The 122,211-nt window shown below is 41.9% G+C and overlaps 2 protein-coding genes across 10 annotated transcripts; both read right to left on the reverse strand.

Annotated features, from left to right (window-relative positions):
* Window positions 1–13,811: 13,811 nt before the first annotated feature.
* On the reverse strand, window positions 13,812–39,966 carry SDC1 (syndecan 1). Its single transcript, XM_041480977.1, has 5 exons — window positions 39,639–39,966; window positions 18,528–18,609; window positions 16,995–17,488; window positions 16,668–16,797; window positions 13,812–16,144 (listed from the first exon to the last, which is right to left on the reverse strand). The coding sequence occupies exons 1-5, from the start codon at window positions 39,693–39,695 to the stop codon at window positions 15,978–15,980; spliced, it is 930 nt and encodes a 309-aa protein (XP_041336911.1). The 5' UTR covers window positions 39,696–39,966; the 3' UTR covers window positions 13,812–15,977.
* An 11,589-nt stretch (window positions 39,967–51,555) lies between these two features.
* PUM2 (pumilio RNA binding family member 2) lies at window positions 51,556–118,254 on the reverse strand. 9 transcript variants are annotated; one of them, XM_041480813.1, is made up of 21 exons: window positions 118,021–118,254; window positions 95,567–95,635; window positions 89,842–89,947; window positions 89,373–89,560; window positions 88,585–88,757; window positions 85,324–85,594; window positions 84,946–85,039; window positions 82,966–83,073; window positions 81,659–81,798; window positions 79,829–79,967; window positions 74,578–74,721; window positions 73,280–73,561; window positions 68,322–68,558; window positions 61,835–62,102; window positions 61,165–61,294; window positions 59,506–59,640; window positions 59,107–59,244; window positions 57,311–57,436; window positions 56,656–56,777; window positions 55,189–55,381; window positions 51,556–54,471 (listed from the first exon to the last, which is right to left on the reverse strand). In XM_041480813.1, the coding sequence occupies exons 2-21, from the start codon at window positions 95,615–95,617 to the stop codon at window positions 54,340–54,342; spliced, it is 3,177 nt and encodes a 1,058-aa protein (XP_041336747.1). In that variant the 5' UTR covers window positions 95,618–95,635; window positions 118,021–118,254; the 3' UTR covers window positions 51,556–54,339. The 9 variants fall into 9 exon arrangements, with proteins under 9 accessions (XP_041336747.1, XP_041336746.1, XP_041336744.1 ...); XM_041480812.1 differs by having other exon boundaries at window positions 59,512–59,640; window positions 82,966–83,088; XM_041480810.1 differs by having other exon boundaries at window positions 82,966–83,088.
* Between the last annotated feature and the right edge of the window lie 3,957 nt (window positions 118,255–122,211).

The raw sequence follows: 122,211 nt of genomic DNA on the forward strand, positions 1-122,211 counted from the left end.
GGGGACTCCACTGGGAAATTGTGCCACCATCCAGCTGCTGCCCCATCACCACAGCAAGGGACAGGACACTGCAGTGCTCCATGACCTGCTCTGCCATGGACTCAGCTTTCATTAATCCAGGCACTGAATGAAAGGATGGCTCTGGGGCTTTGTGTTCTCAGCATTTATCCCTGGTGTGCTCGTCCTCTGCCAAGGCATGGAACAAGTGTGCTCACCCCAGTTTCTTCATCATGTCTGTAGGCTGGAAATAATTTGCACTTAATATTTTTTAAATTCCCAATTTCACATTGTCCTAGTTTTGGCCAAGGCCAGGAGGAGGGTGGAGCCTGGAGCTGTGTGGGCACCTCTGGGTTGTTATTCTACACCACTCACACCACTAAAGGGGGTAGAACTATGGAATTCTCACTTCCAACGAGAAGGGGGGATGGCTTGCAGTCAGGAAGGAAAAGGTGCATGCAGAGGGTCTGGGGGACAATTTTTTTCCCATCTCAGGAGCTGTGTAGCACGGGTCAGGTCAGTGAGAATATTTTCTGTATGTGAATTGCCCTCTTTTTGTATACTTTTGTTATTAATATTGTTGCTGTTGCTATCACTCTCTGTTCTCTTATCTTATTGCTGTTTCTAGTAAATTGTCCTCAGCTCAGCTCAGAATTTCTACCTTTTGTCTCTCTCTGTCTCGGGATGGGAGAAGGGAGCAGCTCCATGGGACTCAATTTCCAGCTTAAACCATGATGCACATTTACAAGTTACTTCAATTTTAAAATCACTTAACAGACTGTACCCAGGTTTTGCTTCTCTCTTCAATCTTCATTAATAAATAAAATCGGCCAGGGACCATTTGCTTGCTCTGGGGCAGAGCAGCCCAGTGCAGCTCCCATCCACATGGCTGAGCTCTGCTCCTGCCCCATGCACTCTGGCCGAGGGAGAACCAACCACAGGGAAAAATCATCGTCCTGTGGTGCTCCCTGGCCGGGTCAGGGTGCTGCTGGAACAGTGCTAGGCAGTACAAGCCAGCAGTGATGGGGTCCATGCTAACAGCTGGACACGCTTGTCACGCGTGCCTGTGGCTGGACCCCCACTCCAGCCTCATTTTATGGACCAGTGTAGATGTACTTGGGGAGAATTAATTCATCCCAGTTCAGTTCTCTAAATCCTGATGCCTTCTAGATATTTGTAGCATATGCTCCTAAATAGCATGGATGGAAAAAAAGAGTTGACAATTTTATTTAATTTATGTCATGATTTATCTCATTAATTTTCAACTCAGGAACTCCATGGCTATGGCCAAGCAGGGTGTCAAGCTGTGCAAACGTGGTCTGTAAAAGCTTAAGAACTGCATATGCAAAGGTGAGAAAGTCAGAAGAAATACACAGGCAGATGGCTCAGGGGACAGAGCACACTCAGAGTAGAAGGTCGAGGAAAACCTGACAAAACAAAAGTAATTCTGAAGTGTAACACCCACACAGCCACTCATGCTTTCACCATAGATAATCGCAGACATTTTTTTTTTTTATTTTCCTAAGTGATCCTGTCAGCATCCTGGAGAATGAGAAAGTTGATCTGCATCCTCCAATGGTCAAGGATCACAAGGGTTTCTTCAACAGGACTAGATAAACTTGATGCATGTTCAGGAAGAAACAAAGCCCACAAAGACCATCACTTTGCTATTTATTCTTCACTAAACACCTTCATGTCTTGGCCAGCTTCAGCCACGGTGTGAAGGGGAGTGTGGGCTTTCCAGGCAACCCCTGCACAGCCAAAGCCCAAGGGCAGGTTCCTATGGTGACTGAGCACTGTAAAGCTTTTTCCCCTGACTCTTAGGAAGTGCTTTGCAAAGCAGGAATGAAACACTACTCTGCTTAAAACCTTTTCCACAGGATTTATTCACCTGTGGCCTGGCAAGGGATTAACCAGCTGCATTGCTCCTGAGGCAAGTGATAGGCACTTGAAGCCTTGAGTGTGTCTTTAGTTCTTTGGTGTAACCATTTTTAGGACTCAGGAATTGCTAGGGCTGAAAGCTTGGAGATGTATTATCTGTCATTTCCTGCATAATTCTTTTTCACAAAAAAGATGGCCTTACTGAACTTACACAGTTCTATTATGGATGACATCTCACATAGCAAATGCATTGTGCACTGGTGGCAAAGCGGGTATTAATGTAGTTTATTTAATTTTCTAGCAAAAACAATGAAGAGTCAGATTGCACTTCATGTAATTCACAATGTATGCCACTGAATTCTGAGCCCTGTGCAAGTGAAAAAAATTACCATCTCTAGCCTGGTCATACTAGTTTGAACTGCAGGATGTCAATATTTTAGCCCCAGAATTCAACATTAAACTTTTCATTTCTCAGCTAAAATGAGGCCTACCACATCTGCCAGAGGAGGTGAGACATGAGCTGCCCCTCTGTTTGCCACGTGGGTTCCCCTGGAATCGCACGCCCTGTCGAACTCCTCCTTTCCAGGAGGATGCTCAAGAACTATCCGGAGACTTCAGGCGCTCCGTGTGCTGCCATCCGCTGCCACAAACACATCACTTCCCCGGCCCGCGGCTGTCAGAGGCCGTGTCACCTCCGGGCTGCCGAGCACGGGCACGACTCCCCGGGGGCCGTGGGCACCGGGGCTGCGGCTCTGTCCGCAGCGGAGCTGGCTCTGTCCGTCTGTCCGCAGCGGAGCTGGCTCTGTCCGTCTGTCCGCAGCGGAGCTGCCTCTGCCTCTGCCTCTCCTGCTGCTGCTGCCGGAGACAAACACGCCCGCAGGTTCTATCTGACCTCTACAAATCGCTCCTGTCACTCCCTGTTAGGAGTCTTCTGAGCACTGACAGGAAAAACAAGTCACCCTGTGAGCAGCGGGACTAATTGGTCGTTTCCTGCGCTTGGAGCGTTCATTACAAAGCTCTTTCTCTCTGCGTTCAGTTATCTAACACGGGCTGAACTCGGCAGCCTCTCCCTCAGTCAGGCACTAATGGAGTCTGCTTTCTTCTCCTATTTCTGTGGAACCGCGGAAAGTAAAGACCTTTGCAATGGCTTCCTGCTATGCTAACAGTCCTGTGAGCGCAGGTTTTTGTGTAGGTGTTGTACCTGACTCAGCTTATCAACACCGGGTTACCATAAATGTCAGGGTCTCTTCCCTAGGAAGGGAATATTGCTTAATCATGTTAATTTAATCCATTTTACCATACTTCTAATCTTGGTCAGTGTAGGAGGACCTCTCAAAGTGCTCCTGTACCTAACAAGCACACACAGTATTCATCTGATGTCAGCAGCCAGGAGTGCATAGAAGAACTGCTAAATGTGCTAGAATCCTGAAATTGGTTACAGATGCCCTGCAAATTATTGCCGCTGAAATTTGATTGCGTGCAAACCTATTTTGCACATAGAATCACAGGATGGTTTGGGTTGGAAAGGGCTTTAAAGACAACTAGTTACATACAGTCATTGGCAGGGACACCTTCCACTATCCCAGGTTGCTCAAAGCCCCATCCAGCCTGGCCTAGAACACTTCTATGGGTGAGGCATCCACAGCTTCTCTGCACAACCCGTTCCAGTGTTTCACCATCCTCACAGGAAAGAATTTCTTCTTAACATCTAACCTAAACCTACTCTCTCTCAGTTTAAAGCCATTCCCCCTTGTCCAATCACTCCACACCCTTGTAAAAGTTCACCCTCTTCAGTTCTCTTGAAGCTCTTTTTGGTACTGGAAGGTGCTATAAGATCTATCCAGAGCCTTCTCTTTGCTGGTTATTTTGACATGCTTACAGTCCAGCTGGCTTTTCCCCCTGGACTGGCTTTCCATCAGGAAGCAGGCACACATGAAGCTCCATCAGCCAGCTTTTGTCTCCTGAGTTCTGTTCCCTGGGAAGCATACAAAGCCCTGGTTTCAGCAATTAAGACATTCAGAGCTGGTGTTGTATTTCACCACGATTCTTTCTCCTGAAGAACTTTGGGCAACCCTTTGGCCTTCCTCCCTTGCATAAGCAGAACCATGCAAGAACAACAGGAACATGAGAACCTGCACAGGACAGGCTCCTTCGGTCTGAGCTCTCTGGATTTCAAAAGCCACACGGTGACATTGACCACAGGACAGACAGACAGACAGGAAATTCCACCAACCACAGTGGCTGCTGGCATGAGGTTGTCCTCCTGCCCCTCAGCAGATTCCTTCCTGCCTGTTGCTGATTCACCACCACCAGCTGCTCACATCTTCGTGCACTGTCCTGCCTGGTGGCCCTGGTAAGCTACTCCAGAGGAGCTCCATCCTGAACTTCAGTTAGTTTTTTCTTTTTCCTTTTGTCAGATACACTTTGTTTTGCAAACATTATTGTAAAACTACTTCATTTTTTAGCAACAAAATTGGCAAGTACTGGCAGATCCTGGCGGTATGTGATGTTTGCCAACAAGTGGGCATTAGCTATGTCTGAATGGGGTCAGACCTCACCACAGGCAATGCTCACTGGGTACATGAAACAGCACAAGGCTTCAACCAAAGAAGCCAAAGGAAAAGCACTGCAAGCACAGTATGACTGATCTCAGGTACTGTATTTCTTTCTCTTGGTTATGGCCTATCACAATTGATATTTGGTAATTTCTCAAGAAAAGAAAACAGCATTTGGTTCAGGTATAGTAAGTTCCATGAAACTTTTGTCCTGGTGTGTATACCTTCACCTGTGTATTTATAAGACCTTCCTTAGTATCTATGTGTCTCATGTCAGCACCAGTCAGGGTTCAGCTGAACAACTCTTTCAACATAAATATGATTTTCAAGCCCCTCACAAACTTTCACTCTCCGAGGTCACACAGGATGGGGCACCTGAGAGATGCCTCATTCTGGTCAAAGCCACCCATCCCTAGGGATGACCAAGCACCTCAGCGGTGTTGTGGGCAGGAGGCAGGGCAGGAAGATAACTCCACCAGAACCCAGCTGTTGGTTTCACACTGACCACAGACATGGGACTGGTAACTGAAGAATAATCCTTGTAGAAACGGGCACTCATGCCCTTTTTTTCTCCAGCTGAGATAGTATTAAGGATTGAGCACAGATTCTTTTAAACAAATTTATTTTATCAGTTATATGCATCTTTACAGACTTTTGCTGTAGGATTGGACAAACTTTGCAGCCTTCTCTCTACTAACTTTTCAATCACTACTGTAAGGCAATGTTTTTTTTTCCTTTAACAGAGAAAGATATTAAAACATAGTTGATGACCTTGGTGGAGAACAGCATTACCACATACAAGATCCAAAATGGATTAGCTGTGTATGACAGAATCACAGAATATGAGGTTGGGAGGGACCTCAAGGTTCATCTGGTCCGACATTTCTTGGCAAAAGCCTGGTCTAGGCAAGATGGCCCTCTACCCTGTTGAGCCAAATCTCAGAAGTGTGAGAAACTCACTCAGTGCTGAGGAACTCACTGCTTCCCTGGGGAGATTATTCCCATGGCTTGTCTGACTAACCCATCAGCTTCTCCAGGAGGAGGCTGTGGGAAACTATCAAAAGCCTCTGAGAAATCTAGGTAAACAATGTCCACTGCTCGCCCCACATCAACCAAGCAGGTTACTTTATTGTAGAAGGCAATCAGGTTCGTCAAGCACGATTTGCCTGTGGTGAATCTGTGCTGGCTTTGCCCAATCAAATGTTTCATCTGACTTGTGATAGCCCCCAGGAGGATTCTCTCCATAACTTTCCCAGGGACTGAAGTAAGACTGATGGACCTATAATTTCCTGCGTCCTTCTTTAAGCTTTTCTTGAAGATGGGGGTGACCTTAACCTTCTTCCAGTCTTCTGGGATGTCCTTCAATCTTCATGACTTTTCAAAGATCACGGACAGTCACCTCAACCCTGACATCAGCCGAACTCTGGCCGCCCTCAGGTGGACATTGTCAGAGCCCATCGATGTGCAGGGGCCAAGCTCCTGTAGTTGTTCACAGAGCAGCTCTTCCTTCACCGACTCTGGGTCTGTGTTTGCCTCAGCCTGGATTTTTGTTCTGAAGGCCTGAGGGTCCAGCAATGCTGGTAAAGACAGGAGTGAAGAAAGTGTTGAGAACCTCTGCCTTTCCTGTGTTGTTGGTGACTAATTCCGCTTTCCTGTAGGACAGCAGGCCAACATTTTCTTTCTGTTTCCTCTTATTTACATACATGGAGAACCCTTTTTTGTAGGTTTTGACAACAGCTTCTCTTGCCCATGGGCAGTCTGTCCCCATGCTGCTAGCTGGAAGTGCAAAGAGCAGCCCAGCCCTCAGAAAGTGACCGTGCTCTTCCTCTTGCAGGGGCAAGAGGCACATGTGATTTAGAGACCCTCAGCTCTGCCACCATCTCCAGACTGCAGGGACCAGCCTTCAGATGCCTTTCTTTGCTACGTAGTGCAAGAACTTCTGAAAACATATATTTGTTCTCCGTAATAAACAAGAGAATATTTGGTTCCAATATTGTCATTAGTATTAAAGTGGGTGAGGGAAGGCAGGGGGACAGGAAAAAGTTTAAACACTTATTTCTGAAACTTCAGCATACTTTTCATCCCCCCTTGTGTACCTGAAGAAGAACCAGAGCACAGAAGGCTGTGTAGCTGCCTCTGGAGGGGAAATGCCAGCAGTGCTGTGTGAAGATTGTACCATGGTGTTTCTCATTGCTCATACCTCGTTTAATGTGGATGAATGCAAGGGAAAGGAGCTGGGGGATTGATGGGAAGACAAGCAAACTTCTCAAGAGGCGGTGCTGAAATGACATATAAAGTGCCCTAACTGGCCAAGGGATTGTGTTGTGCAGGATTTATTTTCCCTTTTATGAAACTGGGGATCAGAGTAGGAACCCTCTACATGGAATAATTTCAGATCTTTTTTTTCCTCTGTTTCCTAGATCAATATTAATGCCTCCATGCTCAAGGAGAAGTTGGAGTTCATGCTGCCTCATGCAGAGAAAATGTGAGGAGCCCCAGGAAACCTTCTGTTACTGCAGGTAGGGAAGGGGAGGCATGGTATGAAATGTACTGCTGGGGTAGCAGGAATACAAGCTGGAGCAGGCATTAGAGGCAGTGGGGCTTGGTAAGGAGGGAAATGAGCTCAATGCATAGAAAACATACACTTTCCCAGAGCAATACAACTTCTCACAGTATGGTATTATGTAAGTTCCTACCCCAGCCTAAATTCCCTTTGCAGGCAGGAGCCAGGGCGAGGACATGGCTTCAGAAATCCAAATGGAGCCAGAGAAAGTGGCTGAGGATTCCCAGCTTCAGTTCCCAAACACAGGGACATCAGTTTCAGAAACACTGGAAAGCTGGACTGCCTTGTTCCCAGTGCCCAGTTCTCCTTGATATATTCAACAGGAATCTAAAGGAACCTCACTTATTTATGTGAAAGGGACTTTGTTGGTTGCAGACTTGCAATGGGACATGTGACACAGGCCTGAAGCAAATCAATAAACACAGAAATTTTCTCTTGAGAAGGAAAGGGTGGGGCAGAGGACATGGTAATTACATGCTCTCCATGAGTGCTGCTTTTCTTTGTTTGCCCAAAGCAGCTTTGGAGAAAGCATTCCTAATTGTGTATTTCTCATTTGCACTGCCTTTTTGTTCCCCTCAAAAAATACTCCCTTTAAGAAGGTTTGTCATCCTTTGCATGGAATCCAGCAGCAGTGAGGGGATAACAGAATACATGGCTGGTGGATGATGATCAGGGATGCTGTCCTGGAAACTTTGACTTGTGTCAATACCAGCAGTATTCAGAGGCCAAAAGCTTGACACAGAGTGGCTCTAACAAGCCACATGTTCCTAGGGGGTATGCTGCTGTCCTTTTTCTCCTTCTCTAAGCTCTCCAGCTTTACTACTTCTGAGAAGGTGTGAAGAGGAGGACTTGGAAACTGAATGTGGGATCTGTACTTTGCTGAGAACTATGCAGAATGGGACATGTTGAGAGAAGGACAACAGTGACGAATGGGGACATCCTGTTGAGCAAAAAGCAAGAGAACTTGCCACAGCATTTAGTTGTCATCTTGGCAGTGAGCAAGGGTGCCCTTGTTCCTCCCACACCAAAAGTTTCAAGCCCTAAGTCATCCTTTGACATCACCTGCTTTGCCTCAGGTAGCACTGGAATCCTGTAGCTTATCACTGGAACAGTGTGAGTACCCCTTCCCCTGCCAGGACCTGCTGGTTTGGAGACACTGGCTGACTCGGCTCTACCTGTAAGACCTCTGTCCACCATGGTCCATGGAAGTGGAGAAGGTAGGGGAGTGCCAGAGGAAAAGCTACAATGCACACGACAGCAAAGTGAGCGTGCCAGTGAACAGTCTGTTGCACAATGTTGGAGCAAAATGGAACAGAAACCCACCTCTTTGGAAAGGAGCAGCAGCCTCAAAAGACTCAGTGTTTGGCTGTGATTTTCCCATAGATGTGTTTTTACAGCTGTGGTTAATGTGTGACTAATCCTCACTGTGCAGCAACCACACAACCACTCCTTGGAGCGGCGCGAGCGCGCGGCGGCTTTGGGTCGGAAGTAGAGATGGTAACATCTGAAAAGAATCCTTAAAACTGATAACACTTCTGAGCAGGGCTCTAATCATCTATGTCATGCCTGAGAACCTTGCAGCCAGGCTCCAGTATATATTACACGTATAACAAAAAAGACAAATCATCTCCCAAGAACAATAAACAGTTCAAAGGCTTGTGTTCTCAGGCAGCTGCTATCAAACATTAACTGCACTATTTGAGCAGGAAGAGCAGACTCAACCAACATTTTCAAGAGCATTTGCAAACTCTCTTTTCCTCCAGTAGTACACTAATAGCAATAATAATAACAAAGCCACATTTTCAGTCTGAACAAAAAGTAGGTAATTTTGCTCTGAAACAGCCATATTCATATTTTTCTCTGTGTCACCCTGAGAACAATAAAACTCCTAGAAGTTCTTGAACCATTGCTCTGTGTTATAAAGACTGAACACTCAACTGTTTCATCAAGTTATTCATAAAGGCAACTTGAGGCCTGGATGTTCTGAATGAGAAATGACATCAGGGCTGTGTGCTGCATGTGGCTGCACGTACAGTCCTGGTGTCTATGTGCCATCCCTGAAGGGCTGGCCAGGCCCTGTGTCCATTCAGAGGTGGGCTTTGAAGGCCTCTGACCATGACTGAGATGACTTCTGATTGCCAGCAAAGCAGCTTTTCAGATCTTCTCCAGGTATGAACAGATAAACAATTAGGTGGGCCATCTGCACCCTTGTTTAGATACATGCCAACTCTTTCTTTTTTTTTTGCTTTATTTTGAGGGGTTCTAGTCTGGTTGGGGGAGGGGGGGTCATAAACTACAACAATGTTCTTTAATGGCCTTTTGAAATTATTTCAGCCTCAATTCTGATTGGTTTGATTTTGTTCTACACAGACATCCTAAGTTTCAACACTTCTAAGCTTTCCTCAGCTAAGGTTTTGTGTAAGGCAGTGTGTGTGTGTCTGTTAGAATAACAAACTCTGTGATTCCTTGTGGTCACACACTGTCACACACTGGCACCCAGCACACCCCCTAAGTACAGGAGCAGGGCTTAGGGAGCATCTCCAGAGAAGCAGCCCCTTGCTCTCAGCATATACTACTTCCAAATCTGATGGGAGTCAGGTGCCAGAAGAGAGAGGTATCTTATGTAGAACCTGCATTTCTCAGCTCCTGCTGAGTTCCTGCTGGCACTCAAACCCTGTCCATTCAGGAGGAGATGCATCCTGATTTGCCACACGAAGGAAAGAGCTGTCCAGTCTCCTAAGGCACAGGTTCTCAGGCTTTGTTTAGAGGGAGATATGCACTGGTGGCATCAGCATAAGTTTCTTCCTGGCTGCCCCACTCCTTTCCTCAGTGTCCCTGCCCTCAGCTCAGCCACCTGCAGCAGCCCCAGCTCTGTGTACAGGAGGAATCCAGCTGGCTCCTGCCTATGACTTCCAGAGGTAAGGCAGGTGAGATAGGTTTTGGTGGTGAATTTTTTGAGGCTTGGCGGTTTGTGATTGTTTTTCTCTGCACACTGTTTTCATTGCATATCAGAGGGGTACCACAGTTTGGGGACCCCTGGCCTTGTGGCACATGTTAAGCATACCACTCTCTCCCACACAGGTTCTCAGGGGCCAGGAATGCTTTGATGGTTGGCTCAGACAAGTAGGGGTTTATGCTGAGGACATTTTTATACAACAGTGTCACGTGGCTTTGGTTAAACTGGAACAGCTGTGCTCTGGGGTCTAGGATCTGTCCAAATCCTAATATTTATTTTTAAATAACACCTATTTATCCTTTCCTCTATGCCATTTTAAAGTAGGATTTTTTACTTTTAAAAGCACCTAATATTTTCTGAGCTTTTAAAGTTCAGTGATTCAGTGATTGCCCTTCCCTTGTTCCTATTTTAATTTCTCATTAGCACATAGTTATGTCCATGCAGATGCATAATCACATGTACATGTGTACGTATGTGTGCACAAAGCAGAGTACATGGGTCCAAATCACCTTCTGTTATCATCTCAAAGAATGCTCCAGAAGGCTGCCCATCTGCTTTTCCATGCTAAAAAAGGAGAGTGATAAACTAGAGTAAATTTAAAAAAAACAAACTAAACCAACTACCCAACCAAAAAAAAAAAAAAAAAAAAAAAAAAAACAAAACCAAAAAAAAAAAAAAAAAAAACCAAAAAAAAAAACACAACCAAAAAAAACTGGGTAAGAAAGAGGAAGGGTTTTTAACTGGTTTTTAACTGTGTTCTTTGCACAGACTATTTATTGGCTGAAAGACATCCCACTGGCTCAGAAACATTTTATACTGTAATTTTCCTGAGTATCCAGCTTTTTATCAGTACATTTGGATCTTTCCCCCTCACCATTAATGGAATGATTCTCCAAGTTTTAAATTTTTTTAATGTTTGTACTTGCCAATTCCTTTTGTCTTTTTTTTCTTGTTCCCATATTATTCTTTTGCCTAAATTGTTCATCCCCGTCCCTGGTACTGTCCTTTACCACGACAAGCATGCAGACAGAAACTGCTCAACCTGTCAGTCTGTGTTTTCCTGAGCTGGACAAACCAAATACCATTAGTTTACTGTGGGAAAAGACTCTGTTCTCCCACATAATTTTAATGTTTTTCCTCTGTTCTTTCCCAGCATGAGTTAACCTTAGACCATGTAGGTGATGGTAAGCAAAGGACTCACCAATTCTTTGTATAATGATACCTATGATGCCAACAATTCCCTCTACTTACTGGAAATATTTGCTGGCTACTACATCCTGTATTGATTATTTTTTCCTTTCTTACAGCTACATCACACATAATTATTCTAAGATTGACTAATTCACCTAGCCTATTCTTCCCCTCTTATTCCCTGGTTAGAGCAGAAATTCCTTTTGTTATCTCCTTCATGCCTGACCTTGTCATGTTGAAGTTGACCCTAAATGTTACTTGTCAGACTATTAACATATCCTTCATACTCTAAACTGTCTAGGGTGCCCAAATTCCCAACAGCAAATGTAATTCTGTGTATTTCCTTCTATGTCTGACAGTACTTAGAAAAATGTCCCCAAAATGAGGTCTTTTCTCCCTTCTAACTCTCTGCCTTGCATAGTCTGCTGCTCCTTAGCTGACTTCTCACCACTTTACAGTTCTTCCACTAATCCCTAGCTTCCTCCTTTTGATTATTCATTTTCTGTGTGGCACTGATAACTTGCCTTAGTGAAGTTCAATTAGAAGGGATTGCCTTTGACTGAAAAAACCTGCAATCAAAAAGCAAGATATCAGATTAGTCAGGCACAATCTACTTTTGGTGAATCTATTCTGTGCTGTATATGATCATCCTACATTTTAATTTATCTATCCATCAGATCCTTTTGTAAGACCCTGGTACTGCTGAAGCTGCACCTTTTGTTTTCCTTTCCTTAGTGAAGACACTGCATTTCATTTTCTGCAGTAAAATTGCTGTCCTCTAACTTGACAAACTTATTAAAAATTCTGTCCATCAGGCTTGCAATTTTATGACCTAAACACTGCCCCAGAATGCAAAGTAACTATTTGCTTTTGAGCCACTACCTCACCTCTTGCATATTTAAAAGCTTGGATTTTTTTGTTTTGCTGCTATCTCAAATGAAGCGAATTTCACCCTGCACCTTCATTCCACTACTCATTTTCATCAATACACACACTAGTCCTGATGAAGACTCAGATAAGGCATTTATGAAATGCCTGACATAGTTTTTCTTCTCAGCACCCCTGCAGAGTGGCTCTCTTTTTTCTCCTGTTCTCTATTTCAATTACAAGATTATACAGCCTTTTAGATTTGCTTTAGCTTCCTTTATAGGCTCTAATACAACCTGACAAAGTGAGAATTGTGAAAAGTCCTCCTTCTCTCATAGTTTGCCTTCTTTGACATTCAGTGCATTTACACCCTCCAGCTCATTTTTCCAGAACAAAGAAGGGGTCAAATTTTTCTGCCAGCCACATTCTTTGCATCTCACTTGTGAACAAGAGCAAATGTGATAATTGCTCCAGCATGGATGAAGAAGAAAGTCAGGAAGCACAGTGAACAGAAATGTGACTCAGGAAAACCCAGGCCAACCTGTGCCAAAGCAGGAGGCAGACCAGCTCTCCTGTAAATAATTCTCTCTTGGTACAACAAAATTTCTCTGAAGTGCACACTGAGGATCAGACAAGTGTTGCACTTGCAAGAATTTTCACATAGGAATTTCTCACTTCCCTTAGCACTTCATTTTATTCCCTCCCTGCCACCTTAACTTCACATATTATCACTGACTAGAAAAGGGGAAGCAAAAGTCTTGGTAGTCCCGAAGGAAGTGAATTCACAGCTGAAAATGCCCTGCAATGCAAACCAGCCAACTCTGATCTTACACAAGTCTAGTCAGTTTAAGGGACTGGCAAAGTTGGCATGAAGTTAAAAAGCACTTTTCAGCTGTATTTAACTATGGAAATAAGTCTTCTAAATTCAACCCTTCAACCCTTTTGCCTGGATTCAAAACTTTCTGTTTTCCAAGATTCCTCCAAATGTTTGGGCTTTTCTGTAAGCATAGCCCCCCATGGTTCCAGTGTTAGCAAACTCAAAATACAGTGGCCAGTTTACAGAACAAAAAATAAGTTTCTTGCAGTACAAAACCTTACAAAAGTAAATAATTGTAAAGCTGCAGTAAGACCCACCCAGACAGACAGCAGCAGCTCTTGATTTCCCGGTTTTGTGAAGGGAATAATTTTTCTTTACTTCTGTGTTGCTCCACCTCCTCCCACACAAGCCATAGCACCCCAGAGTAATTGATGTTGCACAGCAGAACACTGAGGACAGGCCTGCTCTGTTCTCCTTCCTTGGGGGTACAATCTCCAATTCGTCTTGGAAAGGTTTTAGGGAAGGTTTGGGGCTGCCCTCCTACAGTCCTCTCTGCTCTCAAACTCCTGAGGGCAAAAGATGAGGAGCTGCAGGAAGCCCTGTGGAAGATTTGCAGCTTTCATCACCATTTTGGGGACAGTGACATTCTGCACAAGGAGAGGTCCCAAAATCAGAACCAGCATGAAATGTTGCAGGCTCTAACAAAGCCATTTCTTTCAAGTCTGTAGAGCCCATTTGTATCTCACACCAGTGCCTCCAGCAAGAGCAGCTCACTGCAACCAGGACACTCAGGGCAGGGTGGGAGAGAAGGCAGGCCACACTGACCCTTCAAATGCTGAACTGAATCTCTGTGTTTCTAGTCCCAAAATTCACAGTTCTGTAACCCAAATTCCTTAAAGACCTATGCAGTCTTAAAAACATCTACTTTTTGAAGTATTATACACAACAATGTTCACAGACAGACTGTGTCAGACACATTCTTGCCAAAATGCCATTTATTGCAGTATACCTTTACATGGCATACAGATAACCCATTGCTGCATCTTCTGTCAGAACTCATGTTTCATTTGTACCACTTAAATAACACAGAATGTCATGTTTGTTTCACAAACTGTCAGTTAAGACTACCAAAATATACAGTTTTTTTCCTTTCCCCCTAACAAGGTTGTGAGGTACAACTGAATTTTACTATTTTATCTTCCTGTGCTTTACAAGAACCTTTTCATAGATAGACCTATCAAACATTTCTACATTCCTATACAAAGCAAAGAATTACAGCTGAAATTAACACCATCTGGTCATTGCATTAACCTATAAAAATTCATTCAGTAAAAAAAAAAAAAAAACAAAACCAAAAAAACAAACCCAAAACAAAATAACAAACAACTGAAAACAGAACAACCCTAACAAAAAACCATAATGGTTGTTGCAGCTTTACTTAAAAAAACAGCCAGCTACACATATGCACAAGTTCTCCACGTGCATAAAGAAGAGTTTGGAATCAAGACATTTTGGGGTTTTTTTTCTTGTGTTTGCAGCAAAGGCACCAATTTTAGCTGCATGGCAGCTCAGGAGTGTTTTATACTTCATTTAAATTACACAGGTTTTTAAGTTTGTCTGTTAACATGCAACATTTGTACCAACTGTTGCAATATTGTCCAATATACTCGGATCATTCCCTCTGGCTCAACAGTACAAATATTTACATCAGTTGTAAACACTCCTCCACCCACCCCATACCTTCTGCACTGAGTGATAAGGAACTGAAGTGGCAAGAAGCTACCCAAAGGCAGAGCAGAAGTAAGGCTTGTACAGAACACCACACTTGTGTTCACACGGTTTGAGATGCTCTGGAGAACTCCAGACCCCCAGTGAGGCTCCAGTGCCTGACATCTGACAGCACAGCGACCACACACAGCTTCAGGCATCCAGACTGTGCTCAGGAGGTGCTTTTCTGCCCTTACTAGACTGACATCCCTGGAGTGGCTTCTCTCCAAAGTGCAAGAACAGCTTCCAAGGAGCCGCTCCGGAGTAGCGAGAGTCAAGCACACCAACTGTTGTATCTGTTTAAGGCCACCTACACTCAGCCTTCCCCAGGCTCATTTCAGATGCTTCTCTACTCCTTAGCTGCAGTCACGACGTGCTGCTTCCCACCTCCCAGCCCTGAGTGCCACGGCACCCTGTGGCACAGAGGGCAGAGCGTGTTCCGAGACAACCGCGGTGACCGGAGGTGCTCCAGCACTGCCCCGGTCACCTGGTACTGCCCGGGGTAAGACCATCTACAGCAGGACAGCCAACCTCGACTCAGCACCTAGGAAAGGGAATGCCTGAGATGAGACTGCTTGGAAAAATCTACTTCTTACCTAAGCCTTGAGAGACAGAGAGAGAGAGAGAGAGGGTAGTGGGAAAGCCCAACACTATTGGTAAAATTAACTCTGCTTAGTTTTGGGGTTCTTGGGGTTTGTTTTTTGCTAGTGTATGTACCAGCTGCTTAGGAGTTGGTTCTGAGTATGGGATAATGCTTCCAAAATGTAAGTTATTTTAAACCACATGACAGTCATTTGTTTACCCTGCCCCTCACACCTCCTTTTGGCAGAGATCAAGTTCAGCTTGATGTTTCATAGGCATTAAGTGCTCCAAATACAGCTGTCAGAAAGAGCTAGAGGATAGCAGTGTACCAAATGTCTGCCCAGCACAGCCACTTGTTACACTCAAAACACATCTAGGAGTTAAATAGGAAGGACCCCTGCTATACAGAATTTGAACACTGGTAATTGGTTATTCTTGCTAGCCCTTTCCCTAAATATCAAGAGTTTTATACATACAGTGCTCCCTCATCTTCTCCCCACCGCCTGTCCCAGCAGTCTTTAGATAAACCAAAGTGAGTTTAGGAACTTGCAGTTCCAATTCTGTTAAAAAAAAAAAAAATAAACAACCAAAAAAAACAACCAAGTTGTGCAAGAAAGCAGGGAATGTTCAATGAATCCAGATCTACTTTGTAGTTATAAAATTTCCAATGGCAAAGTGGTAAGGGCAAATAACCCAATGATCATATGGCTTAAGTTTAATGCAAAGCACACTAGGAGGTCCACGTGCAGGGAGAGAAGAGTCCAAGAAAGATGGAATAAGAAGTGTCCTGAAGAGCAGTGTTTATGCATAGAATTCCTCTTGTTTGTGTGGTTTTTGGTATCCTCCATTAGACTGTTTTGGTTCATCCAGTGAATAGCTGCCTTCATCTTTTTTCTTCATTCTGTATAGCATAAATGCAACTAGAAACACTGCAAACACCAAGCCTACAAGTCCTCCAGCAATTACACCTGGAAGGGGAGAAAAAGACACAGATTACTCTAGATGCCATACCAGATAGTGCTACTATGATTTTAAGTTCCAGATTGTTCCTTACCTGTCCCTGGCTTAATGACTTAAATTAATTTATCCTTCTGTCCCCTCCCAAACCAAGCACCTGCTCAAATAAGCAGCCAGTCCTAGGGACATGGATCTCCCACTGGGCCATGCTGCAAAGCACACAAGGCTATGGTGTTGAACCATGGTAATTTGACTGAGGCAGCAACAGAGAAATTTTACTGTAACTTTTCAGAAGAGCGAAGGAAGAGGTTTAAACAAAGTTGCAGATAAAGCAGCCATTGCCAGCTGCTATTAGCAGACTAATATTTGCCCCTGCTAGGGTTTTGACAACACAGAATCATCACCCTCATTTCAGAAGTCTAATATGAAAGGTTGGCATCCTTCCTCAGAGATGTATTTGCACAACTGCAGCTTCTGCTGCCAGGAGACTCCAGGAATCTGCTTTTACAGCTAGAAATCCAAAATATCCAGTACCTCCAAGAACTTCTTTTCTGTCCATAATTCCCGAGGCTCCTGCTGCTTTGGCATTCCTTTCAGAGTCAGCCAGTACTTCTGAGTTCTGGGTGGGGAGGAATTCCTCGTCTTTAGTCAAGATGAAGTCTCCCTGTTGGGACATACAAGGCAGGTTATTCATCATGTCTGTTTCTGGAGACTCTCTTCTCATCTAAAACCCTCTGCCAACATAACCCATTAAACCAATCACTGGTTTTGACTAATTAACACCCATTTCCACCAAACCAACTTAGTACATGGTACGAAAGACATCTCCCTGCAAAGGGTGTCAGAACTGTTAGTCCTCACCGGGTCTCCAGAGCCATCTTCAGAAACCTCCTCATGTGTAGGAACAACATCCCTTGGAGCTGTGGCTGCGGGGGTGGCAGCGACGTCTCCCTCGCCATGGACAGTAGAGTGGGGCTCGGGCACATCCTTGGTGTCTGGCACATCAGAGCTGGGGATTTTAGGTTCAAGCTCATGGACCACAGCAGAGGCTTCTGAAGGAGTCACATGAACCACGGAAGGAAAGTGAACAGTGGGACTTCTCACTGTTGTTGTGACTGCATGGCTTGTTGGTTTCCCATCAGGTGAGCCCAGGATGGATACTTCATCCTTCACAGCTACAACTGGCTCCTCTGTCACTGGATTACTGGTTGCAGAAGGGGATATTACTTCCTTTTCAGTTCTGCTCTCAATCCCATGAAATGGCTGTTCACTGAAATCCACTGGTGACGCCACTGTTGAGGAATTAGTTGATTCTCCTGAGATTCTCCAGGCGTGAGATGGGTCAGTCAGGGGACCTGCAAAACAAACAAACAAAAAATATTATCCTTGGCCAGTTTAGAGGCCTATTAATAATATCTTCAGGACACTTGTCTAAGGAGGATGCTTAACCTTTATAGTCAATTTTCATAATAACAGAAGTTCAGTTTGTAATTCCTCATCCTTTTCAGTGGAATAAGGAAGGCACAGACCAAAGTGGTATTCAGCAATACTCTGCTAGTCATCTGCTTCTCCCCAAGGCAAAAGTGCCTGTTTGTGGCGTAGTTGACAAGGGAAATCTGCTTTCAATACACTGATTCCTCAGGGCAGATATCTGAGTCTTCTTCCATAAACACTTTTATTTGATTCAGAGCAGTCACACCTTCAGTCTCAACTGCACTTGGAACTGATTTCAGGGTCTTAATTTCTGCAGAGTATAATCTAAAATACAAGCTTGTGGCTGGAAGGAAGCAGAAGCATAGCATGCTTCAGCTTTCAATAGCTTGCTCTTTTCTCACTAGCATCCCCTCAACTTCAGTACTGAACACCAAGGGTCTCTCTCATGCAGTTTAACAATCATTTTATGGACTTTTCCCCCTACCCTAAATCCCCCTTATCACTTACAAAAACCTATGGCCCATGGCAAGATGCACATCTGATGACAGATAAAGTTTGCACTTGATACATATTGGTAGGCTGGGGTTTACACACCCTCAAACATTATCTCCTACCTGCTCATAAAGGGCCTTTTTATGATCTCTCTTCCCCATGAGTGAAGAATCACTCCAGTTTCATAACATTCTTCACACATCTCACATTAGCAGTCACATGGAGTCTACCTCTGCTTCTGCTCCCTCTCAAGTCTCCTACAGCTCATTTTCTACTAATTGTTAGTATTTCAAGGAATACAGGATTAATAGATTAGGCCCTTTCTCTGTTCCCAGCTCTCATATTGTGGGGTGGATGCGTGTGTGTGGATTCCTCGCTCTAACCCCCTTCCCTTGGGTGCTTACTGAGATCTCAGTTGCCACATCCTAGAACAGTCAAGCACTCCCAGCACAAGTGCTAATAACTCACCTGCACCTGAACCTGAGAACGTGTCATCCTCATCACCAGATGAATCAAGGTCTTCAGGGGGAAGGTTTAGATTTGTAGTTTGCTTTAAAGAGAAGAGCAAAAAGGTGTGTCAGTGATGAGACTGAAGTGATCAGGTTGCTTGCACAGAGTCCTCTAAGGGTTCCTAGAGGTCACAAAAACTTTTTTTGTTCAGATTGCATTTTTTCTTCTTCCCTCATTCCAGCTCCCCTCCCCAGAAGACTAGTTCTGGTTAGTATGTTTGGCTGTTGGAAAGGTCAGTCTTGCTGTCTCCTTTCTCTGCACTGCTTCCAGGCTGCAGCTGCTTTGGGAAAGAAGAAAGCAAGGAATCCATTCAGTGTTGCATCCTGGGAGCAGGCAATGCCCAGTCCTTACCAGCCTGTTTCAGGTGCTCACTGTGTCTTCCCTATCTACCAACCACAACACCTGCAAATCACTGCATTAATTCTAAGGAGCAGAAGGGAAGGGGAGGCAAAGTAGTTTGTCTTCTTTCCCTTTATGACTCAAATACTGTTCACATATCTGAAACCAAAGCACCTAGCTTTGGTCTTAGCTAGCTAGAAGGAGAATCCAAGTCCCTTTTTACTACGTGAGGGCACTCAAAATAAGTCCAGAGATAGAAGCCAACCTTCACTGTTGGAGAATAAGCCCTGAGCTTTCTCCATTTACACTCCAAGGAGTGCACTAACCAACACTGAAATTCAGTTGCTGAAACGAGAGGCCAAACCCCTGTTCTATACTTGTTTGTCAAAGCATACAACACTCAAAGCTATTCAGGATCTCCAAAGATGACAACACTTAGTGTTTACTAATTACAGAATGATTACTTCATACATCTCATTGGCCTGTGCTGTATACACTTGCTGCTCTTATCACTACAACATGCCTGACTCTCAGCTCATGACGAGCCTCAAGTTTATTTCTGCAGGGCTACCATTACCTAACCAGTCATTTTCCCTTCTCAGATTTCGAACTAAAACCCTGTAAGTCACTTCCAAATTTCATCTTTTTGACATCCAACTACATTCCCTGTTTTCACAAATTTGACTTCTATCCCATCCTCAAGTCACCTTTGTTATCCCTTTCCAGCACTGCCATCTGCAAGTTTAGATGTTGCATCATCCAAGCTGTGGGATCCCTATGATCCCAAGGAGTGCAAAGTCTCATTTTATTATGTAAAAAAAGGACAGATATTCTTGCCAGCTTTGCAGCCAGGCCCACTGTATCTCTCTAGCTTGCATTAACATAGTGTCACTTTAAAAATAATATAACATTCATCCTCATCCCAGGAAGAAGTTAGCCAGCACCAGTATGTACTGTCAAAACAATCCAGCTCTGCAGTTATCCCTTTATTACCTACAATGGATGTGTTTATTGGTCCTATCTCCTTACTGTTAAGATACCAAGTTTACCCAGTTTTCTCTTCCATCCTTAAGACCTTATCCATTCCCCACATTTCCACAGAACCAGCTTGCAAGGTGGTTAACTAACCCATTAGATTCCACCTCTCTGAAGACAAGTAACCAAGTTGTCACCAGCCTATTCAGCCCCAAGATCTTACCCCTTCTAGGCAATTATTTCAGTTTATGATTTTTTTTTTTAATAACAAAAAGCTAAGAACAAAAACCCCTCATACAGACATAATTTTTTTTTGCTCTTTTCTTCCCTACTGAAAATAACCCCCCCCCCCCCAAAAAAAAAACCCCCCCCCCCCAAAGCACTATTCCTCAAGCCTCTGCAAGCATATTTCTAGAGTGAATTGCCCTTCGATCTCTTGCTTAACTGCAAGTCATGAGGTAATTCTGACTTTTAGATTTGTCCCTGCTTGTTTGCACTGGGCTTTTGCACCCTTCCACAGAAAGTAGGTCAGATAAGTACTTCCTATGTGTTTTCCTTCTTGTGTCGAAGGGTGATGACTCACACAGGCTGATCTCACTTCGCTTCAAATATTAAAGAGTATGAACTGTTGGTGCATAAAGAACAAAGAAAGAACTGCCAGGCTGCCCAAACTCAGCTCCCTCAGTGCCCTTCCCAGTATGTTCAGATAAGTGAGGCCTTAGAAATTGCACTGTTTTTGTTCATGGGGGTTGGTGACCATTTTTCTCTCTCACTTCTCACACCAGAAGTGGCAAGCACAACCCTTTGTTCTTTCACTCAGCCTGGCTGAGCGCAAAAGGGGAATGTGCTCCTAAAGGTGGGGGTTGCATTCTCCTCCCAGTGGGAAAACTTCCTTGAAGCAGCGAGAAAACAAACTCTCCAGTTTTTTATTGAAGTAAGGCACTGCCAATACAGTTTATGGTATCACCATACACCTTCGCTAGGATTGAGTCCACCTTCCTCCCAAATCTGAGTATTCAGGGGTAGCTCATACAGATCTCCAACAACACCTCGACAGACTGATCATCTGCAGACCTCAACAATCCTCCTAAAAGGATCACAGACTGCCAAGAAATAAAATGGCAACTCTTGATCTTGACTATTGAGCCTGCACCCCTTCCCCTTGAGGGGTTAATAGATGAGGCTTGTTCAGTTGTGCCACACTTCCTTTGTTCTTACTAAGTGTGTCCAGCCACCCTACCCTTAACCAGGGTCCAACCCAGGAGAACCTCTCCTCACACCTGAGCTCTGAGCCTCTTCCCAGGCTGCTGCAAGCTCTGCCTCTCCACAGCTTTGTTATGCACCCATTTGATTCCTAGTTTGATTCCTGTATCTGAGCAGGGATAGTGAGGTCCTCCTCAGAGGAGAGAAGCCCAGGACAGCCCAGTCTAAACCAAGGGACACCCAAGGTGTTCCATGGCAGAGCTGTCCAGCAGCTGCTCAGCACCCAGCCATCCAACATGACCTACCAACCCCTGAGGTTGGCTGCTGCACATAAGAGAATAATAGAAAATATGAAATTTTTCTATTGCAGTAAAGCCTGCTTTCCACAGTTTTATATGAGAACTTAGTGCAGTTACATGTCCCCAAGGATCTTGTCCCAGCTGCTCCTCTGGGCATTGTGGCACCTCCCTTTAACCAGGCAGCTTGTGGCTTGGGATCTGAGAGGGACTTTCTTTGGCCCAAATACTCAAGGGACAGTATAGGATTATGCACATGTGGATAGCAGTCAGAATGCCCACAAAGTGCTGTAATTTCATGACACCATCCAATCTCAAGACACATGAGCATTAAGGAACATTTGCCCAATTTATGTAACTGTATGGTTATATAAGGACTACATTTCTTGCTCCATAAATTACAGCTTCAAAAAGCTGGGGCATAAAAGATGTAACCTCCCCACAAAACACAAGTGCTGCAGAAAGGCCATGCTTCTATAATGATCTGCTGCTGAAGGATTTCAGACACAGCAAGGTTAGAAAGCACTGACTCAGGACAGCATTGGAAGGGACTGAACTAATTTGGGTTTGCATCAGGAAGACAGACCGTGTTGTTCAAAGAACAAACACCTCATGGTCAAGGTTTTTCAATGACCTTTTACTGAAGCAGACTTACACCAATGGGAAAGGTTTTGATTAGCCAAGAGGATTAGGGGCACAGAACACTGGGTTATGCTATCATACAAAAGAGCTGAAAATAATTCCAGCTTAAAACAAGCTTACTTTACCTTTCAGAGAGTGGATCCTTTGAAGGATCTCTGATGATATCTCATGTACTCTAGTAAAAAAATCTTTACATTCTGATCGAGCACCTACAACAAGTTGCTTTTTTACTATTTAACAAGCTTGTGTGGTTTTGTTAGCAGTTCAGACAGCTGGTTGGAAATACTCATCCAGTCCTTTTGATGCACTGTCACTGAATTCAGTTGCATGTGAGGGGTAAAATTTTTAACTGTATTTTTGATATGCTTTAACCAGTGGAAGACCCTCTTCCACAAGGATCAAAGCAGCCTGTTTAGGGGAAACCCTGGGGTGACTGTTAGCTTCTGCTCTTGCTGAGCACTGCATTGTTGCAGAACAATAGTTATTCAGTTCTGCTGGGACAACCAGAAAGCTGCTTAGTGGCATCTTCAATTTAATCAACAATGGGCCTGGCTTTCACAACTCATTAGCAATATTATTAGATCCAGAAGGCTGACATAGCCCAGACTTTTTTAAAGTATAATTTTTAACTATTCTTCAGTCTTCGTCTTGGTCAGTCTCAAAGCATGGATCCTTCAGGGCTTATCCCATCAGCTGCTACAGAGCTCCCTCCTGCTACAGCAGAGATCTGAAGCACTCTCTCATGATGAGGGGGAGATTTGTAGCTGATTAGTTGATCTAACCCTGCCCCAACTGGGAACCACATTTATTTAATTTGATACGTGCAAAAGGAAAGAGCTTTTCTCAAATTGCTCTTTGAGGTAAGCAAAACCACTGGCTTTGCCACAAGCTGCTACAAGCCCTTAACTAGATTAAGGATGATTTGTATCCAACTCTTCTTAATCCAGTTAGTGATCTGCAGTGTCAAAAACACTTGAAATCCTCCATTATCTGAATAAAGCTGTTAAATTTGCACATTTATTTCCCCTAATAAATCCTTCTTGCTCAGCTGAAAAAGAATGAACTGTAATGAGCTCTCCCACCTCAAACAGCTCCCTAGCCATCCTGTGAGAGTATTGCAACTGCATGGGAAGGAAAACCTATAGTTTGCTCTTGTTTAAGAGATATACAAGAGCAAGACAAGCATTTGCCCTGTAATTTGGCTACAATAGAGCATCTAGAAGAATACTTTCAAAAGGATTTGAACAATTAATTCTTAAATAAACTGAAACAGAAAGGTTTGTCTTTCACCTTTTCCTATAAACTGAAGAGCAGAAATGCTATCTGAGGCAGAGCAGCCCAAAGAGCTTCTAACCTCAATGTAACATTGGTATTAGTGTGGGGGGGAAGACAAAACCACCTGCTGAAGGAAACTTTAGCTTTGTTAAGCTAAAGTTTTATTCTGCAGTTAACAGCCCATGCAAAATTAACTCCAATCCCAGATGTTCATGGTCGGGAGACAGCTTCAATGGTTAAGGTGGAAAAAAAAATTAAAAAGAAAACCACCCAACAACAAAAAAAAAAAAAAACCCAAACAAAACCCAAACCCAACCATACAAAAACCACGAGCAGTATCCTCACCTATCCCCCTTCTTTTACAGACACAGACTCTGGAATTAAGTTGGCCATGCAGACCTTCTCTTTAACAGTCAGCCATAAATTCTGGAATAGCAGAAAGAGAGCTGATGCTTTTATACAGCAAGTCAAGAGTGCAGCTTGCATGCAAGCCTGTTACATCAGAACTCAGCAGCAGTGTGGCACCACCTCACCTAAATTCTCTTGCAGTTGTTTCTCCTGCTACTCATAATAAACCCTTGGTGATCACATAGGTTAATGAAGTATTTCTCTTCCTAGAGGAGCCAAAGATGCAGACTAACAACACAGGCCAAAGACAGCTAACAACCACCCCACACACAGTTCAAAGGCTGGACAGCCTAGATTAAAGCAGTATTTTATCCCTGGCTAGTGTTCCAATCATGGACTGCTGTGACAACAGGAGTGTTGGAATTTTATGGTCCCTTCCAACCCAAACCCTTCTATGATGCTACAAACTAAGTCACCAGCACTTCTTACTTCCTAGTGCCCTCCCTGTTTCAGATGGTGGTGCTCCCCTGAGCCCTCAGCAACCTTTTGATGTGCATCAACAAGCTTCAGCATCCTCACTCTTCCATCCATCAATCTGTGTCACGTGCAAGGCTGGAGAGTGGCCCAGAGGGTGCTCCTTCCAAAGAGGAGCAAGTGGAAAGCAAAGGGGGCTATTTTGCTCAGCAAGGCAAGCACCATTTTATCAGAAAGAGGTAATTAAGCCAGTTAATCTGGCTGCTTGTCTATCAGACCATTATTAGTGTACAGCGATATGGAAAATCTTGGTTAATTTCATTCTTACTGGCCTCCTCTTCTATTTTTGCCTGGTGACTTGAGAGAGGAACTGTCTTTGAGAGAGAAATCCTGGCTGTGTTTGAACTCCCTGATCATTACACCGTAGTTTCCTCTTGACATTCTACTCTCAAAGGCAGAGAAACACCTTCCAGTAGGTGCTCAAAACAGCATGAGAACTCTTAGGATCTATTTCAATATTGGCAGAAAAAAGCAGACTGTAGACTGCCCTCAGTTCACTAGGCTGTGATCCTCCTTTTCTTCAAGCTGTAGGAGCATACCCCAATCCTTTGCACAAGATGCAGTGGCCAAGGAAGAGCATCCAGCTACTCCACAGGCAGAGGAACCAGTGTCCCAATGCTCCTAGAGGCTCCACACTATTGCCCAATCAACTTTACATCTTCTCCTCAGAGTGACAGGGCAGCTTTTTTAATTAAGTAGGGCAGAAACACAGTAATCAACATGCCAAGAGCAAAAATGAACCAGCCTGTCGCCGTCAGGTTAAGTTTCACACTGTACAGCAGGGCCCTTTTAACTCCCACCTCCCACAAGAGCATGTCACTTCATGCTTCCTGGACCATCCCCTGCATGTCTGTTTGTGCACTCTCATGGTGAACCAGATCAGGGGACTTGTCTTGTTAAACTAAACAAAAGGAAAAAGAAACAAACATCTCCCCCTCACAAAAAAAAAAAAAAAAAAAAAACACAAAAAACCTCCCAAAAAAAACCAAAACAAAAAAAAAAACAAAAAAAAAAAAAACACCAAAACCCAACAAAACTAAACAAAAAGAAAAAAAGTAAGAAGAGGATAAAATATCATGCAAAGAATTTTCCAGCAGGACCAGTTTCCCAATCCTACTCAGTGCATGAATGCACAAGTGTTTGTGTTGGCACAGGGCAGAGCGTGGCAGCCAGGGCTGCTTAAGCATTCACAGAGGCTCACAGCCTGCATTCTGGGATGCTGACATCCCCCAGCCCGCCATGCATTATGGAAATGCACATCACCAGACTGCAGGCAACACGCAAATCAGAGGCTGACTCAGAGGGCCACACAGGTTCATACAAAAATGAGCAAGGACAGGGGCTGTAGGGAGAGTTCTCTTCTGCAGTGTTTGCTCATGGATAATTGTTCCAAGGTCTGACAGCAGTGCTTCTGAGTCCTCCCAGTCCTCCTGGAAGCAGGAATAACAGTAGCAAAGGCTAGACACACGTCTTGTTCAAACCAGAGCAGTTCTACTTTCATTCTGGGTCACCTGAACTTTACAGGAGGCCCAGTGCAATTGCCATTTATTCCTGGACAATGAGTACATTGAACATCCTTCATCAGAGAGGGCTGAGCAAAGCTGGAGTAGCTGGAGTCCCAGAGGGCCATGGATTCCTCAGCAGGGGAAGCTCACGGCTGTGCTCACGGCAGCAGGGACAGCACAGCAGCTGTGCACGGGAGCCCTCTGTGCCGGCAGTGCACAGAGCACCGTGCCAGCTCTGATGCAGAAGAGCTCAGCTGCCTCTCAAGTCCCTCTCAGACAGATGAGTCCCTCAGCAATACAGAAGTGAGTTACAGCCTGTGCTTCTGCTTTTTCACCTAGACAATGTATCAAGCAAGTAAGTTACTAGACACTGCTTTCACTCACACCAACCTGCTCCTTCCAGTCAAGCAATGCAGCTCAGGCCAAAGACTGAATCTCACCACAGCCCAACACATCCACAGACGTGGCACACAACAGGCACACAGCTCAATTCTGTATCAGTGACAGGCTGTCACAATACGGCCACAAGTGGGGTTCCTTTTGTCTCCCACGTTCAAGGCAGCCCATGCTTTGAAGATGCAGTCTAATGAGAAAGCTCATTTCCCTGCAGATAATCTCATGAGAAGCAGCCAGTTCAGTTTTATGTTATAAACCACTTTTCTTTAAAGATCCTTCCCTGCAGCTCTTTAACATACTTGATAGTTCAGGCATTTGTTTCTTGAGCTAGCAAAAAAAAGCCACAGCCAGTGTATAAGCTCAAAGGGTTGTGCAAAGTAGGTGCAGCTCACTGAGGCCCATCCATCCTGGGAAATTAATTTCCATCTACTTAAGCTGGCTTGAGAAATGAGCACTGAGCTGCCTAAGTCAAGACTAGGCAAACCTAGCTTGTCTTAAAACCCTCTGACTGAAAGCCACCAGCACTTCTTACTTCCTAGGGTAGCAAAACCAGCAGGGAAGATTCATTCTTACAGCAACAGCCATTTCATCTGCTTGTTTAGAAAAGAACAGACCAGGAATTGCTTGGTTTCAGCAGAGGCTAGAAGTGGGCCACCCATCCTTGAAACCTGACACAGTAAGGCTGAAGAGGGGGGCAGGCTAGCAAGCAGAAAATCTTTATGAAATGGAAACCTATCCAGCAGAGGACTCCAGCAGCCCAAACCCACACATTACCCACACATACTGGTAACTACAGCACAGATAAATGCAACCCTCTTGCCAGCAGAAGAAATTTGAAGTGACAGGATGTAAATACCTGCTGCCTCTTCCTCCTGCACACATGCAGCCCCTGCTGTGGAGTTCAGGTGAGAAAGAGCAACTCAGCTCCCACAAGGCATCAGCAGCCACGGCCACTAAGTAAGAGACTGCACTTTGCAGTGCTGCTTCCAGCACATATAAACACACCGAGCTTATGTCTTCAGCATTCTTTGCCAATTATTCCCAACCAGCTGACCTGTGGTGGAGGCAAATTCCTTTCCTTGCCCCATCTCTTGACACCACTCACCCTGTTCAGCAATCAGCACTGAGGACTGTCATTGCAGTTAAACTTGCCGCAGAACCAGAGTTTCTGACAAGTGCAACAGTGGGCTTCAGACCGCCTGGTGCTCCTTAGCAGCACGTCTGGGCTGGGGAAGCCAGTCTCCTTTCCCCACACACCTAAGAAACCACACAGCTCCCAGCGAAGCAACCATTGGCATTACAGCCTTGAGGCTGCAGAATGGAGCCCAAGGCTGGGCTTGAGGCAAGAGCTGCAGGTGGTGAGTGCCCCCATTTGTTTCATTTGGGACTGGCTTGTCCCAGCAGCCCTGTGAGCTCAAAATGCTCAGCGAGGGGCTGTCGGCCACGTGCCAGGACACCGAGAGGCCCAGGCCCCACACGGGAGGAGGCGGCCCCGGGCCCCGCACGGGAGGACGCGGCCCCGGGCCCCGCACGCTGCTCCTGCCCAGGCCGTGGCTGCAGGACAGAGCACAAGCCTGCAGCACCAGTGTCGGGACATGGCAGAAGCAGCTCAGGGACTTTGGTCCCATGGGAGCACGGCTTGCTCTTGTCATCTTCGGGCAATCAGCTCAGGAAGTCCCAGCTCAGAAATCAGAGGTGTGGCTATAGGAAAGCAAGATGTGGTCTGTGGCATCTCAAGTCCTCAATTTAGAGTGGTGGCAGCCTGTGCATCACTGATGCCTCTCAGCAGCACCAGAACATGTGTGCCTCTGGCCTAGGGAAGCCTGTTTCCTGGAGACAAATGCTGTGCAGTTTGGTCGGTGGAACTACTGCCCATTTGAAATGAGCTCAATGGCAGCTTTTATGTGATCAGCAAACTGCCACAAGCAGGGCTACAGCTGCACAAGTGCTCTGAGCTGAGCAGATGTGATCCCAGAAGTCAAAAACCACCTCATCACTACTCTACACAGTATTCTGAGGGGGAAAGACACTGTTCTGCTTTGCCTGAGGGAGGGAAGCCAACATGCAGCCAGGAACAATTGTCAGACAAGAGAAAATGCAACAGCCTTCAGTGTCCAGACACAAGGATAGGAAAAGACTCAGGTTCTTATTTCAAGAGTTTCCATCTTCACCACCCTGAAGACCAACGATTATGTAATGTGAGATATGCCAAGGAGCCAGGAGACCAAGCTCTAAGATTTCTTGAAGGATCACAGAAACATTTTCAGTCTACTACTGATGCATACATGTTTCTAATTTGAGCAAACTGCTTGCAGTGCTATATTAAATTAGTGAAATCCAAGTTTCAGATAAAAATCCCTAGTGTACCAAACTAAAAAGCTTGCACTTAGGGCAGGACTTGTGGCTCCTAGCAGCTAGGATGTTGTTTAAACCTCAGCAGAAAGATAAACTTGCAACCCTGGAGTACCAAAGGTCTCAGCTAAAGCCATTAGTAAACTTACGTGAGACTACTTAAACTTACAAATACTTGGCCTTACAACAACAAAACAGCTGACCGGGTATTCCAGTTAGTTACCCAGAGTTACAGTGGAACTGCCCAGACAATGTTTTATAAGAGGATGTATTCTACAGCAACCGGATATGGACAGGACAACAAAAGTTGCCTTCTGTTTGCTTACACCTTAGTGACACAAACACCTGCCAGCTGCAAGGCCTGTTGCTAACAAATTCTGCTTTATCTTCCCAGCTGATCTGCTTACAGTCTAACCTACAAAACTTAAATCAGCTGCTTCACATCATGACAACATCCCAAGCCTCAACAACACAAGACAAAGCCTCCTTGATTGCATTTGTGAAAATTCCGCATTTTCTTCAGAGGGATGCACAATGAAGTCTTCAAGGCTTGTGAAATTAGTTTTTGCTAATGTCCTGGGGTGATAGGACCTAAACCAGGACAGCTAACAATGTATATTTTTCATCCATGCATCCCAGACATGTGTTCCCTTGGAATGCTGCATTTCACTATAAATGTAACACTCAGCTGCAGCATCACACAACTTTTCAACCACAACCCCCACTGAAGAGCTGATGGATCAGGGGACTGGAAGCACCCAGCAGGAGCTGCCTGGCTTGAACAGGCACCAATGCAATCTCTCTCACATGTGCACACCAGATGGCAGGACCAAGGACATCCCAAAACCTGATCAGTTGGTGCTGTTGCTTGTCAGTCTGGTACAGGAGACCTTGATATTTGCAAGAGAGATACAGAAGCAAAACTTGGGCAGCAAAATTAGCCAAGAGTTGGCATTCCACAGCACCTTTCTGATCTGGTCACAGCTAAGCTCCAAGCAGTTGTAAGTGACTCTGTTCTTGCACAGCAGGGCTCACAGCAGCCAGCACCAGTCTGTTAGGAATGAACTCATGAGTCTCAATCGACAGCCAGGGGCTGGACTCACACAGACCATGCAGGCAACTTTACATTTTGGGTTTGACCCAGTGCAAGGCAGTTCCTGCATCTTGGCAGGTCTTACACTAGCACACAGCGGATTCAATTATCCTCGTGGAGCTCCAACTCAGTATATTCTACTATCCTTGGTGTTCTTTTTATGTTTGTTTCTATGGCTCACCCTTGCCAGCTTAGATCTGATGAAATCAAGTTTCTCCCTACATTATGAGGCATGCTATCATATTTTTCTTATCCACAGGATCTCAGTGTTGACTAAGCCAAGGTTGTTTATAATGCAGAAGTCATCCCTGTAACAGATGCAGTTACACTGCCATGACTAAGCCATTCACTAAAGGACTGAAACATCTCCACCAGAAGCAGGAGAGACATCTCAGATCAGGAATACCCTGTTCCCCTATCCCAAGAGTCTTCTCAAAGAGGCACTTTCACCATTACCCCTCCTTCCACAACAGTCCCAGCAGCTCCTGAAGAAAAGCATCATGCACATGTTTCTCCTTGGAATAAGCAGCAGTAGCTCAGATGATCTTTGGGCACAGGCTGGACCACATTCCAATGAGTTATTCTAAGAGAAAATACAGTTCAGACTGCATGGATTCCCTTTGAGAAACACACATGCTCACAAGCACTGGAGCACACTGCCAGGGATCTACCCACGTGAAATGGCACAGACCAAGCTCGCAGCGCTCCCTCCCAGGACACTAATGGTCTCTGTGCTCAGCTTTACAAAAGCACTGCTAATCCTGCACATACTACAAAGTTCTGACAGCAGTTGCCCCATTCACAGTTAAATTATGCAACACCTCAGTGAGATTATGAGAGCTGACTGGTGTACTTCCATGCTGAGTCATGAGGGTGTTGAAGTATCATTGCAGTGATGAAGCACCAAATAAAATCCTCCCACCAGAAACAGTCTTTAAAAACCCTGCTGCTGCAATGGTGCTCCAGTCACCTACTGTTCTACTCATTTAATTAATGGACATTAATTAAGCATTTCTTGACCAAAACCTACTGGATTAAACTGACTCTGACCCAGTCACACTGTTTCATACCACGTCTGTACAGCAGAGCCCTGAACAAGGGACTGTTACAAAGGTGAGATAAATCAGAGCTTCCTTTTGATCTCAGCTGTTATCCAAGCCTCACCTCCTGCTGTCATTTTTGGGTATACAGCTTGTTCACCTGTCTTCCCCATGGCCTTCTTTCAGAGCAGCCACCAAATCAGGTGGGGAGGTTAGAGTTTAGTGGGAGATGCTACCATGTTTGTGCACTCTGGATGCTCTCCTGCCTCACATGGGCAACTGTAAGATTTCAAGCTGGGATTTGGACATCCCTGTGTTTTACACACCTATACTGTGAAGAGACAAGAGCCACTGCTGTTCCATTAGACCACTAATGCCACTGCTGACAGGGCATTGTCAGATTGACAGGCACCATAACAAGTCAATAAAACAGTGCCAAAACTGCAAGGCAAGGTGAATGCTTTACTACCAAGTTACTCCTAGCACAGCATGTTCCCTAGTTCAGACCAGTTTCTGTCAAGAGGTACCATCAGTATAGCCATAACAGATCAACCTTGTAAGACACTCTTCAAACATCACTAAGTTGAAGATATTTCATATATATGAATAAATGTTGGCGTCTACTCAGTGACTATCAACTCTAGCCAGCACATTATCCCTCTGAATAAAGCAGGTCTAAAAGCACAGGCTGAACCACTGGCATGTACCAGCACCATCACAACAACACTGAATGCTGTCCTAGGTGTGTAGTATTCACCTCACAATCCTCAGCTGATGGATTACACAGGACTTCTCACACAATTGTACTTGCTCATCTCTCTGAATTATCCAAAACAGGTTCAGTTTCCAAGAGAAGAGTTGTGATCCTCTATTGTGAACTTTCACTTTCTTTTACTGGATACTGCAGTTTTCTCAGCTTCATAATATTCTGGGCCTGCAGCCAGAGACCCACTGGCTACATCATACTAGTAAATTAAATAATATCAGAGAGCATCCCCAGGCACTAGAACACCACCAATACCATCATATTATTAGAATGATTTATGGCACAGTTTTGAGCCTTACCAACCAGTATTCCCCCAAATAGACACAGGAAGGTTCTCAGCAGGCAGTCTGATGAAGGGGGTGCATTACAGAATAGGCCAGACAATTAAGATTTCCTACGCAGTTGTTGCTCTAGCATTTAAGTTGGTCACAAGACACCTTGTGTCTAACATGCTTTACTGTACTGGGTTTGCATGTTAGGATTTTGCTAGCAGGGGAACTACAGGAGTGGCTTCTCTAACAAAACAGAGCTTCCCCTGTGCCTGACAGAGCCAGTGCCAGCCAGGACAGACCCACTGCTGGCCAAGGCTGGCACCGTCAGTGACAGCAGCAGTGCCTCTGAGAACACAATCAAGAAGGGGGAAAAGTTATTGCACAGGAGTAATTGCAACCAGAGAAAAGAGGTGTGAGACTAGGTGAGAGTAGCAACCCTGCAGACCCCAAGGTCAGTGAAGAAGGAAGGATAGGAGAAGCTCCAGGCACCAGAGCAGATTCCTCTGCAGCCCCTGGTGCAGCTGTGCCCCTGAAGCCCATGAAGGTCCACAGTGGACCAGAGATTCACCTGCAGCCCATAGAGGATCCCACAACAGAGCAGGGGGACATCCAAAAGAGGCTGTGACCCCATGGGAAGCCTGTGCTGGAAGAAGGTCCTGGCAGGACCTGTAGCCCCCTTTGAAGGAGAAGCCCACAGCAGACCAAGTTTGCTGGCAGGATCTGTCACCCTGTGGGGGACCCAAGCTGGAGCAGCCTGTTCCTGAGGGACTGCACCCCATGGGAGGGGATCCATTCTGGAGCAGTGATTTAAACCTGCAGCCCATGTGAAGGACTCGCACTGGAGAAGTTTGTGGAGACAAACCCTTTGCAAGGGACCTCACACTGGAGCAGGACACTGTGAGAAGTCCTCCCCTTGAGAAGAAGAAGCAGCAGAGACAATGTGTGCTGAACCAACCACAGCCCCCATTCCCCATCCTCCTGAACTCCTGGGGGGAAAGCTGGATAATCTGGATTGAAGTTAAGCCAAAAAAGGAGGGGGGAAATGGAGACAAGGTGTTTATAAGATTTGGGTTTACTTCTCGTTTTCCTACTCTGAGTTGATTGGTAATAAATTAAATTCCTTCCCCAAGTCGAGTCCATTTTGCCTGTGATGGTCACTGGTGAGGGATCTCTCCCTGTCCTTATCTCGACCCACAAGTCTTCTGTTGTATTTTCTCTCCCTGCCCAGCTGAGAAGGGCAATGACAGAGCAGCTTCAGGGGGCATCTGGTGCTCTGCCAGGGTCAACTCACCACGTTTACTTACAAGCACCAGTGTAGCAACATTTGGTGAATCTTTTTAACCCCTTCTGGCTGCATGCTGGGTGTGAGGGGGGAGGGCACACTGAGCATTTAACACTCTTGAGCTACCAGAGTAATAACTTTTAATTATTCATAATCACATCTTCCAACTTGTGTAGAAAGAAGCTCACCAGTGTTTCACAGCTCAGTGCAACTACAGATGCAGACTGGGGAACTTTTTGCAGGTTAAACACACTTCAGAGGGAGCCGGTGCTGCTGCAGGATTAAGCCAGCAGCTTTCTTCTGCAGGCCATGAGTCAGTCGATGTGAGAACACGATAGCACAGCCCTCCTTGCCACTGCCCAGACATGCCAGAGTCAGCCTCTTTTGTTCCGTGCTTTGTTCACTGATGGGAAAGTAGTCACGATCTAGATGATTCCTCCGTTAGGACAGAAAGAGATTTAGAAGTCAAAGCTGTCTAGCTGCAGGCTGTTGGGCAAGTTTCGATGCAAGCTTCTCCACCACTCTCCACTGCATGTAGGTGCCACTTACAGGCTGCTAGAGCCAGTGAGGTGGACAAATCTCATTTGTCCATCAAATCTGCTGGTGTGAGAGTCTCTGTCATAGTTTCATAAGCAACAGAGCACAGCAAGAGAGTGAAAAATATCACATATATTAGCATCTGTATTAGATACAAATTCAGGCAAGCTTTGTGGTTCTGCTTTGGGCTTTTACCCATCAGCTCCCTGACTGAAGAAAGCCTGGACTCTGTCCCTAAAGAAGATCCCTATTAGCTGGTTGATGGGATAACAGGTTCTCTCCTCTGCAGATGTTTTTACCAGAGACTGATGTTTTGGTAGATCAACAGGCTGCTCTGAGCTGCTGTGGCTGTGCAGAGCATAGGTATCAAATCTCCCAGATCACCATGCTAGGGCCCAGGCACACAGCCTCCAAACTCTGCTGTCAGCTGGACAACAAGTAGCATGTGTCTCTCTCTATAAATATATACATACCCATATTTGTATTTCTCCACTCTTCTGGTCTCAAAGCATAGGAAAAGACAGCATGGGATCCTATTCTGGGACAGGAAAGAGCCAGGTAGTCTCTTCCTACAGCACTGTAGCTGCCAGCTCTGATCCCCAGAGAATATACAAAGGCTTCCTACCAGCACAGCCACAGCAGCACCACTGCTACGACATGGAGCTTCACAAGAGCTCTCATCTGGAACTCGTTACATTAATCACCACTTGCTCTCTAGAAAGCAGACTGGCTCCACTCACCCCTGCCCACCTCTGGCTTCAATCTACAGCCTGCTCCTCCAGTAATCCCTATATAAGCAAGGGGCTGGACCGGAGCTGCTGCCTGCCTCTGACCAGGATGTGTACAGCCACCAGCATTAGGAACTAATTAGCAAGAGCTTTCCTGTGTACAGCACAGGACAATCATGGTCTGCAGTGCCGCCCAGAAAGCATTCAGCACACTCCCCTTCCAAGTGGAACAGAGTTCAAGTTTCCTTACATTTAAAAGAGGCAACAAGCTCCTCATCACATGGCAGAGGCAGACAAAGAGCAAGCCCCAATCTCCAGCTATGGTTTGTGTGTGCTCAGGTGATGGAGCCAGTGCACTCTGAAGAGTCGTGTGAATTGGCTGTACTCTGCAGAAGGTTGCCTGACAGGAGTGTGTGCCTGGGACTGCCCACAGCCAAAAAATCAAGACTGTCAGCCTTTGCTTCTATGACTGGAAATCAAGACATTGGCATTACTGCACAGGCAGTATAGAAAAGCTACATAGTGGAGTATGACAACACAGAACCCCCATGCAAGGTAGGATACCCATGAGTATTTTAAGCTGGTTGGCAGGCAGTTTCCTATGTTATATCAGCACCCTTGATTTAGTCAGGAGTCATTCTGCAAAAGCAATCCAGAAGACCTTTCAGTTATTAGAAAAGCTTGAACACCAAGACACAAAATGAGTGGACATTAAAGAGAACCATGTTGAAAAACATGGGCTATGGGAGAAGATAGTTCTGCCACGGAGCAGAGCAGCAAGACACAGAGGTGAAGCAGCAAGAGTTCTTCAACTGAAATTACCCCAAGGAGTTTCTAACTAGAAGCCTAGCAGGGAAAGCCATGACTTACAACACCTCCATGACTCAGTTGTTACTGCAGCTCCAGTGACTCAACGGGAAGTTCTATTGCCAGCTCCATCCAAATCCCACTAATACACTGGTTCCCATCCAGCAAAGCAAGCCTCACTGGTGAGACTGGTCTCAGCAGCAAGATACAAACATTACAGTCGAGCGTGGCAAGGAGCCCAAGCTAACAGACTCCATTGGACCCGTGCCGGTTCCACAAGACCCAGAACGCCGACTGCAGCCAAGCACTGCTTGAGAAACAGAGAGCTTGGGAAACCACCACATTAGCAGATGTTGCCCCACAAGAGTTGCTTGTAGGAGGTCCAAATGTTATCTCACCTTGAGGTGAGGCTTCACAGAGCAGTAACTTTTCCATTAGCATCCCCACAGTAGAAAGTGCACTGTCCCAGGTTTCTAGGCAGGCCAGATAAGGCTCATCGCTGCGGTACACCAGCAGCCAGCAGAGCAGCAGCTCAGGTGAAGCACACTCATCAGCCCTTAGAGACCTGTTAACAAAGCTGACACTCAGCTCTCCAAAGGGCACCACATGCTTTCTGCATTTAAGAATATCTTCTCAACTCAGAAATGAGCCTATAAGAAACATCAGAAGTCCTTGCACTCTTGGTCAAAACAACTTCCCCACTGTAAGTTCACTGCCTATATCAAAGTCTACAGAGTAACAAAAGCTCCTCACATCTAATCCACAAATAAACAGTGTCTTTAAATATTACAATGCTCTGATGCTTACTCAACAGCTCACAACCATCCCACCCAAATACAACCACTTATGTTTCTGCTCATATATATTCTGCTCACTCCAGAATGCTGAGATGGGACCCAGTTTAATCCCTAATTTCTTCTACATTCTTTAGCAGAGGAAGACTACAGTTACACTAGAACAGAAGAAAGCTGCTGTTCGAGCCAGCAGCTGATGGTCCCCACTGCTTTGCTAGTTCTCTTGGCAGGAACAACTGCCCAGGCTGTTTGTTTATGGAGAGAGTTACCATAAATTTCCACAGATAAAAAGTCCATCACTTTGAGCTAAATCGCTCTCAGATAAAGGCACCAGAGTAAAGGTGTTGTGCTCCTCTTATAGGCAACTTGAGATCTAGCCAATAAAGCCTTGACAAAGCAACTCACCTTGGAGCAGACGTGCAGGGGCTGGTCAGATAATCGCTCTCTTTGGCTCCACTGATTACATCGCCTTGACTCTAATGAGGGCTTAAGCACCCAGCAAACACAGACACCTACATTTATGTGCTTCAGCATCAGCTGAACGCTGTCCTGAGGGACTAGTGCCATTTGAACATAGCAAGCCCATCAATCTTCAGCTGTCAAGGAGTGTTGTATTAGACGTCTTCTACTCTTCATTATCTCAAAGCTATTAGGATGAAAACACTAACGCTGCAATGCTGAAGCACTGCAATTTTATAATTGGCAGCACCTACTCAGGAAAAGGCCCTATCTTCTCTCTCCCAAGAAGCTCCCTCCTCCCTATAAGGAGGGCCTAAAATCCCAGCTCCTCAGATGCCAGAAACAAGTGTGGAATGTCCTTCTCAGGGGTATTAGTGTGGTTCCTGGACACAGGAATCACTTCAAACAAGGTTAGGACAGAGTGCTGGTATACAAGCCACTTGGAGACATCTGAGTACAGGCAATGCAAAACACATACTTAAAATGGACCAATTTTGCTGCTAAAACAGCAGCCTACATTTCAGGTTTGTGCACTAACTTAATTTTAGAAGGCTTACAGATTTCTTGCACTTGCTGTAACTTGTCTCAGGTTGTTAGAGAGGATTGTTTGTTTCCAGAAAATTCAGAGTGCTGCCATTAAAATGTTAGCTCTTCTCACCACTTGAAACTGAGAGAAACCTGGAACAAAGACTACAAAACTTCACCAGAGCCCCCTTACGCCACACAAACTCCAGCTCATTTGCCACTGCTCTACTCAGAGCTGACCAGATACAGCAGTCACGGTTTCACCGGGAGGTGCCCACCAGAATGTCAGTGTTCAGATGGAGAAGCTCTGTTTACAGTGCTAGATGAATACTGAGACACTGCTCTGTGCATACCATAGAAAAGAAGTGCTTCCTCCTTATCCACTGCCTGCATGTTTACCAAGCAAGCTGGACTACCCAATTTCTTCTAACCAGTTTACATTCAGACAGGAATGACACCACCCTTGGAAAAAGGTTTGTCCTGCTCTGGTAAGCTTCTGTCAATCACCAGCATGCACCTACACCAGACAAAACAATCAGAACCCTCCTCCTCCCACCACAGGGGCTGGACTGCCCACTGCCCTCCAGCAGCAGGATCAGTTGGCTTCTGGGCAGTGTTGTACTGTGTAAAAGTTTCTATTTTAGAGAATAACAAGGTTACACTGTTAAAATGGTAAGATGTATCAGCCTTCTCAGTTCAAGGAAGTCCATGCCTGCATCATAATAACAGAGGGTAATTACTCTCATAAAGAGTGTTTTAAGCAATAAAGTGTCACCTTGAAGGAGACCAGGAACCTCCCCAATCACTCCTGCAGGTAAGAGTACTCAGTAAGAAAACAACTATTGTTTGGCCAGCTTCTTTCTCCTGTTTATTATTCCAATGACAATATGCATAGATGAGCTAAGTTACATAGCAAGAGCCAAGGGCCAAGCCATGTGGCAGCAGCAGCAGTGGCATCCATCCCAACAATCAGACCACCAAGAACCCAACACAACCATGGCAATTCCCACAGCACTGCAGTCTGGCAGATTCAAAGTACTGTGCCAGGTCACTCTGTTTCAACACAAGAGGTTTTCAGACACTCAATGCAAAATCATAATTATTCCAGATGGGTGGGAAAGGCAGATTAGTCCCTGTCACTGACATTCTGACATAGGGAAAAAAGCCATGTGATTACCAGAAGGAAAACAGCCTCAGTGCTGAGTCACCCTGGAGAGCCCCAGGACTTCTGCTCCTCCGTGTGCTCACCCTTGAAACCCCTCGATCTGCAGTGCCAGCCACGCCTGAGCATCTCGTGGGCACAGGAGAACTCCAGACAAGCATCTACTTCATGTCCTTCTCATTTCTAGTAAGGAATATTTATCACAGGGGAATTTTATCCAAATAGAGTTCAGAGGCTGCAAATTAACTGCAGTTTCCCCACTTCATTAAGCAGAAGCTTACTCAGAAGTTGAGAGCAGAGCCGTCCTTCCATGGAACAGTGCTGCCTACACTCACATGTTTGTAATTTTTAGCCATCTCATAACGACTCACGGCCATGTGGGCCAGGAGGGTCCACGTTCAGAACTACAGGCAAAGTTCACAGACAGAATGGTACAGAAAACCAGAGGTATTTCGAGCAGCTCAGATCCCACTGTGCACTTTGTTCTGCCACTCCTTATCCGACTGGTGCTGGAGTTTACCCCTAAGCAAGTTTTAAATCAATCATTTCAGAAAGAAAAAACCCCACCAGTTTTACTTTGATGGCCCTGCCTGCTCAAACTATCTCATGCTCCACTTTCTTCCTAACTCATCCAAAAGGGAAGACTCCACAACCGGTGCACACTCAGGTCTGGTGGGGGACCACACGGGAAGCAAAGAAGCGTGTCCCTCATCTCAGAAGAAAGGGACAGGACTGAGGCTTTGTGCCCCTCGAGGGGCGGCCACAAGATCTCCTGCCCCGCACCCTCCGACCGCACACAGGGCTCGACGCCGCTCAGGCTGCCAGCACAGACCTGAAGCGGCGAGCACAGCACTTCACGGGGCTGCGGAGCCGGGTTTCCGCGGCAAGGCTCTCGCAGGCGGGGCGGGAGCAGGAGCAGAGCCATCCCCTGTCCGCGGATGACACCTGGCGGCTGCTGCCGCTGCGGGACCAGCGCGCCCCGCGGCTCCGGGCTGCCCCGGGAGCAGCTCCCGGGACACGGCAGCCGGGACAGGCCTCGCTGCCGCGGGGTCACCACGCTCCGGGGAGCACCGGCACCGGCAAGGCCGTGCGCCCAGCCGGGAAGCACCGGGACCTTTGTTTCAGCGGCAGAAAGCAGAGTCCGGGCGTACCCTGCCCTGGGCTGGGGCTCTCAGGCACAAAGGCGGCGGGGAGCCACCGACCCGCGCTCCCCGGGGCTGTGCCGGGGCACGGCAGGAGCGCCGCAGCTTCAGGAGTCACCCGTGACCTGGCCACAGCCGAACCACAAAGGGCCACATGCCAGCGCTGCCCCGGACCCGCCACTCCCCGCCTCCGGGGCGCGACACGCCGGAGGGGCGGCGGCAGCATCCAGCCCCCCCGGAGCACCGAGGGGTCCCGCGGCCGGGGGGTGCGGGGAGCGCCGCCCGCCCGCCCCGCGGCGCCCCGGGGCGGAGCCGCCGGCAGGTCGGGAGCCGCCGCGGCGGGTCTGGTTTGAATTAAGGCTGCCGGGGCAGCCGAGCTGGGGCCCGCCGCCAGCACAAAGGCCACCGCAGCCCTCCACCCCGGCACGGCTGGGCACTGCTGCGCTCCCCTGCGGGAGCCCGTCGAAGCGGGGAGCCGGGCGGTCTCCCCGGCCCGGCCCTGCCCGGCCCACCCTGCCCCGCCGGCCCCGGCCCCGCTCCGCACCCCGGCCCCGCCGCCCCACGTGCGCCGCGCCAGCCCCGCTCCGCTCGGCTCACCGGGACAGCAGCCTGGAAGCAAAGGGCCACCAGCCACACGGCCACCACGTTTATCATCCTTCCTCCTCGCCGGGCCTCGGGAGCGCGCAGCCTGCCCCTGCTTCCCGCCGTCTCCAACGCCGCTCTTGCTCCGCTCCTCTTAGAATTGTTTTAAGTAGTTGCGGGTTTGCTCCCTTTTCTGGTTTCTTTTTTTTTTTTTGTTTGTTTGTTTTTTGTTTTATTTCCCTCCTTTTCCCCCTTCGCACGCAGCCGAACCAGCCTCCCAGCAGCGCTCTGCGATGGCGAGGAGTTGAACTCTGTCTTTTAATGAACCCACTGCAACAACCTTCACCTTACGGCCACCCCCCGGCCGGCCCCGCCTCCGCTCCGCTCCGCTCCCCTCCCCTCGGGTCGGCTCGGCTCAGCCCGGCTCCCCAGCCCCAGCCCCAGCCCGGCCCGGCCGGCACGCCCTGCCCCGCTGCCCGCCCCCGCTTCCTGCCGCCGCGCTACCTGCGCCGGTGCCCCCTCCCCGGCTCTGCCCCGCTCCCCGGCCGGTCCCCCGGCAGCCGCCGCTTCCCTTCCACTGCATTCCCAGATTTCCTCTCTGGCAGAGGCATTGCTCCCGCCGAGCTTCCTTCCCTCTCGCTAAAAATAATAATTCAAAATAATAATAATAATAATGATACTGTTAAAAGCCCTCCCTTCCCTTTTCACTGTGGGAATAGCCCGGGGGCGCTCGGCTGTCTCCCCCCGGCGCCGCTCCGGAGAAAGGGGCGGGAGCGCTCCCCGGTGGCCCCACACCCAGGGCAACCTTCTGAGGTGCCGGTCACCTCCAGCGGGGGCTTCTCCCCCAGAAAATATGAGTTTGGGGAAGTGAGGTGTCTCCTCTCCTGCCCGCGGGTCCCCGGGGCCAGCCCCATAGCCTCTGCCCGTGCCTTTGTGCACACGTTTTTCTGCTGCTCGGAACAGGATTTCTGGCAACGTAAAACGCTGCGAGAGGTTTGCGGCAAAAAATGCCGCTTTGAAAGAAGCGCCCTCCTGCAACTCGCCCTTTTTTTCCTGGAGTTAAAAGCGACTTCAATGCTGCTATGGCTTGGTCTTCACATGTCCCACCGAGGATGGCAAAAATGAGGCAACAACCATCCAGCAAAAACACACCGCAGGACAAATTGTATCACCCTTCCACGGGGTCAGGGCTGGAGTTCCTGTTCCAGTCCATTCATTTGTCTTGTTTTATTTTCTCAGCTTGTGCCAGCACATGTTGAAATGTTTGCTATAAACAATGCAGCTGAATGTGTGTGCAAATGTTTTAGGAACTTTTACAGCTGCTGGAAGCTGTAGCAGCACACACTGGCCACATGGCCAATGGGCACAGCATGGCCATGGCACAGCTGGATGGATGAGGGATGTGGTTAAGGCTGCAGCCATTGGGCCCTGCCTCCCTGGAGCTGCTGGGGAGAGGGATGACCAAAAAAGAGCCTTAACTGGTATTTCTTGGTTGCTCTGGAGGCTCTCGGTGGGTGTTGGTCAATCTGTGCCAGACTCAGGATCCCTTCCACAGCTGTGGCCCAAAGGCTTTCTAGACCTAATTAGATATTCAATGTGGCTAAAACTGTTGAGATTTTATCATGTCTTTAATTACCTTGCTTTCTTTCCCTCTCTCTTAAATTACTCATGCAGCTCCTACCACCCTGCCTTTCCCTCACGTGAGCCATGGCCACCACGTTCTTCTTCCTGCTGTGTCTTGAACCTGGCGCAACCAGAACATTGGACATGAGACTTTTGGGATTGGGCTTGGGTCAGAGGTGCTTGGTGCTGGGGCCTGCAGAGCACGAGACTGAAAACATCACCCAGCCTTGGTGGGCGGGTGGTGACATCCATCTGCATGGTCATTACTGGGGATCAGGAAATGCATGCTGGGCACAGCCAGCCTTCTCAGCAGATTGTGGTGGAGCAGGGGTCAGTTTGGCCAAGGCTGCATCTGGTGGACCCTGGCAACACAGCGGAGGGAGGGAGCACTTCCACAGCATTCCTGGGAGCGGTGGCGAGGCACTGCTGGGGTTGAGTGGCACGTGGGTTTCATGCCAGTGTGGGCCTGTGTGTGTCCTCAATCAAATAGGACTGTGGTGCTTCTTGTTGGATTGGCTAGAAAAGATTTAGAGCTTGATTGGGATGTTCTGGTCGGGATCTGTGAATGGGGTGAGAGAAGAACAATGCAGCGTTTGGAAGCCAAGTGTTTTCAGTGACATTCCCGTGCCCTCCGCTTGATCATTGAAGCATGTTAAGTATTGTGGTTTCAGTCAAAAGAACTCCATGCTGAAAAGCCAGATGAGACTTGCATGGAGAGGAGTTTCTTGGCAGCCCGGAGCTCAGGGGATCATAGGAATTGGTTGCCTCTGCCCAGTACAGTGGAGCTGTGGGGATTTCCCAGAATTGGATCAAGGGCTTCCAGCAGTGTAGCCCAATTGAACTCAGTCTCCTTGGGGAAAAGAAGCTGGTTTGAACTGTGTGCTGCCATGGGAAGAGAGGAAACACAGCCTGTTTCCTCTCACTGGGAATGGAATCCTGCTCACTGCTTCTGCTACCACCAGAGGCGAGCCGGGAGCAGGGATGGCAACTGCTGATTTTGGGCAACCACCACCCTTCTGCACTGGGCTCTGGAGCTGAAGCCATCATCACCTGCTCCTGATGAATGTATCACACAGCAGCAGGAGCTGCCTGCCTGGCTTTCCAGGTGTCAGACCCACCCACAGCAGTGTGTGAGGATGTGCCACTGTTACTCTGTGTCCTCACCTCAAAGCTGCCCATCAGCAGCAGTGCAGCCTGCAGAGCAGATGACTGAGGGATGACTCCTGAAGCCTGGTCCCCTGTGTCCTTAGATGGTTTATTAATGGTCTGTGACCAGGTGGGGTAGGGTTAGAAAAAGGGTTAGATTCTGCTTTGAGTTCCTTAACAAGGGCTGGGCTGTACCTGTGGCATCAAGCTGGACAGACTGACACATCACATCTCAATGATTTCATCAGCTGACAAACTTGTTTAAGTATGCTACAGCCTGACATCCTTGGGATGGGGAAGAGAAATATATTCCTTAACACACAGTGGGAGGTTAGAGTATGTGCAAATATTGAGATTGCTGTAAGTGTCCAGGCTGCCCACCTGCTGGGGTTGACAGATCACTGCTCACATGTGCTATTTCTGGTTGGCTTCAGGTAGTTGGCTTCTGAGGTGCTGGTTGCCATTTTCTCTGTTGTTGCTTTTGTGACAGAGAAAAAAGTCCGGTTTTCCCCCTGTGTGGTAGCTCAGTTGGCTAAAGGGGATTTGTAAGAACAGGAAACCCACAGTTCTCATGTTTCACTTCTCAGGTATAATGTGTAGGCAAGGCTTTAGGTGAAACCCTGAATTTCTGTGGTGATTGCTGAACAGGACAGAGAGGAGAGAGGGTGCCTCTGGACACATGGGACAGTAACAGGACATAAATATATTTAGTTAAATGCATTCAGATTTAGTCTGCCCTAGAAACTTATTGGAGTGAGGTGGGAGATGAACCCAAGAAAGAGGGATGGTGTCTGGGAAGGGCAAAGTACTGTCACTGGCAGTCCCTTTGACATCAGGGTGTTTCCCATGCTTGGTGCCTCAGAATGGTGAGCTGCAAAAAGAAGCTTTGATCAGTGAGCTAATACCTGGAGATGGAAGAGGAAGGATTGTCCTGACAGGAGTAAGTTAGGACAGTGTGGCTGGTGGCCTGTTTGGAGACTGTGTAGACCAGGAAGGTTTGCAAAGTTTCATTTGCTGCTAGCCTGGAGCTTCTCTTCTTCTTCCCCTTTCAAGTTCCTCAGGCCAGTGCCTCTATTATCCATGGCCCACACCACATCCTTCTCTTTCTAACTCCATGCAGTAACAAAGGAGCAATCTGCCCAGTCATTAAATACAAGCATTAAGAATGAGTCTGAAAAGGAAGCAAGCTGGATCTTCAGCCTCAGATTACCAAGAGCTTGTCTGCCAGTGTGCAACATTTGGTGTCCAGCTGTTGTGCTACTCCTCTTCTGGGTCCTCAGGCACAGGGGCCACTGTTCACCAGGTCCCCTATTCACAAGGCCATTTCTCTTTGTTCAGCCTGGTGGCACCAAATTCAGGAGTTAGCTCTTCCTAACTCCTTGAATGCCTTGGCAAACCCTGTGCATTTTGGTTTGGATGTCCTTTTGCACTGATGTAGAAATAATTGATTCTGACCCTTTCACATGCAGCTGTGACTTGCAGCAGGATCACCTGAACGCACCCAGTTTGCTTGCATGGTGATATCTGATTTTGCCTGTTCTGTCCAGCCGCCTTTGCAGTGAGTCAGATATCTCTGAGCAACTCCATCTGCCTCCTGGCTTTCACTCCCAGGAAGTGAGAGACCAAGGGAGACTCCCTGTGGCCCACCCTAAGGTGTGGAGTGTGCAGTTAGCCTGAGGCAATGTCTGCTCTGATCTCCTTTCTTCTCCCCGTGTAGTGCTCTGATGGCAATGATGACCTTGCTTACTTGGACAAGAATAAATCTTGTAAAAAATCGGAGGTTGGGGTTTTTTCCCGGCTTAAACAATGCAAAGTGTAATGGTCGAAGTGTTAGTGTAGTGTTGACTTTATAGTTGCTAATTGAATCAACTTGGCTGCCTCTCCCAAGAGTTTGCTGACCTTTTTCTTTCTCCTCTATCCCCTTTCCCTTTGTTCTGCTAGTGAGAACTTCTGTGTGGACACTGAAAACTATATATAAATATGTCTGTGCCACTAACCAAATAATTCTTGACCTAATTAAGCAGAGCTTCCTTTGGCAAAAGCTCAGCTGGCAGTGGCATGGCACTTTTGTGATAGTTTTCATAAACAGCTGCAATAAAAGCAGCTGCATTGCTTTGATGCTGCGTGTGAGGGCCTGGTAGGATCCTGCATGCTCATTCCAGAGAGCCTCAGAGCTGGATTTCGGGGCCTGGTGCATGAAAACCTACAGAGGGGTTTCCCATTAGCCTGAAGTTACCCGGGTGTTGCCCACAAGAAAAGACTGACTCCCTCTCTCTTAATGAGGCCTTTTCCTGTAGTACTGGGTGCTGCTTTCACTGTTCAACAATTTTCACCCACCACTTTCAGAGCTTGTGGACTAGGCAGGTATTTCTGAAAGCACTCACCTGAATAACCACTTTTTTTGTTGTTCTTTCCCTTGCCCAGGGAGATGCTCTGCTGCCTTTCTGTGATGCTCCTACCCCTGTGGTCAGCTCGGGGCAGCTCACTCACGGTGACTCACGCTGGCTTGCAGTGCGTGATCCCTCGACCTCCATGACCCTAAATAATTTGAGCACAGAATGGGATTTGCCCTGGCATGAAAATGAGCATGGAGAGAAGGGTATCACGACTCCCAGGAACATACAGGCAGGCGGTGCTGGGAGCTTTGGAGAAAAGGCAAGCAGCACAAGGAGGACAGAGCTACCCTGTTTCCACAGCACCCCCTGCTTGGTACCTGCTGCCTTCCCCTGGCTTGCCCTGGCTCCTCCAGAGGAGGTTTCCATTGATCCTGTGCTCCCCCTGGGGACAGGAGCTTTCTTCAGTGTGTTCAGTGGGGAAGTGCTGAGAAGTTTTGCAGATTGCCTGAGTTGCAAACCCTATGACCATGAATGAAGTTGGACACTGCACAGCTGCCTGCCACCCTGCAAAATAGGAACTGTGATGTTTGGTGCTTTTATAGTACCTCAACATATGACAATAAAATAGGTGTATTTTTAATCCTACAGCTGGCTCTGGCAGTGTCACAGAGACCCATTATTCACCTGGGGGAGATGGGGACTCCAGATCAAATGAGGTATAATCTCTTGTCAAAGGCCTCCTGTATTTTCTCTATTCCTTTATTGTCCTGATTTGTGATAGAGGCTTATGCTCTATCTTATGATAGATTATACCTGAATAACTTGCACAAAATCTTAATGGCAGTTCTCCTTGTGGAATATGGTCCCTGTTCCTCTCTGACCATACCCAATATACAACACACCCCTGAAGTTAGCTATCAATTTTTGCAGAAACTACAGTAGCACTGCTGGTTAAAAAGTTCCAAACAAAGGAGAAAAGGAAAGTGTTTTAACCAAAATAAGGAAGTATTCGGTCCACATGAAACATGTTGAGTATAAGTTTCAAGACTGTCACCTTTAAACAACCAAGTGTCTTGAGTTAGGTGTTTCTGCTGCATGGAGAATTTGAGTAAGCACGTCTAACTCCAAGAATTCTGCCAAAGCAGGTTTAATACTCCTACATATGCAAAAAAGCTGGTCTTGGGAGAAGCAGGTGCTGCAGCAGAGCAGTTGTGAGAGCAGGGCTAGGCTGCATCAGAGATTTTAGTTCCGTTTCAGTAACAGCCGATTAGAACAGATATTTGGAACATTGTAAAAAGTACTGTTGGTTTTTTATGTATTCATCAAGCTGAGGTGATCTGGACCCCAGAATGGTTGAGGCTCTTTGAGGAACGATGGCTCTGGGGCCAGCCACAGGTTTTACCGTTTCCTCTTGCCTCCAGTCGTGACTGTGCAGTGAAATTGATACGATACAACGTACAGGTTTTCTTCCTGATTAACCAAACGGATGCATCTTGCTGCAATTGTCATCCTTCACTGAGCATTTCAAGGCCACTTACCCCCTCCCACGGACATGGGCAGGCTGAGGGCTGGGTGCAGTCACTCCTGGCCGAACCCTGCAGGAGGTGCAAGTGCCTCCCGGCCCTGGCTGTCAGAGCACTGATTCACACCGATCCCACCCATCCTGTGTCATCCCTCACCCTGGCCCTTCTCCTGCGTTCATTATGAGAACTCCTGGGGCTGGGGATGCCCCTGCCGCGGGTAGATCGGAGCCCGTGTGCTGCAGGGCTGGCACGGGTGCAGGGCTGAGGCACAGACCGAGCTGCGCTCGTGTCTGCCTCCAGCACCTTCCTGGTGCTGACCACCTCCATGGAGCATCTGCCCGGTGGGAGGCGGGCACGGGGCCACAGGGAGGAGGGCAGGGCCACAGCAGGGCACGTACATGGGTGAGGAGCTGGAGGGAAGGACGGGAGCAAGGGCTGGAGCCCTGGCTGGGCAGTGGGGGGGTCCTGCACTGCTGACCCACATATCTGTGGGGAAGAGAAAGCTGTGGGTTTACCGGGGGTTTCAGCTTAGTGTGGAATGTGTGCCTGATGCCTGCTCCGCTCTGACAGCGCTGACTTTGGGTGAACAAAGATATTTGCAACACAGATGGGGTGAACACAGATATTTTAATTGCTTCAAATTTTATTCTCTTTTGTTTCCTTTCTTTTAGTTTGGTTTCTTTTTAGGTGACTGTGAAATTAGCTATACTTCACAGGGAGGCTTGGAATGAAGGTTTTGCAGTGCATAAAGTGTCTTTTTATTATTATTACTATATTATGTACTTTTTAAATACGCCATTTAGTTTTCAAGATGCTCCTTCTGCCTTCCCCTCCCCTTCTCCCATTAGCTGTAATCCAAAAGGTCTTTATGGTTGTTTATGGCACTGTGGTTACAGTAGTTTTGTGTGTGTGTGTAGATGTAGATGCTTTATTTCGCCACCACTCATCCCATTCCATTCTTCAGTACAAAGCTGTTCTCACTCCTACTCCCAACAAACCCTTTGGGCCTAGCCCTGCCTTCTCTTCCCTCCCTCCCTTCTCTTCCTCCCCCTCTTAACCACTGATTTATAAAATGTTGCTTACTGATTTCTGGTGTGTGCTAGGTGAAGAGACCAACTGTGTATATTAAGGTGCCCAGTGCCATCTAAGGCATTCTGCTGCAACAGAAGGTTTGGCTGAGGCAAGCTCCTAGGGAATGTTCCCTGCCCTGGCCAGGTGTCTTGGATGCTCAAGGGTCCTTCCAATGGCACCAGATCCCTAAGTATGCAATAGGATCTGTTCCCAGTGTATGAGTCTGCCTGGAAGTGTCCACATTTAAACAGATTTTGTTTTAAACTGGATGGTGTTTCCCCCATAGCCTCCCTGGTGGGGTGCAAGCTGCATGGCCCTTGTGGGGATATCCCTTCTCCAAGTGGCCAGTGGGGGCCATGCAGCACTTCACAGAAATGTGGGGTGGGTCACCTTGAACACCCTGATCAGACCTCTGGACTTTTGGTTCCCTGCATGTGGAGGGGGTGGCACATGGGATAGGGCTGCATGATAGACCTTTCCCCGCAGGATGTGGACTTGTGTGACTCCCAAACTGGGATGAATAATCAAACCCTTAGTTATCGTGAGACACATGATGTTTCAAGGAAACAGGAGACATCATGTGAATTTTGGAGTATTTGTGATGGTGAGCCTTCATACAAAAAGGCTTTTTAAGAGCCAAATGGCCCACTTGAAAGAGATCAGTGTGTAGCTTGGATCTCTGATAGGGTTGAACTCTGCTCCATTCATCCCACCCCTCCATGCAAGGGGTTGGAATGGACTCTGTGATTTGCACTGAGTTTGCCCACCCTCAGCTCCTCAGCCCAGCTTCAGTCCTCTGATTCTTGCTTATTGAGTGACTGCTCAGGTTGTTTTATCAGCCTCTGGATCCAGTTCACACACAGGTGTGGAGCAAGGAACAGCATCTAGGCAGACCCATCAAAACTGAGCCCAGGCAATGGGGCTGAATCCTTCTCCAAGATCCAGCCTGTATGAACAGATGGCTTCCCAAAACCTCTCCTCCTGAACTGATCCTGTGCAGGGAGGAATAGAAAAACTTTCTGATGCTATATTTTAGCTGCCTTAGAGAAAAGGAGATAAAAAAAGGGGAGGAAAGAGGGCTCTTCATTCCCACCAGGGAACCTCTAACTTTTGATCCTCCAGTTAAGACAAGGAATGGGGTGCCTATATTTGGGAGAAGAGAATATAGCTGTGAAATGTGCTGTCATCTCTCTTGCTAGCCAGTGCTTTCTGCCACGACCTGTGTGTTTCTGCCACCACCTGTGTGTGTTCCCTTGCCATAACACTGCCCTTCTTAGTTAGCCCTCATTAAGCAGTTGTGTGTCTTTGGGGATCTTTACTTTGAGACCTGACACCTGCAACTGTTCTGCTTCCCCAAAAGCCCTGAGGAAAGCCCTTTGACAGGAGCAGACAGTGGCCTCGCAGCCTGAGAAGGCACAGCCAACATCACCTGTAAGGACAGGGACCTCAGCAGGCTTGGCCAATGTCCCCCCAGAGCCCATGAGTGGCACTCCTCTGCGGCAGTCAGGTACTGGGGCAGCTCTGTGCTGCTGGGTACGACCTGCAGCACAGAGCTGCAGGTGTGTTAGTGAAGCTGAAGCGTGTGAACCTGTCCTGTGACCAGCAGACAAGCAGGCAGCCTTCCCCCAGCCTCCAGCACCTGAGCACGGCTGTGCTGGGGAAGGGCTGCCTCGCTCCCCGAGGCTGGGCTGGGAAAAGATCCAGCAGCCAGGCTGAGGAAGGGCTGTGGTGCTGTGCGGCTGCCAGGAAATCTGAACCCTCCAGGCAGGTCTGAAGCTCAAACGAAGCTCATTAGGGCTCAGCAATGTAAGGGGTTTCTCCCCACCCACCCAATGTTCTTGTACACCAGCTGTGTCACCTGCAATGTGCCCCAGCTCATGTCTGCAGATCTGGGGAGTTTAGGGCTGGGTAGGCACTGTGCAAGCAGAGGAGGAAGATACAGAAGGCCTCCTGTGCCCACAGCACTGATGCTGGTGAGAAGGTGAACATTTTATTCCAATGTTTGTTCTTATTAATGAAAGGAAGAGGGTCTTTAGAATAGGTCTTCCTGCATTTCAGCTGCTTTTTATAAAGCCTCTGGAAAGTTTCCAGTCTGATAATGATGGGGGAATGCTGCTCCCAAGATATATTTTGCATTAAGTAAGTCTGGGAGAATCGAGGTGGAGACAAGGATCTCAGGTGCAGAACTTCCAACTCCCACCTGCGTGCTTTAGGAGTCATGCTCCATCTTGTGCTCTTTGTGATGCAATGAATGGTTCAAGCTGTGCTAAAAGCCCAGCCCAAATTCAGGAGTAGAAAGTAAACCCGCCCAGTTCCTTGTGGTTAGGAAAATACTTGTGAAGTGAGGGAGGTGGGTTCAAAACCCTGAGGCTGGTAATGGAAACTAATTCAAGCATCTCGTTTGCTGGGCAAGCTCCCTAACCACAGAGCGAGCCTGCAGAGGGAGCCAACAGAGGAAACACTCGTGCACCACCTCACTGAGCAGCACCAGCAGCTCAGGTAGATCCCTAAGCTTGGTCTTCTCTACCCCTCCCTGCCTCTATGCAGGGTGGTCACTCCCCCACCCACAGCCTCTGTGTTCTGACACCTAATGTGTGATGCTCGGATCTGGTTCATTCTTCTGGCTAAAGCAATTGCCACCTTTCCTGCACCAGCTCAGGATGTCCTGTATTGGCTCTGGAGCACTATCAATGCTGGATGGACGGACATCCTTCCATCCTTTCCACGTGTGACTCTTTCTGTGATGACAGGGCTGTTTTTTAACCCCTTGTGATGATGGAGGTGGGTGGGGTGGCCTGGGGTGCTCTGCTGCAAAGGAAAGCAAACACCCCAGGCTCACTCTGCAGCACCTCTCAGATTGTCTCTTCCTGGGTGGCAGGATCTACACTTGCCAAGTTCTCCCACACCTCCCTAGCCCAACATCAGGAACCAAGCAGAGCCCCAAGAGGAATAGATCTCTGACAGGAACCAAGCTTCCTCATTCCCATGCCAAGAGGTGCTTGAATCAGCATCCTTTGGGCACAGATAGTGCCTGTGTATCTGAAACTGTTTGGGCTGAGTAAAGCACTGCCTGTAGCTCATCACATCGGTTCTGCCCACAGACTAATGAGACTTCAGGTGGTACTGGCAGGAATGACGTGAACCGCTGTGTTAGCAAACCAACAGCCGCTCCTGCCCTGCCGTGGGCTGCAACAGCTCAGATCACACAGCTCATGGTGTTCCCCTTTCCTTCCTCAAGCAGCAGCAGAGAACTGTGTCACCACGGGGGCAGGATCTGCCACTCTCAGGACACGTGATGCTCAAGCACTGCTCCATGCAGAATTCCTCACCAGAGTGCTGCGGCTGCCCTGGCTGCAAAGTGCTGCTCTGCTGTTTGCCCTGAGTTCTCCCCCCTGCTGCATTACTTACATGCAATCTGCAGTTTCAGTGACCAGGCACAAGATATTAAAATGCTTTTGCATTCTCTCAGCTTCCCCAAATGACATGGTAGGAGCTGTTGCCACCCCACTGCTAACCCACTTTCCCAGTTATTGGAATCCTGAGCATCACTCATGGAGCCCAACCTCACTGCTGTGCTACTACGCTGTGGTGAGCCATAAGCATCTCTTCAAATGCACGGCCCTTAGAGAGCAGTGGCTAAATTGGTTTTTGAATTTGCATCAGCACTTTAAAACGTCTAAGCATTATGACCCCAAAACCTCAATTTTCTCCATGCTCTTATGGAAAAGTAGGGATGGAGGGATGGGCATTATGACTCTTCTGTCCACAGGGGCCCCTTAGGTGAGTTATTTCCCAGGAGGCTCATTTCCTGTGCTGTCAGTCCACTTCACTCCACACCTTCAGCTAAATATGGTCTTTTGAAAAACCTCCTGGGTAGTAACAGAAATGAGTGTGGATCCAGGGATGCCACAGAGCACTAACAATTTCTTCTCTCATGTGGAAGCTAACCCTCTCAAATGCTCCTGAGCTCATCCTGAATCCAGGGATGTACGAAAAAACTGCCACCAGGCTGCAGCCTTAACAAGTCACCAGTAAAGACACTATAAAATAGGAAGATTGAGCTGCTCAAAACTGCCCTCCAAAAATTTAATGATCTAATCCAGGGTTCTTCAATAATTGCCCAGTTCCCATCAGCACAAGTGAGTGAGCAACTTCCCAAAGCTGAGCTCCACAGACACAGGGAAGTCACAAGGGAATATGGCTGGTTTCCTACAGGAAAAACGCAAGACCAGATATATTTCACACAGTGTTATTCACACATTTTCATTTTGATTTTTACAGTATATACACGTGAACATTACATTATTCAATACGAGCCACCTGGAGTCAAACCTAATCAAACTGGTCCGTAAACAATCTATATCAAAAAGCAATACTTGAGCAAAAAGTCTAGTGGTTCTACCCAAACCCTAAAATAGTTGAAAGGAAATCCAGTGATTTTCATGTTCCTGGATAGAATTTGTGCACAAATGACCTCAGGAGAGCAAGTGGAAGATTATACTCAAGATATTGAAAGCACCAAGGATGACAGTTACAGGACTGTTTAAATTCAACCATGGCATGAGTGCTGCAGGGACAAAGTACAGGGACATTAGCAGTTTCTGCCTGGACATCCCCAAAAGCCTGACGTGCTGAAGGAATGCCGGCTCTGTGGATTGTAACACACGGCACAGCTACACAGGGTAAAGACAGTCACTGAGAATTGATGTGTTCAAGGGAGTGGCTCAGAAGTCATCCTTTGGGTGACTACGGGAAAACTCTGGCTCCCATGACTGGGCTGGTACCTCTGGGGAGGAATTTTGTGAACTGCCATGCAAAAACTACTTGGCAATTAGAATTGTGCTTACTCAAAATAACGAGGCTTACTACTTCACTTCATGCAGGCACTGGAAGTAGGCCGGAAGAAACTTTGCCATTTGCCTATTAAGGAGTTCTCACTACCAATAGAAACGCAGCGCCTCAGATGTCTGCTACAGCAACAGTTATGTAACCCTGGTATCAACAGTAACATGACAGAATTCCTCATACGAGTTTATACCACTACTGTTTTCTTTCTCATGATCACACCCCTACCAAAACAGCCTTTTATTTGATCAATGCTCAAGACGTTGTTTTCAAACTACCACGTTGATCAAAACTTTAGGTTAAGCCATCCAAATGAACATTTTACACAAAATACTTACTTCAACAACATACAAAGCACTTTCTTTATCTTTCAGAAACTGAATATACAAAGTAAGCTTTTTCCAAAATATTTCCATAGGCAAAGGATTAAAAAGGATTTTAATTATACACATATGGTCACAATTCTGCCTTAAAAAGATCATTGGGAAATGTACATAAGGCCGCTTGTATATGTACATCATCTTTATGTTACTGTTACAATGTCATATGTCCAGAGAAAAAAATCGACAGTATCATACATATTTGCTTTACGCTGCGAGAAGGCTATTCAAAAATACAGTACTCTTCTGTACAAAAAATTCATGCCACATTTATTAAGATGGAAGAAGCATTGGTTTCTGTAATAACCAAATATTTCAGTCCACTTCTTACTATGCTTATTTATCCTGATTTAAAATTTGAACAGATTGATTTCCCAAAGTGTCCATATGAACAGATTCAACAGCTATGTTATAAACAAAACATAATGTTTCTCACAATAGATAAAAAGAAAGCCGGTTCATATTTTTGAAACCATATAAAGATAGAATTTTAAAAAAATCACTCTTGATTTGCTGAAATAAATTTACATTATACAACACTATATGCCAGGGGAAAGAAGGGAATGAGGATATGAATATACACTAAAATGCAAATTTTTGTCCCAAAAAGGAGTAAAACAAATTACATTTACAGCATGAAGGTTTACAAATGTACATCTGTACAACCAAGGTAAGCATCACTACTAAATTAGCAAGGCTTTGTAATAAACATCAAAACGAGAGATTTGTTTTCAAACTGTAAACTTACACCTATTAACTACACGTATACAATGCATATATTTATAGGAAGCAAAAAGCTATCTGAATATTAATCAATCATGCTTAAATGTTGAGCTATCAAGTTTACTTTTCAGTGGCCCCTTCTCTTTATCATTACCTATTTTTTGCATCTACAGTGAGAAAGCAAAATAAATGCTCAACACTTTCAAATCCTTACAATTCTATATGCAAAATAAAAAAATACATATCTCTACTCTTCCTGCATTGTAAAACTGACTGTAAAGTTAATACAGGGTTCACTCCTTTTCCAACAGAGTACTTTGCTGAATGGAAGTACCACCATCATTTTAATCCCTCTACCTTGTACAACAATTAAATATATAAGTATATACAGCACTTTATTTTTAATACATTGCTAGAGAAAACCTTAGGGCATGATTTAAAAAAACCTGTATCCACAGCAAGTGCCAAAACCTAGTCTTTTAAAGTTTCCATCGTTTTGTTTTTGCCTACTTTAATTTGCTGTGCCCTGTTTGTTATTTGGATAGGATGTTGTGAACCACCAAAATACAACTTAACTTTTCAACATGTTAAATAATGTTTATGCAGCTGATCAATTTTAATCTGGTATAAAAGACTTCACACAAAAGGGAAAAATAAGGATTAATTCTATATACAACTCTATAAACCTGTTGTGCTATGATGCTGGGTAGACCTACCAGATTGCAAGCCAGTGTATTAAAAGAATACTGTACTTTTTCCCTTTAAAAACTATTTCAGTGACTTTACAAGGTAAAAATTTACAAAATATGTGACAGCTATTTTGATACAATTACATCATATACAGGCATTCTGTGCTTTGCCAGCCATCCAATCTGATAGGTCTCCGGACCAGGGCTGGAGATATTTTTTTTTTAAACAATTCACTCCCCAAAAATATACACAAGAATAAAAATTTTACAAATGGATGAACAAAGTCAATAAATAGATTTAAAAAAATCAGAACATTTAGAGTTAAGTTGTAGGTTTTGATAATTCACAATTTAATTTTTCTTTTGTTTCTCTTTGTCTTTTACAGCATCCCATTTGGTGGTCCACCAATTGGCCCCAGATCAGTACTGTTCTTCAGGTAATACTTCTCCAGCTTGGCCAGAATGTGTTTGCCATAGGTGTATTTACGCAGAGTCGTGATGTGGGGTCGAATCTGTAGTAAGAAACACATTTGTTTTTTTCACATCCATACTTCTAAGTAGAGGTAACTACACTTTGAAAAAATTATGCAAAAAGATGCCAGAAGCCTGTATTTCAATGTGCTGGAAGTTTCTGGAAAGATGTAAACCTGGTGATTTTGACTCATCAAATAACTGATGTTCCTGTTGCAGGAAAAGGAAGGCAGTACTTTGTGGGAGAGCCCTGTTGGTGATTGGGGGAAGCAGAGATCCTGCAGGAATATCCTGGGCCCTGTGTTAAACAGCCTCCACCATTATGGCAACAGCACACTTACTCCATGTGTGGATATTCCCAAGTAGAAATGTGCCTGTATGCTAGGAAGTGTGGCAATCTCTTTTTGGGGGAACTGCAGAATGAATTTATACCCACAACCAAAATAAGAAGAGAAACCAGTATTTCTCCTGTTACATTAACAGTGATGACAGATACTACATTTTCCTGTGAGAAGTATTTTCACATAAAAGCTGGCACACAGACAGGAGATGAAATCCAGCTATTGAAACTCTCCTTTCTTAGCTCAGTGCTCAGACACCTGAATGTTTTCTGCTTTACTGAGCTCCACTGAATGTCACGGTTACACATCAAGCTCTGGATTACAGAAGCACTGAGTCTTACATCGGCAGGGAAAGGTGCTGTGGCAGAAGAGCTCACAGTCCCATTTCTGAATCACTGCATGCACGCACACACGTACCTTGTGCATTATGATCTTCCTCTGGGCGGGCTCGGCCATGTCAATCATCTTCTGCACCACGTAGTTGGCGTACTGATCCTTCATCATGGTGTATAAGGCACTGTGAGGGCCGTCGTTCTGGCAGCACACCTCGTCGATCAGCAGCGCGCGCTCCGCGCGCGACGCGTGAGTCACGCATTTCTCCACCACGTTGCTGCAAAATAAGGCAAGTCCGTGATGGGACTGGAGGTGTAACTTTCTTTCAGGGAACCATTATCAATTTCTCTGGAAGTTTATCAGTTCTTCAGGGTTCTTAATGCAGTAAAAAGCATATTGCAAATGCATCAATTCCTCATTTCCAAATCTCCAGTCTAGTGACTGAGGAAATTAGTCACCACATCACTATTACTTCACCCATGTGACAGGGTTGTTTTCTGATTATTTGGTAGGAGAGACTTTTTCACTGACCCTACATAGATATACTGGACTTCAGGCTGCAGATGTGTTCTAGCACATCTACTTTGATTGTGGGCTCTTTGAAGACACAAAAGAGAATGCCAGGTATGAAGACTCTTGCTTTTTGAATAAATGCAGTTTCCAAGAGCATGCCTACATCAGAGATTCCACCAAATATTCTTTTGTAGAGCAAGTCTCTGACCTTCCAGTTTATTTCAGAAGCTGGAAAGGCCATCAAAGCTTGTAACATAGCAAAATGATCCCAGTCCTAAATGTGTGCTTTAGAAATTAAGCAAGTTAGAGGGTTATGAAGAGTTCTATTCAGGCAAAGAAAAATAAAATCCAAATAAACTAGTTTGCTAGCAATTTTTAAAACAAATGCCCCCAATAAAGTCAGTGCATGTTTACATCATTTTGATGACAAGGTTAGTCTCATTAAATCACCTAGAATGAATTCTGAGGTGTATTTTTCTTTCACAAAAGGCACAAAATCCGTATGTCAGCAAAAAGCATAAAAGGAGGAGTTTTAGGTTCCAATTTCAGAATTAGTTCAGGCCTCTACAGCAGTCTTTCAGATTTTCTAAGGCAGAAAATCCTTGTCAGACTGAACTACCATTTTTTAAAGCTAGCCTTGTTATACTTGCAAATTGTTAGGCTGTATTGAGAGTCAGCAAGTCCCAGCTTATTGTCATCAGCACATCACTCAAGTTCCAGCAGAGCTTTTCACCTGGCTCTGGGCAACCTTATATGAAAACCTGGAACCTGTTCCCTGCACTTGCATGAAGTGAACAAAAGCCATTCCATAAACCCACAGGACCTACTTTGTTTTGCTACCGAACATTTTCCTCTTCCCTTCCCCAAACCTAGTATACAACTATCATTATCATTCATCTCTATAAAAATATGAAATTTCAGGAGGTAAGATAAACAATAAAAAAAATTATTGTATCCCTTTTGTAACACAAGAAATCAATCCAGTATTACAATTTTACAAGGTTAATGAATCTTTAATATATGGAAGTTGTGCAATACCTGGCAAATTTGTGCTGACTCAGAGCTAGAACTTTTCCTCTTATTTCTGAAACGATTTTGCTTTTGTCTTCAGGACGACCATGTTCCAGTACATGCTGAATAACGTAATTTCCATATTGATCCTGAAAATAAGATTACTTATATTTTTTTTTGTGTTCATACCAAATAATGAATAATGACAGCTTTTGTACATAAGCATAAAGTATGAAATTATATTTGCATGGGTATAAGGAAAAACCAATAACATCAACATTACAGAAGCAAAGTGATGCAAGAAATATTTCCTTAAGAATTACTTAATGGACCACAAACTTTACATGAAAAATGTAAATAATTTGTAAAACCAGTGTTTTGCTAGAGTATCTTTTATCCTCCTAAAGAGAGAAGTCCTCAAATTTAAGATCATGCTTTTTTAGCAGCTCTAATGTTCCCCTGAACACCAAGCTACAGTCAAAACTATAAGAAAAACACTTTTTATATCTTCTTTGCCTCCCAACTTCCAAATTAATTTTCATTAAAACTATGGAAGGAAAGAAAAACAAAAAATCAATGTCTACAAAACTAAAAAGAGGCAATTGCATTTAAACTAGGATACAGGAGTAAATGATAACAAAAACCTCTGAAGTGCATTAAAAATGAGCCTACATGCACTGACCTGCACGAGCTGTTCTGTGTGTTGATGCAGCTCTTCTAAGATTGGCAAAGTCTGCTCAGCAGTGCAGTGCTCCAGAATACGCTGAATTACTCTACAACCATATGGATGAGTTGAAAGTACAAATACCTTGAAAACAGGATTGCAAACTGAAGTTAAACCAACAGAAGCTCACATCTATTGCAACATTGCTGCATTCAAAATGGAACTGAACATACCAACTACTATTAAAAAAAAGTTTTGTCTGCAAAGACCAGAATTCCATTTCCAGAAAAAGTCAGGAAAATATGAAAAAGCAGTTTTTTGTGCGTCAAGGACTCCAGAAAACATACAATTAAGAACCCAATTATTCATTACAATATTTCTAGCCTAAACAGCTGCAGAGGAAAGCCTGGAAGTATGACCCTTATGTAACTGCTGTTCAACTTTCAAGCTTTCCTTTTTACTTTCTTTTCAAGTTTTAAGACTTTGACGCTTATGAAAAGGAATTCAATAAAGGCAGCTGATTTTCACCAACTTCATGTTCCAGCATATACAATAAGCTCCCATTTACAGATACAAAGTTTGTAAATAACTACTCAAAACATACAGCCAAATCTTGCTTATTCCTTCTGCTTGCTTCTCCTGAAGCTACATTTGTGGTTTGGGGATTAATTTAAAAAATTTCATTGTTGGTCAGGACTGAATACAGAATCTTGTATGATTAGGCATCAACTCAAATGCAGGAGAAAATTATAAGTAATATCACAAGTGTGACCTTAATTTGCCATTTCACATTAGCTACTATATTCTACATATAATTACTTGGTGGTTAGGATGGATGTTCAGTACATAAACTCAAACTTTAGTCAAGGGGCTCTATTTGCAGTTTGAAAAAATGCATCTCATGTACCTCATCCACACTTTTTGGTGTAAAAAGACCAAACCCTAGAAACCTTGGTATGCAATTTAGTACAATGCACAACAATAATTCAGGTATTGCTGTTGTGTAAAATGAGAAAGATATTGTAGATTTTATTAGGAAATACATTTGGCCATCCATTAAAGTAAAATTTAGTTATATAGCCAAGTTAGTAAGATTTTTACAATTCTTCTCAAGACTATAAAAGTACATGCTTGTCTCAGAGGATTAAAATGTTATTTAGCTGCAGCACATTCACTAGCCTGCAGCACAATATCAATCTTACAGTAATAATGCTTTTTTGGAAACAAAACAAAAACCCCAATCTGAAGTAAACAAATACTACACCCCCTTCACACTAGTCCATATGCAGGGAACAGATTAGTGAATTTCATCACTGCAGTTCCTTAAGGACTGACATTCTTTGGGAAACACTGAAAGACACATGTGCAACACCAGCAACAGGAGAGGAAAATGTAATTTTTAATGAAAAATATATACTAGAGAGCGCACACATTGTTATTATATAAAAAATGTCCCTGCCAAGAGCTGTGAAGGAAATGTGAAACGGTGCTATCACAAAACACAAACACAAAGCCTGGGCATGCAAAGTCCCTTGTATGTATTTATATTACATAAATATTTACTATTATTTGTAATACATACAAACACGTCTTTCTAGAGCCTCTTCTCCAACAAATTCATCTTTTCACAGCATGCTAACTGTCTCTCCAACAGCTTTTCCATGTCATCATCCCCTTTTTCATTCTACTTAAAATAAGCTGAGTGCAAAGTAGCAAATGCTATCTTGTACATGCAAATGATGGACAAAGACCTGCAAACCTTTTTCTGTGAAATTTAAGCAACCTGCAAAGAGGAAATGAACCACTGACACTACCTGTCCTTTGAATGCATCAATGATGAACTGGAGCGACTGGGGCTGAACACACTCAATGCATTTTTGTACAACGTGGTTTCCATTTTGATCCTTCACACATTTCAGAACGTGGCCATCCAGCTCTTTCACCATTTCATTCTGGAAAAACAAAGATTATTCTTGTCTTTATGATTGTATTTCCCCCATCCCGCCCTCCTTAAATGGGGAAAAATTTAATTTCATCTTGACTCCAACCTTCATATTCACTGATGTTAACTGTGTACCTCAGTATTTTCATTTAAACAACTATTTTATCCCCCAGGATATTTCATGATGAAGGGAATAATCATCTATTTAATCAAGTAAAATGAGGGATGCAATAAAAAGAAATAAAATCAAAAAAGCATTGCTCTAACTTACAATTACCTGCTGGTCAGGTGAGATTGACTCGAGTGCTTTCTGGATAACACGACAGCCGTACATCTGCAGGGCCAATGGCAGAACATGACCACGGATGCGTGTTGCTAGGGCTAACTTTTGATCCAGGCTTCCAAACTAAAAGAAAATAAATATGCTGTTAACAAATGAATATTGCAGCATGCTGGAATTTACATGTCAGAGTAAGTACTGTCAAGATGTACATGACTGTAATATTTGAATAATTTTTCACTTTGTATTTTGGTGGGGATATTTACCAGAAGCTTTTCTTTTCTAAATGCAACATTTTGTAATATTCCACATCCAGTTCACATACCTGCTATCAAATGCATGACCTTGAAAGACAACAGAAGAAATCATATCGTTTATATTTGTCTGTCTGTAGGAATATTTAAGTGCTATAAACCACTTTTTCAAATAAATTATACCAGCAAACTGATCACAGGTCACTATTATGTATGAATTCAAATCAGATTTTCTATCTCAAAACTTGTGTGGTGTATCTCATATCCTGTAAGAGAGGACACAGAAGTGACCAGCTGGACAACCAGCTGGTGGCACAGCAATATTCCTGCAGCATTGCTGAGAACTGTCAAACTCCACACCAAGTCAGCTCTGAAGAAAGCTTGACCAACAAGTTCACCTGCCGTAAAATGAGGTCCCCTATTACATGTAAGGCCACATCCACTTTTGTTCTTGAGAAGTATTCTGCAGAATTAAGATGAAAACACTCAGCTAACAATGATTAACTGTGTATTCCTCCAACTTAACATTATGGAAAAAATAGCAGATGATGACCCTTGAGCAAAATCAAGATCTTGTATATAGTATGTCAGTGACACTACAGAAGATATTTTGACTGGTTATTAAAAAAAGAAGTAAAAAAATGAGCACATTATTTTATAATTATAAAAAATTACATTCTTGTTTACAGCAAGTATCTTATTTCTTACTGGACATTTTCCATGATCACCTTCCTTCCACAACTCTTTGATAGGGCCCTTGATTTGAAGTACACTATACTAGATACCTTTCCGACATACAACGTTTCCCAGGACACAGGTACTACTTTTTTCTTCTCTCTGCAAGCCAAATCTTGTAATTCTTTGATGAAGCCTTTTTTTTTTTTTTTTTTTTTACCACATAGTTTTTAAGAGAAGACAAATCTCTTTTAAATACTAGTTGTAGTAATACTGGATGTATCTTACGATGGATATCCCTTACTCAGAATTCTTCTGCCTCTGTGGGAGTTTCCTCAGGTGAAGTTCACACAGCTGTTTGAGCACAATTGCATTTTCCAGACCATTCTATACCATAATGCAGTAACCAATAAAAAGCATTTTTAAAATATTTATGTTCCTTTTCATGTGCTAAAAGTCTCTCTAAGCTCTGCTCAGAGGTTTGTGAAGCCTCAACATGCACAGTGTTCACCAACACATGCACCACCAGTGTTAAGGAGAAACTGTGTCCATTATGGCAAAAACCACTGGATACAGAAAACACCTATGCAGAGTTACACATTTGGGTTCTGTGGAAGTCATGCAGAATTCTGCTATGGTGATAAGGAAAGACCAGTTAAATTTAATCAGATTTACAGCACTTCATTTGCATGTCCATCCATACACTTAGTGCTATACTTACCTCAAAGAACTTCTGTATTACATAGTTTCCAAATACATCAGTCATCAACTGATAGGCTGCTTGCAGGATCTCATTAAATACCATCTGGCGCTCAGCTGGAGTAGCACGCTCCAGCTTTTGCTGTATAAATCTAAGTGCAAAAAAAAGGTACATTATGCTTTGCATCTACAACAGGAAAACCTCTCAAACACTGTTTCAATGAGACACCTCAACACTCTAAAGAAAGCAGTCAACATTTATAAAATTTATTAAAATGAAAGTAGCACCTCTGCATATAAAAGGACACATTTACCAAAATTAAGACTTGAAAACTTTCATTTGAAAAGCATTAAAGATGAATAACAGTCACTAAGTACCAGATGATGTACTGACAAAAATAGTTTTACATTCCAGATGCCACATATTGTTTTCTTAATCAATGCCTTTTTGATACCTTAATACTTGCATTTACAAGTCTAGTTATGAGGCTGTTTCTACACTGAGAACTTCTACAGACAGCTAAATTAATACTACTTTTACAACGAAATTTCTTAGAGAAGGTCAGCCTAAGAGTGTGAGCTCCAATCAGGATACTTGGAGTTAAGATGACAAGCACCTCATTCAAAAGTTTCATATTAATAAAACAATATCAAAGCAGTAAAATATTATTAACTATTCTTATAATAATTACCTAGAACCATGCTGGTCTTGGGAAAATTCAACAATATGTCCAACAAGGTCCCTTAGCTGAAGGTTAGGGAAACGATTGTTTCTGAAATCTTCCAGCAGGCGGCTGCGTCCAGAAGGCATGATGTCAGACCTGCTGTAGCGGAGGCGCGAGGGAGGGAAGAGCTGGCTGGTGGAGCTAAAGAGACTGGAGGTGCTCGCCGCACTGCGATACTTGGCTTCGGCTCCGGGGGCTGCAGAAATATAGCGACCACTACCATTTGTCAGTCCTCCTACAAGGAAGCAGCTCTGTCAGTCACAGCCGTGAGGAAAATAAGCAACAGCAAAACAGCAAGTGAACTAAAACTACGGCTACACCCTGGAGCCAAAGAAAACAACAGTGCTGTCTCGTTATTTATATTTACCTCATTATGGTCGGAGGAGTTAGATAGCTTTATCTTGCAATAAATAAAACCGTTCTCCTCCTCATTTTTATGTGAAGGGCACCAGGAAAAGAAATGTCATTAGAAGAATATATCAAGGTAGGTAAAGTGAGCACCCACTCAGCCTTACAGAAACTTTAGAACTGTGTGGGCCTTAGGCTTAGTGGGCAGATTTCCATTTCACAAGGCATACTGGCTTATACCCTTGTTAGTAGTCTTGAAGTTAGCCAATTTTGTCAAAATAGACCATGAAATCTGAACTACCCTTCAGTCCCTACTGAGATACCTTGCCAACTTACAGCATGTTAAGGGCATTTTTGGGGAGGCACATGTTGCGCCTCTGGCCAAGCTGTACCTGTCCTGTAGGTTATTTGATGACTTTAGCATCCCAAGCTTTCAATCTGGTACCTCTTCTCAGCACTAAATATGTCAAATTTCAAATCAGGCAACTAAGAATGCTCTATGTAATTATCCAACAACCACAGATGTATCAAACTGAAGCTTCTTTTAGAAACATGAAGTCCTTTCCTCGCTGCACACTCATCACTCTCACTTCATCCTTCCTTACTTTCTAAGAACTGAATTGCCTTCCTGTGTCTAGGTCCTTCTCCTGTTTGCTAGTGATTCCACCAACAGCTCTTGTCACCCTACAGTCCTGTGCATTTCTCCTCACACCCTGCTCTCTGATCAGTGTGTGTCACTCTGAACTCTGCCAGCATGCCTCTTCTCTCCACTTTACCACAGGCAGCAATTACCATAAAAAGCATCCAAAGCATTTTCCCCAACTGCTTTGTGATTTTTTAGAGGGATACTAAAGCAGAAATACTCCAAGACAATTCCCACACAGAAATCTCAATTCTACTACTAAAACCAAACTAAGGAAAGAAAAAAACAAACTCTCTCTAAAGTATTGACTACAAATTGGAAAAGGAAAGCATTCTGTCTCCCTGACTAGGAAGTGGCATTTTAATTAAAGCCATTTCAAAGTCAACAGAATAAATATCTACATTTGAATTTAAAACAAATTGCAGTATGTGCTGTTTGAATGGTGCTCTATTACAGACTTAATTAAAAAAAAAAAAATTAGAAAAACCCAGCTGACTGTGCCCTAGCCAATCCTTCTTTTGGTTCCAAGTACTTATAAGGCCGGGCAACAACAGTGCTACAGTGGACTGGCAATGTATTAATGGTGAAGTTATCTTTCTCAAAAGGTCAAATTCTAGTACCAGAATCTGAGATGTTAGTGCTCTGCAAGACACATCAAGCATCACATTTATTGCACTGTATAGCACTACACCCTAAAATAGAAATAATTAGTACTTAATTTTATAAGTAGTCTTCAAAATTCTGCGATAAACATCAATAAATACTTTATGCCCCACAACACCTTTTAAAAACTATTAGGTTTTCTCTTAAATTAAAGCCTCTTAATTCTGCACAGCCAGAAAAATAAAATTTTTTTAACGATAGTTTTTAGTTTTCATTGACAAACACTATGGTACTAACAAACAAAAGGGGAAAAAAACCTCCCCAGCATTCTGCAGGTGAAGCAGCATGCAGAGTGATGCTCTGACATAATTTCTCCTCTAGGAATGGACTTCTAAAGAACAAAAAAAGTTATGCAGCTGCAATGATGGTATTGCTCATCTGGACTAGGTAAACGTTGCACACCAGTGCAATCCAGGCTCCCTGTACGTGCTGCGCAGTAACACTACTGAGTATCACGAGAGGGCACCAGAGCCCATCCCAAAGGAACTTGCAGGCTACTTTCCTGTGGCAGCATTGCTATTGCTCCACTGATCACATGCTCAGTTCTGTGCCAGAAACTAACAGGGCAGTTTGGATCATATGCTCAGTCAACACACACAGTCACAGAACTGAACATGTGAATCAGGAATTGTTTCAGCTTGGTGTTTTTTTTGTCTTTTTTTTTTTTTTTTTTTGACTGAGCCTTCATTTCTATAAGTTAAATGCAACCATTTATCCAGCAACTAAAACAGAAATTAAGAAATTTGGTAGCTTTTAACAAATGTGCTATATTATGTGTAATACACATTTCCTGCTGAGAATTATTAAGCCTTTTTTCAGTCTAATTTCGGAACCATCACTTTTTACACTTTGAAAGACTTGCAAGACAATTATGCTGCAACTGGGAGACTCCTGTCTAGCCTGTGAGACTATTTCAGACAATCATGTTAAGCAGGATGGTAATACAGGAAGGCTGTATTAAGAAAGCACATCCATTGTGCCAAGAAGAACCTGTAGTACTCAGAAAGCAGAACCTTGTAAAACACTGGATACTATTATAAAAAAAGAGTAATTTAATTAGTAATTAGCTTTTATTTTCACATAACCTTTAATTACAGCAATGCTATGGCTCAGTTGCAACTCTGCAGATTTGAAAAACAGTAAAACTCCCAAAATAAAGGCATATTGTCTTAGATACTTATTACCTGCAGACATAATTGTGAGTACAATGGCCTATTTTCTTCACCAAACTAGGAAAGTAACAGCCTATATCTTGTAAGTTATTTGGGGAACATATCCTACTGAATAAAGCACTGAAAAATTAAAGTACTTATTAGACATGAGTATAGCCACACAATTCCAAACTCTTGGGGAATGAAGTGTGCAGTTCATTCTTCAGATAATCAATTAGCTACCACTTCTGATCTCATAGAACAAAAATCTCCAAAGCACTGAGTAATACTAAATTGTTTTACAGTTTAATTGAACCTAAGCCCCCATGGCTAATCCATAGGGAGGAAAAGGCAGAGAGATATAAAGGGGATATAGATCATTTAAATCAGAGCCTAAGTTTCAAGGACACAAAGCATGTTAAATTACTGACTCCTTAACATATTTAATGTTAAGGATAACATGAAAAAATATGAAAAACTAGATCCAGGCACATTTATTTTGACAGCATTAGTCTGTTAGTATTTATCAAAGTATTTTTTCAATTATTTCTAATGAAGACAGAAAACACATCTACTGCAGAGTAACTTATTTACATGTGTCAGCAGTATTTTCTAGTAACACATATACATGTATATAAATGCTTTAAATTTAATTTCTATTACATATTTGTTCATCTGTAGAAAAGTAGCTTCAGCTCATCCTAAGCTTAAAGTTTCATCTTCATATGGAAAACAGAATTCCACAGATCTATGTATATTTTAGGAATCAATGCACATGTTTATAATGACTGGTTCACTGCAGCCCTATAGAGGAGGGACTGAGCTGAGGCAATGCAAAGCTCCCCACACTGCCTTGCCAAGGGGCCTTTACTCTTCCCCAGAATGACCATCTCAGAAGGTGAAACACCAATCCCAACTGCTAACAAACCTGGCTTGCAACACTCAGGAAACAATTACTTCCAAAAGCCCAGATTTTAAAAATCCTACTCTACACCAGAACTCTATTCTTAAAATGCTGCAATGTACCATCAAACAGGGTAAGGACTACCAATCTAAAAGGATTTTTTATAACAATGGAAAACCACTTCCTCTTGCAGTTTCTTTTACTTGGGAGTGAAAGGGTAGTTCAAATTCATGACCTTACTGCTCCAGCTGATTACAGTAAAGAAGCAGTTACAGACAACTGACAAATCCCTTCAAATACAGGAAAACTGACACTAGCACAAAGTCATTAGCACATTCCTATTTTAGGATATTGGATAAAAGTCGGTGAGAAGAGAAAAACAGTAAAATATCACAAATTTCTTGTAAAAGGGAAATTGTTCTTTTAAGCTACAAATTGCAGCAGTGTCTGACAAAGGGGTTATAAAACCATGCACCCTTTCCCAGTGTTGTGCTCTAGATTCTGGTGCCTGAAACAGGAGCAACCGAGTTTGAGGCCCATTTTAAAACAAGAGTTAAACTTAGCGGAACCTGTTGATACAAGCAGGCAGGACTAGTTTGGAAGGTGGAGGGAGAGCTGCATTTGACAGGCATTATCAGAATACCAATGGAAACTGCATGCAGACATGAACTTACAATGTTGTTCTACTCTGAAAAGTGACTACATGATAACCACACCCTTCTTAAAATACACTCCCTGTTTGATTTCAGGTCTAACTTCTCACTTGGTGAGAAACCTTTGATTTTTTTATTTTTTGTATGTGAGAACAAAACATGCTTCCAAGAGTGGTTGATGAACATATCGGAATAAATATAACAAGACAGACAATTAACTGCAGAAATAGTCTTAAACTCTTTAGATGGTGCACTTTGAATGCAACTGTGCAAACATATGGCACAGGGCAGAAAGGCTAAAAAAGATTACTGCATTTTTCTCCATTTTTTGTGAAAGCAAATATCCAAAAGTCCTCCATTTCTAAATTTCAGGCTGATTTTGTAATATAGCAAAAAGTTTATCAGTAATCAAGGTCCACTTCACTTAAGATGATGAAGAGGACACATGGAAGCCAACAAGATTGTGTCAATTTTCAGAGTACAACTGTATATTCTGGCAGTTACACACTGATCTAGTACATGATTTTAACAAGCTATTAGGCTTAGTTGACACTGCCAAACAGTTCAAAATGGGTCAAAGTCAGTATTTAACAATTTCTGCTGATAGAGGCAATTCTCTGTACTGATCACAGCCTATTTTCTCAGAACTGAAAAAGTCTTTCAACATTTATTAAATGTGAAACAAACAAAACTTTGAATGTTTTAAATTTTAGATAACGCCTTCCAAAATTTGGTTTAAGTATAGTTTTCAGCAATATGAAAACTATGGTGATAGTACTTTGAAAAGAAAGAAAGTAAAAGATTTCCATGATAACCCCATTGTCAGATGTTCAGAACTTTCTCAAAAGCCTCCATTTGGGCTGAAACTTTCCATGCTTGGTCTCAGCCCAAAGGTGCACTTTGTAGACCTGAAAAAGGAAAAAAGGTAAGTAAAAAAAAATAAAACGTGCTGAAACATCCCCTTGCCCAGTTTTATTTCGGGTATTCAGCACTTAACCTTGAATGGGATACTGTACTGCAAATGTAATATATTTTAATTATTTACCCTTGTTATACAAATCACTCATACATTTCTCACTAAAGGTGAATTCTGGTAGGCATTTAAAAATTTTGTTTCCTGTTTTATTTCCACTAAAATATAGGGGATTATGCTGCCTATTGCAAGCATGGAACTGTGCATTGAACAGTTAGTGGAGAAACTGGCAACTCAGTCTTGAATTACATCCAGTTTCACTGTATGATTTTTAGCATTCAAATTAAATGACTGCAAATATTTGCAGCAGAAAAGAAAAACTGTACTAGGTAACCTCAGGTTAGAGGCATTATCTTCCAAATATACTGTACACTGTGGTAGTGTTTCTTTAGATCTTTTATTTTTTAATTTTTTTTAAAGAAAGGTTGACCTCCCATGTCACCTTACTAGCCAAAAAAACCCATTTGAGAAATTATTTTCAGCATTCCTTAAAAAATAAGGAATCCGATAACAGAGAGCCACCACTAACAAAGCCTTTGCTACTTCTTTGACAAATGCTTTTTTTTGTCTCCTTCCATCAGCCTGGTGATAAACTACTGTCTTCCTGGCAAAGTAATTGGGCCATGAGGTTAACTGATTCAAAAATCACCTTTCAATACATTTTACATTGAGAGAGAGCACTGCTCACTTTTCTACTTTATCATGGCAAGGGGCATTAATGAAAGTCACTTCACTGTTAAACACATAATCTAAAATGTCCTTAAAGTGGCAACACAGTGGAGGAGAAACAAAAATAATGCACCTTTGCTGGTCATACTGTGGAAACATAATAGAAAAAGGACCAATAATTCTTACTGGGCTCTCTACTGGGCTTCTGCAAGGGAAGAAAAATCAGTTGTTGGCCCGATACTGCCAAAAGCTGAGTGCCCTGCACTGTCACATCAATGAGCATCTGAATGTGCTCTTCACCTTTCAGGAACGGCCCCTCTTCATTACAAAACTGTTTAACAGCAAAGGTAACGTGACATCTCTTATGCAACATATATTTTACACATAGAAATACATACACACATACAAACAAAAAGTGTTTTTTTGGTTTTTTGTTTTTGTTTTTTTTACCTAAATGCAAACTGGATGAGGATCCATGTGATGAAAGTGATGGCGGTGGCGTAAGTGAATGTCCTGGCGTTTGGCTTGGCAGAGGCATGCCTATTGGACTTGGAGAGGAGGAAAATCCCAGACTATTGTAAAATGGCTGCCCTATGGGTGCTAGGCTGCTACTAGATCTTTTGTACAAGTCAGAGCTAGTAGATAGAGAATCTCTCCTTGTGGCACTACTACTTGCAGAACTGCCAACTGAAGAAGAAATAAAAAGACCCTAATTACACAGTGTCAACTGAATAAAACCTATCCCCAACTACAGCTGGGCAACAACAGATGCGATCACAATAATTACAGCAATCGTTATGACAAAGACAATTACTGTGATAACCACACATGCTTTTAAGTAAATCTAAGTGGGTATAAACATACCACTGGCAAATAATTTCACCAATGTCCATGTCTTTCAACATTTCACACTAGACTTCTCACAGTAATATTGCAGTACTCTGTTTTAAATGCCTGACTTCAGGCTTTGGGACAAATACGGAATTTATAAGATTAGATTACACTGTCACTTTTTAGGATAAACGAGTCTAAAAATATTGCCACTAAATTATTTGATAATTTTTTTTCCACCACGAATTATTAGTCAGACAGTGACACTCATTTCAGGAAAAAGTCTAGAGGAAATTAGTTGTTGTTTAAGGGTTCACAAAATAATTTATTTTGCTGTTCAGCTTTTTCTGAACTTCCTCGTTTGTGAACCCCTGACCTGTAGGAAAAAAATGACTACTTTAAATTCCCTATGAGAATTATGGCTCTCAAAGAAGTGTTTTGAAAAGATATTATAAAGAGGGAACAGGCCAAGAAAGAAGATGAGAAGCACAGCAGAGATAGGAAAATTAAGTGAGAAATTAAAAATGTGATTTTACTGCTATCAGTGTTTCTGAAAGTCAAATTAGACTAGAGGCTTTGGATAACAGTGTATTAGTGAAGGACTGGTTATCCTGCACAGCAGCGTTCAGCAGGGCGATGAGCAGTCTAGGACAAATTAGGAGAACAATAAAAAGTTTTTAGAAATGTTAAATTCGAGTATCTGCTGCATACTAGCGAAGTATTAAACTAGAGTGCCTGTTTTAAACACTGAACATTATTATAATCATGAACCAAACCAAGATTATGGATATTTTAATAACAAATATCTTTAAGCTGAATTTGGAAAATTGATTACTACTATTGACTACTTCAACTTAAAAAGGAAAGGTCAGAATTTTTACTTCCATAACCTTTATCCTTTTCATATGCCTTCCTACTAAAGCTGGCAGCATGGAACAGTATAAAGGTTGCCTGAAACTTCTCATTTTTAAGACACTAATTTGTTTTCTCATAACATTAACAACTTGGCTAATATTTTTCATGGCAGGAACATGCTTGGACAAAATTTTTAATACAACTTTTGTCTAAACACTGCCATTTCAGAAATACTGACAAAGAAAGGTGCTTTATCCTTACCAAAATCATCTAGCTAACTCTTTGAGAAGTTGATGCTTTCATGCACTCAGACCAAATATGCCAGCAACAGGAGACCTTTATTTCCACACTCTTACAATGGACTAAAAACCTTTGCAAAATCACAGTTCATCCAAGTTCAGCACAGATCTGCTACAGACTCATAGCTGAAAACTTTAACTCCTGACCGTACACAGCACGTCTGAGGTGGCTGATTAAGGTTGTGCCTGCAATTGAACTTCAGTGTGCCATGTCAAAAACAGACTCTGAAACTGCTGTCCAAGATTCCACCTTGTGTTGGAAAGGCCCATGAGGCAATGAGGAAAGGAAGTTTTCTATTTCAAGTGCCGGGGAGACAAAAGCCAAACACAAGAAGTAGACTAGGGAGAGGGGAAAGAGAAAAAAGGAAACCAGGAGGAAGAGAGAAAGGTAAGACAAAGGAGCCAACAAAGAGACTGCAAGAAAAACTGGCAAGCACTTTCAGTGGGACTGAGGATGAGAAGAAAGCAGATCTGAAGAAAAGTTAGGCTGTAGAACGTGTATGTGACTGTGGGGCAAAAAGACTGAATAGTAAGCTGATGATGGGAACACCACACAGTACAAGTAGAAACAGAAACATACTTAGGAGGGAAGCAGGAGATAAATGTTGCCTGGAAACTGGGAAGGAAGACATACTGGAGGAGAAACCAGAAGGAAAAGATACTGGACTAACTAGGCAAGGAGATTGAGAATAAGAAACCAGAAGAGCAAATTAAGGCAACAGTTGAAAGAAAACTCAAGCCTTGAGACCAGCTCTACAGGCTCTGGCTCAGTGAACCATATAAATGTTAATACAATGCTACATGATGGACTGCCATTTTTCCATCTTTCAGTGTTTCTTACCCGGCTAAATTACTGCAGTTTAACAAGTTACCACAAAGCAGCTGAGCTGCATTTTCACACACAAAACAAGCAAAGCTCACAAAATCCACAAGATAAGTTGCATTAGGTTACTCCTCTTCCCCCCTCACTAATCTATTCCAATTCCTTTACAGCTGTTACAAGCCAGAAGGCGGCATCTGGAAAGCTGCCACAGTTGATCTAATTCTTGGCTACCTGTTAAGCTGCAGTAACTTATCATCATGCACCTAAACCTTTAAAAAGGAGTATGAATAACTTTATTATAAAAGAACAGAGACTGTGAGTACATACAGTCATTTACATGGTATGTTTGCAGCTTTTGGATGTTACTTTGTTCAGTCATTCAAGCTAGAACATGCTCACCTTCGCATTTTTTGCGGCTATTTTTGCCCCCTGCAAAAACTGAAAACATAAGGGCAAAATGCGTTCTGCCATCTATAAGTCTTCATGGCTATATTTTAACTGAAATTCAACATTTTCAACACACTGATGGGAGTTACAAAGAAGCTGAAACCATGGCACGTAAAAAATTAAACTTTCAATTCGCCTCAATATACATAAACACCACTTAAGTGCTCATCAGTGTAATTCAATTCATATACATATACAGGCCAGAACTCTAAAAAAACCCCAAAAAAACCAAAAAACCCAGGAAGCATTTTTTAAAGTGGCTATTAGGGCAAGTACAATTTATACTTGGCAGAAGGGCAGTTTCAATATACTTTTATTCTAATACTACTAAAAATATTTCAGGTTTAGATAGCACCTTTCATCAGCACTGCTCAAACTGCAAAAGCATAGGGCTCCTGCTTCCCTGTGCTAACTAATTAAATCACCCTGGATACTGCTGCAAGATTTCAGCATGTGCTCTCTCTGCTGAGGGCTTTGGACAAAGCTCTGTAACTGACCTTTGCTACAAGAAAAAGGCTTAATCTCCTGTGCCAGGAAAAGCTATGCTGATTTTCTTAAGTAGATACACAACTAAAATTTGTGTTCAATGGAGATTCTTCAGATAATGCAGGATAAAAACTTTTATGGCTTAAATCAATTCTATCTAGAGACCTTAAATAGTTGCATGGTATTAAAGATATATATATTTATTATGACTATCTACCACTGTAATGAAACTGTACCTAGAGTGAAACACAGCTGCTAAGAATTCACTGAAACCTTACAAATAGCTCAGGACAAGTTATATTACATACTATTGGATAGCATAATTTTGTAAATAAAATTTACTTGCTGTAAATTAAGGAAAAATTAAGAAAACCTACACTACTGAGTAGCCTCATTTTTTTTTTTTTTAAATTGAACATGGGATGTTTTAGGTCTCCTCTTTAAAATCAAATACTGGACAGGATCAGTGAAAAACCCTGATTTTGAACTTCCTAGCATTAATTTTGTTAAAGTAAATAATTTTTATGATTATTTTATGAAAATTAACACTGAGAAAAAACCTCTGTGTTGGGATCCAATATACTTGATGCCACTAGTCACACAGTTACCAAATAACAACTACCATGACTTTATACTGAAGGGTGTGCTTTTCCTTCTGTTTTTCCTCCCCCACATATTAGGCCATTTTGTAATTTTTTAAAAATTACTTTCTTTAGCGCTTATTTTCCTTTATTTTGCAAAGCATACTGTTACAGTGCATAAAACTCCCCCAATTTCTACCCATCTGCAAGATATGCAAGATCAAACATGCTCCCCTGATTTCATTAAAATAATATTAGTAATAAGAAGCAATTCAGTGCTGTAAACTTAGAGATTAATAGCAAAAGGAGATATTCTTAGAAAATGTTTATCTTGCCTTATTAAAACTGAATCTGAAATATAAGAAAACCTACCTTGCATGTTTAAAAACTGTGTGAATATGAAATTTCTGCTTTAGAGCAGAAACGTGACAGAATGATTTTTCTTTTTAAATACAAACAGGTTGGTAATATTCAGTAGTATCTGTTGAAATAATTAAAGGCCCCAAACGTGCACAGAACTATTTAGGCTTACCTATATCTAAGATTAAACCTGGTAGAGCTAACAAGGACTATTCTTGGGTATTAGGTATTTTTGTTTTATAAATCCCTTACAATCTTATGGAAAAAAGCACTTTGATATTAGATCAAATTTAGAAAGTCATATGCTGTTTGATTTATTAAAAAGAAAATTAGGAACTTTTCTTGTATGTTTATTAAAACAGAAGAATGTATATCTTCACTATGATCCATTGTTATTTTAACCACAGAATGAAGGCTTCCTTGAAAACAAAAGCAGCTTACTGAAAAACAGTAACAAACTTCTGGGGCACAGTACAGTGATCAGTATGGAAAAGTATTTTGGAGATACCTGTGACTACAGGATATTGTTCAAAAATGCCATCTTCTATACAGAACCCAAGTGAATTTTAAAAACTTGTCTTTTCCCCCTATAATTTGTTTTAAACTTATACAACCTATTTTTCATTCTTTTTAAAAATCATGTATATACATGATGCCTGATACAGATACATTTTTTTGCTTAGCACAAAAGTCTCACAGAATGTCCTCACTAAATTAACAACCTACCTGATGAGCCAAATCCACCAAGTGCAGAGCCGATAGCTGCTCCTAAAGAGCTGCTACTTCCAAAGCCAAGAGATGTGCTTCCTGGTTGGCCAGGACCATGTGAAAAAAGGGAACTGCTCTGGGAGTTATTGGTCAAAGAGTTACTGCCATAAAATGAATTGGATTGTAGGCTACTATTTGTTTGCTGTTGCTGTTGCTGTGGCTGGGCACCAAGTGGCCGAAATAGACCGTTCGTGGCTCCCGTGAGATTGTTTGCTGTTCCTCCAGCTGAAGCAGCTGCAGCTGTAAAACACATGTTTTCAATCATAATTACTCTCTCGAACATTTCTGACTGAAAATGGATTATTCAGAACTAAATTGTATTTTCTTGAAGCCCTCTTAAAACAAGCAGAAATACACATATTGAAGGACTAAGAGACTTAATAGTATTACACAATCTTAATTACTCAAGGAAAAAAGGTGAACACAGCACATGTTTTAGGCTAATCAAGGCTGCAGAATTGTTAATGTAACTGAGGGAATTTCCAATGTAAACATATAAGACATTACTGTTTACTGTTAATTTATATCCAAAGTTGCAGTGGCAGAATTGCAGCTAAGTTATTCAAAGACATCTTCAGCTATCAAAAGCGAGTTCTGCATAGAGAAAGAAGCGGACAGATTAACTTAAAATCTAATTTTCTGAACAGATTAAGTTAATTAATCCAGGGTTAATATTCTAGATTTTAATTTAACAAATGCAATAAATTGTTCAGTAAAGTAATACTAGGTCTTAAAACTGGTAAAAAAGAAGGAAACTAGAGAGTTTTGATATAACTAATTTGCCTGTTTTGCTTTCCATTCTAGACACAGCTTTCTCCTTGCCACATTTTTCAGGAGAAAATAAGTTTCATGAGAAAGATATAGCAAGGGTCCAGAGCAGTCCATCTTCTGCCAGGCCGAAGCAATGAAATGATGCTTCCTAGAGGACACCCTTTAAGGGGACTGATGAGAAGTGCATGTTATAATGCATGGGGAGAGGAAGGAGAAAAATGTTCCTATCGGACAAGTAACATTTGCAGAAACATGCCTGTGTATGTATGGGAAGAGGACTGTAAATTCCAATTAAAAATGGAATCCCCATCTGTGAAAACGAACAGGAGAAGACAGAATAAAAAAGCAAGCATGCACAGTATATCCTTCACAACTAGAAAACTTCACAGATGCATAGAAAACAATGATGTCAAATACTAATCAACATTACTGTTAGGATTCAGTAGAGAAGTGAAAGAAACCTCTGTGCAGGATTAAATATTTACCTGCTTGTGCTGCTGCAGAACTGATTAGAACAGGAGTTGAGGCCACCAATCTGACCGGTGCGCCAAGGCCAGTTCTTGCTCCAGGGCCTACTACTAAGGCACCAGTCTGATCGTAATAGGCAGTGGGAGCCAGCACCTGGTAACCTGCACAACACAGGAGACAAGGATCAGTGGTACACAGTCAGCATTTCTCTCTCCCTGAAATAGAATTCTAACCACAAACTACAAACCAGCATTTCTGCCACAGTCTTTGAATATCAACTGGACATCAAAGTAAAAGCAGTAAAGATCATAAAACACTGGGACAAAATCAGATTTAGAAATGCCTCAAGTAGTTTTTACCACTAAAGTAAATGCTAAAATTAGTCTAAAATTGAACTTACTGTCAAGGTTAAAGTTTTTAACACCACAGTGAGAAGGTACAGGTACAACACAATTGGCAGATTTGGATCATTATCAAATCAATTTCCTTCAGCAGTTTAAAATATTTTTCTCTTGTACTCCTTTGCACATGGAGAATCTCTTGAGACGTGCACAATTAAAAGGCTGAGCTAAATGCAAGTCTGGCAATTCCACACATTACCTAACCACACATGAAAGTCCGTCTGCAAAAAACACATTAGGAAAGGAATGCTGTGTGTGCAGGAGTATCTTGGACCAGCCAGTTTCACAGGAATAAAAAAGACTGTAATCCAAGCCTAACACTTCATTCAGTTAACAGTTAAGAACTGAAACTGATGAAAAGGAAGAGGAGTTGAAAAAGGAGAAAAGCAAGCAGTAGGAAGGAATACAGGATACAATATATGAATGAATAAAAGCAACAGAGACAAAAGAAAACCAAGCAAAAAACCCCTTTATTTAGAACAAGAGCAAGAGAATTAATTTTAAGGCTCTTGACACTTTATAGTGAAGTAGATGAATTGGAATAAGAATCCCTCAAAAATGGAAGACAAGCTACGAAAATCTAAGGTAGAGTGCTAATATTTAAAATACAACAATTTCTAATTGTTAGGTTGACTATTCTTATGAAGCAGTAAAACAAAACCCAAACTAATTTCAGTATTCCTCCCATGTTCAAATATATACTAACAGTATTAAGAAAAAACGCAAGATTGCAAAAGTCACACATCTATTTTTGTACATGTAAGAACAAAGATTTTGCATTCTATTTTAAGTCAGCTGTTCCCATAAGTTGCCTTTTATGTTCAGAACTAGGTCTAGCAGATTTCTCTCTGAAATACATATGGACCTGAACATAACTGGACCTCTGATTTAAGGTAAGTACTACAATCACCAGCCTTCCAAGTCATATTTTCTCCTCCTCAATTTCTAAAACATCTCTAATCTCCTCTGCCTAGATACAATCCAAAAAAAGAGCTGGAAACATCTGCCTTCTGGCCTGGTAGTCACAGTGCTCTGCAGGGAAGCTGGATCCACAGGTCCAAATTCTCACACACTGAGAAAATATGAAGATATTAAGGAGACTCAGGCAGTACTTAACAGGACAGGAGCAATGAAAATCCAGATCTTTAGGTTCAATTCACAGTTCTGGAGGTGAATGCATTACACTGGTTATGAAAAATCATCATTACTATAATTCTAAGCCTGTTTGTTCTCACTGCTCACTACTCGCTTTGTATTCCAGGCACATCTACCTTCTCTTTCCCACCAACAGCACAAGACAGCTGTCCTCCACATCATTCGTCTGAAAATTTGGCCAGTTAAAACCAACCAAAATAGGTTATTACACTTGAACTAGATAGAAATACTTTGCTAGAGGTACCACTGCCTCTTCCACCTACAGAGATGTGCTCTGCTCTACCCCTTAACCACTAAGAAAAGTTGCTACCTGCCCAAGGTAGGGAAAGGTGACAAACTGTTGTCTGTTTTACTGTAGTTCTGCAGATAACATAAAATATTGGATTAGTCACACAGTACAAAAGCTCATTTTAATAACACATGTTCCTGCACACATTAGCAATGTTTAATTACTAGTATCTACATAATTTCTGCTTTTATCCGTAGCAGGTTCAATTGATAACAACATGTTGGTTCTGCTGTTTGTTCCTGCTCTATCTTATGAAACCACTTTTTCACAACTTGGCTAATGCTTACCAGTATTTACTCTGCCCACCTACCCTCTTCAAATGCACAAACCCATGGATAATGCTGTAACTGTTTAAGTATAACTGCCTAAAACACCCACTGATTTTATGTTTACGCCCTTCCACTAATATACAGCTTTTTATATGACTTCAATCCCACAATGTAAACAAGGCTATTTTCCAATGCAAAATATCTGGATGGGGGCAGGGGAAATAACTTACACTTTGCATAAAATAAATTTACTGAAATTAATACTAGTGCAGTTTAATACATTAATATTAGATTTTCTAAAATAATTTACTCATGACTGCTAAATTAAAAAATGGAAGCAATTTGCCCTTGTTCTTTACATTACAATATGCCCAAACCCTCTTGATACTTCCCTGACATTACGTGAACCTATGATCCACCCATGGACAGTACATTTAAAGTAAGTAATGATAAACTAGGTCAATAGCATCCAGATACTGTCACAGACGGTTCAAGCTGTGAATGAGAACTGATGGGTTCATCTCCATTTCCAATTTCTGAAATACATTCTGAACCAAAACAGACCTCAGCTTTCTACTTAAATCTACCACAAGAAAGTAACATAGGACTATTTGTGAAATTGCTAAAACCTTGCTAAGTGCATGTGCAGCCTCAAAGGTATACAATTTTTTGCTTTGATATAAAAAATAAAATTTCAGAGAGACCATCAAAGATCAAATTAAATAACTGAAGAAGAGCTCTCACAGCAAACTTTGATCTCCTTTCCTTTCCACTATTCCACAAATTGTGCCTCATCCCAGAAAGCTGAGCACAAGCCTAGAAATGTCCCCTGACTTATCTATCAGCGATAAGGTAGTGATTTGGCACATCTCCTCTCTAATTCCCTCTCTTCCTGTTTCAGTTTTCATTACCTTCCATCACACCATCATTTCTCCCTGTGGCTGTGCAATTTCCTCTCAAAATTAACAATTATCAATCTCACTTCAGTGCCTTCACATTCAAGTTCACTGAATTCAAGTGGTGTTCCCATGCAATCAGAAAACTAAAGCATACTGTTTCCTATCAGTTCCTTATCACACCTTTTATTTTAGAGTTTAATTGCTCTATACTTACTGTCTCTGTATCAGCAGGGAATGCGAAAGTGAACAATCTAGTTTATAACTATGGTGTTTTGCTGAAATTATTTCTACATGTCTCCAGAAACCACAGACTCTGAAAAACTTTCTGATTCTTATTACACAAACCTTGAATGTATCTAAAGAATGAGAGGAAATGAAATCTGTTCTCTTGGCTCATGCAGCTCATCCTTAGTACTGCCCTTATCCATCCAGCAGTGCAACTTCCCTCAGTGATGACATACAAATATATGCCAGTTTGGCACTTCTCTCTACACAGTTTAACAGATGTGACACTCCTTACTGCCAATTCAATTATCTGCTCCTTTTAAAAATGCCATCCTCTCCCCTCCCCAACTCTCTTTGTCCAAAATCTGAACCCCTATAACCTTTGCTTGTACTGATGAAGACATGCTCAGCCTTATCTCTGCACATCCTCTAATAAAACAAATTCAGAACTTACTATCCAGCCAGTAACTCATTTATACTTTCTATAACCACTGTAACTTTGCCTATACTGTATATCTGCCACAAAGAAATCTGACTTCTATTTCATACTACCCACTGCAATGTCACATTTCAAATTCCTCTAGGTAACAAAACCAAAAAATGGTATGCCAATGGACAGAACTTGTTGATTTTAATGCTTTATACATTGGTGTTTTTTTTTTTTTTTCCCCAGACTACTCAAAGAGAAAGGCTCCTGCCCTCACAGAAAACCTTTTGGGTCTTGTGGAAGAGGAAAAAAAGTCTTCAAGTACCTTCTTCAAAGGACAGGCTCTTTCACTACTGAGGTTATGTATTTGACCACTCAGTTCTATTTTCAATCACCCACTGAGGGGGGAGGTTACAGGTTTTAAGAACTACTCTTAAGACAGCTGCTACTCCAGATCCAAAGTAAGAACTAATAAGTAACCATAAACAAACGTACACCACACCCCCTCTCAAAAAAAAAAGAAAAAAAAAAAAAAAGTTATAGCTAAGCCTTCGAGGCTTGTGCAAAGATGGTGATTGTAACATCTCCCACATGCCTCATTGTTTGTAGGCCTTATCCACTGCGTCGGTGAGGTGCAGAAGCACCACTTGGCAGGTGCCAGGACTGCACTTTGCTGATTCCTCATTTTTAGGAGAAAGATGCTAAAAGCAGAAGATAACTACTGCATGAGAAGAAATAGAAATTATAGTTATAAAAGAAAACAGACAGGAAAAACACCATAGCCAGTCTGCTCTGCAGCTAGAATCTAAAATCTGCTCACGGGAGGCCAAGTGCACAATGCAGCCCCAGAGCATGCAGCAAACAACTCTGGCTCCAGGCTGCAGGGCATCTCACAGTGGCGTCGACCAAGGAGAGAACATGTACAGGTCAAAGGAATGGATCAACATTATCTAACTTACTAGGCAAAAGCCTTAACTTTCGTACTGAAGAACAGCCAAGTACACTGAAATTGCTCAGGTAACTGTACCAAACACTTAGATGTTGAACTTCAAGCTAACCACTCCACAACACATGAACAACTCCTCAGGAAGTCAGAAGCCATGCACACTAAAAGAATCTGAGGCTCCAACATCTGGAGTGCTTCCAAGCATTCTGTGATCTTCAGATACAATCAAGAATTAATTTTTTAAAAAATGTCTTAATTTTGGATTCTGAATTTTAGATATGTCCCAAATAAAAGTCATTCTAGCAAAACTTAATACATCCTGTTGCAGAGGAACCAGAGAATAAGTGACTTTTAAAGATAGCATATGTATGTTGTCTTTACTATATATGAAATTACCTTGCAAAAATCTGTATTTCTTGTGCATACATTTATAACAGCAAATACAGAGAAAATGCTCCAAACAACAAATGCTAGAGGAGTTTCTTGTGCTCTAAAAATACTGTGCCAGTATTTTAAACCAGTTGAATAACATAAAACTAAAAAACTCAATTCTAAGCAGCTTACCGTAAATGGAACAGGACTTTGTTAATCTGTTACCTAATAACACCAATATTCTTACTTTCTGTGAGTCTCTTAATCCACTAATAACATACATACCTGGCATGCCTGTAGCAAGACCCTGACCAAAAGCCAAAGCTGGATTTGCTGCTGCAGCTGCTGCAAGTGACTCTGCCTGCTGCCCTTGCTGCCCCTGGTTGGGAGTGAGCGGGCGCTGAGTTGCTCCAGCTCGCAGGACCTGGAAAAGACCAACGCAACACCCTTTCCTCAAAAGGTAAGGAAGACAATCTATTATGTGCTAACAAAGGTCTAGAGCAGCTGCTTTTAGTATCTGATGGCTCTCAGCCCTGATTTTCACTTTGGGAATCCTGCACCTCGTTGGTTTCCAGAATACACAAGGAATAAAAGGTATATACCATTCTGGTGACCAACGCGACCATAAAATATCTGCCCTGCTTTGGACATCAGAATTCAGGTATGCTCCATCAGTGGAAATCAGTATAAAGGAAGGAAGAAAATCTAAGAGTGATACATTTTATGACCTACATTATTTATTAACGGAACACCTGACCTTCCTTGATAAACACATTTGTTGACATTACTTCCAGGCAATTGAATGATGTAAATCTGAGTATTTCAGCACTTGTAGTAACTTGTCTAAATAATTAACACTCCACTGCCAACAGTGCTGTAAATAATGCACCCACTAAGTTTTAAACATTCACATAATACTCCATCACCATGCAATGCAGGCGTATTTTATTATGTTCTGACAGCGAATCTCTGGGAATCTGACTGAAAAGCAATCTAAATTCTTGCAGCTACTCTATTCCTCTTGGTTAAAATCAACTTTTTCAGGTCCAAAATAAGGGAGAAATACAACTCACAATATAGTCCCACAAAGAACTGTATATGTTGTTTGCATATACATAAATTCTCTATAATATTATTTTATAGAGCAAACAAAAAGAAACTGCAGAGACAATATACATTCAGTTACCAATGCAGGTCACTAATAAATACAATCAGTAGAAAGAAACAGCCACCTGAACATAAAAACAGTGATGAAATCCCTGGAATTAGATGGTATCTCAGACATCTTCTATTACATTTCTAAGAATGGCATTAAAATGAACCATATTGCTGGTAAAAATTTTTAAATGCCTACATTCATTCAAGTGTAAAATCATTGTAAAATTTGGGGTTTTCCTTTGTCAAAATTGCCTTTCATTTATACTGAAAACTCATACAATAGTTTAAAAATGTATCCAGAGCAACAATAGAAAATTAGCATTTTTCAAGAAATATTTAAAGAAACTGAATTTTCAACAGGTTCTAGTAACAACTGCTCACTCTTGTTTCACCAAGGCAAAACCACCATATGGCACATGGTGATGCTGCAATACAATTAATGTCACAGAAAAATAAGCTGGGCAATCCTTCCTTCTTATGAAGAAACAAAACTACTGGTAACACCTTTATTTCCCTACTTTTCAAAGAGACAGAAAAATGTGTAACATTCAATCTTCCAGCTAATTTATGAAAACACAGATCAATTTTTTCCCAAGCTTAAAAGAAACAATACCCTCCTAAAATCGCCAGAATGTATCTTTTCATCCCCTTATGTCAGTTTTCTAGATTAAATTTAACATTAATTTACTACACAGGAAGCATCACCCACACACATAATAGCACAGCTACTGCAAGAAAGGAACCATTTTTAATGCTTATTGTCTTAAGATACAAGACTGTAAAATAATTTTAACGTGGTGTGAGACAATGACAATGAGTAAGGAAATGTAGAGTTTTTAACATTCATTTACTGTACAATAAAATGCAACATCTGAATTATGTAAAATTTTCCAGCAGCTGACTCTTACACACTGGAATGTTAAGGTGATGCACCTCTGCTTTTCATGCTGAACGTACCGGTTGCTGTCCCTGCTGTGCCTGGGAAGCCGCTTGCTGATTTGCTGTGGTATTTGCTGCTGCAGCTTGCTGCTGGAATAAATTGGCTGGATACACCCCCCATGGAACACCATAATACTGAGGTGGAACCACAGCAGGACCTAAAACCAGAAACACGATTATTCCATCTAGTGCAGTTGTTTAAAATACTGTTTGTAGCATTCTTCATTGACCCACCTTCTCAGTTTCAGAACAGAAAACAGTATTAAAAAGAAAATTTCCATGTTAGCTAAAATGACACATGAATACAAATGGATTAATTTTTAAAATTCACACCAAGTCATATCTTCTCTATGAAAAAATGAATACCCTTTGTGAGACTGAGGTGACAAAGAACAACCTTAAAGCATTCAGTCTGTGCACCAAAGAACATTCAAAATCAGTTTTCATGGCTGGAAGAAAAGACCATTTCAGAACATCACAGTTTGAAGAAAATTTATCCTCCTGGTAGTGATGTACTGCGAATTTGATCATCTGTGATTCCTCCTGTTTTGCATGATGCCCTCGCTCATAAACACTATTGCCTGTGCCTCCCCTGCATATACATGATGCTCTTCCAAGTGGGCACACTTAACTCTTCCAGTATATTAATGAAGAACCTGTAGAAGAATAATCTCTCTGTATCAGGGGATTGTACATATAAACTATTATATGTACCTGTCTTTTAGTTTTTTCTACTGTCTTCCCTGTGAAACACCTTGTGGAAACAAAGGAGTTTTTTTTTTTTAAATGTTATGCTCAAGTCTGAGCACTAGCTGGGACTTGAATACTCAGTTATGTTGTTGCACAGTGATATCTAGTAACTTTTTAAGAGATTTTTTTCCTGTGTTTCTTTGTTGTTTGAGTCTTTTAGCATGCTGGAGACCATCTTTATTCTCATGCCCACTGGGAATGAGAAAAGCTGGAATTAGAAAATTAATGCACTTAGCAAAAATATACAAGGAAAGGCTAGCTGTCACATCTTTTGAAAACAATACATACCGTCAAAGTCAGATTCACCTTAATAAGGATAAACACTTCTAGAACAGAAAAAAAGCCCTAAATTTTGTATATGAAAGTCCAGTGGCAAGAGAAACTTAGAATCCATATATAACAAACTGAAATACTTTCTATTGTAGCAAGAATTTTCAAAATGGCAGTATTCCTTTTTTTAGAAGTCTCTCCTTCATAGAACTACATTTGCAGAGAATAAACAGGACAGATTTCACTTTTTTTCTCTTTTTGTTCAGTTGAAATATCAAGACAGACACTTCCCAGCGTTCAGTTACCTGCTAGGGTAGCTGCTGCAGCTAATCCAGCTGCGGTGTACGGGTCAGTCCCTGGAGGAGCGGCGCTGATAATATATGGGTTTGGCACAAAAGCAGCCGGGGCCAAGCCTGCGGAGAATACGCCTGCTGCAGTAACAAACAGAGTTTCATTACAGCCAACATTCTTAGCAAGCATCAACATATTCACACCACCCAAATCACACAGCCTATCTGTTACAATCAGAACTGCTTGTACCTTGGAAGCTCTTAAGACCAGGTACGTAATTACAGAAATCAACACTTCTATGTCTTCTCATCAGTCCTTTCTTACTAATCCCAAGACCTAACAGCTTTGTTTTGTTGGACCTAAAGACTCCAAGGAGATTTATCTCATATATGTCTATCCATCCCTACACAGAAGAGATTATTCAAAGTGGAATTCATCTCGCCCAACTTTAACTATCTGAAATTTAAACTAATCTTGCAAGGAAATCTGTAGCAGATAAGTCATCTAGTGTGTGAAGTGAATCAGCCAGATGAAATAAACCACCTGCTAGAGACAAAACCTCTCTTCACTGACAATTAGGAAAAAATTTAACCAGATAGTTTAAGTCAGATACCTAGCTTTTAAATAGCCAGATCTAAGATGCTAATCTTACTTCCCAAGAATCCTAATTTGATATAGGAATTGTAATGGAAGGAGACAACTGCAGAAACTCCAGCAAACAAAGCATCACTACCCCAGAGTTTCCCCAGTCAGTCGGGTTCGTGTACTTTATCCAACACTGAGTCAGCAACTGTTGCAGCAAGCAAGGCACATCAAACTATGTCCCTCCTTCCAAACATTTCTTGATAAATTTCTGTTAATACATACATGAGAAGAGGTTGCATTTTAAAGAGAAAAATTTCAGCTGACTACTCAGTCAGCACTTCATACAAAGTAGAGGCTTCTCCAAAGTTTAGAAGTTAAAGACAGGACCTGTGAACTCACACAAACATCTCAATCTGCCATGATTCCAGCTCTCAGCCTGTATTTGTGAAGACCTGCCACTTTTCAATCCCAGCTGTAGGCAGCTGATCCCAGTCTGAGCAGACCTCACAACCTACCTAAACAACAAGCTGGTGAGAAAACTTATTTGCAGGAGAGCATGGACACAAGTCACTGGAGATGCTTCCTACTTCTTCCTGCCCTTCTGATCCTGAGAATCTGTTTTTTCTCACAGAGGAAACACATTTGTGCACACACCTCAACAGCCCAGTGGAACTGGAGAGGAAATCTTTAAACTCCGACTATCTCCCTTCCTTAAACAAGGAATTGCTTCCAGGTGTGTTCCAACCTCCCTCCCCTAAACACCAACAGCTTCCCCACAGAGGAACACAAAATTGTCACTGAAATGAAGGCTCCTTGTTGAGTTGCAGCACATGAAGAACTTGGTGTATTTAACTAACTCACTGAACTAAAGGCACTGAAAAAAGGCCTGCTAAAGAATTAGCTCATTAGGCTACCTGCAAGAATAAAGAGCTGTTTAAATGGTGCCATTAACAAGGAAAAATTAAAACTTAATCAACACAACAGTATGATTTCAAAATTGTACTCCACAATGGTTAACTGGATTACTAAAAATACTGAACTGCAAGAGAATCTTAGAATCGCACACAGGCTTTTAGTATATAAAGCTAGTGTTTATATTACTGCTTACAGCAGTAAGCATTTTTAACCTTTTACTCCCATCAACTTTCAACTACTATGCTACAGAAGCAAATATAAGTTTTATTTCTTTGTATACAACTGTCCAAAGGGGAAAATTTACAGCAGAAAACCTCCACTAAGGACAGTACAGTCACAGGCAGTCATTCTGAGCAGTTTCATGAGAACCATTGCAGCAGGCCAAGTGATCAGTATCTATTTGAATGAGAAGATTGGGTAAATTGAAAGGAGTCTATCAAAGCAACACACCCACTTTTGCCAGGGACACTTGCTGTATTGTACAGAAAGCTCACCTATGTGTGGCTGCTGAGCTGCAGCCAGTGCATATTGCTGCTGCTGGGCTGCTGTCAACTGCTGAACAGTCAGAGCATTAGTCCTCTGGAAAAGCTATTGGGGGGGAAAAAATATGCATTTCAGTTTTCAAAAGTCAGGGCTATAATATAGTTCGATTTGCTTATGGAAAAAAAATATGTCAAACCAAGCTTCCGTAATAGCAAGTTACTAAACTAGAAAATTATGCAACAATATTCTTCTAGATTAATTATACAGTTATTTGCCCTTGACTAAGAAACAGACAAAATAATATTCAATGCACTGCATGTTGAAATGACTGATTATCAAGAGGATAATCAACAACTTAAAGGATCAATTTTCCACAGTCCATTACTAACCTGCTGCTGAGAATTGTAGTCAAAAAGTCCTACAGTAGCTCCTGAAGAGTCCATTTGTACCTGATTGCCAGGATAGTCAAACTGTAGAGAATCAAGACCAACTTGTTCCATGGCATCTAGATTCTGATTTTCTGGATTTGAAAATTCTTCTACCAGAGGCTTATGGGCTGTAGGATTGGGAAGTGGACCTAATCCTTCTGTGGTGCTGGGATTGGGGCCCAGGCGTTCAGCTACTTCTGTTGGGGAGGCCTGTCGACTTCCAGGGGTACGACTGTTCAGAAGAAATTTAAGAGAGACTCTTCAGTCTTAAATAAAGCTGTCCATGGACAGAGCACAGTATTTCTAATTTCAAAGCAGCTCTCAACTCAAGAGACTTTACAAAGGGAAGTGACAGACTAATTTTATCATTTTCAACCAGCATGCATTGATGGCTCAAGATAAAGGATGCATTTAACTCTAAAGCATAATTTTATTTGTTGTTTGGTAAGTTTAAGACTGACTACAGAGCTCTTCAAATCACTTGTGAGAAAAACCAACTGATATGTGACATTGTTTTGAGTCAAATGGAGTGAATTGTGGTCACCTGCGAATTTTGGGATGTCTATTGTATTTTGGTAGTGACGTGAAATGTACTGCAGAGAAATTTAAAAAAAAGAAATGGCTAAGGGCATTTCATGCCAAAGAACAGAAAGACACAGCAACATTTCAGCTGGAAAAGACAAACATACAATATAGTAACCATTTTTCACATCTGAAAAGCAAGCAATATATTTTTACCTCGAGTAAAATGAACTAATAACCACTTCATTTAGCATGCTACTAAAACATTTCATTTCCTATACAACTCATTTAATAGACTATACTACACTGATGATTGGTGGGGAAAAAGTGTTCCAAATATAACCCTGAATAGAATATACCATATCAAAGATACGGTATCATATATAAAAGCTGAATTGCTCTCTGACTGGCAGTCTACAGGGGACTTTTTATACACCTATAAACACTGACAGGCAAACCGATGAGGCGAGAATGTCAACAGAGTAACATCCTAAAGAGATTCCCAGCATTATTTGGTTAGATTTAGGGTAACTTAATTTGGAGTGGTATCCTACCTTCTGTGGGAACCATATTGTTTTAGACTATCAATTTTTACGGGCAAAAATCTAAGTTAACTACTAGTAAAGAGTTGTGTGAGAAAATCCACTAACATTATTGCATTGGCAGAACTTTATGATTCCATATTGTTTCTCAGGAAATGCAGAGCTTCAAGATTAGTTTGATTTACTTGTGAAAACTGGGCTCAAATTCCAAATGCCATCTTGCAGGAAGAACCTATGTTTATTCCAGCACTACAGTGCCAGACCAGTTTGCTATACTGCTAATTCTAGGTCAGAGACACAGCCTCAGTACTACCTGTTCTGCTTCCTCTTCAGGACTCCAGAGCCAAAGTATCTGTTCCTCACTGAAGCCCATGACTAATGCAGAGAAATCTACCAGCGCTGATGTAACGGCTGATAACAACACTTAAGTCTGTACAGCTAGAAATCAGCCTTTTAGGGAGTTTATTGCAGCAACACTGTGTGATTGATTACTCTGGACAAAATATGTCAAAGAAAGGATGAGGTTTTTGACAAGGTTTTTTTTTTTTTAAATGTAAAAAGCAACCTCATGAGGATTGTATATAACATGCTGGCTTACCATCTAAGTATCCTAGCAAGCAACCATGTCTGGCTGAAAACTTGAGTTTAAAGCCATTTAATATTCCCTATTTTTCCCAAGTGAAATACAGCATCAGCAAAGTGAAGAACAAAAGGAAAAAAGGCAGTTATTTCAGTACATACTTAGTTTAAAAATGCTACAAGTACAATAAAAATACAATGAGGAGGACAGGATGAAGTTTCTTTGTTAATACCTATGGTTAGCTAATACAGGTTGCTCCTTACATTGGTGCTGTTCTGTTGCTATAGTTAAAGTTGTGTCAATACTTCAATTATAAACCTCAGTTTGGAGGGTTCTGTACCACCACTTTATATGGCCCATTTCATTTAGATGGCCTTATTTTATTTTATTTTTTTTGAGAGGTTTACTGGCTTTGGATGCTTTTTTGCATTTGTGTATTTTTCAGTAACTTCTCTCTTTAAATAATACAGAAGGTACTTCACAAACACCTATTTCAAAATTGAAATAGACACTGGTAAAGAAAAGCAGGACAGAAGTTATTCTGTCTTTCCTATGGGTAACAAAAAAGGTATCTTTGTTTATTGTGTATTTTGCAGCACACAACTGAAAGGAGCCAATGTGAGCTCTCTGGTATGCTTGGTATTGTATTGTCTTCAATGATACATCTTGAAAAATAGACCTCAAGAATCCTTCTTTAGCCTCAGGTAAATACATTTTTTAAAGGGTAGGAAATACTTACGTATGGGATTCAAACATGCATTTTAATATACTTGCTCAGTAATGAACTAATGAAATCACAACTATCTGGTCATGTTCATCACATTAATACAAATTTATGAGCAGCACTCTAGTTCTCTATCTTTTTGATTCTTCTGTATGACACTTACAAATGCATCACAGTCATTCAAGAAAGAAGGATCAGCCCTAAAAAATACCCAATTTAAAATGCAGTTTAGTGCTAGAAAAAAACCCAGACTGGCTATGCTGTCATGTAAGAGTTCCAAGCTCAAGCTTTTGAACAGTGTCCAATCTATTTTTCTCTACAAAAACAACCAAACTACAACACCAATCCGTGGGTGACATTTAATTATATGAATAGAAAAATACATTGCTCCACCTTAGTCAAAGATACGGCTTCTATAAAGACTTATGGGAAAATGATTAGTTGTGTTAGGCTGTGGTATCCACTAGCAAAATCAGAAGGAAGTTAAAATTCTGCAGGACTTACTCTCTACAACACTCAGATGCAAAAGAGCATTAAAAAGAAGCAGAGAGAGACAGAAATTTAGTTTGACATTAAAAGGGTTAAAAATTTCATCCCTCTTTACTGCACCACATTCAGAAGGTACCCATTTCCTTTTAATAAAGTTACTATGGTAGGATGAATTTGTCTCATGAGAAGTGACACACACATTAATGACATCCTAAGAAACATGTGGCACGGTGGGAAAGGGAGGACTTGAGAGGGGAAGAATCAGTCTGCAGCTGGGTAATGTTTAAAGCTGACACACAAACCAGAACTGTAATAATGCCCTTAAGAGACATGCTTGTCTTCTTGAGAAACAGTTAAAAGCTTACTTAAAATCTTTGCAATCGGCATCCATTCCATTTGGCAAACCTCTGCCATTTATTTTAGTAACATCCTCATCATCTCCTTGTTTAAGATCTCTGTTTTTGTCCTCCTCAAATGGAGAAGCCTTGCCTTTCTGATCTCCTTTCTCAGGTCCATCTGTTTCAGCATCTCTAGTGCCCTGAGGAAAAAGAATCTGTTTGATTCTGAATATTGAACAGAACACAATAGGAGCACCACAAGGTGACCTAATTCTACACTACAGAGCACGTAAACAACACAAACAGTTTTTGTCAATGAAATTGCATTTGGTGGGTCACTTGATCATCAAGTTTCAACCACATGCAATTAATAACTGCCAAAATGTGAAAAGGAATGCCAAGATTTATAATGGAAGAGCTAACTCAACCTTAACTATAGCGGTGCTGTTAAAGCAGTAACACTTTGAATTAGAGAAAAGTTTATATTATACAATTAAAACATCCAGTCACAAAACAAACCCACATAAGACACAGAAGGTCTAAGGTAAAGCTCATCACACATTTTAAATTAAGCTATTTGCATACCTTTTCCTACCTTTAAATAAAGTTTTTAGGAAAGCACTTTGAGACAGCTATTTAGTTAAGATTCCCAAACCACTTCCCTCTTCTGCCCCCTCCAACCAAGGAAGACAGACAGATAGCAACTACTTCTTTCTAAAGAGTTAAAAATTAAAAGCAAAGAGAATTGAAAATATAATCATGTAACAAAGACCATAGCAGGTAACCAGGCAAGCTTAACACACTGCATTACTTACAAAAGCTCCTTTCCTAAACCGGGAATCCAATTTATCAGCTGGAGAGGAACTTAACACATATTCTACCATGCTCACTCCAAGGCCACCACTTTCTGATCGTGGAGACAACACAGCATTTACTTCACTGTTTCCATGAAAACCCTGTCCAGGCTTTCTCTGTACCATAATAGGCTGGGACATAGAATGGTCTGTTAAAAACAAACAAATAAATAGAACTATAGTATTTTTAAAAATACAACTTGTAATGTTTGTGCATTTCATTACAACAGCAATATTAAGACAAAAATTAAATAAAAAATTCTAAATCACAGTTTCAGAAAGTGTTATTGAAATATAATCACCATGCAGTTTACATTTTCACAACTAAAATGAAAGGAAAATAAAATTTAATATTCAGTTACAAAATTTGCTTTGAGTAACATTCAGTAATCATGACTGATTTTTCAGTACATACACAACAGTCACTTACGAGGAGTTCCCCATGCAGTCTCTCTCCACTCGTCACCAAGGAATATCCCTTTTTGTCCATCTTTTGCTGAATCATCAGGTTCCCAAAACTTTTTGGCAGGTAAAAGCTGTTAAAAAAGAAGATGGTTTTATTTAAATATGTGTATAGATGGGCAAAACCAGCAGGAGGCTATTAAGAGGATATGCAAGTAATTAGTTTTACATCATGGAATCACAGAATGGTTTGGGTTGGAAGGGGTCTTAAAGATCATCCAATTCTAACTTCCCTGCCACGGGCAGGATTGCCACTTACGAGAGGAGGTTACTCACAGCCTCATCCAACCTGGTCTTCAACACTTCCATGGACAGGGCAGCCACAGCTTCTCTGTGCAGCCTGTTCCAGTGCCTCACCACCACCTCACACAGTCAAGAATTTCTTCCTTATATCTAATAAAAAAATCTCTCCTCTTTTCATTTAAAACCACTTTCCCTCATTCTACCACTATCTGCCCTTGTAAAAACTTCCTCTGCCTCTTTTTTTGTAAAAAAGGAATTGCTAAAATAACCCCAACATTATTGAGATTCTGAAGCTATGAGGAAGAAATACAGAATATAGAAGCAGCTGTGAAAAAAGCAAATCAAATGAATCCCTGTGTTAAGTCAAGACAATCTTCTCAGAAGCTTTAACTAACAGTGCCTTCCTGCCAAAGACTCAAAAGTCTGGCTGTTAACTAATACCGTGACAATCAGAGCAGCAGGTGAAGTTCTCTTCACTTGGAAATGCACCATGCTCCAAATTTTAGAAAGTGACTAATACATATGGTAGCAAGTCAGCTCCTTTAGACCATAGGGCTGCTAAAAATCTCTGACATTCGTATGTCAAGTTCCACATACCAACACCGTTATTTAGATGCATGTTTTTTTTCATTCCTACTTGTAAAACAGAAGGTGTCATGTTAGATCAGTATCACTTGTACTGTCTTCAACAACAGAAAGACTTAGTGTGACATGACAGAAGCACCATACAAACAAGAATTCCTCAAATACTAGCATCCTTTTTGCTTTGATTTTACTAGTTTATTCCTGTACCTTCTCCCATCAGTAACAGTACAACTGCCAAACTCCACATGTCATATTTTTCCTATATGTAACTAAAAAACTGTATTCTTAGACAGAATAGGTACTTTACAAGGTACATCAACAGAAAGTGAAGTGAAAACAACTTGCAAAATGCAGGGAAGAAAGCTGCACAATCCATCAGATTCTGCATAATGTAATGTTGTATTTAGAATTTTAAATTTTGTGAAAATAAAAATACCAAACGCAATCTGATGAAGCTGTCTACAATAAATGAGTACATTCTGGAAATTGCTTCTTCTGTAATTTAAGTGACTAAAAAATTCTTCTGAACTTCACAGCTGGTTAGTATGAGCCTTGATGAAACTACTAACAGGAGTCAGTATATAATATAGATATTTCTTAGTGTGACACTGAAAGTGCTTGTGAAAACAGCCTCAAGAGGAGGTGGATAAGATTGCCACTTGCAGGCCCCAGTATTAACAGGGCAACAGAAGAGACAAGAACTCCTCTGGACAAATTAAGGATTGCTGTTTTTCTGTGCTGCCCAAAGCTCTTCCCAGAAACGAAGGTGTTTGACTGGTTAACCTCAAATCCATGGGTTCCTTACAGAAATTCATTAACAGAGAAGGATTGAGGTGGGAGGATGATAAACAGCCAAAGCTCAACAAAACTACAGGAGAACATTATGCTTGCAAGAGGTGCTGTACTGTTGTGATCTGCTCACTCTCAAATGCATTGTAGAATCACCACCAGGTGTCAACCAAACATAATTTGCGAGCAGCAGGATATTAAGTTTACCTCAAATTTAAGGGCTGAAGTTAGCCACCTGAAGGCACAGGAATTGATTAATGGAATCTTACAACTGCATTTCAACTAAAAGAAGAAGATTACAAAATCCAGATCTGCCTATGGAATATACACATCACTTCTAGCTTTCTATTTGTAACAGGTTTGTAATACTACTTAATTTTCATTTTGTAGGAGAGTGGTAGAACAGAAAGCAAGCATTTAATGTTACCTACACAACCTTGCTTTTGGGAATTTTATTTTATTTTAAATGCTGTCTAAGCCAATTTCAAATATGTGTCCAGCTGAGAGCTTTGAAACACCTAAGTGAAGGTGTCACCACCTAACACAACCCTGTCAGAATAAAACAGATCTAATAATACCTCAAGTGCCATAAAAATGAGAATTAGCTGAAGTATGCTTACCCTGAAATTAGTAAATTCCACTATCAGACAAGTATGTTCGGACAACTCAGTGTTAAGAACAATAAGCAAATTTAGAGCAGAAGACACTGCAATACTCGTTTTGATATCAAAACTCATTCATATGATTTGTATGAGAGGGAAGATTTTCCCCTGGTAGAAAGAAGCAATAATCCTCACTGCAAAAGTACACGTTGTTTTGGAGGCATTTTGCTGCTGTTGTTGTTAGTGTGGGATTTTCAATATTTGCTTTGGGGTTTTTTTTTTGAGGTTTGCTGGTTTTTTTTAACTACTTATTCTCAAATTTCAAACAGATAAATTCAAATGCTTTCAGTCTTTATGTACTTTAGTAGACACAGAACATAAAGTATCTAACAGAAAACATCATGCTTGATCCATACTGAGAGGCTAAATTCAAACTACTGAAGATTAAACACATTTACTGAAATGATTTTCATAAAATTTCTACACAACGAAGTCCAACAAATACTTAAATAAATGCAATTTTACAAAATTAATAATACTGCAACTCCCTGAGAGCCACTGATTTAGATTTATTATTTATTTTGACAGATGGGTATGACACAGACTATGCTCCTTTTAAATTAATGTATTAGCTCTTGGATTGTCAAATAAACAGCCCTATCAGTTGCCAATTTTTTTAACTGTGGAATTAAAATAAAAGAAGAACTTTCCAGAAAAACTAAACAGATGGGAAAAACAATGTGTTTGATTAGTTCTGATTAGTTCTACTGAAAAAGACTTCATCTAGAAGTCATCTCACATCAATACAGATAGTTAAAATCATTGTGCTTTACTCTTTGATAGCATGCTTTTTCCTCAACACTTTCTGCATTTAGTGCAATAAAACACAAACTTCACAAAGATATATCCAATTATAAGTAAAAATAATGGAGAAGGTTGTCATATTTCTTATTAAACTCTCCCAAAAGTTCACTAAACGTGTCCTTTTCAGTACCAGCACTGATCCCTGTTAGGTGTCTGCCAGACAAACAAAGCCCTTTCTACACACAAATAATAACAAGCAGTTATGCTAACGCTGCCTCTTAACCAGCTGTCTGATATGAAACTGCACAGTCTCCATTGCTGTCTCTTGAATGAAGGATTTTTAAATTATTTTTAAATTAATCTTTTAAGATCAGAAGTTATTCCTACAGAGCTCAAAGAGCACCTCAGCTTAATTTCTCTGAAAGAAGTTTTGCCACGAGAAAGGAATACTTTGTTCCTAAATTGAACTCTGAGTGCTTCGACCCTGTAAGTTAAACCAAGAGACATCATCAAATGAAGATTTAGTTTTCTGTTCTGTTTGGCACTAAGTTTTGTGTGGCTGTAGTGGGTTACACTAAATTCCTGCAGCCCATTCTGGCTAGCCCTGATATAGCAAATAGATGCCTAGAGAGAAACAGCACCATGTGTTCTTATTTCTTCAAAATACTGAAGAGACTTTACAGATCATCATAGATTTTGGGAGTTGGAGCCAGAAGCATCATCTGTAAATAACCAACGTAACAATTTAACCAAGCTAAAATTGCAAAACACAATTTTTTCTAAAAATATTTAGAGAAATATGTCTGCAACACAGACTTAACAGCCTCCTAATGCCAAGTATTGATACCCAGTTGTGAAGAAAAGTATCAGTAAGGATTAGAATTATAAAAAAGAAATTAATTTCAGCTCAGAGAAAAATCCTGTCAGAGAAAATAAGGAATGTAATTTCCCAATAGCTAGAAACAGTTCACTTGACATGACCTCTCTTTCATACCTTTCAACGGATATGGAGGATAGCATGTAGGGGCCTCTACCAATTCTAGCTTACTTTATAAGGACGTTTCCTTTAATATTCTAGAAGGCTATAATCAAAAGGAAGATTAAAACAGCCATGGAATGTATCCCAGAACTACTTTACTGTTGTGCAATACATCAAGAAAATTACTGAGTAAGTCAACCTAGCTATGTGAACCTGTATTACCTCAAGATACCGGGAAGACACCATTGAAACGAAAGACAAAATAACCTGGTGAGTGCAGGGTCACGATATAGTATCAATTTCTGATGCTGCAGTACTGTATCAAAACTCTGACTCTTTGTGTGTAGTTTTTTTTAAACAGCTTTATAGATCCACTGAATGCCATGAAAACAAATCAACAGAATCCTAATCATGCAGAAATACATCCCTCCATCTGAGATAACCTAAAATGAAGATTGGTATGAACAGTCATCTATACTGTAATTTAATTCCCAAGCATTTGTGCCATCCTTCACTTTCACTGCTTTCAGTCTTTTTACAGTGCTTTGCGGGTGTCAAAAGACCAAATACCACCATGAATTTTACCCATCCACTCTATCACACTGCTGGTACTATCACAGATACTTCACTAACACTTTTACTTTTCAAAAGGAATTTTAAGAACTGGAAGGGGAGCAGTGTGGCTACTCAGGTTTCTAAAGAACACTGTTCCATCTGTTATTTTTTTCAAATGGGAAATGGTTCAAAGACAACCCTTTTGCTTTGGATGAAGCAAAAATTGCTGAAAAGCCAAGTGATTGCTTGAATGCTTCATTAAAATAAAAAGTCAAGTAGGAATGGCCATGTGTCAGCTCAAAAACATTCAGCAACTAGAACACAGCACTTTTTATGGAAACCATAACTACTGATGAAAAATTACTCCTACCATCATTTTAAGAAGGTTAGGCTGCAATATTGTCACTGGTTCATCAACTGAATTAGGTAAATACCCAGCAAGACAAAAGGATCCACATTTGAAATCTTAGTTCAACATGAATTTCTTTACCAGGTTCCTGTCAGGGCAAATAACCCTAATACTTGTCAATTACCTTCTAAACAGTTCAGGGAACTGCTTTTGAAGGAGCCAAGTCATCCTTCATGCTCTTAAACTCCTTCCCCCAACCTTCAAGTACACTGACTTAAAAAAACCCAAACAAATCAAATCAGTCAAAAGAAATAGTCCTCCTTCCCTCCAGCTAAATTACATAACAGCACTCTTCAGCCTAGTTAAAATCTTTTAAGGAGTAATTACCAGTGGAAAAATAGTAAATTACCACACATTCTGCTGGATATGCCAGTTCATTTCTCTAGAGCCAAACCTTTTTTCCAAATCCCAGTCTCCTTGGCTTCTCAGGAGAAGCAAGTTCCACTAGCTTAGATACAGTGAGACTGAAAACATGCCTCCTTTCATAGAATTGTACACTCTTACAAAAACTTACCCTTTCACTTCCCTAGAACTATCACTCATCTAACAGCAGAACCAGTAAATAACAATCCCAACATTCTTTTAATGTAACTAGTTTCTCTTCACCTAAGACAAAAATTACTTGTTCTTAAGAGAAGCTCTCTGCTTCATGTTGCGTTATTTAGATTTCTTAAACTGTACCAACATTTCCAAACCACCAACTGGATTTTAAGCCCTCAATAATTACCTCTCCCATTCCCCGAGATTCTAGGGCAAGAGCTTGAAACTCATGATTCATCTCATCCACAGATCGAACCTGTAGAGGGAAAACCAAAAGAAAAATCCGTTAGTCAAATACCTTCACAGAAGTTCAGAGTTTTCAGTACTCCTGAAGATTTCCGAATATTGAAAGCACAAAAAATATGTGCTTCCCCATTTAGTCTGAACATGAGTCTGGATTTCATTAACAGATACAGTTAGTGACTAATTTAATGTCCCTGCTAATATAATATGCAAGAAATTCCAAGAGACTTAAACAGTTTCATCTCCACATATCTGCACAGATATTGCTCACTATAGAAATGGTAGTCAGTAGTATATTTGCAGTGAATGTAGAAAAAAAAGGTGAAGTTGAAGATTTGGACATGGAAAGAATGTCCAAAGGAGAGGAGAGGAACTGTTGCACACTGTCACTGAGTACACCTGGCAGCAAAGAAAAGCTCACAAGGCAGGTCACAAAACCTACTAGCAACGTGTTGCTTTTAAAATCTAGTAACTGAGTGCATTATCACAATTCCTCATGTTTCCTTCCAGGAAATCACATTTTTCCTTCTCCATTTTTCCAGTTCTGTGGCTTTTTTTTGATTGTTGCAGATATGAAAGATATTTTACTGAAGTAAGAGCTGCTGCTGCAACAAACCGCCTCACGGCAGAGACACAATGCACTGGGCTCATTCTTTTCTGAGAAAATGGCTCCCATAAGGACTTTTCAAAGCCAGGATAAGTTTGGAAAAACAAGTAAAATAAGGAAATTTTGTTTCTTTCCCTTTTCTTCTCTCCCAATAGGGACATCCAGCAGGCAAAGTTATTTAAGTTCTAAGGAAAAATTAAACTTTCACCAGTAAATCCAGCTGTTTACACCAGCCAATAAACCAAACCGAAGTTTCTCCACACAGCTGATAACACGTAACTAACACTTTTCAATAGATGCTCAAATACTAGGCAAAGAAACAATCTGGTGCTTTCAACATTCTGGCACAAACTACTCTTTCTTAGGATTTGAAAAGCGGCTATCTATTGGAAAATAGATACTCCATTCTCAAAATTTTACTCCCAAACTATAGTTATTGCCTCAATCATTCTAAGCCATTAACTTCTGAGATCGTCTCTGTGCTTTTGACAAAGAAATTTCACAGCTCAAAGAAATATTCCCTCAAGAATAACAATATTTTAGTTAAGATGGAGTCTGAAATCACTTCCCAACAATTTCAATGAGATACTGAAGAGCAAATTTAGTTTCAGACTGAATTATGGGGTAGGCACATCAACACACTGGCCTTATTCCAGTAATGGTGACACTTAATTACACTGATTTCAGTTTTTTAAAAACTGAAAGTTGATTCTAACATATCCTTAAAAAAGCTATTTTTCTTCAAATGAGTACTTTAAAAAATAGATTCATATTTTATGCAAAACTTTTATTAGGTCCAAGGGATAATCAAATATTTGTGCATGCACACAGAAAATATAACAGTAGAAAAGCAATTGCTTAAAAAGCAAAATCAGAAACTCAAATCTTGAACACTTCTGAATTTGAGTATTACAGTTTCTGAAAATATAATTTTTTCTACAGATTGCTGAGAGAGCTGATTATCTTACCTAGCTAGGCCAATGTTCATGCTGAGGTCATGCACTTTATTTTCAATTACAAACCATGATTAATTTAGGTACTTCTGTCTCATCTAATGATCTCTAAACAAATATGCAGGTAAAGCTTCACAAACTGTATTTACCATAAACACTACCCAAATCACTGTTAGATAGCAAACAACCAAGCTTGAAAGAGGCATCATTTTTTTGGTTATGGTGGTTTTTGGGTGGGTTGTTTGGGGTTTGTTGTTCAGGTTTTTTTGTTGGTTTTAACTTTCAGTGGTGGTGGTTTTGTCTGTGTTTTTCTGGTGTTGCAAGACCTAACAATAAATGCTTATTTTTCACAATTCAGTGAAGTCCAAAACCATGACCACCCCCTCCTTCCCTGTCTCTAAGAAAAGACAATCCAAGAATCAGGGTAAGAACACAGATAACACCTTTTTTCCTCTAAGCAGTTCCACGACCATTATAAGAAATTGAAGTTTTATGAAACTGTAAATACATTTTAGCACAATGAGCATTAATTTTGTTCACCAGCCTCTTTCTTAAAAATTTAAAATTGAAGTTAGTGTTATCTTTTGCTCACTAGCAGCAAGAGAAAAAATACAGTCCTTTTTTCCACCAAAAACAACAGCTCACAAGATCCTGCCCCATATCACAAATTTGTGTTTCACAGATCGTTTACAAACTGGAGAAAACACAGGGCAGCACCAGTATCTCCAAGTCTTTCTTCAACACTAACTCAGCCCTATCATTACAACAACAGAAGCAAACACCCAGAATGACACCCAGCTGGATCTCCTATGTATAAAGACATGCCCTTTCCCCAAAGGAAAAACTTCGGTATCTGTATACTAAGGAGTTTTATTTTCTCTAATTCAATACCAGCATTAACCTAACTCATAGGTTCCAGAAATAAAACATTTTAATACTTTTTTTAAACACAAATTCAGAACATAAAAAAAAAACCCAACCCTTTTTCTATTTTTATTCATACTGTGTCATACAGAATCATTCCTAAGTCAAAAAGAGGCCCGTGGAACATGGTGCTTAACATTTACAAGGGTTTTTTTCTGGTTTTGTTTGATTACATCACTGCCTCATCCCTGGAGCTGCTCAAGGCCAGGCTGAACAGGGCTCTGAGCAACCTGGTCTAAGAGAAGGTGTCCCTGCCCATGGCAGGGGGTTGGACAATGGTTTCAAACTTCCAATAAACCACAGATCATTCCACAGGGCCCCCAGATTATGCACAGATATTACACACCTAGCTGTCTTTAAAAGAGTTCCTCACATACTGCTGTTAAGTAGGTAGAATGGCATAAGCATTCATAATTTCTTCCCCCTTAACACATCAACAGAAAATTATTATCATCTTCTACAGGCTCTAGGTACAACATACCATCACATTTTAGTTCATTTTTCATTGCAGTGTTAGCAATGGAATTTTAACACAAAATCTCTATTTAAAAACAAAATTGTGTTTTAGCAGACTCTTTCTAAAGTTACACTTCCTCTCTCTCCTTGAAATTTAAAATATTTTTAAATAAATCTAGAGGCCTACACAAAACCCATTCCTTTACTCTGTTGAGACTCTGTAGAGGACAGTCCTGCCACTCTTCACCCAACAGTTTTCAGCACTCCCTTTAAATGAACTTGGTAACCATCAAGGTAACTGTTTGATTCAGAAGGCTTTTTCACTCCTTTTCCCCCCACATGAGAATTTCACCAGATCAACCAAAGAGACCACTGTGGTAAAACACCACAGAGAAGAGATCACTACACTTGACTTGGGGAGAGCAACAAGAAGAACCTGCTGTGGAGGAGGTGGGACAGGAGCATCCACTCAGTGCTGCCTACATGGTAACTCCACCAGAAACATGAAACCCTGCCCTCCGTAACTCAGGGCAGACTTTGGGAGGCAGACTCTTCACTGGCAATCATCTAGGACTACCACAAGAAACACTGCTGCTTACAGTAATATCCATTTCTGAAATCCAGGCACCAAGATCTTGGGACAACTACTCTCTCAAATAACCCTGAATCTTGCCAGAAATAAGCTTGTAACATTTTCTTGCAAAAGCAAAGAACAGCCCCTTCTTCGAAAAAAGGCCTGTGGAAAACAGTAACAAAACACAGTATCAAAGAGAAAAATATGACTTTATTTTATACGTCAAAAGTGATTAAACCAGATGACTGGAAAGTAAGAAACCCACTTTTTCTGCATTAAGAAATGCCAAAACCCATCCCTCCCCTCTCAGGTGAATACCCTAACCACTGTGACAAAGAAGACATATTTTGCAGTTGAAGTTGTGTCCTAGGCCAGAAATTCAACACAGAACACCTGGTAATTACAGCACTGGAACAGGAAAGGAAAGGAAGCTGCTGTTTACACTGCAAATGCTTCTGCTTTTTTCTTAATTTTACTGAATGACTTCAATGCAAAATACCCTTCCAGTAGTTTTCGACAGAGGTGGCTCTTCTGTAGCATTTATCTTATGCAATATATATGCTTATGGCAGAGACTTAACATTAAGATCAACTTAAACTATTCTGAAAACCCAATACACAGCAATTCTGCCAGTCCTCCATGAAGCTGAACACTATTTTAAAGAGCCATGTCAGACACTTGACATTTTAAAAGCTCCCAAAAAGACAACTCATCAAAAATCTTTCAGATAGGTGGCCAACTTGAAATTACTAAATAAAAATAGTATTTTTGATACAAATACTAGACAGAAATCTAGAACAGATTCATAACAAAGGACAAGAAAGGATAACTACACAACCAGCCCCAACTGCACATCTCCAAGCTTGTTATGCCATACTGTAAAAAAGGGCTGTATATAGATTTCTACTCTATAATATTTTTGCCAAAATTACCTAAAACATCCTTACTTTGATTTACAGGCCAACCTACAGTGCACCCAGACAACAAAAGCTGTTGAGTAGCTGAACAGGCAACTAAGAGACGCACAACTGAACTCTTTTGTGCACTAAACACCAACTATTTTCTGTAACATTAAAAAAACCCACGACATTTGTTTGACTAAAGCTGCTTGTTTAAAGATGCATCTTCTCATACCTCTTGGAAGCATCAGAGAACCAGAGGTTCACTTACTACCAAACTGGTTAATGAAAGTTGCTGCTCCCAAGAAATTCAAAGTCAACGGGTGCTGTGTTTTGATAAGAGGCAAGGTTTTCTGAGGGCCACATGGAACAGTAACACAACTGAAAATTTCACAAAACACTCCAAAATGTCCAGGCTCCTTAAGCAGTCCAAACAAGGTGTAAGGCACTTCTGACAAAAGACTTAGGCAACCCATTTTGAGTTCTAACAAATATTTCTATGATTACAATCTCAAAAGTACATCTTCCTCCAGTAAGCACTTAATTTTCACTGTGTTAAAACAGTGTTCTAAAACCAAACAAAACTTTTGCTGAGAAGTGAATAATACTTCAATTGCAGTAATTTTGGATTCTTAAACTCTTTCTCAGACTGAGCAGTACTATACTTCTGCACCTATGACCCCTAATACATCCAAATATTCTAACAAGATCAAATTTCTCAATTTAGTTGGCTTGGCTCAGCAATCACTCTGGATGTTAATGTTCTTGTGCTTTATTTCCTTGTGAGCTTTGTACTGTATTTGAGAAGCAATCAGCAGTTCAGCACTGAGAACGCTGTCAATGACAGAAAAGAGCAGATTTTGACGTGGGGCTTCTGCAGCACATTAAAGGGGCAGGGGTATACCCTTAGCCAAAGCAGAGTCCAGCCTGCTGAAAAAGCAACTCCCATTCTTTGCTCACTTGTTTTCAACAGGAATATCAATAACCTCAAAGCCTGCACAGAGGACAAATGAATTCTCTAGGTTTTTATCAACAGCATGTATAAAAATGCATATATGTTATATACATGTCAAAGTATGCTGGATAGTATCTCACAAATTACCATGAAGTTTGGAAAATACTGATTTACTTGCATAGTCTTCTGCATACAGATGCTAAAGAGAAGTGAATATTATATCATCATTATCCACAAAGAAAAACAGAGGAAAATGATGGACATCTTGCCCCCTGTTTCAGAACTACATGATGGTTCATTCAAAGCCAGCTAAGGAATCTAAGAAATTACACTTGCTCCCCCTAAAAAGGACTGCTTCTATCACATAAGAAACTTGCCTCTTCTTTGCACAGGCTTTCATGATTCTCTTTCCCACCCAACCAGCTCAAGCATTGCCATAAGACTGGCAGAACTGTTTGTACAAGTTTTCCTAAACTACTGTCAAATGTCCTCAAGCTCAGGATTTTAATCTGTACAGCCAAATACTGGCAGAGCTACCAGGCTCACATAAATCAATGTGTTTGTACTGAAACCACACTTCATAACCATTTGTAACAGTTACACTGTTTGCACCATTTGAAAAGCTGAAGTGACATACCCCTACATAAATAGAGCATACAGTTTAGACTAAATGACCTTAGCAGGTTTCTCAGTTTTTTAATTGTGTAAGAAGTTATCCATTCAAAAGAGTTTCTAAGAAATGTACAGCACAACAGGGAGGGTAATAGAAGTTTCCAAAATAAAAATCTATAAATGTGATAAAAAGTATCTAATATAATTTTACAAAATGGAAGAAATAGCCCATTAAAACCTGTCCAGTGAGAGCTTCTGTAAACAGGAAATTATTTTTAAAAATTTAACTAGAACAAGTGATTAAAATAGTATTTCCCATACACCTTTTAGATTATTTATATGAGCTGCAAGAAAAAGTAATTCCAAAAAAACTGGCTGACTGGTCCTCTACTGCTCAGAAATCAAATTGAAGAACTATTTTTCATACAAGAATTTTTTTTCATACAGGTTTAATCATCAGTATGAAATAGTTTAGGTACAAATCCCATGTAGTTTGGTGAGACTCTTCACCTGTCTTTGCTGCACACATTATTCTGCAACTCCCACTCCCATGATCCTTCACAAATATATCAGAAACAAAAAAGGAAGACACTAAATATATTCAGAAACTTGAAAACAAAGCTGCGAAATGAAATATGAGTTGCAGTTTCTGTCTAAACATGCTTAATTTAATTGGCGCCGATTACTTTTATGCATATGACTAAACTCTTTTTTCCCTAATTTTAAATATCTACATTTCTTGTTAAGCTGGTTAGTCAGCATCCCCTTTCTAATAGCAGTAGCAAGTGCTACAAGTGGTGTAACAGAAGTTTAGAGGAATTTAAGAGCCAAATTTCTAACCATTATTATCCTGTTCTACACAGAAAGGCTTTGTGAGTGAGTAGTGACAATCCAGCTGCTTCTATATAGAAGCGTGACATTAATTTGATGTACTGCTGTTTTGAGATGCCAGCTTTCATTACTTCGTTTGCACTCATTCAGAAACTTTATTTAGTAAACTAAAAAACTTTAAAAAAAACTTTTGAGTGCTTTCTAGGCAATATACTATAAAAAAAAGGCTTAAAACTTTGCCTTTCTGAAGATGAAAACTGTATAAACCCTAAAGATATCTACACACAAGCAGGAACTAGGCACAATTTATCTCGCTGTATTTTGTAATGATTAATGAAACATAGCTTTCATTCTAACACAGTCAACAAGCTTGTCTTAAATGTGTTAACAAGAACTGGAACACCGGAATCCACAGGCCTCAAATCAAGTAAAATTTCTATAAATTAGTTTTCTACATTTTAATCGATATTCTTTTTGCTGATGTGTTTTCTTTAGAAATCTCATCTATCTTCACTTTTCTGTTTATTACCAAGAAACCTGAAAGAGAACATCTCCCCTACACAAATGTCTGAAAAGTAAAAAAAAACAAACCCCAGACTTTAAATTTCTGTTTGACAAATTATGGGGTTTTAACACCATCTTAATGTGATCCTAAGGAATCCCATGGCACATAACTCATTTATACATAGTATCATTTATATGAAGAAAATTATTTCATATGTGTGTACATACACATGGACACCACACCTATTAAAAATGGGGCTGAAGAAAATTCCAGAAGTCACTCTAACAGAATTTCCAGGAAACAGTTTTGTTTTGTGTTATTATAGAGCTGATACCACAAACATTCCTCCCATCCCCAGGAACTGATAAGTAACAATCCCCTTCTTCAGAGCATTTACTTTCATTTTGTTTCAACCAGAATGTGGAATAGTCATTTGCCACACAAAATATTAATTTCTCAAGGATTTAGTTTTCAGTAACACTACATGGAAAAACTGAAGTTCTCCCAGTAATTCTGCTCAGAAGTTTACAGCATCATGAATTCTTCTCCCTCATGACCCAGTACCATTTAAACAAGCTGTTGGCCTTTTGGTTTTGCTTTTTATTCCCCTCCTGAGCAGGCAAGAATAAAGTAGGTGATACCAACACAGTCTGATCTTCTCAAAGTGGGTGCTACAACAAAACTACCTAGTTATTCTGCAATGAACTGAATAGCTGATAGTACAAAAAACGAAACAAAAACAAAACAAACAACAACAACAAAACCCCAAACAAGCAAACAAAAAATTTGGAATTTTTAGACTCCTCATTCCACTACAAATAACTAGCTTTTGCAAAGAAAGGTGCTGACACAACACACAACTTCTCTTTATCGCCAGCATAAAATAACAGTGAAAAACCCCAAGGTTTCAAGTATATGTCGGCCTGCTTCAAAATCCACCTTGAATTTTTTTGTGCTTTTAAACTCTGCACAACTTCAAGGAGAGCCAGGGAATGGTAAAACTTACTTCTTTTAGTGTATTTTTTTAGTTCCTTCCTTGCTACAGGGAAGCATATGTGTTTTCTACTTATCTGTCTACAGCAGGTGAACGGACATCTAAAGAAATTCCTGTTATCAATGATTTCAGCTGTTTTCTAAGGATGTTCTCTTTGGACAACATGCATTTAAACAGCCCGTAGATTTCTACAATTGCCTAAAAGCTGGAAAAACTAGCCAACTCTAAAAAAACACAACTAGAGAATACTTTTAAGTCATTAAGTGTCACTTCTAATTCACTAAGAGTTGCAGCCTAGCTTTGGACATTAATATCTCATTAAGTGCTGGCTAGCAAAGTCCTCCAAAAGAAGTAAAATACAGTCTAAAATAACACCAAAGACTTTATCCCAACAACACTAAACAAAAGTAAAAAAATAAAATTAAGCAGTCTATTTAGAATTGAAATTGAAGCAACAAAAGCTTTTTAACAAAAAATAGTTCAAAGATTGCTATTGATACATCTGTGCTTCAATAGATTTAAAGCCAAATACTTCAACTTTTTCATTTAAGAAGCCAAAAATTTAAGAGCGGTTACATGTAAAAGCTGCTATCAGTACATGAACAGGCACAGTACAAAGGGCAGGCAAAAGCAGAAATTGTGAACAGAAACAACCCACATTTCAATTACCATCTAAAAAAATACCACATGGTCATTTTATGAGCAAAATCTCTGGTTAGATGTCTAAATTCCAGGTTATTCATCTTCACACAAAATAAAGTATTCCCTGAAATCATTTACCCAACTACATGCTTCCCTTCACTACTTATCCACTTTGCTTTTCTCTTCATCCTTACACTGAAGAGAAAAAAGCTTTCACATAACTCTTCAAAAAGACACACAAGGGCCTTCTTTACCCTGACTTTAATGTAACTGGTACCAAGTCAAGGTAGTTCAGAAAGCTAAATGCTCCTCTGTGCAATACAACAGTGTCATATTTTCAAAACCACCAATTTTAAATCACATTTAAAAAAAGGCAAACAGCATTCTAAATCTACAGATAAGAACTTAGATTAAGCAAAAGAACTAACAGTAACCCATATTTATTTTCTTGACCCCGAATAATGTAAGGAAATGCATAAGAACTTATATAGATTAAGCAAAAGAACTAACAGCAACCCATATTTTTTATTTTCTTGACCCCGAATAATGTAAGGAAATGCATAAGAACTTATCAAGAAATTTGCTGCAAATGCAAAAGGCTTGAAAGCCTATATGCAGCCTTTTTTAGCCTTTTAGCCAAGACACCTGGATGTCATGCAAAGCTAGAATGCCTAATGCCAGTTTTAACTTTAGGTCAAAATTCCACAACTACACAATAACCATGTTTAGAACAAGACCTCACTCACAATCTCACCTAGAACCTGGAGCACATGGGAACGGCTCCATACTCCACCAGCTCCAGCTGGCTCCATACACCACCAGCTCAGGTCTCTGGTTCCCACTCTAGTGCTCCAAGGCTGCTCCCAGCCCACACTCGCTCTGGAAGCAGCACTACTGCTCAGGTTTATGCTGCTGTTAGTAATTCCTCACAGACCTGAATGGATTCTGTGCAGAGCCACTGCTGCACAAGCACACACCATAGTTTATCTATATGTAAGTAAGATAATGCACAGTTGACCACATGCCATTTGTTTGCTGTAATATCAAACCAGGCTCTCCCTATGCTAATTACTGAATAAGCACTAAAGTATGAAGGACTCTGCTTCAAAGAACTCTAAGTGTAAGACATTACAAAGACTGATACAACAAGAAAGTAAATTGGTAAAGTGAGAATAAAGCAGTCATTCACATGAAAACATATGACAATGCTTGCCAGGTATTTGGAGACGTCAAGGCAGGTGGAACTAAAAAGGAGTATGTTGGACAGCACAAGGACACTGGTGAAAATATTTAATAAAGGCACAGCTAACACAAAGTCCACGTGCAGGAGGTAGCAGCTCACCACTTGACACTACATGAGACAATATGCAGTGAGGGGGAACTGGTCAAGCTCCTCACTGGCTGAAACCATCACCTGCAGTTTGAAATGCTGCTGAAAAGGTCAGAAACCATGCAGACACACAGAAACAGCAAATGTGACTGGAAGGAGTGATTAAGAAAAAGTCTCTAAAGAATACAAGTCACACAGAACAAACTTGCCTGCACAGTCAGGTGACTGCAATAACTCTCCTTTTCCCTGCCCTGATGACAGTTCACATTAAGCTGCCTATTCCATGCACTACATACTGGAAAATACTAAAAATACAACCCAAGTATCTGCAAAATTCAGTGCTGTAATTTTCTTCTCTCTATGCTTTTTTTTCAGTCCAATTACATGAAACCACATTGCAACACATCACAAAATATTCCTTTTTCAGCCGCTTCAAATCAAAGAGAGGGGAAAGACAGACATATTTCCTCTTTCCAGTTATGTCTGCTATCAAAACTGACAGTCACTAGCAGACAGGCAATAAGGTGATATCTCACTAAACAAGTTGCAAAACATTTAATATTTTTAACAGAAAAAAAGGCCCAACCTTAGAATTCACTTGAAAAACTCAACAGTATTTGCCCCATCTCATACAGCACTACTATGACAGAAAAATCTCACCAGGAACTTATTCAATAAGATATTTTAACAGGGAACAGATTTTCCAAAACAGGAATCAAATTCTCTCCCCCTCAGCTCTCCTCTAGGCACAACGGAAAATCCTGCCAGTCTAAGATTTCTTTTCCTAGTTTGTGAGGCTTGAAAAGTTTTAGTTATTTGCAAGTTTGAGAAGCTGCTTAAATCATGCATTCAACAACCATAATCAGGGTTTCTAGTTTGGTGGAACTAAATAATACTGGAACTAATTGACGACAATGGCAAACTCAAAATTAAACCAGAGCAAGCCCAAGCACAGAAAGATAATACTTACAAGAAAAGTTTTTAGAGAACTTGTTGCTTGCAGAAACAGAAATAAATTATATTCAGAACAGCTTCAGAGGGATGTTAACTTTACAGAGAGAACAACCCCATCAATCAGCTAAGATAAAATTTGAGCTACCACAATGAAAAACTAACAAAGTATTTATGTGTTGTATAGGTGACTAACGCTTGAAAAAGTCTTAAAAATCTGTTGATGAAAATTAGTTTGAAATCACTTTAAAATAGTTATATTTCACAACTACACTTTTAAGCTGAAGTAAAAGTTGCAAACAAAGATAGGAAATTAAAAAATGGACTGCAAGCATATTTAGATTTCTAGGGACAATTTTAAGTAAAATCTATAAAAGGAAGAACTAATGATTGAGGAAATGCAATTCCCACAGTAAGGTCAGGAAACAGATTATGTTGTTCTCAATTTGAATGAAGAGATTATGTTCATTGTTTCAAGGGACGGCTACATGACTGTGAGGTCTCATATGGGAAAATGATTTCTCAATTTCTATTGCACAAACATATTAGTCTATCTTATTTGAACAACAAACAAAATAATCTTATTAAAACCAAGGCAGAATTTGTGCTAGGAATTGTCCATTCCATCCTGTTAAGTATTTGCACATTTTGCTTGTTTAATAGCATCTATACATTTTCTCATGCCTATATTAGTTCTAACAGACCCCCACGGAAGTCAGGATGGATACTTGCAAATACTGAAACATACAGCCTCTTTTCCAGACCACAAGAGTGCCAAAAAGCTCTTGAACTCACTAAGACTCTTTCCTTTGTTCTCCCCTCTTCCCCTCCAAGGAAGGGTTTTCCTTTGTTATAGCAGCTACTCACAAAACTTTGAGATGTTTGTCAATTCTAACACAAATGAGTTGCAGCAACTGCAGCTCACTTGAAACTTTACCCAAAGACACAATTTATGTTCTTTTGTTTATTGCACCACTACCCTTTGGATTTTTGGAAAAGGCTGCAACAGCCAAAGCTTTTCTCTGTCAGTCTCGCTTATCAACTCTTGCTTCTTCAAAAGCAAGACGCAAAGCCACCCAGGTCATGTTGAAATTCACAACCTAAAATATTTAGATTAAACTAATCAAGTGTTTAACTACCTTTGCCATGGAGTTGACCTAGGAAAAGACAGGACAAATAGCCTGAGCAGTATCACACTGCTGTAGCTGCTTTCTTCAGCATGTGGGAACAACATCTGCAAGTAGTCCAACATCCTAGAAAATATATCCTGACTTAACCAAAAACTTCTTCTCTGTAACTCCAAATATTACATACTGATTGATGATCACTAAGCCTTTCTATCCCTGACAATTCTTCATTCCTGAAATGATGTGAATTAATGACAAACAGATCACTAACCTATCTGCAGCCCCATGGAGATGTGAATGAAAGGATGCCACAGCACACAGCAGTCTTCCTCAAATGCTCTGCTACCAGAGACTGAAATGCTTTTTTGATGTTGACGGAAAGAAAAAAATGTCAAAACCTCAAGTGAAATAGTTTTCGTAATTAGTTTGTTATCCTTTATAACTCTTTTCATTATTAAATATTTTAAAGACTAATGAGAGTCAAGGATGATTATCTCTAAATTAAGGAGTTTATACTTAACCTTGTCAGTGACTGGATGGTCACTACTGTTTTAATATGGAAGGTGACAATGGTGGCGTCCTCACTCAAATTAATGGTGCTGGCTCTGACATCTTGTACTGAGGAGTTCTGCACGCACTTCTATTCAACTGAGTGTCCAAAGATTTTTGGCTACCACCTCTCATGTAAAGCACGCTCCTCTAGTCTCTGCCCTCTTCTATGCTGCAAATTATTGTTTAGAGACTCCCCCTCTGCCTGCAAAGTAGCTCAAGTCTCCGAAGTGCTGGCCATTAGTAAGTGCTGTCCACCACTTCAATTTTTATTGCTGCAGCTAAAGCAGATATAGGAGAACACATCAGACTGAGAATACTAACAACTGGCCTGTTTCTGTGCCTCTTATGTTGAAATGTTCTGTAAGACGATGTTAGTTCTGAGCCAGTGGTTGGTTAATTTGGACACCAATGTGTCATGTGTACACTTAGCAAAAGAATTTTCCATTTCAACCAGCTTGTGGTGTGTGTGAACTTCCTGCTCTTCTCTTAAATGTCTGTGCCACCTGAAGTTCTTTCATTAGTCTTGGTAATTTCCAAATTAGTCTTGGTAATTTCCAAATTAGGGTACACTAAGCCTCAATACTACCAAGGATCTCCAGGATAACCCACTTGATCTTTCTCTGGGCTATCAAAGGCCTCCAATGCTACTGTGAATTAACTTATAATAGAATATTTCAACTGGAAGGAATAATCTAATCCAACTACTCGATCACTTCAGGGCTGACCAAAAGTTAAAGCATCTTATTAATGGCATGAACTGCCTTCCAACTATTGACACTTCAGTGATAATTCCCACAGTTCAGCCCTCAATAACCCTTTATCAGGGACACTGACAAGTAATTCCTCAGTTTTTAACCACAGTAAAAATTAAATATCCTAGCAGACAAGTAATTATCGTTACTAAAGACACTGTCTGCCTTATGTTCAGCTATTTTGAAGATATTTCAGATGGCTTTCAAAAGACCAAGATAATGTTTCACTAGTCTTCCCGGGAATTCACTTTTTGTAGTTAATGAAGTGTATTTATCAACTTCTTATTCTCCTACAGAGATGCTTTAGCACTTTAACTAATTTGAAGATTCTTCCCAATCCATTAGTGACTCCAGCCAAGTTGATCTGTTTGTTTTATGGCTCGCAACAACAACTCTTTCAACTGACTTCTATGTATCACCCAGTGTCAGCCAAAAAGTATCAGGTACCTTCTGGTATGAAAGTGGCTCATGGGACTTGCAGACGACCATCCCTGTGGAATCCTCTGAATCCTTCCCCCTCAGGAAAATACCCAGAGCATTGCCTTGGGGAGACTTAACACAGAGTTTTCCCCACCTAGGTGGACAGAAAGGACTCCTCCCCCATGGACTCTAGCTAAACACTGATTCATCACAGCTCCTTTCCATGTGTGTTCCAACTTCCCCTGGTCTCTCCTCTCCCTGTTTCCTCACTGGTTGTGGTACCCCTGGTGGCCAGCCCAGTCTTTCCTGTAAGCCAATGCCCTTTGCCCTGCCCTGCGTACTGTCCCTGTGCCCTCCCCTACTTAACCTTCTGCACAGCACGTGGTCTTGTCTTTGTCCCTGGTCCCTTTGGCGCAGTGGATGCAATAAACCTTTGCTGGAATACACCATACAAAGATCCTTCCAGTCTCTCCCTCGCTGAGCTACCTGTGGTGTGTGTGTGTGCATGGACGTGAAAAATGGCTGCTCTCGTGGCCTTACTCTGAGCAGATTCTGAAGGAGCCGCTTCAAAGAAGGCTGCAGCACCCTGCCATGCTGCAACATATCCCTGGGAAACTGGATGGAGCACAATGCTGGGGAGAAGTTCTTGGGGTTTTGGTGGAGAGATGGGGTTGCTTAGCCTGGAGAAGAGAAGGCTCTGAGGAGACCTTAGTGCAGCTTCCAGTACTCAGAGGGGTTATAGGAAAGCTGGACCGAGGCATGGAGGGATAGGGTAAGGGTAAATGGCTTTAAACTGGCAGAGGGCAGGTTTATAGGAGGTATTTGGAAGCAATGAGGATGGTGAGGCAGTGCTGGCATCAGCTGCCCAGAGAAGCTGTGGCTGCCCTATCCTTGGAAATGTTAGAGGCCAGGCTGGATGGGATTTTGAGCAACCTGATCTAGGGGAATGTGATCCTGCCCATGGCGGGGTGGGCAGGTTGCAACTGGATCATCTTTAAGGTCCCTTCCAACCCAAACCATTCAGTGATTCTTTGAACATCAGACATCACAAGATGTTTATCTACTATATTTGCTTCTATTTGCTTTCTTTCCATTTTTTTCTTTGAACGCAAAAAAAATGTCTGTTTTTAATATATTAACCTACACAGTCTGTGCAGTAGACACAGAACATAATCCCAGCTAAACTCTTTCCACTGGTTGTATAAATACAGATTTTAGAAAACCCATTTCTTTGGTACATCTAACTCTACAGTTTTCAAAAACAAAACCCCCAAAAATAAAACCAAACAACCCCCCCCAAAACCAAAAACACATCCAACAAAACAGTAACCTCCATCTTAACTAAATCCCAAAGAACACTGGTACACAGAACTCAAATCAAAGAATTGAAATGGAGAAGTCCCCTGATCTGTCCTTGATTTCTGCTGGTTTATATTGCTACTGAAGAATGAGAGCAAATGAGTCAAAAAACAGCACAACAGTAAGATGATGATGACAGTAAGCTGAAAACTACTATTCCCACATGGATAATGCACACTGAAGAGCAGCTTCACCCTCACCACGTCTTCATAATGCACAGAACCATTGAAGCACTTCAGAAATTAAGAGCAGTTCCTCTGCATGACCCATTCAAGTGGCCAGAAAACACATACGAGGCTCATGACATTCACCTGCAAGAGGAATCCAGAAGTATTTGGATGGATGTAACTGAACTAAACAAAGCTTCTGATAAAGGCATGGCTCTGATCACTGGGGATGGAAAGCTAATGGCAGAAGGCAGATACAACTGCTATTCAGCACTTACTTATCTGTGATTATTTTAACTACACAACATATCAGCCTTGAGAAATGCTAGTGAAAATCAGCACCATTACCTGTGCAACTTCCACTAGCGAGGAAAACTCATCATTTTCATTCTCAGGAAGTGTATCCGAATGGACAAATAAAATACTGTCATATTTTCGATTTTAAAAACTGCTTTACAGTTTCTGCACAAGTAATAAAGAATGTGACACAGCATGAAGCAGGACATCAGGTAAACGGTTTTCTATTTTGCTATTCAGGTCAATATAAGAGAAAGAAAATAGCAAAAAGGAAAACAAGAAACAAAATGCCAAAAGAAATTAAAGAATGAGAAAGAACAGGCGAAGAAGAATATGAAGTATACAACAGGCATTCCTGCTTGTAAGGTCAGCAAATTTTGTTTATTTACATTTGCTCTTATATGTACTACATTTTTTGAGTACAGTGTCTATGTCCTTGGGCTTGGGAAGGTGCAAGAAGTTCCTTGTGGACCTGAACTGTGGCACACTACCAGAATCCTGGGGGAGAAAGCAATTCCTACCTTCAAAACCAAACAAAAGTTTCTTTTAAAAACTTGGGAGGCTGTATCAAACATTTGAGGACAAAAGGCTTAAAACTGGATTTTGTTTTTCTTCTAGGTTACCATATGGAAAAGGAGAGTTACGTTTGAATCTACACTTAATTCTATTTCACCTGAATAAAACATTCTTATCTCTAAGTGTAACAACTAAGACTCAGTACTAAATGCATATTACTTCTCATAAAGCCTACCAGGAGAGAGTACCTTTTCAAACTGAACCAATTGCTTTGCATAAATTCAAAACTAATTATTTTATCATATTCTTATAAAAAACAGGCACTCAGAGAAATATGATATGCTTATGCAAATTTTAAAAATGGTTCCAACTGAACATTTCAAAATTATTTTATGCAGTTTAATGTATAACTGCTTTAACAAAATGAATGGTAAGTTTTAGGTTGTATTATTACAGCATTGAAAAATCAGCTTAATTCACACATATTATTCTTAAAGATGTGGATTTGACATCTTTAAGAATAATATTTTACTGTTTCAATGAAAAACAAACCTATGACCTACTGGTTGACTTATATGAACGCCATCTCCTGTGGGCCAGCAGGGCTTGCCAGACACACCTGCCCTCCAGCCTGCTGCTGGAAGAAATTCCAACAGTGGCATGGAGGACATCCACTGAGGGATACCTGGATACTGGAAGCACCTGACACCACAGTTACAGAGAAGGTGTGAGGAGTGTTTCCACCTGAATTGGGCCCTGATGTTACTGCAGCTACTACTCCAGGTGGGGCAACCCCTACTCCAACCCCACTGGCTTCCACACCAATGCATCATTCCTCTGATCTCCAGCCAGGACACTTCATCCATGCCTAGGAGGACCCAAGATATGCTCCACATAAAAAGCTAAAAAGAAAAACTTTTAACAACAAAAAAGGCTCTCCTACATATCTTTAAATATATAGCTCTTATAATTAGGACTGGGGAAAAAAAAAAAAAAGAAGTCCAAGCAATACAAGAACAATATTTACTGGGAACTATGTTTACTGATTTAAACTTTAAATCTTAAATGCCACTGCAAAACTAGGACTCTACAAGAAAAAAAAGCACCACAGAGGTTTTTACAAAATAGTATATTAAAATGATAGAGCTCCATACATTATAAATGCTTGCCCACGTATTTCCTTGCTAAAAAAATCAAAATACAATTTTCAATCACAAAGGCAGCAGTTTCTTTTACATTATTACTCAGCATGATGTGTAAAACCACTAATTCTGTTATACTGCTATGTCTGATTCTATAATTAGGGGACTATGTATCAAAGTAGCACAGAAAACTAACTTTTCAATGGGAACCACATCTCACTTTTACACCCCAGCCTCAATTGTTCTTTCAAATGTGTTAAGCCACACGACATTCTAACACAGTAACTGACATTAAACGTCTCTAACCCACATAACAGTACATGTGGGGGTCTTCACAAAACAAAAATTTCAGACTCAGATTAAAATTAAATTCATCAGCTCACTTGTGAAACATTTAAGACTTGACTTAAAGGAATTAAAAATGACAACAGCAAAACACTCTGGTATTGACAAAATCCTCTCAGGAAAAAACACCTGTCCCTGCCTGAATACCCACACTTAATGATCTCCACACATTCCTTATCTATCATAACTGATGTATTATCAGCCTTGTAGCAGTATGTGAATGGACATGAATAAAGCACAAAATACCACCTACAATCTAAAATAAGTACTTCTTAAGGGAAGAAAAAATATTCAAGTCTAAGAAATGTCTTATTTTTCATGCTAAAGAAAGGTGGCAAGTCCAATTAAAATCTAACATATGTGGATATTTATAATCAGACTACAACACTTAGATCTCAAATATAGACAAAATAAACCATTCCTTTAATCCCTCTACACGGTTCTACCTTATTCACTGAGTCTTACAGACTACCAAATGCAGCATCTTCAAGGAAAAATATAATATATAGACAGTTATATGGTAGGAGTATTTTTTTTTTAATCTTGAACAATCTTGGTTTTGTGAGTAATGCAAGATCTAAAGCTACTTTGTCTTATCAATAAAGTAGATATTTGCTTATTGTCAAAATACTGTAGTAACATGACTTTTGCAGCTTCTTCAGACTATGTGATTAACTCATCACTGTACCATGCCAGAACTAAAATTTAAGCATTATATATCAAAGAGAAGACAAATAGAATATACTTGAAATATGAGTCAAGCTAGACTCCTTATTTTTAGATCAGCTACACAAAGTCATTTCCAGTAAGTCCAGCTTTGTATTTAATCAATACACACATGTGAAGAGCTACAGAACTCAATGCAGCTTTTAAAAACTCACTTCCTTTTTGAAGAGATTTACGATCTAATTCTACATGAAACTTTGTATTAGCCATGCAAAATGACCATATGACTAGTTCAATCTATCACCCAAAATTCTTCCTAAAAAAACATGGATGAAATCTAAGAGCAAAGTTATGAACATATAGATTTGACATGACTCTACTTACTTCCACTAGGATTAACATACTAAAAGCATTATATGGAAAGACAGACAACTAGGCCTATTACCTGTAACTGAGATTTCTGCCAACACCTCAGTGAAGCAAGAGGTAACCTATCCTGGAGTTGTACCAAAAAAATAAATTAAAAATAATCACAACTACAAAATGTAAACCAGCTTACTTAGTCCTAGGTACACAAATATTTGGTGTCAAAAAATAAGCCTGCCTAGAAAGGTTGCAGATTTGTTTTTAGCACAGCCTGCAGAGGACAGCAGATCATATCACCACTCAAGTTTAGTGCAAAGAGATGCATATTCAGAGAAATGGCAAAAAAGTCAAATGTGGCTTATTACTGAGATGCTTTTGCTATGGAGTTAGGCATTGCCTTCTTAACTCCTAAGATGGTTGTCATAACCTCCTCAGATGTATTTCTTCTACATAGCTACAAATGCTCTTAAATAACCATGTTTAGAAAAAGTATCTGTTAAGCAATAATGAAATATAATCTTTAGAGATAAGTGGTCTTTATTTGTAAGCTAAACACTTCACATATCAGCTCTTGTATACCATTCTAAAAGCCAGAGCAGGTACTCTGAGTGAGATCCAAACTAAATCTTTCTGTAAACTTTCAGCATGCAAGCCACTGTATAAATTCTATATAACTTGTTTGAAATGACACTGAAGCAGCTAGAATCCAATCCTTGACATGCTTTGATGTAATTTAAAATGCTTTTCCACTATATGACTGTGAAGTGCCTCCAACTTCATTACTTAGCAACACTACACAATTAGTGTTATTTGTTACAGGAACTTTTAAAGGAAAGATTTCTTTTCTCATTGCCAAGACAAAGGCCTGGGCACTGGCTTATGGGGAATAAGCAAGACAACAGCTATGTTATGGGTGGGGAAATCCCAATTAAATGAGGCAAACATTTTTAGCTAAATTACTCAAAAGAGAAAGGAGACTGATAACTTTCTTACATACCTACACTTTTGATACACATCATGAGTAGAATTTATACATCATGTCTACTTTCTTATATTGTTTCTTCTGTAGAGTTTCTACCAAACTTTTTAAAAAGAAAATACAATGTATTAACACTCATTTTTACAGGAGATTTTCAAGAAAGAATTTAACATGCAAGAGAATTGAGGTTTCTTCTCAGTGCAATAGACAGTTGATTTTCATATAATTCCACATTCAAAAAAAAAAAAAAAAAGGCAGGAAGACATACAAGCAGGAATTCAAACCCCCTACTGGCTTACTTGCCTCTGTGTATAAAATCTTGGTCTAATAATTTGGGGATTTTGGAAACCACTGTACAAAGAAAGAGATTAAATTATCAAGGAGAATGCTTCTACACATGCTGATTATTCAGTGCACACTCAAATATCACTAAAAGAAGGAGAAGGAGGCAATATCTAAAAGTGAACTAGAAAGTGCTGTTTAAAAATCAGATCTAGTTCACAGTTTGAACAAGTTGACGTTCTGTTAACACACTTGCCCTAAACATCTGCAACATCTGGCCCACCAAGAACACTGCAGAGAAACACCCAAGGAAAACAGCTACATAAAGCCTCCAGTGTACTTTGCAATCCACTCTAAGATTTAATATAAACTGTCATAACAAGAGGCATCTTCTCATAAAAAGACAGGCAAGCCCAGCTCTTCCAGCCAACTGCTTGCACTGTTAGCTCAATCACGATACCAAATACAATTACAATTGCCTCAGCACTGTGCCAACATCCCTAACACAGAAGATTTATTACTACAGAGTGATACTACAGGAAAAAAATAAAAACAAACTATTGTTATTAATTCAGAAAAAAAGAGTATTCAAATAACATGGACTTTCCTATGCACAATGTCCACATAATAAACTGCAGAATGTGCATTATCAAGCAGTTTCTCACATGCATTTGCCTACTAACCGTTCTGCCGGGCCAAATTCCATATTTTCAACTCTGAATACTTCAGAAATCTGTCAGGTGATTTGGTGTCATTTCCACCCATATAACCCAGACTACACCACCACTAAATTAGCATTTCCCTTCTAATGCGAGTTTCCTTCTCCCACTTCCCTAGCATATTTACACTCGGTTTGACACAGAGCTGTTGAGCAAAGCAGGCAACATTTCCCTCAGCTTCTCAACAAAACTGCGACTGTCGTTAACATCTGGTTTTAAACCTAGACGTGACTAAATATAACACAAAACTATGCTTTATGTGTAAAAATGGTAACATGGCTTAGTAGTTATATTTCAGATGCATTTATATCCTACATACCTTAAGAGCTACACCATCAGCTCATTGAAACTACGAAGGCCTGATCTCTCAGTGGAGATGCAACAAAGAGAAAGTAAAATAAACCTCAAAGTATTTTGTTAACATGCAGCATATGTAGGGAATATTAGGCGAATTAAGAGTTTTACTGATTCACATTGCTCATACACATCTAATTGCTCAGAAAAAAGCATCCCAAAATCAGGTGATAAGAAGCTCTTTATCACATCTCAAACACCCTGCACATTTTGGTATTAAGCCATCTTGCTACAAACTGTAAACTAGAAGAATATAAACTGTCCCAAAAATATTTTCTCTCAAAGAAATAAGGATCTGACCTTAGGAAATACGAGAAAGAAAACAATGCCAAAACAAAACCCAAAAATCTTTGCACAATAACTGCCACGGAGATTAATCCCAAACTGTTCGCTGTACGCACGATCCACTCAGGACAGGAGGCATTTTCCTTAACTTTTTGTTTTTGTGGTCTGCACGGGCAGGTTCGAAGCAGAATCAAACCCTACCGCTTCATTGTGTGCCACCAGCTACCAAAGGCATTTGGCCTTCTCGCTGCACTCTCAGGAAGCGGTTATTATCTTTAAGAGCACGAAGAAAATAACACAAGTTTTTCGTACGTTCGAACAAAGCCCGTGTGATCCCAGCCACGCAATGGCCCGTGGGGTCCGAGCGCCGCCCCCGCCTCCGCTCCCCCCGAGCCGGAGCCCATTGCAGCCCCGGTGCTGCGTCCACCCCTCCCCTCCCTCTCCCCAAGTTCCTCCCCCGGGCACCGACCCGGCCCCGCACGCCCCGCCGGGCCGCGGTCGGCTCCCGCCGAGCCCCTCCGAGTGCACAATGCCGCCCCTCCCTCCCTCGCTCCCCCGGCGCCGCCGCCCCTCACGGCGCTCGCTCTGTCCCCACCTCGGCGCCGCTCCCGGGCGGACACAAAGGCGGCGAGGCCGCCGCGCAGGCCCCGCGCCGCCCGGTGACCTGCCACAACATGGCCCCCTCCCCCCTCCTCCTCCTCCTCCCCTCCCTCTCCCCTCCCTCGGCGCGCAGCCGAGCCCGCAGACAAAAGGGGGCTGGAGGAAGGGGGGCCCGCCCGCCCGCTCCGCCTGCCTGCGGCCTTCCCAGCGCGGCGCTGGCCCCGCGGGGGTACTCACGGGCTGGCTGGCGGCGATGGAGCCGGAGCGGCCGCTGGGACACGCCTGCCCGCCCGCCGGCCCCTTCCTCCTCCTCCTGCCGCTCCCGCTGGGCGCCGCTCCTTCCTGCCTCCCCTCCCGCCGGCCCGGGGCTCACAACAACATGGCGCGGAGGGACAGGGACAGCGAGAGCGCGGCTGAACCTCCCCGGCCGCTCCCCCCCGGCCGCCGCCGCCGGCGGCCCCCGGCCCCTTCCGCCGCGCATGCGCCGCCCGCCGCCCCTCAGCGCGGGCACCGCGGCAGGGGGATGTCCCCGTCCCTGCCCTTCCCGCCGCAAGACAGCGTTCGTGTGCGGCTGTGTGTGTCTGTGCTCGCTTTCACTTACTGCGTCCAGGTCTGGGCTCCTCAGTACAAGAACGACAAGGAACTTCTGGAGAGGGTCCAGCGGAGGCCACAAAGATGATGTGGGGTCGGGAGCATCTCCCGTATGAGAGGACACTGGGAGCTGGGCCTGTTTAGTTAAGAGAAAACAGAGGGGATTTCATTAATGCATATAAGTATGTCAAAGGCAGGTGCCAAGAGGATCACAGCATCATAGAATTTGCTGTGTTTGAAGGCACCCATCAGGATCAAGAAATGCAACTCCTGGCCCTGCACAGAACATTCCAAGAGTCACCATGTGCCTTAAAATAGTGTCCCAGTGCTTCTTGAACTCTCCTAGGCTTGGTGCTGTGACCGCTGTCCTGAGGAGCCTGTTCCAGTGTCCAGCCAACCTCTGGGTGAAACACCTTTTCCTGATAGGTAACCTGAACATCCCCTGACTCAGTTTAAAGCCACTCCCTTGGATCCTGTCACTGGTCACCAGACAGGACAGATTGCTGCTTGCCCCTCTGCTTCCCCTCATGAGGATGTTGAAGACTGAAGTGAGGTCTCCCCTCAGTCTCCTAAGAGTCACCATGTGCCTTAAAATAGTGTCCCAGTGCTTCTTGAACTCTCCTAGGCTTGGTGCTGTGACCGCTGTCCTGAGGAGCCTGTTCCAGTGTCCAGCCAACCTCTGGGTTAAACACCTTTTCCTGATAGGTAACCTGAACATCCCCTGACTCAGCTTAAAGCCACTCCCTTGGATCCTGTCACTGGTCACCAGAGAGGAGAGATTGCTGCTTGCCCCTCTGCTTCCCCTCATGAGGATGTTGAAGACTGAAGTGAGGTCTCCCCTCAGTCTCCTCCAGCCTGAAGTGGCTGGGTGGTGTCAGACTTTTAAGGGCTGCCCAGTGACAGGAGCAGTGGCAATGAACTAAAACACAAGAAGTTCCACCTCAACATGAGGAAGAACTGTACATTGAGGGTGGCAGAGCACTGGAAAAGGCTCCCCAGGGAGGCCATGAAATCTTCATCTCTGGAGACATTCCTGTGACCCTGCCTTGGCAGGGGCTGGACTAGATGATCTCCAGAGGTCCCTTCCAACCCTAACAGTTCTGTGATCCTGTGGTTTTAGGCCTTTCCAGAAGTGTGGTGGTGGGAGGTGCTGCCCACCTGAGGGCCTGGGAGACAGAGGGGGAGCAAAGGTCTGTTTGAGGGGTCCCCAGTGGTCCCTGGTGACTCCTGAGGTCCCCACATCACCCATGGGATGTGTGCTTGCATGTGTGTGTTGTATTTTTATTTAGTGTATCTCAGCAGTTACTAATTTATTAGTTAACTGCTGTGCTAATAGTTATTGTGTGGTGATTTTGGGCAAAGAGCCAATTATCCCTTTCCATTAGAGAGTTAAAGATGGCATCACTGGTACAGCAGGGAGGTGCTGTTGGTAAATACAGTTCTGGTGCTGGTAGGCATTACCAGCACTGCGTGTTGATAACCTCAACATGAGCATAAATTCTGCATATTCAGCAGCCCCTAGAAATTAGAGGGATCTCTGCATGTCAGTAACATTTTAAAACATGCATTTCACAAAAAAATCCTCTATTTGGCCTTTTTAGCTATTCTTCAAGAGACTGCTTAGAGAATGCTCCATTGCAGGAAACAGTGACAGATGCCATCCACAGATCAAACCTTCAGACAAAAGCTGGCTCTCGGTCCTGTGGGCACTGCACAGTCGCTGCTGCTGACCCGACCCCTCGCTGTGCGGGCAGGGAGGAGCCAGCCCTGCCTGTCGCAGTGACTCCAGGCGAGCTGGGCTGCAGGAATAGCACCTGTACTGGTGCTACTGCTGGCGCAGCAGTTGTGTGGATGAGATGTCTGTGACTACCAACTGTGTTCTTAAAAATAGAGATGTCTCAAAGGAGAAAATCCTCACTGTTTTCAGTATTTATAGACATGGTTAAGAACATAAAAGTTCCCAGCTCCTGATAAAGATAGAAACATTTCTGCAAGAAATGAAAATTATTTCTTGAGTCTAATACTAGTCAGCTAAATACTCAGATGTCTGCAGCCTGCTGCCACTCACGTGGCTAATCTCTGTGATCCCCAGTGTCCCATCCCTCTGCCACCTGGGGCTGTCTCCAGGGAGGCTGCAGGGCTGAAAAGCCAATTCCTGTGCTTACTGAGGAGGGAAGGCCCCTAAGTCACAGCCTCCCAGCCAGCCCTTCCCTTCATGCAGACCAGCTGGGACTGAAGGAAACCCTGTTATGCTCTTGGCATCCTGAACACTTACAGCAGCTGGTCTACATTACACCAGCTCTCCAGCTCTTACCCTTCTGGGGACCCTGTTTGTCCTCAAAAATTATAATCAGTGTTTGTATAAAGCATCAAATCTTCACAAAGAACTCAACGTGCATTTTATAATCATAAGCTTGAATGATTTCAACATCAATGTGCTTCTCAGTGTGCTTTTTCTCAGAAAAACCAACCTGATCATGAAACAGAAAAATGTTTAAGTGTAATCAGTTTGAGGTTTGATCTGATAAATATAATTATTTGATTATTTTCTAAAGTATCTTTTTTTTTAAAAAAAAGAACAATTCCACCACCACACATCTCACAATTCAGTAACGGCACTAAAGTTTTTGACTCACGCTAAAATAGTTCAAGAAATGCCTTTCTCTCTTACCTTTGTTCTGAGTGGAAACTTTAAAAATACTTAATGCTTTAGATGTTTTTACTTGCTATCAGTCCATTACAAAATGTTTTTTGTAGCTATTCCTCTTTTCAAGGATGCGTTAACAGCTGTCTGGGCACTGCCTACACTGCAGACATTTCAGATAAACTCCTTTAACAGAGTTATGCTTTCTTTTTTCTGTGAATAATATCCTCAATAAAAAAATACTAAACAGATGCACAGTTTAAGATGGTAGCCAAGGATATGAAAGCCTGGATGCTTTTGCCTTCCTCCACAGTCTCCTGACATCTTGGGTAAGGCACTCAACTGAGCAGCACTCACAGAAGCTGAAGGCTGCAGCCCTAACCACCCCTGCTCAGCTAGTGCCTAATCGTGAAGAGGTCTACATTCTCTAAAGCCACAAACTTCAGGACCTAAAACTCTGGACATAAACAGAATTTATCCTGCTGTGCCATGACATTCATGTCCCCCAGAAGTTTTGACAAACAGTGCTGTTGGATCTATCAGGGTAGCAAATAATTAACCTGTATTAATTAAAATGAAGGTATTCTGCCATGAAAATGAAACAACTAGATGTAGCAGACACTCTCAAACCATCTCCACAAAAAAAATAAAGGTCCCTGCAAAAGCTTGCACTCTATTTTAAACAGGGTGCGTGACATCCTTCACTCCCGGGATGAGGGAGAACCCAGATTTAATTCCTTTGCTCAAGACTTACAGGCATGACTTCCTTGGAAAGAGTCCCCAGATCAGCAACCTACTTTGGCTACCCTCTGCTGCAGCTGGTCTGTTCTGCAGGGAAGAAGTCCATATCTTCATCTCAGATCTTCTGCTTGCTGGCCTTGCAGTCAGAGAAGTATCAAGTTGTTTGGGTTGGAAGGGATTTAATGACCCTCTAGTCCAAACGCCAAGTCTAACTATTCCCTGTCTAATCCCCAGTCTCACTATCATCCTACATCTTAAGAGGAGCAGTCATGGATGTGTGAACCTTTGAGTTCTGTGAAACAACAGCTGCAGTCAACTACCTGCACTTCACTGAGGGACAGCCCTGCAGCTCGGGAGCCATTGGAGCTGTATGTCCAAGCTCCAGAGCAGGGCCTTGGAATGGTGGTTTACATCCTTAGCATGTCCCTTCTGAGCTACATCTTAGTAAAATA

This window comes from Pyrgilauda ruficollis, unplaced genomic scaffold (assembly GCF_017590135.1).
Source record: "Pyrgilauda ruficollis isolate IOZ18807 unplaced genomic scaffold, ASM1759013v1 scaffold54, whole genome shotgun sequence".
Taxonomy (NCBI): domain Eukaryota; kingdom Metazoa; phylum Chordata; class Aves; order Passeriformes; family Passeridae; genus Pyrgilauda; species Pyrgilauda ruficollis.

What these genes read in the sequence shown, in the direction of transcription:
- SDC1 (XM_041480977.1), bottom strand. Translation starts at nt 39,695, where the DNA reads ATGATAAACGTGGTGGCCGTGTGGCTGGTGGCCCTTTGCTTCCAGGCT. An exon ending in GCTTCCAGGCTGCTGTCCCG is followed by an intron (nt 18,610 to 39,638) that starts GTGAGCCGAGCG and finishes TTCTCTTTAAAG; the next exon opens with CAAACTACAAATCTAAACCT. An exon ending in AAGATGGCTCTGGAGACCCG is followed by an intron (nt 16,798 to 16,994) that starts GTGAGGACTAAC and finishes ATGTCCCAACAG; the next exon opens with GGAGACTTCATCTTGACTAA.
- PUM2 (XM_041480808.1), bottom strand. Translation starts at nt 95,617, where the DNA reads ATGAATCATGAGTTTCAAGCTCTTGCCCTAGAATCTCGGGGAATGGGA. An exon ending in AATCTCGGGGAATGGGAGAG is followed by an intron (nt 89,948 to 95,566) that starts GTAATTATTGAG and finishes CTTTTTTAACAG; the next exon opens with CTTTTACCTGCCAAAAAGTT. An exon ending in TAATACAGAAGTTCTTTGAG is followed by an intron (nt 59,641 to 61,164) that starts GTAAGTATAGCA and finishes ATTTTCTTTTAG; the next exon opens with TTTGGAAGCCTGGATCAAAA.